The 144,179-nt window shown below is 40.0% G+C and overlaps 6 protein-coding genes across 12 annotated transcripts in view; 2 read left to right on the top strand and 4 right to left on the bottom strand.

Annotated features, from left to right (window-relative positions):
* The window catches only part of LOC136292403 (carbohydrate sulfotransferase 9-like), an 11,870-nt gene extending 6,780 nt beyond the window's left edge, over positions 1-5,090 (bottom strand). The window contains exons 1-2 of one of the 2 annotated variants that reach the window (XM_066188074.1): positions 4,953-5,090; positions 96-194 (exon numbers count right to left, since the gene is read on the bottom strand). The gene's annotated coding sequence lies outside the window, so the exon portion shown is untranslated. The remainder of the gene's footprint in view (positions 1-95; positions 195-4,952) is intronic. The other variant, XM_066188073.1, reaches the window with a different exon arrangement.
* Positions 5,091-41,510: 36,420 nt separating this feature from the next.
* Positions 41,511-70,922, bottom strand: RTF1 (RTF1 homolog, Paf1/RNA polymerase II complex component). Its single transcript, XM_066188072.1, has 18 exons — positions 70,741-70,922; positions 68,071-68,181; positions 59,585-59,732; positions 57,884-58,088; positions 55,707-55,821; positions 54,006-54,117; positions 53,031-53,166; positions 52,250-52,427; positions 51,273-51,355; positions 50,850-50,937; positions 50,658-50,765; positions 50,007-50,084; positions 48,624-48,745; positions 48,169-48,226; positions 47,526-47,603; positions 46,341-46,436; positions 45,950-46,061; positions 41,511-44,296 (listed from the first exon to the last, which is right to left on the bottom strand). The coding sequence occupies exons 1-18, from the start codon at positions 70,816-70,818 to the stop codon at positions 44,190-44,192; spliced, it is 2,013 nt and encodes a 670-aa protein (XP_066044169.1). The 5' UTR covers positions 70,819-70,922; the 3' UTR covers positions 41,511-44,189.
* Positions 70,923-70,970: 48 nt separating this feature from the next.
* NDUFAF1 (NADH:ubiquinone oxidoreductase complex assembly factor 1) lies at positions 70,971-77,384 on the top strand. The gene is made up of 5 exons (XM_066188071.1): positions 70,971-71,165; positions 72,356-72,974; positions 74,801-74,986; positions 76,149-76,223; positions 76,947-77,384. Exons 2-5 carry the CDS (start codon positions 72,471-72,473, stop codon positions 77,085-77,087), a joined length of 906 nt encoding a protein of 301 aa, XP_066044168.1. The 5' UTR covers positions 70,971-71,165; positions 72,356-72,470; the 3' UTR covers positions 77,088-77,384.
* Positions 77,385-78,273: 889 nt separating this feature from the next.
* NUSAP1 (nucleolar and spindle associated protein 1) lies at positions 78,274-91,194 on the bottom strand. 4 transcript variants are annotated; one of them, XM_066188066.1, is made up of 12 exons: positions 90,970-91,194; positions 89,720-89,785; positions 88,450-88,638; positions 87,252-87,426; positions 85,543-85,629; positions 84,789-84,889; positions 83,994-84,053; positions 83,613-83,800; positions 81,449-81,621; positions 80,349-80,459; positions 79,696-79,807; positions 78,326-79,228 (listed from the first exon to the last, which is right to left on the bottom strand). In XM_066188066.1, the coding sequence occupies exons 1-12, from the start codon at positions 91,153-91,155 to the stop codon at positions 79,141-79,143; spliced, it is 1,536 nt and encodes a 511-aa protein (XP_066044163.1). In that variant the 5' UTR covers positions 91,156-91,194; the 3' UTR covers positions 78,326-79,140. The 4 variants fall into 4 exon arrangements, with proteins under 4 accessions (XP_066044165.1, XP_066044163.1, XP_066044166.1 ...); XM_066188069.1 differs by having other exon boundaries at positions 90,965-91,192; XM_066188070.1 differs by lacking the exon at positions 90,970-91,194 and adding an exon at positions 90,446-90,491.
* A 201-nt stretch (positions 91,195-91,395) lies between these two features.
* Positions 91,396-98,636, top strand: OIP5 (Opa interacting protein 5). The gene is made up of 6 exons (XM_066188062.1): positions 91,396-91,729; positions 91,867-91,933; positions 92,903-93,025; positions 93,545-93,626; positions 94,935-95,008; positions 98,601-98,636. Exons 1-6 carry the CDS (start codon positions 91,396-91,398, stop codon positions 98,629-98,631), a joined length of 711 nt encoding a protein of 236 aa, XP_066044159.1. The 3' UTR covers positions 98,632-98,636.
* On the bottom strand, positions 97,462-134,717 carry CHP1 (calcineurin like EF-hand protein 1). Of its 3 annotated transcripts, none has more exons than XM_066188064.1 (11): positions 134,466-134,717; positions 128,343-128,415; positions 121,230-121,310; positions 119,831-119,958; positions 118,877-118,938; positions 117,814-117,936; positions 112,723-116,503; positions 107,956-107,991; positions 107,170-107,398; positions 106,927-107,092; positions 97,462-106,360 (listed from the first exon to the last, which is right to left on the bottom strand). In XM_066188064.1, exons 1-7 carry the CDS (start codon positions 134,530-134,532, stop codon positions 116,450-116,452), a joined length of 588 nt encoding a protein of 195 aa, XP_066044161.1. In that variant the 5' UTR covers positions 134,533-134,717; the 3' UTR covers positions 97,462-106,360; positions 106,927-107,092; positions 107,170-107,398; positions 107,956-107,991; positions 112,723-116,449. The 3 variants fall into 3 exon arrangements, with proteins under 3 accessions (XP_066044161.1, XP_066044160.1, XP_066044162.1); XM_066188063.1 differs by having other exon boundaries at positions 106,927-107,057; XM_066188065.1 differs by lacking the exon at positions 106,927-107,092.
* Between the last annotated feature and the right edge of the window lie 9,462 nt (positions 134,718-144,179).

Below are 144,179 nucleotides of genomic sequence, written 5' to 3'. Positions count from 1 at the left end.
ATCTTTCTGGACTCCTTGGAAAACTTTACACAGGAGAGTGGTATTAAGAGTTAACACTACCCTCAACAAATGAGGTCAACACGACACAAAGCTACCTTAAGGTGAAGTCCAAAGCCTTCTTTGGAAAATGTTTTCAGACGTGAGACCCCAGTACAGAATTCTGTGTAATGCAAAGTTTCCAGTGATGAAATCACCTAATGAAGAGGAGGAAAGAAAATTCTGAGAGCCATTTTGTCAATGAGGGACAAGTCACCTGGAAATTAAAAAGGAGGGAAAAAAATCCAAAATGAAAATCATCTTTGTCAGTAGGTGTCAGTGTCAGTAAATCAGATGAATTTTTCCTTATATTTATTATGGCTTTTCCAAGTACGTGTAATTGTTTTGCTATTTAAGATGTTATGAGTTAATACTTCTCTTTGCATTTTCCCTTATCCTACCTTGAATTAAGTGTGATTTTAGGTAACTACAAGGCATTCCTCAGTAAAGGAGTGGTGAATCTATTAACACCACAGGTCCATACTAGACTATTTCTGCTGTAACTAAAGGGCAGCACTATGGGCTCTCCCAGGTAAGATAGAAAGACAGTATCCTAAGACTCATGAAAAGAAAAAGCAAAAACCTCTTCTACTGAAAAGTAACAAAACAGGAAAAAGGGAGACAGGGATCTAAATGTCTCTGGATCTCACATATTCACAGAAAGAAGATCCTAAAAATTAAATATAAGGCATTAATCTGCTTTGTTCTTGTCGTATATAGTAGGGGGTGGGGGGGTAGAAGAAGGTGGACTTTTAAATTTTTTTAAAAATTTTAATGAAGCATAAAATCTTCCAGATAACAGCCTTACACTGCACAGTTGTTTTTTCCTTGCTCTTCAGATCACATCATTATAAATCAACTATACATAGCTATGGCTTGATATTTTCAATTTCTGCATGTCTTACTGTATTCTGCAGGTTAAGTGAGAAATCATTTTATGACTTTTATGGTCAATACAAAAGAGTAAACCAGGCAGCAAGAATTATCCTCATAGACTACTTTCTTGCAGGAGTCTTTCAGAAGGATTGCTATCAAGTGATGAGATTTTTTGAGGCCTGTCAGTTAATTAGTGTTTAACATCTTCAGTGTGTGTCCAGCTGATTTGATGTCTTTCTAGTTTCTTAGCCAAAACATGTCAAGTTCTTTATAGAGTTCTAAATCCGCAACATCAACACTATTGCCTTAATCAACAAAAGCTTAGCAAAAATAATTAGTCAGTCTGGTGACATCTGTTTCCTATAACATAATCCAAAGTTTCTCTATGGGAACAACCAGAACAATTATCCAAGGCAAGAGTGGTAGCAAATAGGGAATAGATTATTGGAGAAAGCAATGCGAATCATCTCATGCAAATCATCTCATTTTGCATGCAAAATGGCAAAAAGGCCTGAAGCCCTCATAAAATTAAAAATATTTACTGAATTCAAGCCTTCTTTGCACTGCTGATAATTCTACCATGGTCCTCTACTATTCCGTTTTAAAGATTCTTTTCTTCCTGATAAACACACTGAAAGTTACAAAAACAAGAATATTTTATCATGTTGTTATTATCTTTGTTGTTAAGTTCGCTGACCATAAAATGTTCTTCTCATCCTTCTATTTACTTCAAGAAATTTCTGACATTTGTCTGCTTTTAACCTGCATGGTAGGCAGGACAATTTGATCCAGAACAGCTCTCTATCTCTGTATTGTACTTTTTCAGGGGTGTCACAAAATTGTCATACGTTGGACTTATTGGATTTTTTTTCTGTAAAATTGCATTTTTTTGGTTCATTTGTCCCATGCTTGCTTTACATTTTGTGATACTAGACCTTCTGCAATCTTCCCTTATGTCTGATAGCCGTCTGGACTTTAACTGAGCACGTGTAGCTACACCACAACCACTCACACTTATCCAACCACCAGCTTTGGGTTCATAATGAGTTCCTTTCCCCTGACCAAAACAAGGTCTGATAGAAAATCTTTGGCACTCTTTCAATTAGGAAATATTCAGTCAAAGATGTTTTAATGAGAGTCGCATGAGTACATGACCTAACACATCACACTCAGACTGAAGATCTTCCTCCTGCCATGCAGATTTATTTCTAGAACAGGCACCAAAGGAATAGGTTGCATTGCTTTGCGCAGGTATCACTTGTACACTGTTCTGTCCTTGAACTGCTGAAACAATGATTCATAATATAGTATTCCCTAATCCTTCTCCTGGAAGTATTGAACCATTGCAATTAAATTTTTTTTCAGAATTTAAAGAAATAAAACAAACAAACAAACAAATACTTAAAAATATTTTTGTATTTTCATAAACAATAAGAAGTACTACAGCTGGAAATATTGAATAATGTTAAGTCTTTTTGTGTGGCACCTATTACCCAAGTACAGAAACACATGTACACACACGTGTGTACATATATATACACGCACTTGAATAGTTCCAAAACACATTAATATCAGTTACACTGGCATATTATTTGCACCAAGTAAACTAAGCAGCTGATAATGATTTGAAGTCTTCTGATAATAAACTTACAAAGGTGTGTCTCAAGCTAGTTTTTCACAGACAGACCTTGGCCAGAGCTGAGCATGTGGGGTGATCCTCTGCACCCACTTGATAAGTGGAACTTTCCGGACTAAAAGAATGAAATTACAACAATACTTATTTGTGTTCCTGATACATTTGAAGCCAGAAGTAAAAGAAAGTATCAGTATGGCTTCAGTGGAAGGTAGGGAAAAATCTCTGAAAACAGATAACATTCTCAGTTGCTGAACCTCATTCTGTACTTAAGCCCTGTTAATCCCTTCAAAAAGACACCTGAAAATACATACATACTGAAATGTGCATGGGCACATAGAAGGTGAGGGGGGGATGATGGATAAAAAGACCCCAAGAACAGCCTGGACAGGAAAACCAAGCTCTGGATGCAGTTCTGCATGTGCTGTTCTATCAGAGCGAATTGCAAGAGCAAGACCCTTGTTCGACCAAATCTGCAGCACCCCTGCTTCTGTACAGTTTGTGATGGATGAACAGGAGGAAGAAAGACCCCAGAAAGTGGAGCCTTAGCAGCCAGGCTGGCCTGTCCATAATGTGGAAAATCAGTAATGGGTTAGGAAACGCACACAAGCTACAGATAGCCAAGGGCTAGAAAAAGTGTCTGATCTGGGTCATTTTGCCAACAAGAGAGAGCATTTGACATCATCTCATTTGCAGCAAGGGTTGAGTGGAGTTAGGTGGGAATGGGTAGAAGCTCAGTGGGGAGACAACATACAGGCTAGGCTGGGAGCTCCTGAGGAAAAGGCTGACAAGGGTGTCCTACAGAACAACACACTTCACAGCACAGAGGTGGGTGTGAAGCAACAATTTCCATTGCAGGCACAACCTAAAACTCTTGTTCTGTCATCACTTCAGCCCTCCATTACTGCATCAGACTTTTTTTCTGGTCTCAGCAACTGTAGTGATACCTTCCTTGCTGCCATCATTAATCTGCTTATTATTCTCATTGCACCACTTCTTATGCCTGCCTTTTAGCTTTTCCTTCTCTACTTAATTCCATGTCATCTCCTTGTCTTACCTTCCAAAGTTTTTCATTATCTATCATTTCTCATGCAGTATTAAAAGCTCAGCTTTACTTTCTGATCCATCAAACCCTGTTACCACCAGCCCTTGATAACAAACAAACAGCTCCTGCTTTCTCCTCTCCTGGCCCTGCTTTTGTATGAAGTTTATGCAGCACCTACAGAGCCATTACATTTTTCATCTAAAATCTCTCCTAAAAGTCTTCCCTTTCAGGGATGCCAACACTGTTATGATGCCAGTGTGCTGAAACTGTTACCAACCAGTCCACAAAAGAGCAAGTAAAAGGAAGAGCCAATTTGGGGATGAAAAGGACCAAAAGTGAAAAGAAAAACAAAAAAAAGAGTACATGGGGAAAGGCAGCAGTGAGTCTGACAGAAAAGCTCCCAGAGAGAGGCAGGAAGCAGGAACCCAAGGAAAAGTGGCAGAGTTGAGGGTCAAGGAAATAGAAAGGTTCTGTAGCTTGCTCTAAAAATGTTATAGAAAAGGGAGGTTGAGAACTGGTCTGAAGAAGACACAAAGTATAATTCAGTGAAGATGAAAAAGAATAAATTCAAAGAAATTAGTATAGAAAGCAGTACACTAATTACCTAATAAACTACCACAGGCATTTAAAAAGGAATGAGACTGCAGTCACTCTTGCACTGGAACCCAGCCCATACTATGTGATCAAACGTGTATCTCTTTTCCTTCCTGGAACTGCAGCCAGAAAGGCCACAGACTTTTGATTTTCTACGAAGAGATAGGTTCAGTGAGGAGACCCAGCTCGTGGGTAGGCCCAGCTTGGCAGGAACCTGGGAAGCTGGAGACCAGTTCTGCTGCAGCATCACTGGGGCAGGGACTGGTGGCCTCAGGAGGATGGCATGGGGTCCTGGGCTGTGGGCAGTGGAGGGCAGCCCCAGGGGACTGGGCAGTGCCGTGTTACTGCTTTTGGTGCCTGACATCTGGTAATGGGATGTGGGGCCTTTTTATCTAAACATTTAGTTCAAAATTCTGTGCACTTGTCAATTGCCATTTAAATCACTGTAAAACCAATCACAGGAGAACTAACTTCACCACATTCCTTTAGGGAATCCAGATAAGACTAAAAACTTGGAAAGAAGGAAAAAGAAGAAAAAAGGAAGTACAGAAGAAAAGTTTAGAACAATGCATCCTGGCCAGAGTGGCAATGAATGATCTCCTACCACACTTGTTTAATAGGAGATGGGTCTCACAAAATCTATTTGCTTTGTCATGTGTATAACTAACTCTCTGCCTTTACAAATGTCTTACTGTCCCCTCCCATGTTTCTCTTCTCAGTTAATGTCAGTAATAGCAAATGTTTTCCTTACCATTCAGGTCTACCCACCTTGTCTCAGACCTAGATCCTCTTTGTCCTCTCCTGCTTTTCAACTCCCTGTACAAGCTTGGTTCATTTATTCCTGCCATTGCACACCAAACAGCACAGTCAAAACTGTTTGCAAAAGTCTTGGTTATTTAGCATACCACCCTCAGGCAAACTCCTGTTTGCTGTTTACTTTGTTATACCCTTGTGTCCCCACCCCTAGTACCCCTTTACCATAATTGATGACATCTGTGACCTCTCTTTCCCTCTTTACACTCCAGTGAATACAAAGCGTTTATGCTTAAATGGTTTTCCTTTTCGCTCCTATCTCCTCCAGCTTCTCCTGTCATTCTAGTTTAGATTTTGAACCTTATTTTCAGGATCCAAAACTAATTTTGTCTGAAATCATACCTCTACTCTCATCCCCCCCAACTCTTTTTTTTTATACTCCTTCAAAGACTCCTTTACAGAAATCACGTACAAGTCCTAACACCAGTGATTTGGTGTCTGCTCTTTTACAGAAATAACCTTTCCCTGAAATCCTGAAATATCCTGACACTTACTGACAAACGGTGTGTATACCTTTTTCTGTCTTCCTACATGAATCTAAGCCTATTCTTTCTTTCTTTCTTTCCCTTCTGCTCTCTCTGTGTTGCAGGGCAAGCTGTTCAGCAGAAATGTTATGTTTAAAGTCTGTTTCTATGAAACATGTTTTTATAGCATACTATGACACATGCAGTATCAAAAATCAAGAAGTTTGAAGACAGTAGGATTAAACTGATAAGTTAAATCACAGAGAGCATAAAATGAAGTGTCTGCTGGCTTTTGGCAGAACAGCCTTGAAATGAAAGTCTTGACATTTCAGAGCATTTGACGTTACAGTACATTCTAAGTTCAAAATAGTGTTGTGGATTCAGTTGCAGATACAAATGCTTGGAAAATCTGCAAATCTGATTTCCAGAGTCTGCTCAAGTATTCAGAAAATGGAGAATGGACAGTCAATGAGTCTTGAAAAGGTGGGTGCCCCACACCACATGGGATTATCATAGCAGACAAAGAACAGGAACTCTCCTAAAAACACTTGCCTGGTTCACTGCACACCTTCCTTCATCTGCCATAGATAGTGGGGATCCTACTGGACAGCCCTTGAGTGTCTCAAGAATCTATTCATCCTGTGAACCCAACATGTCAAGCTGTGTGGAGTACCTTGTTTCTTTAAAAACCAGGTGTTGAAAAGCTACAGGAAAATGTATTCATGAAGTATCAACAATATGCATAAAAATCATTGTCAGTGGTGAATCAGCTCCCTTGACCCATCTTATGATACTCACTCTAATGGAATAACCAATAGTGGCAGCAGATTGCTACCTTCTGAACAAACCCAGCATGAACAGTGACAAGCCCCAAACTCATCAGTCTTACCTGCTGGCAGCAACAAAACAGTAAGACTTGGCCATGTGGGATGCCATTCCTGGCACTGAAGAAAAATGGTCCATAGTACAGCTTGTCCCTGCTTCCCCTGCTCCCACCATTAGCATGGCCTGCCCTGAGTCGTCCTTCCTCTCCTGATAACCCCACCTCTTTGCACTCCACTGTCCAGCAGCACTCCAACACTCCTGCTCAACACATATTTGCATGGGCACCAGAGCTTTTCCCTTAGCCCCCATCCCAGGTGTGACCCTATCTTTCCCAGTCCCTGCTTCTACTCCTCAGGCAAAACTTTAACCCAATCCCCAGCAAATTCTCACCTCCAAAAGCCTTCCTCATATCGTTCCCAGGCAGCTTGCCCAGCAAATCCTGTTTTCCAGCTTCCCAAACACCCATCAGATTTCACCCTGATTCTGCTGTTCAGCCTTCCTCATGCACAAGCCAGCTCTGTGCTGGCTCCCCCTGCCAGACTCCTCCCTTTGTCTCCTCAGGCATCCTCAGAGCCCCCTTCCAACAACCACACTTCCAAGCCCAGCTCATCAGAACTGTCTCTCCTTCTACTTCCAAGATTCCCACACAGCGCCACTGCTTCTCACTCTCTGTTCTGTTCTCAGCTAGTTCCAGGCTCTACATTTCAGCTTCTACAGTTATTTTAGTTACTCCCAAACTAAACTGACACATTTTCCTTTTCTTTCCCTCCCACATCAATTTTCACACTAGTCATCAAGGCACATTTTCCTGCTGATTTTGTCCCTTGAATTTATTTTGCCAGCAATCCCCAACAATTTCTCCCTAGAAATCTTGCTCATGCTTGCCTTGTTCTTTAAAATGGATGGTTTACTCTCCTGTGAAGAAGAGGTTCCACTGAGAATGTAAAAGAGGAATCTCTTAACCTCATTTTTCAAATGCTTTTTCTCAAAATCTGCCATGAACTTATTAGGGGAAAGGTTGCTGGAATCATTTAAGAGAAGAAAAAAGAGCACAGATTCCCTGTATAAAAATCAATAAACTATTTTTGCTTAAAGGGTTTATAAAAATATCCTGAGGCAGATATCTAGCCTGAGAAACTTTTGCTGAATTGCTTGAAATTTGACAAAATCCTATGTAGATGAAAACTGTACTGAAATTAGAAGAGTTGAGATGCATACCACCCTTAATAAAGTCAGAAAGTGAATGAAAGCCATTGACATTTCATTTCAGGCACCAGAATCCCTGTAACATCAACTTCTTAACTGAGGAAAGCCATAGCAGTGAATAATAGGCTGCCAAAAAATCCTCTGTAGATTCATTTCATCACAGTGTGATTTCAAAAGCTAAACAATGTCTCAGTTTATGCCTTAAAATATTTGATGTCAATTTCTAAATATATAAACAAATAAAAACCCCAACCAACTCTGAAAAAAAATCTCTCTTTGCAGAGATTTGCCTACACTTACAGAATCATGGTGATATGAAAAGCCACTAACAATCCAATTTTACTCACCAATCAGACAGCTACAGTGGAGATTTCCCAAGCCTCTGAGTGATGCTAAACAAATAGCAAAGATTCAAAGAAAGATCAGTCCAGAAAGACATGTCAGTTTGATTTTATGCCTAGAGATGGAAAGGAATTAGGGGGAAGATTTTTTGTTCTCCTTACCTGATCTTTAAGGCAGGGCAAAGTGCTTCTGTATCCACACAGATGCTTTCATAGGAGAGCATTTGAAACACTCTGTATACCTAGTATTTGTGTCTGTTTTGATTAAATGCCCAGCTAAAAGTTGCCAGTGTTTTCCTGAGAAGGTTTAGGTGAGCATCTCCAGTTGCACATTGCAAAGCAGTGTGCTGCGTCTGTCTCTAGGTATAAGGAGCAGCATTTAACCACTCCCCACGCAGGGTCTACAGCAGCTGTCAGAGCCTGCCAAGTGCTCCAAGAGCAGCCTGCCAAGAGGCTGCCTGCTAAGCAACCAAGAAAGGGGATGGTCGGGAATATGAGGGCAGAGGTAACTTGGTTGAGAGTAATTATGTTGTGATAATATGCATTATTTTTAGATGGACTACACGAGGCAAAGTCAATTCAAACCAAATGAACTCCATACAAGACAACTCCAATAAACTCTGGGAACTGGAAGGTAAGTTCTCACGGGAAACATGGCGAAATCAGAAGGAATTCAGTAGAGTTGGCAGTTCCTTAAAGAAATTATGTTTAGGGTACAAACACAAACAATCCTACACAGTAGGAGGATAGGAAGTATAGTCAGAGATCAGCTTGGCTAAGCAGCACAGTCCTCAGTGACCTGAAACACAAGAAGGAAAAGTACAGAAAGTGGAATCCAGGTCAAACTCCTACAGACAAGCATAAAAGAACAGTACTAGATGCTGAAACAAAGTTGTAAGGGATAAAGCACAAATTTAACTGCAAAAAGCAATAGATATTAAGAGATCGCAAGAAACAAATCTGGAAGGGAAAAAAACCCTAGTGATAGTTCACTTGCAGAAGGCTGATGTGCATTTTCCATTATTCTTCATGAAAGAGAGAACTGTAATTACATGATTAATAACTAAACTCAGTAAGAAAGAATCTATGTAACATATGAAAAGAACAGGACCAAAAATAATTTGAATACACTGAAGTTCACATTATCCTCAAGTATACCACTACAGCATGCCTCTAGGAGAGCTCTCTAGTTGTTGTCAATGCACTAGGTGTCCCTGGACTGATATAGGAACCTACACTCCTGCACCGATACAGATGGCTCCTTCATAGGCTGCTAAAGAGGTGAAATGAGTGCTCTACATACCGGCACCTGAGCATGAGGAAGTGCCTGTTAAGATACGTTGGCAACGGAGAGAAGCAAGGTCAGATCTGTTAGCTTTGTCTGAAAACTCTCAGAAGTTGTGTGAGAAATGTGTAAAGTGGTGAACATAATGCTTATCTTTATAAAGTCAAGAAATGAAGAAGAGATCAATTCTGGAAAAATCCTAGAAAAAATGAAAATATAGATTATTCATAAAAGGCTGGAGATAGCTGAGCTACATTGCTTTGTATTTTTTGGCATGTTGGCTATTAATTTCTGTAACATGGCAAGAAGTCTTACAAATAGAGAAGCAGTATGTCACATAATATGTTTTAATTTTAGTAATGTTATTGACATTATAGCATTGACTTACAACATTTTCAAAAGTATATAAAAGTGAAACTATTTCTAGAAGAGTGAAAAACTACCTGGGTGTAGGGAACAAGGAAAACAAACCAAGCAAAAAAACCCAACACATAAACCACAGACTAAGATTAGTTTTTAATCATTCACTATCAAACTCAAAAAACATAATCAGTAAGATTCTGGGCCGAGTAACGGTTCAGGTCATTAATGATTTGGATAAAGCAACAATCCTTCCACCTCATAGATAACAATAAGCCCATGTGAAGAGTAAACCCATTGCATGATACATTAAAATCAGAATGCTTTTGACAAATAAGATAAATTATCTGTAGGAGAAAACACGTTGCAATGCACTTGTGTTTACAAGTGTCAGGTCCTAAGGGGAAATAATAGTTCATAAAATGTGGCAGCCGTTCTGCCAAAAAAGGAATAAGAAGGGTACCAGTCTGTCACAAGTTACTCACAAATAAGTAGCATTTCATCATATCGAGAATGCAAAGTGCATATTAGGAGGAGAAACTGTTTGATTGTATACTTGGTTGGTACATTAAGGAATACCTCCTATTATATTTCTGTCTAACACAGCAACCGGTAGCACTGTGTCCCTGTCCAAGCAAAACTGTTCCAAGAGAAGGCAGACCAACTGGAAAGAGTCCAGAGAAAACCAGAGAAAATGGTCAGCTGTCTTGGGAAAAAAATAAAAGCCACAAGAAAGATAGATTGAAACAATTTGGGTTACTCAGTTTAAAGAACACAAGGACAACTAAACACATAAAAACTACTATCTACTAAGTTACCTCTAGCGAGGTAAGGAGGGAATATATTTTTTTTTATCTGTAGTGGATAAAGTGATGGGTTCAAACTATGACACTGAAGGTTATGCTAAATATTAAGAAAATCTTATTAACAATAAAGAAAATTAGATCCTTTTTCATTTCTGAGGTACTGTTGATTCCCTTTTGGAGCTTCAGAATGCACAAGATGAAGTCTTGAGGTCTTTTCCAGTCTGCTTTTCTTTAAGTCTGTAGTTCATTCTGTTGTATAATTTAGATGCCCCATCTTACCTCTCTACAAAAACCACATTTATCAAAGTTTTCATGCTAAATTATAAAAACCCAGACTGATTTCAGATAACTAATCTGGATTTCAGATAACTAATTCAGCCTTGGAAAAGCAGTTCTGCATGAAGCCTTGCAATGAAACTGTCTGGAAAGACCATCCCTTATTAAATTATTGAGTCTTCACTGCCTTTTCTTCCCCCTCAGATCCTACTTCAGCCTGAATATAGTAGTACAAATAAAACATGGCTTTTAATGACCCTTTAAATAGTTATTTAGGAAACGGGATGTGGTATCGTGTTGTGTAACCACAGTACGGGCTGTACAAATGTGGCTTCCCAGTCCTATGCTGTGAGCCAGGGCTCCCTCACCATGGGAGGGCAGAATGAGGAATGTCTACAGGAGTGAGGAGGGAAGATGGCAGAAGCCCTTTGTACAGACACAATTCAGTAGCACTTTCAGAGCTATCTCATGCCTTGTCCACCCAGGCATAACTAAATGTATAAAGCATGTCTCTGTTAGACATTTACATACTTACTCAGAAAATCTGCCAATACTGTTGACTAGAATGTCTAACTCGTGAAGCACTCCTAGCATATGTGAAGCCCAAAGGGGAGAAAACTCACAAGGTGATCCTTAATTTCAGTTTTCTTTGCTTCAAATTTAGAACTACTTGTATCTTTCAAAAGGTCAAAATTTAAAAGAAGATTTAAGTAGAGTGTGAAATAGAAGAAATAGAAGAAGCTATTAATTAATTTGTATTGTCAGTTGGCAACCCCCATGCAAATGCTACAAGAGCTGAAAAAAAAAGCAATTTACTGCTTCCAAAATAATGTAGCAGAACTCGTCCTAGAAGTAAAAGTGCTCAGAAGTTTGGGGTTTTTATTGTGGAAAGATTTCCCAAGCAGCTTCAGGTTTTGGCATGTAAGAATCCAAAAGGAAAGAGTATTCTAGAAGTAATCTCAAAAATAAAATGACAGTAAAAGAAACTCATGAGCAGTTTTGTATTTTCTGCAGGTTTTCATTAATAAGAGTCTTTGCACTAGTAAAAAATAGGTTCATACATCACACGGATAGATTTAAAAAAATCTGAAATTTGAAAGGGTGAAAAATCTCTTGCATTGAGAGGCTTTTCTAGGGTTTTGAGGCCCAGAGTTTTAGATATCAATGAAGAAACCAAAGAAGTTAAATAAGATTGTGCTTCAATCAAAGCAGGAAGAACAAAAATACAGAAAATGTAGAATGTAATAACCCATGAAGTTCAAATCAATCTACAAACAATATCAACATTTTTTCTTTAAACTACTACTTCAAATCTATTATCTAAAAAACGTTTAGCTTTTTATGTGATTTGTGTATCTCCTTTACATGGATAGTTATACATAATATTTCCTGGATAACAGGAATTAGTCCTGGATATCTGGCTTTAATTCTCTGCTCTTTTTTTCCCCCCTGAAATTTAAGGCAACGTAACAAAAAACTAACAAACCACATGGAAGTGTTAACTGCAAAATTATTTCTGTATCTGTATCTGTGAAGAGGGCAGTTGAAAAGCCAATTGCCTTTGACATCACTAAATCTAAAATCAGAACTCATTATCTTTAAAAACACAAACAGAAAACACAAAAGTTTTAATTTACTAACAAAACACCTAGAAGATTAAAAAAAAAAAAAAAAAAGAATCCTCCTACTCTTCTAAAAGGAATAGATAAAAAGAATAATTACCTCTACAACATTTTCTGTCTCTGGAGCTTCCTGCTGGATACAGCTTTGTGCAACTCTGGCTGAGTTTACTGGTTCTGATTACTTAATGCCTTGGCTCAGATAAAAAGGAGGTGTATCCTTGAATACTGTATATACAGCACGGCACATTGTGGTCTTTCTTCAGCAAGCAAGTTTGAATTTTTTCTTAGCAATATTTGACTTCTGAAAAAAAGAGAAGAAAATATTTAGGCTGAGTGACCTTTACCTTTATTTTTAAAACTTGATTTTTAACAATTTCCTCCATCCATGTCCTGTCCCTGTACTATGCAACCTTTTAATTTCTACTGCAAAAAATGTCTGACTCAAAGCTCACAGAAGTCTGTCTGAGACATTTCAGTCACTGATGTCAAACACATTGATTTCCACCTATTCTGGAGTGGTATGCAATCATTTCACTTCTAGCCTGTCTGGGTTCTAAGAGCTGTTTGGTGACCTAAGGATGGACAAAAGTACATATGTGAAGTATTCAAAGAGATGAAAGTGTATGCATTGGATTCACCTTGAGAGTGACATTAATAGAAGGATTGAAAAAGATAGAAAAAGGAATTAAACACTTGAATAGAATGCACTTGGAAATCTTTTTAAAATATCTATCCTTAACTCTCTCATAGCTTACTAATGATACTATGAAATATCCCTTGTCAAGGGGATGCCTGGAGCTGCAGCCATCCAAAGGGACTTGACAGACTTGAAAAGTGGGGTTGTGAGTATGTAATGGAGTTTACAAGGCCAAATTCAAGGTCCTGCTCCTGGCTTGGGGTGATGCCAACTACAAAGACAGGCTGGACATGGAATGATTGAGAACAGCTGTGAGGAGGACTTGGGGGTGTTGGTGGATGAGAAGCTGGGCATGAGCTAGCAATGTGTGTTTGCAGCCCAGAAAGCCAATTGTATCCTGGGCTGCATCAAAAGCAGCGCAGCCAGAGGGGCAAGGGAGGGGATTCTGCCCTTCTGCTCTGCTCTGGTGAGAACCCCACCTGCAGTGCTGCATTCAGTGCTGGAGACCCCAACACAGAAAGGACATGAACCTATTGGACAGAGTCCAGAGGAGGGCCACAAAGATGACCAGAGGGCATCTCTCCTGTGAAGACAGGTTGAGAAGGTTGGCATTATTCAGTGTGGAGAAGTCTCCAGAGAGACTCAATTGCAGCCTTCCAGTACCTAAAGGGGGCTTATGAGAAAGATGAGGACAAACTTTTCAATAGGGCTTGTAGTGATAGGACAAGGGGCAAGGTCTTTTAACTGAAAGAAGGTATATTTAGACTAGATATAAGAAAGGTGTTTTTATTATGACAGTGGTGAGACACTGGAAGAGGATGCCCAGAAAAGCTGTGGATGCCCCGTCCCTGGATGTGTTCAAGACCAAGCTGGATGAGGCTCTGAGAAAGCTGATCTAGTGGAAGGTGTCCCTGCCCATAGCAGGGTGGTTGGAACTAGATGACCTTTAAGGTCCCTTCCAACCCAAACCATTCTATGATTCTATGAAAACAGTTGTTCAACTCTAACAAATACGTAAATAGAAGATGGGCCTATCCTATGCATTACAAGCTGTGTATAGTGACTGCCCTTTTGTCATGAGCAGGAAGCAGATATGAAGAGGTAAGCTGGACTTTGAGCCCAATTTATTACCTACTGAAAAACTAACATCAACCTGAGCCCATAAAATTTTTAAGTCTAATTTGAGTCACAGTAGTGCCTTGTAGTTCTGCATCCGCAGCTTTGCCTGGGATTGTCTTTTAGTTCATTTCACACTCTCATTTGTACCTCAAAAGTGAGACTCTGCAGTCTGCTATAGAGTTAGGTGTTTTGGAAGAAGAAAATCAGACCACATCGCTAGACCACAGTTACTGTCTAAAGACATATACCACACATATATGTCACATTATATATAAACATATATCACTAGTACTCACCTATCCAAAGAGAAGAGCAACACTCTAACCAAGTCCACAGCATGAGTCTGATTTCTTCAATTCCTGTAAAGCCTAAAAGTGGTATGGTTGCGATCAAAAAATGCAAAAGTGAAAGTGACTTTCTTGATAAATTTGCCGATTTTGTGTTTTCTGCAGGTACAACACTATGTTACCTACTGTACATTCAATCACAATAAGATTATAAAGTGTAATAATTTGCAGATAATCTTTGTATTGTACCCTAAGGAAGAAAATCACTTCATCAAATAAAATCACAAGTGCATCAGTTACACATTATCTGTAGAAATTAAACTACCAACAAAAGCAATTGTGACAGAAGTATGATATACAGACAATAATTTTCAGTTATAACTCTTTTTAGGAGTGTAATACCTAGAGAAGAATAAGAATATAATTTTCTTGTTTGTTTGTTTAACAGAAACACAATCCCAAGCCAGGAGGCCTTAATTACAAAGGAGTACTGCTGATAGAACAAACTAACCTTGATGGAGTGTGCTCATTATTGGGGAGCAGAAGCTTTCAATGTTTCAGCAAGACCGACTTTGGTATTAGAGAAATAAGGGGGAGGTTCTTACTCTCATATTTTTATTAAAAGAATGGGGCAGCACGGTTGTGGTACAGGAAAGGAATAAGAAGATCATGTTGTAGATGCGAGGGAAATAAGCAAATGCTGATATTTTTACAGAACAACATGGTGCAAACTGAAGAGAATCTTTCTATCTCAGTCTTTTAAAAAAACTCTCTGGTGGAGCTTTTTTAAAATTTACTTCTGTTTGTACCTGTGACGGGAAAAGAAGGTACAGCAAAGGGAAACAGTGCCTATGTTTTCAATTGTGTTGCCTTATATTACAATGTCCCACAGCTTCTGCAAAGCCAGGAAATCCAATTTGTCAGTTGTCACCCAATACAGATGTAGTATGATGAAGATCAGTGCGCCAAACAATATTTGTACCCTCCTGGTTCACATCACAGATTTATGAGAGCTTCTAAGCAGAATTACTGAAAACTTTGGTTTGGGGAAAATATTCCTAGATCAAATGGGGCAAGAGACTCTGGTTTTCTAGGCTAGTCTCTTGCAGAATTCATGTCTGATTAAGTTACCACTTGAAACTAGATACATATGTTTGGGCTACAACACACTTCTCCAAAACACACCCAAGCCTCATTAACATGTTTTTAATGATAAGGAATCCATCCTCTGTTCTTTTATCTTAATTCACCATCACTTGAGTTTTCCTAATAAAAAATGTCATCTTTTGCCCAGCTTGTATTTGTGAAAACTCGGTCACCAGCCCCGGAATCTTGCTAAACATCTCTCCAGCCAGACTGAACCAACTTCTGCCATCAAGTTTTGCTCTGCAAAGTAGAACACAGACAGGAATAAAAGAAGACCAAGAACAGCTGATGACTTTGAAATGTACTCTACATGAACACATTTCAGTTACTTTGGTTATTCTTATGACCCTCCCCAATTTTCAATATCATCCATAAGGTACAAACAGAAGTACTGGAGCTGGTGCCAGGAAATAGTATATATCAGTATCAAAGGGAAAAGTTTCAGTTTCATTGAGTATTCGAAATGCAGTATTTTCCCCAATTATAACACACCGGAGCCTAGAGAGCTGGATTCATGTTCTCTTGTCATATGATGGCTTGTAGCAGACATTAGTCATTACACTCTTTTATCCTTTATCTTTGAAAACAGTGACCTGCAATACAGTACACTTGATCTTGCTTTGAAAATATCAAATAAACTTAGTTTTAATTGCAAAAAAGTAACAAATGAAAATCAAACATTTTCAATCTGAACAACAAAATTTGGGAAAGATTATAAGAAAGAAACTCTTAAAATGCTAAGAAGTTGTAAAAGTGTAAAGTAGGAGTAGCTGTATATCCTTTACCTCCATAGGTGGATAAACATTAACATACTTACATGCTTGTTCAGAAACATAATAATATCAGTTACATGCAAACCACTGTATTATTTGTCCCAAGTAAACTGATGAAAATGGGTGATACATATTTAAATCTCCTGGAGATAAATTTCTAAGTGCAGGTGTGTCTCAAACAAACATATGGTGGGGGAAAATCTTGGTCACAGTCAAACAGGGTGATCTTCAGCACTTGATCTAAGGATAAGATTTTCTATGTAAAAATAAAATTACAATAATACCCATATATGTTACTGATATGTTTGAGTGTCGAGGCAAATAGTTGAAGTGACGCGGTTTCCTAATAAAAGACCAGCAAGACCTCTGGAAGCAGATAGCAGGGTTAGCGATTGGGCTGCATTCTCTGCATAAGCTCTCTTAATCATTGGATGGTTGATATGCCAGCTGCCTTTTCCACAATTCAAAAGTATTTAAATTTGATTATTTAAATAACCAATTCAAAATAAGGTTTGTTCTCATTATTTTATGATCAAACTCCTTCAAAAGTCTTGAAAAGAACCCGAACCAACCAAAGTAGCCAAACACACACACGCACACACACACACATATTCACACACACACGACCCCAAAACAAAACTGTTGATGCTGTGATCTGAATTTGGAAGAGAAATATATTCTCTCCTGATGGGAGAAAGGAAGGAAAGCAACATACAATTGCTACACATAAAAAAAAGCAATATTCAATAAGGAACATAAAATGAAAGGAGAATATGCATAGAAACCTCCATGGTTCCTCCCTCAGCTAATATGGCTCAGAAAAATAAAACTCATAATTAGACTGTTGCCCTTCACACACCAGTTATTCACAGTGCTCTTCTCAGACTTTAATAACTGCAGTCTTACCTTGCTGTAATCACTATATTCAGAAGTCTGACATTACATCCACTGTCTACATCTCTTTTCAGTCCTTCATTTCAATCACACCACACATCAATTGCTTTTCTGTCTTCTGAAGACCCTATATGTCTTTGCTGTGTTCATCAGAAGTGCTGTGTCAGCTGTAAGATTTCCAAACTGGTACTGTATTATTGGTTCTTCTGGACATGAAGAAAATTAAATCAATTGCACTCCTCTCAACTAGATAATTTCTTTTATCAAAGGTATCAGATCAGTACAACACAATCTACCTTTGGAAAAATTTATGTTCCATTTTATTTTCCTGCTTTAATTGCTTCCTTCCTTTAAAATTTTGAAGAAAAAATGTAAAAGCTGAAGTTGTTAGGCTTAAAGAAGAAAAGACTGATATGAAACATAACACTTTCATGAGGAGAAAGAGAGGATTTTTTGCAGTTCTCAGCCCCAGCCTGTGCAGCCACAGTACAGCAGCCACAGAGCTGCCACTGGAGCACCATCATTACCTTTTCTCACACAGAAGATTTGTTCTGCCCTGGTAACCTAAAACAGGGACCAGAATTCTGTTCTGTTGTGGAAAGTCTATGCACACACCCACACACATGCTGGGGTTGCTGCCTTTTCGTGCTTGACGTGTGGTGAGTACCACACAATAAGCACATCAGACAGACAAGAATAATGACTTTCTTCCTTGATGGAAACGACTGCTACAAGAGCGCTTCCAAAAGCCCAAAGCATACACATTAGGGTCCCAGAAGAAGAAAGGTTTCATGTTTCCCGGCTTTATGAGCATTTCTCAGTCAAGTCAGGGTCATGATTTTGTCAAAGATCACCTGTTTGCATGCTAAGATGATTATCCTGTCACATAGCTCTACAGATCTGGATGTACCTACAGGTGTGTGTTATGCAACACTTGAAGAAAATGCATTTGCCAACTAGGCAGAAAAATTGGGATGTGCAGGTTATAAATGCCAAGGAAAAAAAAAAGGACAGATATTCTGTAATTGCCTTCAGACTCCACAGAAGGCTCAAGTCTAAGCCCATTGAAGTGAGGTCATATGATACGGTTTTCTTGCTCTAAGAGATCAGATCACTCTGAAATTTTCTAGCCACCAGAGCAAAGAGACAGTTGTAGAAAGGTATGGATGCAGTTCAATTCTTAAAATTCAATCATCTGTGACTCAGCTGGAATAATTAAAATAGTGCTGGCACCAGTCAGTATAATAATTCTAGAAAGCTTCTGACAATGCTCCTCTAGCTGTAACAGGAGTGTACTAATCAAGAATGGGGCTCTCAGAAGTTATCTTTTGTTCCTTCATTTTACTTATTGAGTACTGATATAGTGTAGATGAGCAGTCTTTGGATCCTAGCCTTTAGATCAGAATTCTTTATCTACCCACAAACTGGTTCATTCTTTTAAAAACTAGTCTCCTCATTGCCTCAACTCCATCCACATTTTTTCCCCTAAACAGAGACCAAAGTTTCCTGATAGTCTGTATGCTTTATTTGGAATATCACATTGTGTGCTCAAATGCTGCTATTGTGCTGATAGATAATAAGTCAAAGACTACTTAATTAAAAAAATGTCAGAAAGGTCCTCTGAAAGTCACCTGGTCCAACCCCCCATTCAAAGTGGGACAATCACCAGTACCAAACCACATCACTCACAGACTTGTCAAGACTTGAAAAACTGAAGCATAAGGAGGTAGAAGGTCCGGTAGGAGGGTACTATTACAGCTTGCACAGTGTCAGTGTTCATTCACAGGGAATGTTTCACTGAGATGTAGCAAAGGTAAGGAGACAAAAACCTTTGGACACTGTTCTGAACACACACATTTCTATGCTCTAGTCCTTTTAATACAACATAAGGGTGTTTCAAGACAGCTAAGGCAAATAATCTCTTTGTTTATCTTTTGCAATACAGAATGAATGACAGTTTCCATTACCTGTATGTTTACGATTGCTTTGACAAAATTCCAGAGCAACGTGGATCATTTAACACAAATCTGACATGAACAACAAGGTGTATTAAGTTAAGCAACACTAAAAAATAGCTGTCTTTTGTTCTGTTCCACAATAAAGTTTTCACTCAAACAATTGCTCCAAATTAAGAGCTAAGGCCTCCTGAAGAGCCACAGCTGATGTTTCCCTGCTAGAAGTGTTAGCTGTGAAAATAGGATAGTAGGGTTGCAAGTGAAATCAAAGATATGACTGTCACCTAAAATGTCTGGAAACTGCTATCAGGACATTTTCCCTGGCACTCAGAATAAGTTGTCCCACTGAGAAGGGATCAGTGCATACTCACTAAATTCAGGCAAGTTCAGGAAGGAATTGTGCCTAATGAATCATAAAATAGTTTGGGTTGGAAGGTATTTTTAAAAGTCATCAGGTCCAGCCATCACGCCATGAACAAGAACAGACTAGTCAGATAGAATCTGATCAAATGAAGTCTTTCTGATAACCCTAATACACAAGGAAAGTAGTGCACCCATACCATCTCTGATAACAGTTGTGTAGGCCCTGGCTCCTGACCACCTACACCCGTCCCCATATGAGGGGACAGGTTTTTTTCTAGAAACACCTCCTCAGAAGGTCCCTGCAATCTTCTTAGCATCAGCATGGTCGTTATGTCTATTTCAGAGGCAGGAGAGTATCTGCATATCTGACTCTCCTGGGATCCTTTTCATAACCCTTGCTGTACAGCTGAGAACAAACTGATGGGTTAAACAAAATTGTATTTACATTGTGCAATGCCAGCACTTAGAGCCAGCTATGCTGACTGGCTTTCATAGAGTGTGTTTTGATTTCTTTCTTCTGCTTTGTAGTAAATTTACCACCAGCTGTCTCATGGTATCTCAGTAAAATTGCATACAATATAGCCATTGTGCGACCTATTCTCAGGTTCCACTATACATTTACATATTTTTTACATTTACTCAGATTTTCGATAAATTGGAAAGAAATTTGGATGAAGTTATTTGTCTTAACTACATCCTGCCAAAATTGATACAATTTTATAATGTTAAGCAGTGCTTAAACAGCACTGAAAATGTACATTTTCTGAGGAGAAATGGAAGGGCTCTGGGAAGGCCAATCTTAAGGAAAATGCATATTTTGGACTATCATCTCAAAACTGCCCTAGAAGCCAGAATATTTTAGGGAGAAGGGACTGCAAGAATCCCTTCAAAGAACTGCAGAGAATGCTTCCTCTTCCTACGAGCAAAAGTTTCACAAAAGTAGTATTTTTTCTCTGCCACACAAAAGACCCCAGCCTTTGCAGAAGACTGGAAAAGGTGTGCAAGCACTGTGTAGTCTAATACATAAGCAACAGGTAACTGGGAAAGAAGAAAATTTTTTTTATGGTTTTGTTTAAAGGTTATCTTCCAACAGCAATAATTGAGTATCTCATAATAAAACAGAATGCCTGGGCTTTTGCCCACAACTTGCAAGAAAGCATTAGAGAGACTTGTCTTCAAGAACTGCTGGTTCTTTCTTCCTGTATCCTTTTTTCGCTTACATTTTTGTAAAAGTTACTGTAAAGGAAAATCAGGCTATATATTGCTGATTTTAGTCCCTGCCCTCTCTTTAAGATTACCTGTTTAAAAAAAGTTTCCAACCAGAAAAAAAAATAAAGAAAGTCTGATTAAGATTTCAGACTTTCTTTGCAGGGATTTGGCTGAATATTGATTTGGGAAGGCAGATGAAAAATACAGAAACAATGAGAGGAGAAACTGCACTGAACATAGGCCCTTCACACTCCAGGGAAAATCCTAAAGTAGTAAAACACTGTAAGTGCCTACTGAAAAAAAGTGGTATTGGCTGTGGAAAGTTACCTGAGAGTCTTCCTGTACTCAGGAATGCAAGTTCTGGCTTCACTCACAGAATTAGGCAATCTTCATATCTAGATTTTCTGTCAGTTTTCCTTCCTCCTACATGACTCTTAACTCTGGTATCTGCCTGTAGATAAAAAGTGAGAATTTCAGGCATCTTGCTCTTCTGAATGTGATACATGTTCAGAAACTGCAGGTTTTTGGTTTTTCTTGGTCTAGCTATTCAATATTAAGTGTCATAAAAAAACCAGATACATATTTTAAAAAGGTTTTGTTCTGTAAATAAAATATTTGAACTGGTGGACAAAGATGGGTAAGAACTGACTAATGGATGGTGACTATTGTGTGTTTTTCTGATCATGCAGAGCTCAGCACTGTTTTTTCAGGAGAGTGAACCAGAAAAGCAGGTGTTACACTCCAAATGGGCCTTTGTTTTGCTGATCAATATTATCAGACAGTCATTTCACCATGGTTTTCTAGAAATAATCTGAGTTGGATCTTCTGGTATAAGACTGGCAAATGATTGAGATTTTTTTTGCAGACACTAAAGTGTTAGATTTAAAGTTTCCCTGATTAAGCTAGGAGATATTGGCTACTTCTTGAGGAAGGAAACAAGAAATTTCTTGTTAACAGAAGGAATAGAAGAATGTCAGGAAAAGTAATCTGTCTGTAGTGTCTTGGAAACCACCAGTAACCCATCAGTTAAAAAAAGAAGTAGGAAAACAAAAATCTACATCTTTAAAATACAGTATATGTACTAATTTTACCAGTCAAGGCTTTTTACCTAGGTTGGGCCAAAAGAGAGCTAGGGGAAGGGAGGGAGGAAAGACACACCCACACTACCAGCATAGGCTTGAGCTCTCCTCTGCACTGGTGCATCCTCACCTGCAGTCCTGTGTGCAGCTTTGGGTGCCACAATGTAAGAAAGACATTAAACTATTAGAGTGTCCAAAGGAGGGCCATGAGGATGATGAAGAGCGTTGGGGGGAAGCCATATGAGGAGTGGCTGAGGTCACTGGGTCTGTTCAGCCTGGAGAAGTCTGAGGGGAGACTTCATTGCAGTCTGCAACTTTCCTGTGAGAGGAAGAGGAGGAGCAGACATTGATCTCTTTTCTGTGATGACCAGTGACAGATCAAGGGAATTCCAAGGGAATGGCAAGAAGTTGTGTCAGGAAGTTTAAACCGGATATTAGGAAAAGGTTTTTCACCCAGAGGGTGGTTGGGCACTGGAACAGGATCCCCAGGGAAGTGGTCACAGACCAGCCTGACAGAGTTTAAGAGTATTGTTTGGACAATACACTTGAGCATATTGGTGTGACTCTTGGGGATGACCCTGTTCAGGGCCAGGAGTTGGACTCAGTGATCCTTGTGGGTCCCTTCCAACTTAGAATATTCTGTGATTCTGTGATTTTACCTTCCACAGGCCGAACTGAGAGCATGAGGGAGCTGGGGGGGTTCAAGTGCCACAAAACACAACCACAAGCAAAGGTGTGACCTGGCTGGCATAGAAACAGAGTCACATTAAATGCACTACTCACCTGCTGCATGCTGGTCACAGCCCATCTTTGCACTAGTGACTAGAGACTAAAGCCACAAGCCTTCCTCTGGGCAGCATTTATGGAATAAAGACTGAGTGCATGGAGAAGCTCATGCATCCAAGATGGAGAGCAGGATGACAGCTGTTGCTGCAGGGCTCGGCCCAAGGGGATCCCCAGGGTGGCAGAGCCTGTCCTGCCGATAGAGACAACAGCTGGGTTTGACTGACAAGACCAGGCTCATGGTCCTGGGCCAGGGCTAGCCAAAAAGTCAACCCCAGGCCTGGGCTCAGTTCTGTCATAGCCACGGGGATGGGCTACGCCAGGACATTGGCCCAAACACAGGTGGAGGCCCAGAGCCGAGGTGTTCTGTTCACAGGCAGGGCTGAGCTGGAGGCCAGCACCCGCCAGGGCAGGCAGAGGCTGAGGGCCCTGGGCTGGGCTTCCAGCCAGCCCCTGGCCTGTGGCTGTGGGGAAGCTCTGGCTGAGGCAGCTCCGGGTCTGGTGGTACCCCCAGGGCTGGCACTGCTGGTCTGGGGGGCCCTAAAGGTCGCACTGGTGCTTACAGCCAGCTGTGGGCCTGGACCCCCCAACAGCCGAACAAAATACTTGTGCTAAGGTTCTTCTATTTATGCTTTTTGTGCTCCTACTTTTATTTTTTTTTGCAATCCTTTTTTTTTTTTTTCACTATTTTCATTTGTTTGCTGCACTTTGTGAAAAACACTTTTTAGTAGATTTCCTTAAACTCACTCCTTTGAGCTGATTGGTCATCACAAGGATTTTGTTCACCTGTGGGAGCCACAGCTTCCCTAAATCTACGGCTGAAAAGAATCTTTGGGCTATTCTCACCTATTCTCACTAGGTCCCCACACCTTCCTTGGAAACGAACCACTCGTTCCCTCGAAGCCCTGGTGAACACCAGCTCCCTGGGGCTGCAGCAGTCTCCACAACGCACTCCATGTCAGTTCCCCTTGTCCTTGCAGCCATGATTGCATGGATGAGGCTCACAGGGCTTTGGTTTCCCATGGAATGCCCATGAGTCCTTGTTCTCTTGTGTGCCTGTAGTTAATCATTTTTGAAAAGCAGCCTCCCCACAAAATTTCATATCTGCTGTTGGAGCTTTAATCTCATTTGCTGGAAAAAGTAAGATAATTAGTGAATGGAAATAATCAAAGTGCTGTGCCATAACTGCATATTTATCTTACATTCAGCTTCTAAGAGACCCTCAGCCCTCTGAAATGTTCAGTTTGCAATTCAAGTTAAAAATATTTATTTTTTGTTCCTCATCTTGTTTGCTCAGTGCCTCACTCCCACTATTCTGCTGAAAAATGGGCGAGTGTGAGTAGCTAAGCCAGAAATAACACATGCACCAAGCTGCTACAATTAATCCACCAATTAGACTAATATAATCCAATTTAAAACTCCAGTTTTCCTGATTTATTTTCTGTATAAAAGACTTTTTAATCTATCACACCAAAACAGCTCTGAATCAAAAACTTTTAAGAAGGGTATATTTTCAACAGAGTTAAAAGACTACAGGGGGTAAACAAGGAGCTTAGGACAGAATGAAGAATTTATAGAAATACGGTACATATAGCACTTCCACACATCAGCAGCTGACCTGGGTTTATAATGCCACTTTCAGAAAGGAACAATTATCTTTACAACCTTCTATTCCATTAAAAAAAAAAAAAGATTACACAAGGCATTTTCAAATGTCATTTCATGATTTCCAAAACAGCCCCTAGCATTTTCTCTCTATAGTGACTGGCTCACTCCTGTTCCTCAAAGATGTCAGATTTTAACAGCCTGTTCTGTATTTTAACTTTAAAAATCCTACTCCTCTTTTTCCCACCTTCCCCTTTTTATGCAATAATTCAAATGTTCACTATTGCTTTTATATACCTAATATTGTTCAATAATAATTTTGCACTTACCTGATGAAAATTTAGAAAGGCCTTTAGTCTTTCTGACTTGTTTACCATTGTCTTAATGTACTTTTTTTTCTAGAACATTTTCAGTTTTATTTTTTGCTTGTATGAGTAACAGATCACAATATTCACATTTTGTATATTGCCAGGAAGTTCAGTTCCCAAATTTTCATTGAAAACTACCTGATTTGAAATATTTTTAGCTATGCCAATTAAGAGTTTGGACTTAACTCTCTAGTTTTAAAATGTCTGTACTCTTTCTTTCATGGGAGTATTGGATTGTGGATACTCTACATTCAATAGAAAATGGATACAGTTTCATCCTTTTGCAAAACACTTGAACTTAGAGTAATGACATTGGGCGCTATTTATAAGCAATTATCACATTTAGCATAGCATCACATACATATCAGATATTACTTACAGCTTTTTAAAAAATTACATTAGTTTCTGCAGTTATCTTTGCCAACTTTTCTTGGGTATTTCTGTTTTATTTTCACATTTCCCAATCTTTGATATATTTCTAAATCTACATTCCTTTGAGGCTAACAGTATACAAATTTACCCACTTTTTGGTTGCATTATTCCCCAGAGCTATATCTAAGCAAACTTTTACACCCTCATTTTCCATAATTATTACAGAACTAAGCAATTTGATAGACATTTCTTTGCTGTTCTGTTTATCAAATTCCTCTCTACATTTTTGCTGGAGCACTAAAGAAATACTTGTAGGTGTGTTGTAGGTTTTTGGCAGTACAGCTACATCTTGTATGATAGCAATTTCCTTCTCACACGTTTTAAAACATTTCTACATTGATCATCCTGTCTGTGAATATATGTCTACCCGATGTACACATCCTCCTAAAAAGCCCTGGAACATTAGCAAGCACAGAATAAATATTTTCTTTCCTGAAACAATTGCAAGCTATTTATTTCCAAGATTTTATCTTTAAATTATTACACCTAAATTATTTATGCCTGGGAAATTATTTCTGTGCAATATGTTCTGAGTCATGTTTAACAAGAATACAGTTTTCTCATTCTTTTCTTAATGTACATTAATACTTCTTTGCCTGATAAATATGTATTAAGATTTCAGCCTATAAGTAAATGTTCCAGTCTCTTGACATAGCTCTTCCTTTAATGTTCTCAAAATAATTATTTTGTGTTGCACAAAATCTATTTATTAAGTTTCCTGGTAACCATTTTCAGTCCTTGTGTTTGGGCTTTGTGAAATAGTTTTGGTTATGACAGTTGTACTGTCACTTTAGAAATGCTGGGAGACACTTCAGCCTCTGTTGCTTCCTTGTGCAGTCCTGTGTGCTGCTCCCTGTCAGTGTGTGCTGACTGCCTTTTGCAGACTCCTGGCATTTTAAACCTTCATACTTTTATGCTTGTTTGCACTGTTGTTGCTATTTCAGGTGTTTATTTAATATCCTCCAGAATAGAAGACTTTTTGCCTTCCAACACTTGGAGCCTTATTGGTTTTATTCTTCATCCTGGTGCATTTGATTGTTGTTTACTAAGTATAAATTGGGCAATTCTAACTATATTTTCCTCAGTTGTGGATATTGACATCTTGATGCAAGATGGCCTTAGACCAGATAGCCTCTCCCCAACATATTTTTACTCATTTTTATAGTAAGGACTTCATTTATTTCTTTCTGGAAATCCTGTGTTCTTTGGTACCCAAATGACTTTCCTTAACTTACCTTCTATTTTTGACAGATATCCAGCCTCCGAATAAGCAACCTTTTTTAACAGCTGCTTTAATTCCCCCTTCCTCATGGTGCTCAGGGTTAAATATGACCTGTGCACCTCCAATTTGCCTGCCATACTTCTGCAGCGTTTCAGGCACCCAAACCAGGGGTTTGGTTTCCTCATCTCACATACACAATCTCTTATGCAGTTTCTTGAGACAATTTTCCTACCCTGCTCCTGCATAACTCCCTGAGTTTGGCTGTTAGTGAAGATGACGTTCCTGGTTCCAAGGAGCACTCTTTCACAGTAGCTAGAATGAAGTCAGTTGGCGACTTAGAACCCAGAGGAGACCTTAATAAAACACCATCAGCTTCCCCAGCTGGGCACTCCTGTGTCTCTGTGCCTCTTTTCCCAAGGTTTCCTCTTGGCAGGGCAGGCAGGAGGGCCTGGCAGCCGTGCAATGGTGGCAGGGCAATGAAGTAACTGTGTGAGCACAGTGTGTGCTCCCTGAATAGACAAAGCACTTTTCTCTGCAGGGTTGCAAGATGAGCACTGTTCACAAGCATCGTGTTTGTCCAGAGTGAACAAATGCTAAGGAATTGCAGACTAAAACATTAACAAATCAGGTTGTCGTAGCATTATAATATTGAGATTTCAGCTTCTTTTTGAGTGAAATTTTAATCTTTCCTGTAGTATAGTTTTCCTTCATTCTGCACCAAATGCACTGGTTTAATTCAATTATCATGAGCCTGGACAATTGACTTTTTTTAATCCAAAAGGGTAGGTTTCTGTGGAGGGCAGTCATAGTTTTCTTAATTCCTCAGTTTTCTGTGAAAGTCATGTTCTCTGTGTCAGGACTATTCAGTCCTAACACTAATGCACTTAATGTCTTCATTTAGGCCATGAAGTAAAGCTGAGAGCATGTTCAGGCTTGGAGAGAGAGAGGGAAAGATATGATGAAACAGCGATTGTGGTATACCCATTGTTTGATCACTTGAGAACTGTATGACCTTTGAGCTTATGGAGAAATGTGAATAAACACGTGAACATAGTGAGCCATTTCTCTTCTCTGAAAGCTTATTGTATGTTCAGGTTTTTGGAAGAGACTTTTATAACATTTGTTTTTGTCAAAGATAAAAAACAATTCCTCCTAGCTACCTTTACTCAGCTCCAGTGCACACATTGTGAAGTTTTTTTCTGTAGAACATGAAAAGAAACAGCAGTCCCAGTGAGCATAAATATTTGAGGACAGATTAGAATTTTCTGTCCCTATCATACATTCTTAAAATAAGTCTGAGTTGGTTTTGTTCATGTTTTTCCAGGAGGCACAAGCAATTCTGTAGAACTAATCTAGATGGAACAGAAAGTTATGTGCTTTATGATGGAGAAAGAAGAGAGCTATCAGCAGTCCTGTGAGGACATGACAGACACCATTACAAGCAAAGGACCCTGGACAATGTGTATAAAGAGGAACACAAAATCAGCAAAATAAGGTTAAGCAAGGTCACCTTATTTGCTTACAAGCAATTGCATGGAAGCAAGGAGTGCCTACAGGGCACCATGATAGGAAAACCCAGCAAGACACCAGTGTGCCCCTCAGGAGTGCCTGCACACATAACCTTGGGAATAACCATGAGGAGCTAGAGATTTGCCTGCCATCACAGGCCGTGATCTTTTTGGGATCATAGAGACATAGTGGAATGGTTGTCATGGCTGGAGTGCTCCAACAGAGGGGTGCAAGCTCCTAGGAAGGACAGGCTTAGAAGACAAGGAGAAGGAGTTGCCCTTACTGACAGAATATCTTGTACGCATGGAGCTGTGCCTGGGGATGGATGATGAGCCAACTGAGAGCCTAGGATGTACTCCGTAGTCCTGGGTAGGGAATCAGGAAAAAAGCATCATCCAATGTTTTACTAAGCACTGGAAGAGGTTGTCAAAGAGACATTGTAGAATCTCCATATGAAAAAATAACATATTAAAAAGCCACCTGAACGTGGTCTTGGGCAACAAGTGACATCGCTCAAGCATGGGGATAGAACATTTCTTCTAGCCTCAACCATTCTATGATTTTGTGAGCACACAAAGACTGAAGACAAGTGTCGTCTGGCTAACCCAAAAGGAGTCTTGGCTTTGGCTTAATAAAACAGTCAAAAATAGGTAAATTACAAATTCTGTCGGTTTAAGTCCTTTCCAACTACCACTCTATGAAGTCTGGAGATACAATTGGCAATGAACTCACTCTTCATTACAGGAGCAATCTCTGAGCTCTAATCATAACAACTTCATGATGACTTAACTCTTTTATAACGAAAAATAGCACCTGGAGTTTGAATGGACAGCACTGTCTTCCAAGGCCACAGAATGCAACAGGACAATGGACAATGTCTTCTGCCCACACAAAGATGCCTATTCAGGGTGCTGGAAGCGGGCACAAACACCAAAGAAACAATGTTTTGAGACAGAAATTTTCATTCAAGTCCTATGATTAATGCAAAGAAGTACTGGAATGAATAGTTTCAGTAGAGCAAACAACTCATACATTGGAGTCACATAAAATACATCCACACAAGATATTTTCTTTGTTGAGTCAAGTGATGAATACCTCAGTAAAAATTCTTAAGTGTTGAACAGTGTAAAGGGATCAAGTCATTGTGCCCTTTCTGTGATACTGATCTGACACTTTTTACAAGAGCTCCTCTGTGGGTTTGGTGGTACTGGTAAAATGTTAGCAACACTGGAAATATTTGTTTGCTTCAAACTGGATTGTCACTAGCAGACAAGAGATCAGTATCTTTGAAATTGACCTGTGTGTTCATTACCTATTGGAGTGGTATTTAAAAAACGAAGTCATGTGTTTTACACTATCAGTTCTTCATTATAAGATCTAGAGATTATACTTTCTTGTATTCTCTTTAAAAGCATCTTGAGATTTGGGGGGGAAAAAAGAACATTTTAACCAGTTCATCTCTGTACTTATTTACTCCTAAGAGGAAAAGAGAATGTGTACTGCATATAGTTTTGAAGTGGAAAAATGTGTGATAGGGGAGAGGACATGATTATTTAAAAGCTATCTGAGAACTTAAAAAAAGGAAAATATTTATCCCATTTCTCATCAAAAAACTAAGTTTTCAAATATCCTTACAAAAATCTCCAGTTTGAAGAAAGGAAGGAGGACATATGTGAAATATTACTATCTTCATGGTAGATTAGAAAATAAATATTCTGAAAACCAGTGTATGGATAGAAATTTTTCATCTGGAACACTTAAGTAGCATTAAGATTTATAGTTTAGTTTCCTTTTCAAACACATTAAAAAAATAGTAAAACTAAAAAATAGCACTAGTGAATATTTGGGGAGGCCAGTCCTGTTTAATATCTTTATCAATGACCTGAATGAAGGGATCATGTGCCTTCTCAGTCACTTTGCAGGCAGTACCAAGTTGTGTGGGAATGTTGATCTTCTGGAGGGTAGGAAGGTTCTGCAGAGGGATCTGGACAGGCTGGATCACGGGCCAAGGCCAATTGTATGAGGTTCAACAAGGGGAAGTGCCAGGTCCTGGATTTGAATCACAACCGCAGGCAGCACTACAGGCTGGGGGAGGAGTGGCTGTAAAGCTGCCCAGCAGAAAAGGACCTGGGGGTGCTGGCTGACAGCAGCTGAACAGAATCCAGTGTGTGTCCAGGTGGCCAAGAAGGCCAATGGCATCCTGGCCTGTATCAGCAATAGTGTAGCCGGCAGGACCAGGACAGTGATTGTCTCCTTGTACTTGGCACTGGTGAGGCCACACCACGAGTGCTCTATCCAGTTTTGGGCTCCTCACTACAAACAGGACGTTGCGGTGTGGGAGTGTGTCCAGAGAAGGGGAACAGAGCTGGGGAAAGGTCTAGAGAGTGGGTCCTATGAGGAGTGGCTGAGGAAGCTGGGTGTGTTTACCTTAGAGTAAAGGAGGATCAGGAGTGACCTTACCACTCTCTACAACTCCCTGAAAGGAGGTAAAAGTGATAGAAGAGTGGAAATGACCTCAGCTTGTGCCAAGGGAGATCAGACTAGCAGCAGAAGTTTCTTCACTGAAAGGGTGGTCAGCATTGGAACAGCATACCTAGCGAAGTGGTGAAATCACCATCCCTGGAAGGATTCAAAAAACATGTGGATATGGCATTTAGGGACATGGTTTAGTGGTGAACACGTCAGTGCTGGGTTAAGAGTTGGACTCTGTCTTAGACGTCTTTTCCAAACTAAGTGATTGTGATTTTCTTATCTTGCTGCATTTGCATAGAACTTAGCTGCTGTAAGTTGTCAGTCATGGGTAACAGTAATTCCATATTGTCTCCTTTGAGACCCCTTAAACTCCATGTGGCTAAGGCCTGTTTGGCATCTTGTCCCAAGGCCCTCTAATGTTGTAGTGAATGTTACGGTGATCACAGAAGGGAAACACGAGCTTCTAGCAAACAGTCAAACTCTTGAGATGGCAAAACTGCTTCCTTTCAGCTTTCAGCCCTTTACATATAGTTGTGATGGTGGCTCCATAGGTTCTAAAGGAACAGAAAATATTGATAAGTTTGAAAAAAATTCTTTTCTGCTTTACTCACCATGGTTTGTCACAGAGGATTAAATTTTTTGCTTTCCCTCCCATATCTGCTCCTTAAAACATGTCTGCGCTTTATTCGCCCTCTATTATCTTCTCTTCTGCATTTGAGCAATGTTCACCTAGCAAATTCACAAAATTCACCTAGAAAAATCTCTTTCTCTGACTTTACCTTAAAACAGAAAACTAAAGCAAAGGAAAGGAAAGCTGCACCAGGTATTAACAAACAGAAGTGGCAGTTCAGCAGCAGTGCTTTGCCAACTGGCAGGATGAAAAACCAAATGGCAGTGAGTCTGTAGCCTGGCCGCAGCCTGGAACATGATTTCCCTTTTAACCGCCTGCTGGAAAATTCTGTTAGTGACTTGCAGCCCAAAATAAGACTGCAGGAGCTGGTGCTGCACTGGCAGCTTACCACTAAATGTGAGCTTAAAAACACAATGTCGAAGAAAAAAAAAAAAAAAACAACAAAAAAAAAGCCTCTGCTTCTCTCTCCTGCTGGATGGGCATGGTGCGCTGCCCAGTGAAGAACAGGCTGAGCCTGACAGGCTGAGAAGAGAACACAAAAGGAAGGTAGTTTGGCTGGAGGTGGCAGGTTGGGGGAACTGGGGCTCTGTAGAGGAAACAGAAGGATGAATTGATACCCTTGAGAGTATTTATATAAAGTGCCTCAAAGCTGGAGAGGCAGTATGGCAAGGAAGCATGGAGGAACTTGTCTGAAAGATATTTAAGTCAGCCATAGAGATCAGAGACAGGAGTCAGTGCCTTATTAACAACTAAAGAGAATTAGCAGGGTGGGGATAAATAGCAGAGTGCCTTAAAAATGAAGGCATATAGCCAATGTCTGACATAATTAGAAAAGTATATCCCACAAATGGGATATAAAGAGAAAGAGAGAGTGGATTATATATTGCCAGCCAAAGAAGACCTTAGGACAAGTCCCAAGCAGAGTGATCTCATCATCAAATTAAGAAAGATGGCATGTCATGTGGACATGTGACAGACACTATAGCAATTTCTCCCAGTCTTTTCTCAGGGCAGCACAGTACAGACAGCTGAATCCTCACAGCAGAGGAGATTGTGAACACATGTACCTGCCAGAGGAATGGTGCTTGTTGCCCCACACCAGCAAAACTCCTGTATTGGTTTTGCTTACAACTCAGCAAGGAGCACATGCTAGCAAGCCAGCCAGCTAAAAAGCATGATGGTTGGGCAGGAATTCTGCTCCTAACACTGCTCATGTTGCAGTTTGTTGTCTTGATCCAAATAAAAAGCAGAGACTTTGAAAAATGTCACTGACACCTGCACATCACAACACTGTTTCCTCCAGTATCACACTTTCTTTTAGCTCCTCTTCACCTATTCATTGCTTGAAATAAGAAAAAACCAAGATCTTTAGCAACAAGGCAGCTACTTCTAAAGTCTACAATCACACCCATAGTAGGCAACTCCTCTGCAAATTTTTGGATCTATCAAAGACCATCATAGTTTCTCCCTGATCCTGGTTCCTCCTCCAGAGATCTCTTTAGTGAATCTCAGAGACTCCTCTCCATGTTTCTTAGCTTCTGTTGGCTGTAAAAAATGTCATGTTTTCTGCCACTTAAGTCTTCTCTTGCTTCCAAGAGAGATTGTGAACAAACAGAAAGAGGCTAGGTCTGCTGATGGTTACCGAGCAAGTGTAGGAGTTTTGAAACCACCTCTGGCTCAGGATATCCCTGAACTGTGGATGTTAAGCAGTTCTCAAAGAACAGTTTCTTTGTGGCCTATTTCTTATGTTCATGTCCTAATCATCCCACACTGGCTGTTGTCTGAGACAGGATAATGGCTCAAAGGTATATTTGATCAGACTCAGCCTGGCAGCTCTGATGGAAGACCTTCCCGGCCTAGAAGAGGAATGCTGCTTCTCCCTCTAAAGAAGCAATGCAGTACTCCCTGGCAAAACTTCTGACAGTCTAACTGCCTTCTTATGGGACCTTCCCCACCCAGCAGATCTTCATTTTCTCCACTGGACAGGTTTGTAGTACTTATAAGACTGTCCTGTTGCGAGCCTGTCAGAAAACCTACTATTTCTCCCTCACCACACAATTTCATTGTGAAACTTTCAATCCTCTGACAGAAAAGAGAGAAATCAAATCTTCTACAGCCCGGTCAGATAAGTTAGAAAGTAAAGCTTATTATAGTTGTACATCTGTCCCATGCAGGATGTCTTTACTTTTTCAGAGAGATCCTGTCAAGGGATGGTCAAGTGCAGGGCCAGGAGTCAGACTCAATGATTCTCTTAGGTCCCTTCCAACTCAGTGTATTCTGTGATTCTGTTTCTGCTGTTTTAAATGAAACCCAAATCAATTTCAAGACCACAAAGAGACTAGCAAAGATTCTGCAAAACCCTTGTCTCTCCAGCCTAATTGCCAGCTACTGGAGTGTTTGTTTAATTCTTGGAACCTGAATGCAGTGTTCACAGCTGATGCAAATTAGCTCTGTAGCCTCATGGTCTGCTATTGTCTGGAACAAGAAATTTCACCTTAAGTATCCTATCATGACAAGTAAGTGCTCCTTCTCTTTTTTTTTAATAATGCAAGTACCACTTTTTGTTGCATTTTCTCTTTAGCTTTGTTCATGTCTGAAGATAAAGTCTGGGATAACTGAGACTAAAAAGAGCATGTAAACATTTTGACAGGCGTAAGCTGGAGCACCATCTCATCCTGTTCTGCCAAGTGAGCCACTAGGTCCTTCCACAACCAGGCAAGAAAACCAAACAATTTTATTCACATCCAAAGACTGCAGTCTTAATCCTCCCACACCAAGAGAAACCCCTCAGGGTTTCACCTATTGCTATGCTTGTTCAATAGTAAAGCTAAAAAAGCACCTAGAATTATAACAATAGCCTGGCTCCTGACCCATTAAAAGGCAATTGGTCAAATATTATCACTTGCAAAAAGTATAATTTCTGAATGTGTTTGCCCAAGTGGATAGTTACCATAGCTCCCTGCTATGGCTGAATGGTGCTTTGCCTCCCTGAACTTGACAAATCAGTTCTTTTTAATACTGAATGACTTTCTACAATACTGTGTTGGTTTTTCCATATGTTGATTAATTTTCAGTCTCAGTAATAAGTTAAGGATAGAAGTGTGCATAAATATGCATATTGTTTTATAAAGAAATCAAAGGCAATAGTAAACTACAAACACGTTTTTTCCAGAACCTAATCAGGTACAGCTGTGTTATTACAAGCTTCTGGCAAAAAGCCAGCACAGGCATTTGGAGAAGGGTGCTTAAGAGATGCTGGTGAACTGTGGCAGTTGTTCAGCATGCTCAGGGGCAACCTTACCTTCCTGCTCCCATGAGCTCAGGGGACTGGAAAGACAAGCCAAGAGACCACAAAAGGAGCCAGGCCCTGCTTCAAAAGCACAGTTTTCAGGTATGAACGGGCCAGCGTTTGAGGCACTGCCTTTCATTCTCTTTGCTTCCCAGGCACTGCAGCTCCAGCATCACATCTTTGGTGTTTGAGAAAGGCCATGCTGAGAGACCAAGAGTAAGAAATACTTTCATGCAGCCTGGACCACTCGCCTTGTGACAGCCCACTCTGCCAGCCCCTCCTCTCAAGGTTGGGGTTCAGACCACATGTGGTGTTTTTTTGTCAAACTCCCACTTCAGTTCAGCCCTACTTTAACATCTCAAAAACATCTGTTGTTCTGCTGTGCCCATCTGCTTCCATCCCCAAGAAGCAAGGCCAAAAATACCCAGGAACTTTGAAGAACAGTGTTAGCTGAGATATACTTATGTTAAGACAGCCCAGCAAATGGGTTATCCTAAAAAGTTATAGGAATGAATGCAACTTAGTTTCTGCCTCCAAGGGTAAGTTAGCATTATTATTCCCTTTGAAAAGGAACTGCAGCAAATGGATCTAATATACCATATAAATACACAAGGTGTGATAAAATGAAGAATTTATTCAAGGTGAAAGTTCATGAGCAGGAACAGAGAAAAACAGAGGGGCAACAATCCCTCAGAATTTAAATGCTTTCTAATTTTAGAAGTAATAACTAATGGTTATTACTATTAACCAGGCATCAACAAACTTGTCATGAGCGATGAGTCACTTTATGGTAGATTACAGTGGATCTCTTTATGCATCACTTTTTGAAGAGAGCAGGACCTGAGGAACTACCCAGGCTGTCTCTGCCCAGAAGTCAAAACTTTAGGGTGTGGGTGTCCACAATGAGCTCTGCCTTCACTTTTAGTAAATAGCACAAAAGAGTTACCACAGGAAGAGTCCTGCCCTGTCACTTTGCAATTCGGGTCACCCGTGAGTGAAAATATTCCTCATGAGGACTCTTATCCAGTTCCCACTGCCTCCCACAGAGCCTTCCCTTTCATTGTAATAGTGGCTAAATAGACCATAATATACTATTTGAGATTGTATGTCTTCCAGCTTCTGGGCATTCAACCCAAAAGTGTTTCAAGATACAATTTATAAACATATTTTCCCCCCTCTGTACTCTGCCTCTAGAAGAGCACTAGCTGCGGTGAACAGATTGTGCTAGCTGAAACTGGCAACACAGTGACAGGAAACCCAAGAGCACACTGTAATATTAATGCTCTAAAATTATAAATTCTTCCTTGTTAAGGAGTAAAGGGATGTTAGCCTAAAGAGAAGGTTTTTGTTAAAGATCATATACCCCATGGTGTTACAATAGTTCATTCCCACTCCAGACTTTGGTTGCTAAGCTAAATTGCAGAACTCTTCATAGCAAATCCTTTACCAGCACTAGACCTAGAAGAGGATTTTACAAAATGCTAAAATGGTACTCAGCTTATATTTCACCTCAAGTTTGGCCATCACACTTTGCTATCTTCAACTTTCTATCTTCGATCATTTGAGAAAATATTTCTATTGCGGAAGTTTGCAACGGAAATAAAAATCAAATATCAACAATTAACTAACCCTGATTCAAAATTGCAAGTAATTGCTTTGTGTTTGAAATTCATCTAGTCTTTCTCAGATGAAGACAACATTTATTCAAATGTTTAAGTTTACTTCAATAGTGTAAAACTAGTTTGCCTCCATAGGTCCATTATAATATTGCCAGGGAGAAAGCTTTATTACAGGAAAAATAGCTACTCTCAGTTTTTGACAATTGGAAAGTCTTCAAGAGCAAAGAAAGAACAAAGGGCAAAATGAAACAGAAGTTTGGTTTTTTTCCTTTTAACTATACACACTGTATATGATCTGCTTTTTCTAGTCACAGATCAGGGTTTTTTCCCCCAATCAAGGAAGACTACATTAAACTGACTGTTGAGCATGTGCTTGTGCTAACTGCAGCCAGAAAAAACATTGCATCAGTGCCATTCTTGGGAGAAGCTGTAATTTGTCATAGTAACCTTCTAAAGCACATGTGGGATGTGAGCAACAGTTTTGCCCTGATTGCTGTACGTTAATCAGTACAAACAATCATTTGGGCAGTAATGGCTTCGCTAGAACTGCCCTATCTGAAAACAGCCACACAACAGCTGCCAAGCCACCCGTGTTCAAATGGCTTCCACACATCAGCTTGAACTCCTCCGCTACCACTTCCAGCAAACAGCCTAAAAACTGATTGCCACATGGCTGCTTTCAGGAGCTAAGCTTTTACACAGCAATTTCATTTTGAAAAATAATGGAAGCAAGTTACCTGTTGGCAGATAGACCACCAGGAAGAATTATAAAGGGATGAAGTAGACACCACTTACACTGTTGCACTCAAGGCAAATATTCTTGCGTGCTGGACAATTGCACGTTTGTCTGTAGCCTTGAAGGAGAGCCAACAAATTATTCAGGAAGTCTTTCAAAAAAGATCAAAGTCCAAATCATCTCGAGTCTCAGATAAAAATTTATCTGTTTGATTTAGGGGCACATTTTACAGCTGTTGAAATATCTCCCTCCTTGCCCTAGAGTGAAGGTATTTTGAATTTCTTTCCTGAAGTAGCCACAGTGAAACAAGGCATCATGATCTTGTTTAAGCCTTTTACAAAGGCAGATCACTCCCAGCCTCTAATGTTCTACTCTCTTGCCCCTTCCTTCAACCCTCTGAATCACAAATTCAATCTCCCCAAAGACTTGATGTCTTCTGGTCATCATCCATACATACTCATGCCAGAAAATAACCTGTATTCTTTGCTTCCCTTCCAATGCTCACTTAGCATTAAGCTGTATTTATGAATCTTGTCTAACATGGTTTTTAACAAGTTCACAAAGTTGCTCATCTGCAGTGTAATTTATTAGCCTATCCACCCTTGTATTTTCTGCAGAACAAGCTGACAGAGGTTTAATAAAAAAAAACCTGCCTCAGGAAGACTGAGGAAATATAAAGTTTTTACTTGAAGGTTAATGTGAGACTTAGGACGTGAACCTAGGACTTCCAGCAAGTTATTTCACCAATGGATTTCTTCCCTTTCTCTTTTTTTTGTGATCATGGGTTTCTAATTTCTCCTATATAGTACTCTCTAATTTCTCCAGAATAGTACTCAAAAAACATAGCTCTCATATTGCAAAATATACATTTACTAAAACCAAACAAACTTCTGCAGAATCCACAATAATTTAGGCACACTCAATTAGGTCAGGGATGTTGCTTGCAAGCATTTGTATGAGTAACCACTAATTACCCAACTGACCAATTTTGAAACTTTAATGTTTCTTAAAAATAATTTTAGAAAATTACTTCCTGCATGATAATTTTTTGTAACATGGGTGAAAACAATGTGTTTCACTCAAACCTGGTGACACCATTTGGCAGAAGGCTAGCCATCAGAAAGCAACATGTCTTTCAGTTTGCACAGTATTCCTCCTCATGAACCAGAGGTTCCTAGTGTTTTCAGGCTATGACCACTCTTTTGCCACCCTCCTTATGGCTCAGTGCTTCTTTTGTTGCCAGGGGATTACAAATGTGTTGAAAGACAGAAGCTCAAAATGGCATCTAAAGCATTTTAGTGGAGCAGAGTCTGCAGCTAGCTTTCAGGAATTAGACATCAGTTGTTGTCACAATCAAACACACAAAGAAATTAAATAAAATCAAATCTTTTTCTAAAGCTTGATATGAAGAAAAGAAAAAAATTCCACAAAGAACACCCCTCCGTAACTATCTCTCTCAATACACTCGCTTGCTTCATACTGCTTATGGCTATTGAGTCTTTTAAAGTATCCAGCTCATGCTTTGACACTTGAGTGCCAGTGTTTTGTAAGAAAACAATCCTTTTCATTTCAAATAATTACTCTCATGTTCCAGTACTGAAGACAGAGTGCAAAGTTAATGACACAGAGTAAATTCTACCCAAAATATGTCCTACGCAACTTAATCACACTCAGGGAAATTATTTGCTCTACAGAAAATACTCTTAACAATCCACAGACTACTGGAAGGCAGCATGCAGGATTTAGGAAGACAGTTGCTAAATTCCAGGATTTTCCCATAGAGAGAGTTGCTGCCCACACCAGCAGTGGGCTGCAGTAACAGCAGTGCGCTTCACATTTTGCATTCAAGTAAAAGACAAAACTTAAGAAACTTATATGCACAGTATATATAGAGAAGCCAGACCTCCTATGAGTTTTCTTAAAGCATATTCATCATGGAACAGACAAGCTACAGCAAAGCAAAACCAGCCTTCACTTAGAATTTACTGTAAATAGAGTCATAGTATAATTTAGATTCAAAGGGACCTCAGGAGGTCCCAAAGATTAGCCACCTACATCCAGCAGGATCAGATCCAAGGCCACATTGCTCTAACTTTATCCAGTTGAAAACCTTCAAAGATAAGCTCTTTGGGCAGCCTGTTCACTGTCCTCATACAGGGGTTCTACCACCTTTAAGCAAAACCTCCAGTTTCAAAAGACACCATTATCTCTAACCCTCTCAGGACCCACAACCATAAAAAGCAGACCACTTTCCTGACAACCTCTCCACATTCAATGGAAGGCTGCTATTAGCTCCCACTGAAGTTGCATCTTCTGTTACACTGAAAATCTTGTTTATGGACAAAGAGGAAGCATAACATATATACAAGTAAAGCTAAGAATTTATTGTCAGCATATGGTAATCTTAGTCTATTAGTCTAGATGTGATTACTATAGGAAAAGAATAATACATTTCTCCGTTTCTCTCCTTTTTAGGGGTTATTTTCACCCTTCCACTATTACTCTGCATCTCAAAATCAACATCTCCAGACTGCTGGAAAGGATAACTTGAAGCTATCAGCATCTGAAGTACTTTGTTGGAAGGAATATGCTGCTGCTCTCTTCTTCTTCCCTCTAGGATCTACTTAGGGCTCTTTTAATGCTTGCTGACATGCTTTACAATCTTTATTTTTCCTTATTGGCCTTCAGATCCAAATATACGATATATGAGCCCTTCACATATGTTAGATGTGATTTCTTTGCTCTGTTACTTCCTAAAGACAATTTTGCCAGTTCTTGTTCGGCCCTAAACAACCAAACCAAGCCAAACAAAAAACCCACCAACCAATCACAAAAACAGAAAAACCTGCCAAAAAACAAACCACACAAAAAAACCCCCCACAGCCCAAACAAAGAACCGCCCTCCCCCCCCCACCCCCCCCGCATTTGACTGCTGCTGAGTAACCACTCACCAATACAAGACTATGGGGTTTCCAGTTCCATCATTAATCTGCACTCATCTATTCTACGTTCTTTGTTTCCAATTCTAAAGGCCTGCTATCATATAACATGCCTGCGTTTCTCTCCACATCATTATTTTGGTCATAAATATCTCATAGCACATAAAACACCTGCTTAATACTCCTACATACATAGAACTATGGTTGCGCCACCTAAAGGTAAACAGAAGTAAAAGAAATTAATCACAGACACCTGGCCAGTTATAGAAATTGTCATAGCAAAGCTGAGTAAAACAAAGATTCAGGCAGGCCAAAGAAAGTCCAGAAGGGGAAGTATGATATTCCTCCTCATTCCCAAGGCCTTGCAAACTCAGTACTAAGCTTATGGCCTGTTACTAACAACCATAATAGACTATTACATTGCTCATCATGACCTTCTCGGAAGAAGCTGAACAAGCCCTAATCCATGACCATCTTGGTGGCCCTTTCACTAAATTTGTTTCAGGTGGCTGAAGTCTTCCTTCAGCTAAGGAACCCAAAAATTAGACACAGTCTACATGCAGTCTAATACAAAATACCAGATACATCATCCCAAGTACTATCAATACTCACCCTGCCTTCTGTTACTGATAGGTAATTGCAATATATTAGCTATTTCTGAGAAGTTCCTACTTTAATTTACCTTCTTTAACTGCTCATACTCTTAGCTGGATACTAAATCTTCAAAGTAAAAAAGAATAAACAAACAAATAAATAAACAAAAACAGTCAAGTCTCCAAAGGCTGGAGTTATATGGGTAACACCAACCTGTTCTGGCCTGACACAGTTGGGCCACACGAGCCTTTAACAACTCAATAGATGTCAAGGCGTAAAGAACCCCAAAGGAGTAATGAATGGCTGGCTTTCCAAAGAGCTTTAAGATATTACCACTACAACACTCCATGTTTATTAGCCCCACAGTCCAACTAACCAAGCAGAAACCTAAGTTGGTGGTTGGGTTTTGTTTGTTTGGGTTTTTTTACCCAGATAATTCCACACACAATAGACAAGAAATTGCTCATTTGAGATTCCTTCAGCTATTGAGTGTGAGAGGTGATCCAAAATCCAAAGCAATTAACGATGGTCGTAAGGTAAAACCACTGAGTTCCAAATTTTTTTAAAAAAATCACCTATTTATTTGGCTACTTAAGCATCTCCCTCTAAAAGACTAAGGTACTGCACTGAAAGCAAGACTGCATACGTATCAGTAGCTTAAGTATCTAATTTACAACTCACAAGTACAGCAAAGGAACCCTTTGCGAAGCAAATCTCAGTTACAGCTCTTGACTCAAACTTCCAGGCTAAGTCTTCCAGCCTGCTCAGTGGTTAATCTCTAGGGACAATTTTGACAGCCCTAGAAAGAACCCTATAGGCGTCCACAACCAGGGAGCCTCAGAAAGGACATGTGTGTTGGAAAATCCTGCACTGCTCATCCTAAGCCACCATGTCTGTGAGACAAATTCTGGGCACTGCATTATTCTGCACGTCAAAAAGGGGATGGGAAGGAGGCAGTACTCGCAGGGAAGACAGACAAAACTGGAGAAAGTGTGAAAATACTTATAAAATCATATGTTAATTCAGGTCAGAAGGGAGCTCAGGGTGATCACCAATCCATGTTCCTTCTCAAAGCTGGGTAAACTACAAGACTGGATCATGTTACTCGTGCCTTAATCTAGCATTCTCTTGTAAACCTCCTAAATAGACAGAAAACTCTCTCAGGCAACCTATTGCACTGTTTAACTGTCCTAAGAGTAATTTTTTTTTTTTAATATTACATCTTGGCAGAACTCACCCTGTTTCAAATTAAGCCTGTTGTGTCTCATCCTCACACTGAGTACCCCTGAGAAGTCTTGCTTCACCTTACTCAGTAGCTTCAAGTGCAGCTATATACTCTAGCATTTTTGATTAGAAAAGTAGTCTGGATTTCTACAGGACAAGCAAAGTCTGTGTTTTAAGTGAGGTGCAGCAGAGGTGCAAGTGAACTGACCTTCCAAAAGGCTCCATTTCAGTCTAGTGATAAGGACCAACTCCAGATGTTAGAGAGTGATCCAGGAGTCAACAGCTGCTCTTGCAAAGAAAGAGGGCTTACTTTTTATTATTTCACAATATTAGTATTAAATATAATAGTCCAGACTGATAAATGAAGTGTCAGTTTCTGAAAAAACCAAAATCCAGACAGGAAAACCCTTTAGCACCTCAGATCAAGGGATAAACAATCAACCTTATTAAACCAACAAACCAAGTTTATTTATATAAGTCTGTACAATTGTGATGAACTATGCTAGGACACCAATGAAACAAAGTAAACAAATCTCTCCCTCTCTAACAAGTGGGAGGTGTAATCACTCACCTTTACATGCACTTAAAGGAAAAAAGATTACAGCTTTCATACAATTACGTAACTATTCAAGAGTACTTTCTTCATGTATTATTCTCAATATAAGAGGTTTGCATAATTTACTGACGGTTGCCTTCTCTAAAAACAGTATTTTAGCAAAACCCAGAGACTTTGAGAGGGTAAGTGGCAGGTTCGTAATTGCAGATAACTAGGACATAGTCCATCATTCAGATTGGCATCATAAACTCACTCCACCTCCTGTGTTTCGGTTTTCTCTACTCAAAGTTACCTGCAACACTGTATGGGTCTCATCCACATTTTGGTTGGATTACAGATAGTCTCATGTTATCAAATCTAGAAGTTAAATAAACCTAATACATCAAGGCCAAGCATATTTAAAATACTGTATTTGAGTTAAGTTTACCTTTAGAGACCCACTTGTCACTGCATCTCAGAGTTCTGAGGAATTTCTGTGGAAAAAATCAGTTCCTGAACTGTTAGATTTGGCAATTTTTTCTGCAAACCATTACAGAGTGATTATTTTTAAAACTGTCTATTGCAAAGTAAGTTTAAGGTTTTTTATCACAAATCACTTTAGCTGTTGAAAAAACCAAATCATATCAAATGCATATCTACACAGTGAATCACAATGTTTCCTATGAAGTTACGATGGTAGATCCCAAAAATCCAATCTTAAAAAGTTAAAAGTATGTATATGTGACAGCCTACTGTAACTCCAGAGAAGTTGCTAAAATAGGCCATCAAATAAAGTAGTCTATGATTACATACTTACAGAATAATCCACGTGTCCTAGAACTATGGACTATTCAGTAAATAAGTATTGAAATACTTCTATTTATTTGTTTACATGGTAGGCCTCATATGTTGATTTTCTTTTTATACACAGTTTGTAGAATCAATCTGCACACAATTACATGATATTTCTTTAAAGCTACTGTTAAAAAAAGGAAGAGAAAGTTAAATAAGAACTAGATTAAAGTTTCATTAAGAATCCAACAAGGAAATATCAAACACAGGTTAAAAGATAACCAGTGTATGATTTCAGAAAAACAGTAATGCTCTGACACAAGAAGAGCATTGCATTTTCCCTCTTTAGAGTCCCTCAGAAACATTCCTAACCAATTCAGTGCTTAAGTTGTTATATTTGTACTGGCCTGAGTAGGAACACACACGTGCTTGCACGCTTACCTGAACGAGGGCTTCTAACCTTTTAGACTTCTAATTCTTTTAATTTAGTTCTTAGTTTCATATATTCAGTTGCATCATGTTTGGAAAAGTTCTTTGTTAAATGTCACTTATATTTACATTTGATTTTTTTTTTCTCTTTTTTACACCTGAGTGATAATTTAGCTGTCAATTTGTGTCCAGTCAAATATTCCATAAAGCCATACAATTCTTGTGCTCATGTTGCACTCCACTTGTACCAGTTTATATATGAAAAATGTCCATCACCTACCTCTCATTTTTTTATTGTTACCCTCTGACCTTTCTATTATGTCCTTCCCCTTCCACAGAATGGGATTTTTTTAAAAAAAAATTGTTTAGTGATAGAAGCCTCATTTAAATAGTTCAGAAAGCAAGAAACAAAGTGAGCTGGAGCCCAGGGAAGACATGATAACTTAACGAATATGTAATATTGAAAGCTTGGAGAAGAAATTAAAGCCCAACCAAATGAGCTCCCCAGGGTCACCCCATAAAAAGCCACTTCACCCAGTTACAGCTGTAGAGTCTGGATGTGCTATAGATGACAAGTCCCACATTAAGAGCTGTGTACCTTTCTCATCAGTTAAGTGTAATTAAAAAAGGGAACATGAAGTTAAATAGCTATATCAGCCAAGCCATTTTAGTAAGAAGAATCACATTTAATGAGTTTCTTTCTTGCAATTTCAGATGCTCAAGTACAGCTGGTAGAAATTCAAAACAGCCGTAAAGAACTGTGACAGACGGATACAAATAGTACTGCAGCTTAAAAATGATAAAAAACACCTGAAAAAAAGTCACACAACCCTCCCAAAAAAATTTACACTTTGAACCTAGGCCAGTTTTTGAAGATTCCCTTCTCCAAAGCTAGGATGAAGGAGGAAGAAGAGGGAGAAAGTGCAGATGACCTTCCAGCCACAAAGGTCTTGCGCCAATGTTTATTCACTGTGCCTGTGGTGGTATGTAAGGGGAGATCACCAAGTGCTGATTCTGCGACTGCCAAGAGATTCCTATGGAAATCCAGACCTCAGGCTAATACTGAACACAGAGTGGACCAATGAGCTGCATCAACAAAATAAAAACAAAACTCAAACTAAAAGAAATGGGAAAACCCCAAATAGCACAGATCCACATTTGTGAGGGGAGCAGAGGAAAGGGCAAGAAGGGAGGTCTATACAGTAAATAGTTGAACGGTTTATGTTACAGATGACTGGCAGTTTTAAAGAGTCTCTTCCCAGCTCCATTGCTGCTCCAACCCAGAAGGGAGAACTGAAAAGGGAGGAAGAAAAAGTAGGACATCATCATGGAGCATGCAGGATCAGAAGCAGCAGAGTGGGCATGCTCAAATAAGCCCCCGTCTCTTTTTGTAGTCCTCCAAGTTCAATGATCGCCGAGGGGCACCATCTTTTGCTGGAGGAGCCTTGGAGGTGATGGCCAGTGCCTTAGATTCTGTTGGGGACAAGAAAAGAGTAAGGACCAAACTACAGGCAAACTATAAATTTTTACTTGTTGCTTTTGCTGACAACTTCACCACAAAATCACGTTTGGCTTCTCTAGTATACATCAGCTTAGAACTTCAGTTAATAATAGACAGTATCAGGGAGCTTATCTTCATAGATGCAGCTCACACAATTTGGAGTATGTGTGTTTATCCAGCTGTTAATCCAGAGACAGATAGTAAGCAGAAAAAGTCAAACGTTCTATCTATGCCTACCACACACACTTTTATCACTCTCCAGATTCTTCTGTTAAGCAAGGAGACTGCACTAAGTAAGATGCCAAAATGGTGTTCTGTCTAAGGAAAACTGTGTTTCCCATCCTTCTCTCTACAGTGCCCTTCAGTGCCTAACCCTCAGCTGCTTGCGAACTCTCAAGGTCATAACTCTCACTAGCTGTTTCAGGAAGTCTCTTGTTCTTGAACTCCTGCCTCATTCTGTAGTCTTACATCCAGAGTTTCCATCTTGATCTAGTTTGGAAAAACAACTTCTCCTGCTCTTGCTTCTTGACAAGGTTTGTCTTTGTGCATTCTTACAGTACTTCCTAAATTACTGTCTTCCAAGAAACTGTAGATCTAATCCTTCAAGTAATGTAAGAAATATTAAACCTTAAGTGTCAAATGGTACTGGTATACTCCTTCGATGCTTTCTTCCCACTGGAAAACAACTTTTTAGGACACAAGAAAATAGCCTCAAGTTGCACTAGGGACGTTTAGACTGGATATTAGGAGAAATTTCTTCACCAAGAGGGTTGTCAAGCATTGGAACAGGCTGCTCAGGGAAGCGGTTGTGTCACCATCCTTGGAGGTATTTAAAAGATGTGTAGCTGTGGCACATGGTGACACGGTTTAGTGGTGGACTTGTGAATGTCAAGTTAATGGTTGGACTCGATAATCTTAAGGGTCTTTTTTCGATCAAAATGATCCTATGATACTCAACTGTTCTTGTCATACATCTCCTGCTGTCAAAGTCAAGATAACAAAGAGGAAGAGCCAGCAAGTTTGAGTCTATTATCTTCACTCACTGGTCAGTGTTTTCATTCCTCTATAATTTAGCTTCAATACCATCTGCAATGCCTAAGTTAGGGAACAGCAACTTGGTAAAGCAGCAGGTTCAAAATCAAGTAAAAATACCTTATCACCACAGTATGTGCACAGAGGACAGAACAGCATAGACACATATCTTACCTGTTGTCAAAATTATTAGAAAAATTAACGAAGCAAGTATCAAGGTAGCTGCCAAAACTTATTAAATACAACACCCATTTTTTCCCCAAAGATTATGCAAATCATAGATAATATAGACTGGAAGTGAGTATCAAAAATCACTCATCATTCCCTTCTCTCCCTAGGCTTCAAATTAGGGATATGGGGATATACAGGCTTTTAGTCTAACACAGTACAGTTGTTCTTCTTTCCTCAATGGATGTCACTACCACACATCCTCTCCTCCTCAGTTCAAGATACTTTCCAAGATGGTAAACAGAGTCCTTACTCCCATTTTCAAAAGCCCACCAATAACTTTGAAAAAATTATTCTGGAAGAAGTAAGATCTACCAAAATGGCCTGGACAATCACATCCCCAAAAACTCAGATGGAACACCTACCTGAACTGGGAACCTGAAGATCAATCTTTACATCAAAGTCATGTACTTTGAAAAGATCTTCTGAGAGGTCACTAGCTGATTTAGAGTTCACATCTTTATCTTTTCCTTGACCCTGAAATGAAAACTACAGGTAAGTCTCCAAATCTTATCTGGCCATACAAAAATATTTTTTCCACTCTTCTGTCATAAACATACTTAATGTAGCTTTCATATTGCTAGAGCAACTTAAATTTCCTTTCCCAAGAACCAAGAAGCTATTTTTTTTAATGATAAAGCTGTACAGAATACCTTTTTCTAGAACTGAAGCCTGCACACCTGCTTACTCACAAGTTTCACAGAGTAAAAGGGTGACAGCATGAGGAACATAACAGAGACCAAAATGCAAACTTACCTTACTCATGTCCTTTGGAGCATCTGGTAACACACCAGATCCATATTTTGCATTTAGCTGGGCAAGGATGGCAGCTTGGACAGCAGGATCTCTGGACTGCAAAGGTGCAATATTAGGGAAGAATAAAAATAAAAAATTACTGCATTTAAATTTGCAAAATCTAGAACTACATTTTGTTCAAACAGTGTTCATATCCATGAACCTAAAACCATAAGATACTATATATCAGTGTACCCAACTTTCAGAATCTCAAAGGGCTACTGAAATCGCCCTGATATTATCTGACAGTAACAAATTAAAAATCATCTTCAGAAAGCTTTTATTTGAAAAAAATCAGAAACACATTTTCTGATTATATAGTTTGTTTCTGTGACTACTCTTAATGCTACTGTAATATGTATTTGCTTTCAGCTTACTGTTCTGGCTGAAGCACTCTACTAGAGAGAAGAAATCTTTAGAAGACTATTTTCTTTACCTAATAGTTCTCTAGCACAATAAAGGTACTCAGTTACGATTCTTTTCTAATAAATAAGTATTTCAGAAATACTTCATTCAAGCCCTGCAATAGATTTTTTTTATTTCCTTGCTGGTTTGTGGAGACTGATGAGAGCAAACCTGAGCAGTTGTTTTTTTAGGTACCTACCCCAGAACCACATACTATGCCAGAACAAACCTCAACAAGGCCAGATTACTTAGAAGGAAGAGGTGATCATCTTGTTATGCATCAGTAATACATGGAGGGACTGCAGTAGAAGGTTTTGCCACAGTACCACATGGGAAGTTTGTGTTGAATTACTTTATCCATCACAGGCCCAAAATGTTTGTTCTCCTCTCACCTTCACCTAATCTTCCAGGAAACTTTCAGCTAATTAAAAGTGAAACTCACACCTAAAGCAAACTGTCTTCCCAGAGCTAACTAAATCTGAATAATGCGACATAGATGAACTCATGAAAGAAGTCTCCATCATGGTTGCTTTTGCAGTACATACCCACATCACTTATGTCCTTCACACTTTGCATTAAAAAAGAAGAGGGATCTGGATCTCACTCAGCTGTATCTCACACTGGCATTCAGGGTGTTAATAGCATATGGCACAGTTGGGAATTTTTGTTCCTACACTCTGCATTACATTGGTTTCTGTTTATCAGCAAATTGCCTCAACTGAACTTAAGTATTACACTCACATTAGACACTATTGTGGGCTTGCACTGCCGCCTAGTAAAGGGGTCCATTTGTTGGTTTTTCATGCTGTGACTTTCAGCCTGGAGAAGAAATAGCACACGGTTTTGCAGAGTCTGCTACTTGCACTCTTTTAAATCCTCCCACAGCCCCCCATCCATGCAATTACTTATCTGCGATACACAACACCGAGATCAGAGAAAAAAGCAGCAACAACATTACAGACTAGAAAGTTTTTAATGCACCCATCATCCTGCGCTTCACAGGACAAAACTGTCCTTATTGCATACAACAGAAAACAGGTACACAACTCCCAGGATAGGTAATGTTTAAGCATTTGTTAACAAGCTAAACTCTTCCTTAATAAAAATGTAACTACAGAGAACCAAATATCTCCTACACTGTTTTATTATCTGAAGTCTCCTTTATGAGGAGACTTATTTTTTCTTTCCCATATAAAATGCATTGAGTCATTCTTACAGTGACTAATCTGCTGATAACTGAATTAAACAAAAGGATAAAGCAATGTGCTTTAAAATCATGTCATTTGCCTATATGAAAGATTTTACAGATAATTTAAAAAACTAGTAACTTTGCCATGCAACTTCATCTCTATTAGTAGAAAAGTATTAATTCAGCACTATTTACCACAAGCGCCTTCTCAGACTCAACGATATTCCACTCTCTATTTCTCTGGTTGATGTAACTGCAAAATGGAAAAAAAGGAGGGTGGGGAAAGAAAAAGAAAGTGACTGTCATTTATCAGTCCCTACACAACAAAACACCTGAATGCATTCTTGCAGCTTCATCCTGACCACAAATTAGTCTTATTGCAATGCAACTGCCCCCTGGGGTATATAGAAGGGAGTTTACATTTTTGAGAGTTTTAACTGTGTGACAAATACAAGAAAGTGAAGACAGACAAGCACTGACAGAGCAATTACAATACACATTAACACACTGTACAGGAAAAAAGAAACAAAATCCTGCAGTTAATTTGTTAATGCATTAGTTTCTCTTTTAAAAATATTGATACTATTTAGCTATAAGATTAAAAATTTGATACTATTTAAGAAAGAAAATTACCAATATCCACGTCTTACCTGATTGCAGAAATATTTTTTGTTCGTTGACGATCCAGGGCCTCTGCTCTCTCTTCAAGTTCATTAAGCTGATCTTGAATCTGCTTGGCCTTATCTTGGTCCCCCAAGTCCTCAGCCATAGCCTTCAACCAAACGGCAACCCATTAGGCACTACTCTAACTACCCAGAGTTACTCAGAGAGACAACAGATATATCTGTGAATCAGTCAGCTAAACCTACTCCAGGTAGGGAATGTTCTTCCCTGCATGGTAAGAGTATAACGAAGAGCTACTTGCCTTACAGCTCAAGGCAAAACTGGATTTCTTATTCTGAAGAGCTCTGAAAACTCCTACACTAAGGAGGATGTAAGAACATCAGTCCCAGCATGAAGAGGACAGGTCAGTTAGATGGCTTAAGTTACAAGTTTTGTCAAAATTTAACATTCCTTTTTAGTACATGAGGAAAAATATTATTTCTGCAACTGCCAGTTGACATTTCCTTCAGGGAGCGGAGAGGCCCCCAAGGCACGCCAACAGCTTATTCTGCCACCTGGTGACAACAAAAAGCAACTGCACTCCGTGTTACAGGAACCTAATAATTTACATGGTCGTGTACAGTAAAATAATGACCACAAAAATTCAGTTAAACCAAGGAATGTATATTAATGCAAACTCTGGGGGTTTACTGCATATGAAGCCTTAATGTCTCGAGAAAGACATACAACTTTTGGTTCTATTAATGCAGTACTATCTTCAGAGATACTTAAGACTGCTTGTTTTCTTCACTTCTGGGCTTTGGCTTCAATGCACTGTTAGGTCTACTTGACCCAGGAAGACTACAGCTAAAAACAGTTCATGGCAAGTAAATCTTCTGGCCACTTCTTTTTTGCAATATAAATTACCAGCCATAAAGTGACAATTCAGTTACCCCTGAGTAAAAAATAATGTAACACAACTTCTGTTTTTCCTATCTTAAAATAAAAGGAAATCAACTTTCAAACATTACTATGAGGCACTGTAGTGGTTGGTATTCTAAAAACAAAACAAAACCAAACAAAAACAAAACAAAAAAAAACAACACCGACCCCCCCCCCCCAAAAAAAAAAAAAATAAAAAGAAAAAAACTAAGAAAAAAGGAAAAGTTTCTGAGGCAGACCAGTTTAAGACCTTGTTTAACAGACACAAAAAGAGACAGCTTAAATTGTTGGCAATTGCCCCTAAAAAAAGAGTGCAATAGATGACTGGGTTCTGAGTATTCTGACCCCAGCAATGAGCCTTGAGAACCATCTTCCAGCTGCACAGTTGAAGTCTAGCTTACTGCTGACTACTACCAAAATCCAGATGAGCTCCAGTTCTTCAAAATCAAAGACTGCATTAAGGCTGCAGGCATCATCTCATCTCTCACCTTCTCCTTTAATAGCTGAGTTTTCTTCATGGCATAATTTGGAGGTGCTTTTCTGAACCTTTCCTTCTCTTTCACAATCTGTAAGATGCAGAGGAAACTACATGAATATGCAAATATGAAATCTTTATTTCAATACTTGGACATTAGAAGCAACAGATGAGCATCACTTAAGAAATTTATTTATTGCCACTGAATTTGACATATGCTCTGATGATTCTGGTTTTTAGTTTGTGCCTTTGGTAATGAGTTACAGGTTCATTCTCCTAACTACCTACAGAAACATGATGCTAATCACCTTCGGTCAGTATCAAGCAAGTACAAAACTGCAAAAGCTGTGAAAAATGCAACTACCATGATGCTGTCAGTTTTTCAGAACTCGAGAACTAAGTTGCCATACTCAGGAGTTCAGAGCTATGCGACACAAGTTCAAGAGGAGATAACAGGGCACAAACGATAAAGAAAAGCAGGAGTGAACACTGAACAGCAGGATCACCAAGCTACTCTACCCAGTTATGAAACTTTTGAGCCTTTTATTTTCTTCTTAGAAAGCAAATATCATGATCATTTTGCTTTGTAACAGCTACTGCTCTACTGCCTGAGTTCCTGCTACTTTCAAGCACTGACACAGCTTCCCTACAATGCACCATTTACCTCTTCAATGTCCTGATCATTAAACTTGTAGTTGAGGGCTTCTTTGATAGACACTTCCTTCTTGTTTATCTCATCTAGTGTGGGTAGCTGCATCCCAGCAGAGAACATCTAAACACAAGACAGAGTTACTTTCCATTTAAAATATGCTTGGCAGAAGGCTGCTAAGAAGAAAGTAAAGTCTGGCAAACTTACTGCTTCCTTCCACTTCATAAATTCACTTTCAGTAAATTCCTGATTTGATACAAACTCCAAGCGAAACACACGTGAATCACTGCCATGCCTGCAACAATAAAATGTAAAACATCCCCTTGTGATGGTGTAAAGGGGTAACCTTGGACCTGTATGTGTAAACTGATTAACGAAGCCCAAAACCAGACAACCACATATCAACACAATCATAACTCCCTGCATGAAATTTCTGGGGTATTTTATAATTTCCATTATGCACAAGGAGTAAAAAAAAAAAAAAAACCCAACCCAAACATTCTAGCATGAAGTAGCATGACAAGGCTCAGTCTGCTTCTCAGTTCTCACTGCCAAACCCCACACAGAACATCATTTGCTATGAAAAAGACACTGATTTACGAACTAAAGAGGATTCCTTTAGTATCTTACCGCAACTGTAATCCTTTGTTTGTCCGTGTCCCACCAAGCTGGTAAACCTTTGCAGTCTCTACCACACCAGTTATTTCAGCAACCTGTATCACAGAGTAAAATATTTGAGAAAAAGGATACAAGGGAGGGGTTTTTTTCATGTTCCTGGAATGTATCTGGCATACTCAAGCCTTTTCACCGAAGATAAAAAACCTTTATCTAGCTGACAATTCTAACCAGGTCAAGGAAAGAAAGACTCTTCAGTATACATTATCAGGTACTGAATGAGTTGCTTCACACATAATTTTTCAGTTAATAAATTATACCATCTAAATGCTTGATGCAGTTTTTTGTATCTTTTCAGCTCTACCTTCTTGACCAAATAGTGTACACTCCCCTACCTCTCCTATTTCCTTCTCAAATAATGTTGGTTTGGGTTAACGTACGTTCCAAATGCAATACACCATTACTGCTCCCATACTAAACACAGCCCATCTGGGGGCCTTTTTAATGTAATTTTAGACACTGTTACCGTATCCTATGATTACAGCGATGAAACAGAAAAACAAAACTGTGTTCTCAATCACAGTTTCTTCTGAAGGCACAATGGTGTACTAGAAACTTTGCAAAAAAAGAGTCAAGACCCCACAATAACATGGGAACAGTCCTAGAAATTAGGAGTGAATCTTACTTATCCTTACTTGGTCTGAGCAAAGTCTGGAACTCTAGATTGCAATACAAATGATAAAACAAGATGAACCAAAGCTGGGAGATCAGGCTCTGTTAGTGCTTCCTCTCTCTCACTAAATAGATCACATAAATCACATAGATTTATCTACTTAAACCAGTCTCTGCCACCTCTTTGGCAGTAATGACATTTTCTGGTTATAAGCAATCTTTTTGTATCAATCAGCCACTGGTACCTGAGAACTGATAAGCTGCAAATATTTTATTACAGCACAAGAAAAAAGAACCAGATCCCTCAAAGCTGAACTCACCCGATAAACAGGTTTACTGTTGTGATTGCCGATGCCAATACGGACAAAGCAGCCAGTGACTGTCTTGGCAAAGAAGGGCATGTGACACCAGCGCTCCAGCTTGTGCCGTGACAACCGAACTCGGTTCAGCTCTTCAGGCAAGGACACTGGCTGGGACTTGGGAGGAATTTCCTCTTTCCTGATTTGGGAAAGGTGGGAGGGAATAAGAAAAAGGTAGAGACATAATCAAAACCCAAGAAGGGGGTCCTGAGTAAGGTGCAGCGTGACCACTATTTAAATTACCAGTAAAAGAAAGGATTCATCATGCACTAGTTGACTGTAGATGTGTGAATTTATCTCTCATAAGAAAGGTTTAACGTGAAGTCCTAGGCTTATTAAACACTGCCCCTGGTAGCAGAAAGCAGGAAGACATACACCAAGGCAGTTTACAGACTAACGCTTTAAGATCAGCCAGCACATGTATCTGCCCAGATATGTGCCAGAGCTCTGCAGCTGCTGAACTGCAGGACTAAACAAATCAGTAAACAATGGTGTAATTTGGGCCAAACCTGACAGTAGAGAACTGAAGTTGCAAACCCACCCAAGGTAAACGAGTCACATGAACCACGATATAGTGCCAAAGACTCAAATCTGAGGAAGGCAATTGTGCCCAGAGGCAAAACCACTTTAGAGACACTACATGGCCCCAAACAATCCTCTGAAACAGCATGTGTCTACCTAAAGTGCATCTCTATTTTTGAACATACTTACAAGTAATCATAACCCTGTGTTTACTACTTACTCTTCCTCTTCATCAGAGGATGATGACCTGGATGAGCGATCACTTTTCTCACTAGACTTATCATCCTCCTCCTCCTCTTCATCATCAGAGTATACTTCACTAGTTTTTAATGGCTGCTTTTTTGCAAGCAATTCAGCTGGGTGGAAGGACAGAAAACAAGGAAAAGCGAGCTATAAATATTTTATAAACATTTCCCTACAAGAGCTGAACTTTAATTGCTTTTAAAAAAGTCCAAGAGGCAGACAGGTATTAATTTTACACTAGATACAGGTAGCACATATTCAAATCCACTAGTAAACTGTGCATTTCATTGACTTCTCTCTTTGCATATACCTTAAGTATTTAAATTCATCCTAAACTTCAGTTGCACTTATTTTCAGTCTCCCAGCTTGAGAGACATAGTAATTGCACATAGTAATTCAAGATGGGTGTAACAACTGGATATACAAGAATAAAACTATTATGATCAGAAAACTCATTGTTATTTTACAAGGAAAAAGAAAAAAAATCACCCTCATGTTTGGAAAGGATCACAATAAAATCCAGTAGAGTAAAAAAATGGTTGTGTGGCAAGATGGACAAGATGATGTGCCAGTGAAGAAACAAGTAAATGTAGATAGGTTATCACAATTACAGTAGGTAGGAGTTTGAATGATTCAGAGATTAAAAACCTGAATCTAAGTGACCAATTCAAACACATTAACTAAACCTTACTAAGAGCCATTGAGTGGACTGTGATGAAAGTTCTGTTTTTAGACGACTTCAGGGAAGGGTAGGGTTTAGGAATACTGCATCAGCGGTTGCCAAATATCACCCTAGGTGGTCATGCTGGGCAAAGTCCAAGGAAAAAACAGACTTGGAATTCATTCACTCCAAGGAGGAGGAATGTTGCACTAATTTGAAACGGGAAGTATCACTTTCAGAGAGTTGCAATAATGCCTCAAAAACTGTAGCAATATCAACATGTTTTCATACCTGTTCTGTTCTTCCTTTTCTCTCTTTCTGCTTTTAGCTCCTCCATTGCCTGAGATTTCTTGTCTAGCTTTTCATCCCGCTTTGATCTCCGCTCTTTGTTATGTGACATGACCTAAAAACGTACAGAAAATCCCTCAACACCATAAATCCGTAAGTTGAAAAGCATGAAAACAAAGATTATTTGCATACCTTGAAAAGTCTTCAAATAGAAATTACTAACATACTCCTTTTTGAAATCAGTTTTTTTTCAGTTCATTTTTTACGGAGGCTAGAGAGGGAAATCACTCTAGAGCATACTTCTTTATTCTGCTTCATACCAAAAATAATGAACATTTATTGTTCAACATTTCTGCCACCAAGTCTTAGTCTTAAAATTCCTCCTTAAAGTTAAAAAAGGACTAGAGAAATAAAACAGAAGTAATTCAGCAAATAACATGTAATGAGGAAAAACTGGATGAATATTCTTCTCATTTGCTGTTTCTGCAAGGCCAAATCAAAGCACTAGTTTTCATTTGGTACCAAAAAAAAAAAAAAAAGTTATGCTAAAAAATACTTAAAGCAGAAATAAAGTTGCTTGTAAAATCTGCAAGATGGATCCAAATCTTAAATGTTTTAAGTCTTCTTGTGTTTTCCATTTCTAACAGGTCTGTCTCTATAGAGAAAGCAGCCTCTATAATAAGCATAAAAGACAGTCATTTGAGCTAAGTTGAAGTAATTTCTGCAAGGCACTGTAAAAGAACTCTAAATAAGATCATTTCACACATGCATATTTGTATGTGTAAAATGCAAGTACACATTGTGCATTATAAATGGACTATTAAAGTGTACACACACATACATATATGGAGTTGAGGGAGTAGGGAAATGAGGTTCATTCCACTCAACATGTGCCTAAGGGAAAACTCATCTCACTTAATTTGATTTTATGTGTTAAACATCTGTTTCACTAGGAAATAACATGGAATGAATTGTCAGCTGAAGATGCCCTCTTCCATTGCACAAAACAATAGGCAACAAAAAGTGTAAACAATCAACTGGTTCTTAGATGGCTGAAGTTAGACAAGATGAATCCCATCCCACTCTGGGAGCCTACCTGCCCTGACTCTATATAAATGGCAGGATGTTCACTATTTGAACCACAGTTCAGTTACAGAGGCTTGGCCTCAAAAACTGGTGTTGTCCTCTTTTTACTGGAAGTGGAAAAACTATAGAACTACTGCTCCTCCTGGCATTCAAGCTTTTCCTTGACATCCCTGCCAGAGGAAACGAAGCATTTTTTCCACTGTATGTATGTGCATCCAAAATAATTAATAACAGTTGAGCAGCTTTTGGTCTGCTTTCTCAAACTTTTCAAGACGATCATGTATGGAACGTTTCAGACTGAATGACAGAAGTTTGGCTAAAGGAACCGTAAAAGGTTGCTTTCCTTTTCTTATGTGGGAGGGCTATCACAGCAACTCTAGACATAGCTGCAACTTCGTGTTTTTCATTAAACTGCACCCTTCAATTGGCCAAAGATGTTAACTTCCTTAAATGCACTGGAAAAACTGAAGACAGCTTGAGCATATAAATTAACTAAATTCTGATCTGCTTACTACACTGTTTGACATCAAGGAAAAACGTTTGGGGTAGAGAGGCCATATCCTATCTCCTTTCGCCAAGGGAAAAGGGTTTATCACCAAGTACAGTTTCATCTCCTACCTGGGATTCCTGGATCTGTGTGAGTTTTTTCTTCTCCTGCTCTTCCTCTTGCTTTTTCTTTTTCTCTTTCTTTTCTTTCTTTTTTGCTGTTTTTAGTTTTTTCTTGATTTCAAATCTAGTAGCAGTTATTGGAACAAAAAGGATGTATTAAAGAATGCTCTTCCTCAGAGAGCAAGGGATTGCTCAGATGCTATCACAATTGCTATTAGGCTGCAAGGAACACTTCAACTGCTTGTCCCTTTTACGTTATCCCGTCTCCTATTCCCATCCCCTCCCTTCCCCAAGAAAATAAAGTGAAGAAAAGCTGAGTACACCAAATGCAGTCCTACAGAGAGCTAACCTAAAGTGTTGATGAGACCATGTAGAAATTACTATTCCACAGAAATATGCCCTTACTCCATCTTCCTCTTTGCCAGTGCAGCGATGATTGCATGCTGCCTCCAATGCTAAAATCATATGGCTATTTCACATCATTTGAACCTAAAGATTTTTTTCTTTAAAACCACTATCATGCTAACTTTTTCATGCCTAAATTTCACCTTTCTACTGGCCCAAGTCTGTTTAAGAATGACTGCAATGTCTCCGGGAGTGCTCCTTCAGCAGGTAAATTCCCATCAGATTCAGTTTCTGCAGAAGAATTTATGCACTTCCATGTCTACCTTCATGAAATATATGACCCTGATGTCTTATTTTCAGCCACTGTATTCAGAACAGTAGTAATTTCAACAGAACAGTCCCATGATTGAGATTCCACTGCACCATGGACTGGTCATTGCTTTAGTGAAGTGTGCACATGGACACACACAAGGGAAAAAAAAGAAAACTTCCAGTAAATGAGTTCAAAATGTGTTATCCTCATGAACATTACACAGTGCATTCTCCTTCAGACCTTTACACCTGGATTTTGTAGACAACAAACTGAAGTGTCAGATGAGCTCATTGCCCTTTATGCCTTTAACATGAAGCATAACACACTATATCAGAAGCAGTGTCTGCTGCAATCCCAATGAGCTCACAGCATAATGTGCATACAAAGAGCTTTTGAAAGATTCAGCTTCTCACAAAGTTAAATGACTACCCCACCACCCCTTAGTTCTACCTGCCAAGACTTTACATGGAACAGCACAAATTCATTTAAGATTAAATCAGTGACTCAAGCTTTGATTTTTTAGCTTGTTAGTACCAAGTATTCTCCAGCATCCATTCTAAACCAGAGACACTCAGTTATCATGGAACAGAGAGTAAAATTTGAAAGATATGATGTCCTTCTATGTGATCCAAACTTACAATCATTCTGATCCCCTTGAGGAGAGCAGCAGAACACATAAGATTCTGAATGCAGTGTTAAAATCAAGGCAGGCAGACAGTGCTCTAGCTATGGCTTGGACAAACACAGTTTAGCAGACACTTGTATTGACATGATTCACTCAACAGGTATCAGTCCTCTAGGGAAATTTCTCAGCAAGTGAGAAAAGAGAAGGCATTAAAGAAGAAAGAAACTCGAGAAACCTTGCCCCACACATGCCAAATCCTTTCTATTAAGACATGTGAGAAGTAAAATACCTTTACTACAAAGAAGCTGCCCGACTGGACAGTGTAACAGCTACAGACAAACAACAAAACCACAGTACATAAGGTAGAAATCCACAAAAGATTCCATGAAAATGACATATCCAACACCACTCCTCATTACTTCAGTATCTACTATAAGGCCCAAGCCAGTTTCACACCCTTAGACAGGCAAGCCTCACACTGATCTGTGCTTCACCATTGTTTTCTGAAAAATGCAGAAATCCATGTACACCTTATGCTTTGTTTGGCTTTTTCCAAAGCATAAGCACATGACAGTCAATACAAAAAAGATGAAGAGAAAGAAGGCCTTCTCACTGTCTAGCATCTAACCTATGGAGCAGTAACATAACTACAAGGGTAACTGACGGAACCGTGCATATTCAACAGCTGAGAAACTTTTAGATACTGTCTTCTACAAGAATATGCAAACTCCTGCTTGTGTGCTTCTTAACTACAGGGACAGTTTACATACAAAAAATATGCAATCAAGCTTAATTCACTTAGCAGTGCTGAATGCTTGGACCTAAACAAGAGAGCACAGTCAGCATACTCTCCATGCAGCCTTTAAGAATTTGCTACCAAATATCAACAAATATAAAATTCACCTTCTCTTCAGCACTTCTCTCTTCTCTATCCGGTTAAACAGTTCCTGCTCTCTCTCCTTTTCCGTCATTTGTTCCAGTCGAGCTCGGTCTTCTTCATCTCCCATCAGGTCTTCTCCATAGCCATCATGGAATTCCTCATCTTCAGATGAAGAATCTGAATCTGAGCTAGATGAGGAGCTGTTGCTTTCTGAGTCAGAGACTTCTCCTAAATCAAAAATATAAGGTAGTGAGACTCAGCTGCGGCAAAGACCAAGCACTTCATAATACCATTTTAGCAAGGGATAGCACTAATTAATTTTACACTCATCTTCCACTATACTAAAAACATACATATAATGAAAATTAGGGCCAGGTTGAAATTACCATAATATGTATGCTAAAAAAATTATAAAATGAGCGGTACTACATCTGAACACGAATTGAGTAATAGGTAAATATTCTTAGTAGAGCAAACAAATTTAAAAGGCCTTTTAGTAATGTGTTACCGTCCTAAAGTTAGACTTCTACGCCTATATGCTTATGTCCCTGACAAGTTGCTTATACAGCCATGAATGTGTGTGCACACACCTCAAACACCATGATCAACCACCACAGAACTGCACATTAACCACCTCATTATAGCAACCTGAAAGGCCAAAATTCCTCATGTGAAGACCGCAACACTATGAATTGCTACGCCAGGAAATAAAGTTGAAACCAATACCCTCAGGGCTGGCAAGGCCCTGACTCTAGTCCCATTACTGTAACAAGCCCTCCCAGCTACACGGGGGTTTAGGGAACAGCTGACTCCCCAATATTGGGTAACACCACCTTTAAACTTGATCCAAGTCCAAGCACTTTGATTATCTCACCTAATTGACTAAATTACATTGAATTACAAAAGAAGGCCATTAGGATTCCTTCCTTCACTTCCCTCCTGGTATTAGTATATCTGGAAACTTCCAGCTTTGCAAGTTCACACTGTGAAAACCCTTGATTTGTAAGCACTGATGTATACAGGCACAGTGACTCCATGCCTTTGCCTGTATCTGCTGTGCTTGATGTACTTAAAACTGTAAGCTCTTTCATATACTTCCTTAACTTCCTTTTTTAGTATCAGTGGAAATCACAAGTAAGCACCTGCAAACCTTTATGGGCATGATGAAAACAGAAGACAGGAAGTTTGCCCAGCATTGAAATGTATTAAATATTCATGTAAAAAATTCTGATAAAGTTATAGAAATATTTTTCTTCTTCTGTATCAGTATAAATGTGCAAGAATTCCAATTCAAAGCAAAGGCATGCAAGATAAGCTTCTATTTGCATCACAAACACTATACACCTTTCCCTTTGTTATCACAAGAAGTTTGGGATGGGAAAATACATCAAAGGGAGTAAAAAACGCTACCCACATGGGTAGACAGGACATGCTAGAAGCAAGCAAGGAATTTTCCAGGAAAAAGTCAAGCAATGAAACGTCATCCATTCTTCAGCTGAAATAGCATTTAGTTTGCAGTTGTAATGGAGTGCTCACAGCAATGCTACACTGAATTACATGCACTTCAAGCCACAGTAAATTTAAAAAGTTACCCTGACTGTAAGTTACACAATGAAAAGTCTGAAAATGGTCTTCAACATCACCATGCAACACTACTCTTCAGGCTGCACAACAGGTAAGTTCACTTGGAATCACACTAAATAAATGCACGTGCGTTATCTTACCCTCTTCAGGTGCCGAGCTCTCAGCCGAGCTGTCCTTATCTGAGCTGCCCGAAGAGGCAGCTTTGTTCATCTGTTTCTTCATGGCTCCTTTCTTCTCTGCCTTACCTGCTTTTCCCTTCTTCTTGTTTTTCGAACCTCCAACAGTCCACTGCAAGGAAAGAACCAAGAAAGGGGTTGTGAGACACAAACATCACTCTCTTCTCCCTTCTCCGGAACACTGGAGTAACAAGAGCTGAAAAAGAGCCCAATACCTGACAGGAAAAAGATCATACAAGTGTAAAGAAGAGGGGGGAAAAAAAAAGAAGCCAATAGGAAACTTATCAGATAAATAAGAGTCTTTTCCAAGGTTTTTGGGAATAGAGTGTTGTGTGGTTGATTTAAGTTTTTTCTTTGAAAAAGAAAGAAACCAGTTGTAACAGTTGGTAGGTCATTCCTTTTAAAAGATAATGAAGACTTCAAAGTTGGCAATATCCGCCAAGGGAGAAGGTACTGAAAATATTTTCCTAAGAAAATAATTTCAAACAATGTGTTCAATGCATTTGTAAAGATTAGCTTCAGTTTATTATTAAACAGAAGCAACTGATGTTTTACCAGATCTAGTTTACTCAGGAGCAGATTTTACATTTCATGAAGGACACCAATTATATATACAACAGCCTTTTCAAAATCTTGGTTTTACCAAAAGTACACAGTGTCTGTACTTCTAAGGCAACAGTGCACTCATAGATGCAGTTGGTGGCACTAGCCTCTATGTATATGAGGAATCAAATCAGAATCACAGAAGTCAGGAAAAAAAAAAAAAGAGAAAAATACAGTATCAAGTCTTAATTTTCAGTTAATGTCACATTTTCAGTTAACTTAGACCACAGTTTCCAAGTACAGGATTTACACCACCAGACATACACAGATAGCCATTTTAAATTGCAAAGCCCCAGAAGAATGGGAATAGTATTTACCTTACAGTGTGAATTCTTAATACAATTTTAACATTGTTCCAACTACCTGGGTAAAGCCAGAAGGAATAGAAGCAATAAGGATTGTCCATATATTACTTAGAAGCTTCACAATAGTTTGCACTTCACTGCCTCTCCCAGAAGTTCTCCAGGCATGAGACCCTCAGGAATATAACAGGCTTTATGTAGATATAGATACAAATCCCCTAAATGCCTGTATATTATTCTCATCTTTCATGGACATCACCATCTGGTTGAGCATGCAGTCTAAAAAACCAGTCATAATGCAAGTGAGCAAATGCAGTTGTGCATAACTGAGATCTTGCACTCAAAACTACCCTAAGTGGAAAAAAACCCCACTTTAAATTTTACTTCAAATGCACACAAACTTCAGGCTTCTTACCTGATTACCCTATCTTGGGGGATGAATCAAGTCTGTCTCTGCAGGCAGTAGTCATTCCATCAAATCTGATAAATTGTTCTGTCTGATAAGACACCATCCTCAGAGAACCCTGGGGTTCAACTACTCTAGATGAAACTCAAGCAAGTAGTTATCAGCTTCTACCTAATCTAACAACACCTGAACTAATACCTTTGGAATTTCCCAGGTTTTGATTGCTCTCACACCCAACCTTGTACTTTCCATATTACCAAATGCTTCATCATGTTCTTTAGGCACCATCAGAGTATTCAAAAGTCTCTGTCAAAGCACAGGTTGGTTTTGGTTTTTTTCCTGAGGTAAAAGTACGGTGGTGAGCCTTGCAATTCATACCCTATGCAGGTAGTCCGGAGTCTGTCATGGTCCGTAGGACAAGTGAGAAACTGCACAGAAAGCTTCTGCCTTTATACCAGCCTGAGCTTGTACTGAAGGTTTTACCAGCCTCAGCAGTAAAGAGTTACTTGTTCAGTGATACAATATTGCTGTCTAATATTATTTCTGGTTACTATGCTCATATAAATCAGTTAAGAACAAGCTTGCACTCTGTCTAAATCTACTCAAATCTCAGCGGTAAGGAATCATCTCCCAGGTGAACAGAAAAGTGCATTTTTGCTATTTGCTCAAATGCTCACCTACTGCCAGCATGCCAAAGAAGACACAACAGCAAGAAAAGTGAAACTCAGCATTTAGCAGTGATGAAGAGGTGCCTCCCTCTCAGAGCTCTGTCACTTATTTTCAGTGTTCTAATGCTGAATTATACCTCATGTCAGCATTCTGCACAGCAAGGAAGCAACACAGAAAGCCACAGTACACTGCACACTTATATCAAGACTTTGAGAGGTCATGCTGAGATGAAAGAAGCTAAGATCAGATAAAAAACAGCAGGACTTCAGTGAATCAAATGTGTAATAGCTACACATACATGTGTTACGTATCACTGTTTTCAGCTTTTAACTCACTAGTAGAATTGTGGAGAAAACCTGTGACCAGGAAGATAGGACTGCAAAGAAACCTATGTGACAAACACTTGGAACAACAAAATAGAACAAAAAAACCCAAAAAAACCAACCAAACAAACAAAAAAAACCAACCAACCAACCAAACAAACAAAAAAACCCCAAAAAACTCCCACCAAACAAAAAACCCCACCCAAACAATAAAAAACCCAAACCCACACAAACAAACAACAACATAAAAGACCAAAAAACCCCAAATCAAAACAAAAAAAACCAAACCCACAAACAAAAAAACACAACCAAAAACACAAACCACCTAAACAAACCAACACAGGACAAGGTAATTAAAAAATCTGCTCTCTAATCTAGGAAAGTGTGCTTTAGTTTGTATTTCGCCCTGGAGATAACACTTCATCTCACTTTTGTTTATGCAAGCGACCTCTATGTCCATCTCCCAATTTCAGTGCTGTCACAAAGCCAAATTCTTACCCAACTCAGGTGCTTCTGGGCTTATTCAGTTACCACAATCTCTCAAGAATGCCTGGTCATTCCCAGAACAACTGCAGGACAAGACAAAAGTCAGGGCAAATCTTGGACCACTAATTCATCAAAACCAGGACAAAGTGCGAGACTCTTAGGCTCATAACTTGCTCTGTATTTGGACACTGTTGCAGTTGTCTTTTGGACACTCAATGACCTATTTGCACTGCTCAGAGAGAGTCGCCAGCATGAATTTCTTGTTATGATAGAGGAAGACACAACAGATTAGCTGGTCTAGGAGGGAGAGGGATGGCAATCCTGGAAAGCCAGACTTGAGCCCCTTCCTCATGCTCCAGCACACCAGCAGAAATCAAGAATGCAACATGTTTACATGCAGCATCAAGTAAAGATGCACACAGTTGTACTAAGAAACATTTATTTGCTCCGTTTCCCTTAACTTCAAACAACAATCACTTTCCAAAATCGAACCTCTACTGCAGTCTCTCCAGGTCCCTTCTCCCAGGCTGCAGTCAGGCAACACCAGTCAATGCTTCTCACACGCTCCCTGGGACTGTAACGCCTGCTCGGAACAGCCCATCCATTCACCGCTGCCTCCTCGGCCACCAGCTGGAACCCTCTGTGGTTCCAGACACAGCCAGTTAATAAACCCAGGCAGAAGTGTACTGCAGCATGGCTTTCTGCTTATTGTTCAGTGCTACCAAACAACAGAGCTTTATGGCTCTCTCACAAGAAGAGCAAGAAGAGCCTTTTGAATTTTCCTCTTGCTGCCAAGGTTCACGGTGCTAATAGCTTGTGTATTTCCTCCAAGAAACAGTTGGACATGATGATCCTAAAGGTCCTTGTCAACCTAAATGATTCTTTGATTCTAAGAAATCCAAATTAAGCCACAGTAATCAGAATGGACTTCGGAGAAAAAAAAAAAGCCATCTCACCACATCAGAAATTACCTAGTCAGCTTCTAAGAAAGCAACTACAGAAAGTGATTTTAAAAATATTTTATAGCTCAGCAAACCTGGAATATATTTCCACTAGGGAGATGAAATGAGTACATGGAGGAAAAAAAAAAGAGAAAAAGAGAAAAAAAAAAAACCCCAAACAAACCCATTTCTGAAGTGAGCTCAGAGTGAAGAATTGTTTTACTGCTCAGGCAGTTGCTGTTTCCTTCTATTCACACAGTAACTCAATGCATTACACACTGAGATTTTAATTTGCAAATAGGTGTTCACCCAGCTTTTTTTTAACCCCCTATCAAGCCAGAGATGCACAAGTAAGGTTGCCAGCCTGTCCTTGCCATATCCAACAGCTTTATAAGCCAAATGCAAACAACAAGCCACAACATCAAAGCAAAATAGGTCTCTTACCAATGTGCTCCTTTACAAGGCCAGATAAACTTTAGCTGTCCTTTTGTCATTGCATTTAAGTGCACCAAGGGAGGTAACATCAGCTCAGCTTACAAATGTTCATGCATTCATACAGGAAAAAAATAAGGCAGTCCACCAGACTAGTCATGAAACAGTTTCAGCCTGTCTGAACTCAAGAGCAGGAAGCACAGATATGAAAATAAGGTAATATTTACCGTCTTCTGGCTTTCACAAAGCTTGGAAAACTCTACAGACAGCACTCCAAGAGCTGCAAGGAGGAAAATGCTCTCTACCACTACTTTCACGACTAAATAGTAAAAAAAAAGCCCCTGTTATTTATCCTGCCCTTCAGGATCTGCACCTGTCATTTGAACACTTCACACACCTTCATGATGACAACAGCCCAGCAATCAGAAAACTTAAAGAACTATTTTAGACACAGAGAGGAAACTCTAGGTGTCAACACCAAAATGGAAAGGAAATAAGCAAATAAAGAAAACACCTTTGGAAGCCACAGAAGAGGCTTTGCAGGGAACTGGCTGAGAGAAGGCTTCATGGGCCAGAATACCACCAGACACCTGATCTGCCCTCTTCATTCAAGTACTGCTCAAAGAAGCTCACAGAAATCAAATCCCAAGAAGTTAATCCCATGCTAGTTTGCAATTTAAAGAAGTTACTTACAGATTAAATTTTATACCAATTTTGTCCACAGCTTATTCATATTACTCCTTTGGACATGCTAGCCTTCATACAATTAGCTTGTGCTATTCAGATCTGCACTTGCACTTTATTTGGAACAGAGGAAGTAACACCACCTCTCTTCCTTGAGAAAAGCTTTGCTATTGCACCCATTAATAGCTGAAGAAATCTGTCTCCAGGAAAAGTCAGAGTTACAAAGAACACAGTCTATAAGCTGTGTATAAGAAGATTAAAGCATGGCCTGTTTCACATTTCCTGAACTTGAAAAAAAATGTATGGCAAAGGCCTCACAGGACTGAGAACTCACTCAGTCTTGAAGGTTTAATTAAGCAGTATTATAAAATAAAAGCACACAGGAAAAGACAACATTCAGTACTGTAATTTCTACAAACCCACAAAAGGACACCCCCAAACCAGAAAGAACACATGCAGTATTCTGCTCATCTGTGCTGTGCTGGAGTGCTCTAACTTGAAGCGCAGTAAGGAGATACAAAGAGGCATAAAACCCTCTAGGCTGTTACTTGAAACCAATCTCCTCACTAGCTGCACAACTACTGCTCACCTCCTCCTCTGTCCCATAGCACTTGACAAGATCTTCAGCTAAACAGTTCCCTAACAAATCAGCACACTTGTGAAAAAAGGTACAAAGAGATAATCCTCACTAAACTCCAGAATAATACTAAGCATTCACTGTCTAAGTTTTCTAGTGCCGGAGGGATATTCTGTCTTTACCCAGTAGATGTTAAAAGGCAGAACTGAACCCTTCCTGACATTAGTATGAGTGTACTTTTCAGGAGAAACAAACAGGAGCTCCTGTAGCATTGTGGCTTTCTGTCTAATGAACACTAATGTCAGTGAAGTTGTTGCAGAAGCCAGCCACTCTTCCCACACAACAGAATGAATTATTGTACTGTAAGCAAAGAAGCCAGAATAAAAGGAAAAGCAAGAGCCCAGAATTAACCTACTGCAACTGAGGAACATCATCCACCTAATGCCCTCAATCAGTAACAAGAATACCTTGTGGACACACAAACCTCTAGCATGGTAGCCCCAGCAGTAACCTGGCTTGCACCAAACTGGTTCCATGCAGAAAGCTACCAGTTTGACATGGTGAGCTCTTGAGCAGACACGGTCACACACTAGATAAAGGAGCCATCGGAGTCCAGATTAGTACATCTCTTTGCAAAGGTAGCCCTTCTTATTGCAAAGCCCTGCAGTCATTGCTATTTATCAGCTCTCTGAACCAAAGTCTAGTAATTCAGTCAAGAATGTTCCACAGCCCCAGCAGAAGACAGTCCAGAGCATCCCTCCTATTTCATTGCCTGCAACTCACTTTTAGTCTGGTGGCTAGGAAATTTGATTCAGACTACAGGGGTCCTCTAAGTGTTGCAGAACTCAGCATCTGGATGAGAAGTGCATTCTCACTGATATGCATAAATATGACATTAAAAACGTAGTGACATCTCTTGGGCACTACTGTATAGATGCAGCATGATTTGTACCCACTGTTATTCAGTAATTCCAAAATGTTTTTCTCTTCCCTATGCCCCACAAACTTTCCTCCCTCTAAAAGAAAGCGGCACACTGCATTATGCTGTGAAACTGAGATTTAGGCTTCTTTCCTGTACATGCAATACAGTGCCAATCTTGGAACATTTAGTGCTTTCCAGGAATCACAAAGGACACACACCGAAAAACCTCTGTGGAAACACATGGGTATGATTAGGCACATTTGCCCAGGGCAAGAATTTCCATGCTTTTGCCTCAAGGTCTTCACCTTGCAGGAAGTCCAATAATACGATTTCAACTTTAGACCTCCCCTATCCCAACCCCCAAAGTTGAACAAACTTCAAACCAGCCACAAGAATACTTATTAAAACCTGAGTTATTCAGCAGGACTAGTTTAGTGAAGCCCAGGAACGCACAGAACGGAATGACTGGCAGAAGCAGAACTGTTATAAGCCAGCCACTTATCCTGCTGTGACAAGCAGCAGTTCAGAATGCATATTTCAGGCACAGGAATAGAAGCAAGTGTCCTAATTACCTCTTCTCTAAATCTTTTTCCTCTTGCTGCATGGAGGTCAGAAAGAACATAGTATCAATTTGAAATGATACACAGATTAAAAAGAGCATCAAACCCACAGGGTGCAACAGTAGCACTACTGATCCACAAGGTCTGAGCGAATTTGTGAAGAGGTATTGTCACATTCTACATATAATGGAAAGTAGACCTTACTTATTACATATGTTAAAATTATGACAGCTTTCAGAGATAAACACAGAATGCAAGGCTTTATCATCCACATGCTCTCCACACCCAAGTCTACTTTTTCCAGACAAGCTGGTCTCCACATAACTTAGAATAAATTGTGAGCCAGTAGATCTGAAGACACACGGCGACAGACTGAGTAGTGACCCAATAAGGAACCTAATATATCTAGCCTGTTCAAAATTTTGTCTGTGTCTATGCCTTAAATGTTTATTAGAGGTACAAGAAGCACTTTCTTAAAAAAGAAAATGATTGATTCAGAACAGAGTTCCAAGCATATTTATTTCAAAAACGCCTCAGAGAAAATTAAACTGCACATTCTTCACACTTAATGGAACAACTCTGCTCCACTAACAAATGCTTTATAGTTTATCACTGGCCTGCCCTGTTAGTCTGCAAGTTGCAACACTGGATAATCCTTCCTGTTATTTGAGAAGAAAAAAAATACAAAACCCCACACCAAACATCTCCCTGTCAAATTTTTAAGAATAGGCAGAATAAATGACCTCAATATAATTTGCAGAAAGCTTGCAAAAGACATTTTTAAGCTTTCAAGAAATTGTTTTTCTTCAAATACCTGTCTAACATTTGTCAGTGCCTGCTTTAATAAGTCTTTTTGAATTTCCTTTTCCAGATGCACAGACTTTTAACCATCTCTGGAACATAGTACCAAGAACAAACACTAAAAACAGAACCAGCAGATAAGCATTGCTATACAAGAAATTGACAAACATTAGAACAAAGTAATGCTAAACTCTTTCTTGCCTCTTTTTTTCAAAAATATCAATCAAAAGACATTCTGCCGCACGTCCAAATGGCCACACAACTAATTCACAGCACAGTTCTAGGAGAATCAAAGTAGCTAAATAAACCAGTTTTACTATCTGTAAAGTAATACCACCTGCCTTGACCCTTTTCTTAGGAAAGAAGCTCCACTCCAAGGCTGAAAACCTTAGTCCCTGAATTCAGATTCCACCTTTGGCAGCTTCACAGATACCTCAACTGCAAGTACAACACAGGAAGAACACTAGTTTTAAGCAGGCAGCTCACCAGACCATATGAACATGGGATTAAGTTCATCTTTTCTATAGTCAGACTATTTTGTATAGAATTAGAATTCAAAACATATTAATTTGAAAAAATACATTCTCTGTCCCTAAGGGGTCTCCATCAGTCTCCATCACTGACCGACAGTCCTACTTTATGAAGTCAGCAGGCTAAACACACTGTGTGATAAATACACTGTCACTGCTGAGGTAAAATCAGACAAATAACCCACAGCGATCTCACCGATAACCATCAACTCACCTCATCATCACTGTCTGATGTCTCAGAGTCTGAAGATGCTGTAGGTTTGCTCACAGGTGGTTCCTTTTCTTCAGAGTCACTGCGTTTCCGTTTGGCCAATGACAGGAGCTCCTGGTGTAAAAACACACACATTTATTTCAAAGCGTCGTAATTAGTTTTAACAATCCAGGTCAGTGCACATCCAGGCTCTCTGCAAAATCTGAGCACATCTCAGTAGCATGATTATTGCCACCTACTAAGGAATAAGTCCGCTTATGTTTCATAAATATACATTTGCACAAACAATTTTAATATTGGATGCTACAAAAGAATTTTAAAGATAACAGGCTATAAAAAGTAACTACTAGTATCCTTACTTTCTTGGTCTAAGACAAAATACAAAAGACAACATTAAGACAAATTACTTTCAGAATCACTTCTAGATTTGTCTTATTTGGATTGGGTAATAATTCAAAACCACCCTAACTATACCATGAAGCAAAAGTCAAATACCAGTAGATAGCAGCTTCTCCTAAATGACAGAGATGCTTGCAATTATACACTTTAAAGCAGAAATGCTTTAGGCATCACCTTTACATCAAAGTTGTAATATTTAGTCAGCCTGTTCAATTCCTTTTCGCTGTTGGTACACACCCTAGAATACACTTCAAGCTTTGGACAGACACAGAGCTCAAAGTCTTTGAAACTTGGTAGAGCTGTTCTGCTCAAAAGGAAGCACTTTCACAGGCAACAGCATCCACACAAAGAACTACATGGCTCCCAAATACTCCCATCACCTGCTGTTCATCACTTGTTAGGTGACACAAGCAGTAGAACAAAACAAACGTTTTTGAAGCTGTGTTACTGTCTTTGCAGTCAGGGACATAGAATCTATTCCCAGGAACCTTGCCCTGGGGCTGACCAATCTTAGCTGTGTGTAGAAATACAGCCACACCAACTTCTGCAGTCTTGGAAAGTTGATGCTGGATTGGTTTCCATTAGTTTCACAACTGGAAGATTATCTCAACAAATTGATTACAATTTAGTACCTCAAATGAGAACATAAACACTGCAGAAACTTTCATTAGTAATGGCATTTTACCAACTGTTCTCTAGAGAAGCCCTGCAACATCAGCATAGCACATTTGTACACTGAACAGATCTCCTCTGGAAGCTCCTGAAGAAGCTTCAGTAGTGCTTCTCTTTGGGAAACTTCTGAAGAGAAGCACCACTTTTAAGCCAAGAAATATTCCTTTTTTCTTTCTTTCTACACTTATTCTCTGTTTTCCAAGATACCATATTTTAAAGGATGCTAGCCCTTTGATTCAACAAGCCTAGATTGCCACGGGAAGCTGACAAACATTTAATCTACAGGGGTGAACTCGGTATTTAACATTTAAGTCAGTATTCTCTCATCTCAGAAACACTGCTGCCCTGCTACCCGGTCTTCATCTTTGTACATATATCTCCCTGCTGTTACAGTTGCTACAAACAGCTCAGGGGAGGGGGAAGCACCTACTACTCAGGTGCAGCTGCAGATGCCTGCTGCCAGTGAGGGAAGGAACAGATGCAGAACCACGTGGTTGTTCCTACCACCATCACTCCGATTTTCTGTCTAATGCTAGAGCTAGTCCAACTCCTGTTTTAAAACTATCAGGCTGATACACTAGCAGGGAGATGTTGGCAGCCCTAAGGACTCTGGAGGTATGCAAGATCTAGCACATCAGCTCCAGTGTATTTGTTTTAACATAATATCTGATCTGATTTTTCTGAAACCCCAATCTGCAAAAGTACTTCAGAGTGTTTGGGAAGGCTTTTTATTGCAGCATAGCAAGAGCTTCTATATTAAAAATTCTGAAGGTCCAACACATAAATTACATCGAAAACACATATTCAATCCGTCAAACTTCTTCCCGGAGCAAGCACTGCCAATACAAGATGTAGCACACTTCACCTATAACGTCTTTATTTACCATTGGAATCACACCATCAATACCTGCTACACCAAAAGGTAACTGTGGAAGGGCAGCCCGCTCCAAAGAGGGAGACACCCCCTTTGCAACCCTGACACGGCTGAACTCACACCAGACATCGCACTTAAAACCCCGGGACATGCTCTGTTGACAAATAAACAAATACTACCCTTCTTCCATCTACAGGCTGGTTTCCCACCAACAGAGCTCCCCCAGCGCAGTCACCGAGATTGAGGGGGTCGCATCAAACACGCATTAACACTCCGGGAGCCCGCCTGCCCCGACGGGAGGCAAGGACCTGACACGCTGCTCTCCCGGCGTGCCAAAGTAGCATGGAAAAGTTGCCCAGCCCTTTGGGCCTCTTTGCCCGCTACTCGAGGGGAGAAGACCGCTGGCAGCCGGGCCTCGCTAACCCCTCCTCAGGGCCAGACCGCCCCGGAGCATCGCCCCGGAGCATCCACCGCCCCTCGGTCCCGCCGGCGCCGAGCACCGGGCCGCTGCAAAGAGCCCCCGCCGACGCGGGCCTCCAGCCAGGGGCGGGCGGGACCCGCCGGAGGGGCGCGGGCTCTCCCCACGGCGGCCGCGGGGCCCCATCGGGCTGCGGAGGGCGAGAGCGGCGCGGGACCACCGGGCGGGAGCGAGGGAGGGATGGCGGCGCCGAGCCTCGCGCGGGCCGGCGATCCCAGGCCCCGCGTTCGGGCCGGGCCTGCCCGCGCACCTGGTCCAGGTTCTCCTCGCTGCCGCTGTCCTCGGTGTCGGAGTCGATAAGGACACGGCCTTTCCGCTTCTTCACCATGGCGGAGGCGGCGGTGCCCCCTCCCCGCCCCGGCGGCGGCGGCGGCGGCGCTCGCACGGCCCGGCCCGGCCTGACCCGCGCCGCCCGCCCGCCCGCCCGACACAAAGGGCACCGCGCATGCGCGGCGCGCGGGGCGGGGCGAGGGCGGGGCCGCCGCTGTCCCCTGGCGGAGCCGCGCGTTGGCCCCGCGGGCGCTTCCGCGGCGCCCGGGGACCCGCGCAGGTCGTGGGCCGCGCCAAGGCCGCGGCCGGGACATCGCTGGCCGCCGTCGCTGGCGGCGGAACCGGAGCGACGCGGTGCTCGTTCCTTGGCCGGCCGGGCGCGGCGGACCCGGCGGCGGCGGGAAGGTGAGGCGGTGTGGGCGCCGGGGTCTGTCGGTCACGGAGCGGGAGCAGCGAGGCGGCCGCTCTGCGGGGACGGGGTTCGGCCGCCTCGCGTCCCGGCCTCGCCTCTGCCCGCCGGGCTCAGCGGTGCGGGCGGGACCCGGGCCCGGTGCCCAGGCCGCGGGGCGGAAGCCCAGGCGCCGCAGCTGCCGGGCCGCGCATCGGGCCGGCGCTGCACCGGCGGGCTGCTAGAGCCTTGCCCAGGGACAAAGACCGGGCTGAAGTAGAATGTATTCAAATTCTCCGTTCTCTTGTTGTACTCGGGTGAAGTAATGAGGAGACATCAAGAAATCAATGGGTTTCTTGATGCCGACCTTGCTTCCAATCTTGTGAAATGCACGATAGAGCAAAATGTGAATTTCTTCAGTGTAGTTTTAGACCTAACTTAATTAGAGTGTGAGAATAACAGTAGTAAATTTTACAGTGAGTAAAGGAAGGTGAGTGACATATAGCAGATATGAGTGGGGTGCCTGGCTCCACTCTTAAAACTCAGAGAAGTTGGATGCATGCGACATCATTTTTGGATTTCTTCTGTGGCATGAAAAAACAACCCCCCCAAAAACCCTGTCTAATTTTACAAGTAAGATAAAATAGCCTCTGTACGGAGCATTGAGCAAGGTTTTCCAGAAGCCTAATTTTAAAAATACCCTGTTGGCTTGCAGTCTTTCATGTTAAACTTTTTGGTCTTTGCAAATGTCTCTGTTATCCTAAAACATGCATATTGAGGATGACTTGGAAGAAGAATGTGGTATGGCTGCTGCAGGACTTCATATTTGAAAAGTCTTGTCAGTCTGTGTCAGATGAGATTGACATTTTTGTCCATGTGGCAGCAGCATCTACCTGTTGTGAATTTGTGATTTTCATGCAGGGAATAAAACTTTTTAGTTGTATAGGTGTCATCTTTTAGAAACCTGCACGGCTTGTTTTTGTTGGTGTCATTCATAACACCTAAATTTATTTACAGTGGAAGGGAAGAAGAGAAATTGAATGGAAGTCAGTAAGTAAATTCAGACTTGGAGGAAGTGTCATTCCTGATGGGTTTTTTCATTTTGTTTTCCAGTGACTTGGATTTCTAGCTAATACCTGTTATAAAAGTTAGTTTCACAAGCATCTCATATGTAATTTTTTGTAACCTTTTCTCTTTTTCATTAAAGGTGAAGATCAACTACAGTAACTACAGTAAGATAGCTCTGCATACTAGTTTTGTTGTTAAATTAACTTTCAATCCATTAATTGCCTTACTGGACGTGAATTCTTCAAGTTACCAGTATGGCTCTAGCTGTGCTGCTGCTGGATGGTGCTTCCTTCCACGGTGGATGCTGCAGGCACAAAGTTTTGCTCTCCTTACTCGGGCCTCTCCTCAGCAATTCAAAATTGTACAGCAGCTACAGGAGGCCAGGGGCAGAGCCTAAGAAAAAACTGTCTTGGCAGAATGCTGATTTCAGCTTTAAGAAGGGCATTGATCACCTAAAGACTCAGCTAAGCTTGCTGAAGACGGAAACCAAAGATTACTTAAAAGGACCTGGGGGTCATCAATTAAGTCAGCACGTGTTGGAACAAACAAGGGTGTTGTGGCAGTTTAGGAGCCAAGAAGATTTAAATAAATGGGTTATTTCCTCTGATGTGGAGATTGGAGGGAAAAGTAAAGCTTACATCAAATTGGGTAGGAATAACCAGGCTGCTCTGCTCTATGGAACCCTCAATACAGAAGTACCTCGTGATGGGGAGACAAAATACAGTGGATATTGCAGTATGAGATCCAAACCAGCAGTGGTAAGTACAGCTCTGTGTTTGCATAGCTTCTGCTACTGAATCTTTTTGTGGAATTCCAGTGACAGCAAGTGGCCTGCTCTTCACTGCTGATCACTTCCAGGAGTGCTACGTTTTCTCTGAGATGTAGTTGCTGCTGTGCCTGCTTTGATCTGGAAGGAACTTAATTTTTTCTTGGATTTTCATTTCCTTTCTTAGAAAAGAAATAATACATATTTGATCATTTACTTATGTACAACAGACAGACCTGTTTGCAGCATCCTTAAAAATGATCTGGAATGAATTTTTATATCCAAAATTGATATGATTAAAATAGACATCTTTCTAAATTTGAAGTTAATTGGATGTATCATAAGTAAGATTCTCTGGGCTTTAACTTGGTCTGTTCATCAGAACATTTCGTTTTCTCATGGGAACAGAAAACAATGCTTTGAAGTGTACATTTTAAAGGTCTGCCTTCTACTATACATCAGAAAAAGCACGACACGAATCTTTGATAGCTCAGAATTGTGCAAAATAGAACCAGAAATGGGTGTGCTTATTATGGATACTGCTTGTTTCACCCCTTATTTCTAAGCACCTTTAAAAGCAAAGGAACATTTTCACATACTGGATAAAATCCTTGAATATTTAATGTGTTTTGTTGTTTGTGTCTTGGCACAAGTACTCAGGTTAAATCATTTCTGGGCCAGAATCTTGGGGAGCAGCGAATATGAGTAAGCAACATCAATGGGTAAATGAGAGACAAATGAACACTGATTAAAATGGTGACATTGGATCAGATGAGTGGAACAACAAGTGGAGTCTTGTCTGAGCTAAATTCTCAGGACTGCTACTGACTTGTGCAAACATGACTCAAACTTTCACTTCCTAATTCTGAAGTAGTGGAGTGTATCAGTCCATCTTTATTTAAGTAGAAAGGCTCAAAACTGTTAAAACCATAAAATCAAGAAGCTGCAGGCCTTATTTATATATTCGTAATCTATTAATATCATTTTCATCAATGTATTAATAATGTATGTATTCATAATCTACTTTTTCTGTGAGCTAGTAGAATGATGGCTGATAGGTAACCATAGTAGTGCTGTAAAATAAAGGGCAAACATCTGAATTTTTGGTGCTAATTTTGACTTCTTGGCAATTCTGGCCAAGAATAACCCTGCCCCCTGCCCCTCATTGCTCCAAGTGACCTCAGTATGGCGCTCTGAAGACTCGTGGATATGCCATTATGCAAATGATAACATCAGGATTTTTCAGATCTTTGGAAAAAAAATGTAATAAGGAATTAGACATGCTTGCAATCTTATTATGTTACACAGTTAATGAAAAAAAAAAAAAGTTGGAAAACGTTAAATGCTCCCAGTGTTCATTAGTCTTCAGTCAGGAAGTTATCAAAGGGGATAAATTATTTCCCTGCTTCAGTTTCCTGTCATCACTTCTGAATTATCTAGAACTGACCACAGAATATTAAACTTAGTGAACTACATGAGTACTGGTCTATCACTGTAGCATTTGTGTACTTGCCTGGTAAGGAATTCAGTCCTAGGAAGGAGGTCTGATTTCTGATGGTTACAAAATTGTGGCTTATAATGGAAGTGTGAGTCCTCAGAGTGGCAATATTGCAATTTGTGGTTTTCAATACAGTGCTGAAGGAAATTCAGTGAGCTCAGCAGCCAGGGTGATGACAGAGTAGCTGAGTTCACTGTGTTACAGTAAATACTATCTGACATAATAACAAGGGCAGTAATCAAAGCAACAATGTTCTGTTTCTCATAATGAAAGTGTCCCTCTATTAAGGAGGAATAATTCTATTTATCAATAATTTGTAGGGATCTTTTAACAGGAAGAAGTATTATGACTGGTCAAACTTCAACACTCTGTATTTACGTGTCCGTGGTGATGGCAGACCTTGGATGGTGAACATTTATACAGACCCTTACTTCTCTCATCAAAAGGATGACCTCTACAGCTACTTCATGTTCACCCGAGGAGGCCCCTACTGGGAGGAAATAAAGGTGAGATAACGAATCTTTCACACTAATGAGACTGTCTTGAGGTCCTGCCCAAAACATGGCAAGGGGAATTCTTCCAACATTGTTTGTTTCTGTTGCTGTCCTCTCCACGTTTTCATTATACCATAGACATGTGCCTTTGGCTTGGGAGTTCCCAAAACTGAATTGGGGGAGGGCACACTGTGTCAATGGTGTTAAAGAATTGGTCCACCAAATGTTCCTCTGAATGCCTACTGTTGGCTCTTACTGGAGTAATAGCACAGATACAGCAATTGAAACTTAGCAGGTGTTGCCTGGAATATTCTCTGTGGTAAATATTTTATCTGTAATACAAATGGGTGTAGGCTGATGTAGGATTTGTTCCATGCAACAGGATTTGCTTAACTCACAGCCTCTCTGGAGTCAGTCACACTCAAGAGTTGGGGGTTTGTCTTGACTCTGACACAGAATAAAATTTTTAAGACGTGTGAGTTGCAGCTCTTTTCTGGTGCAACTTTGTGATCTTTTGTAATTGTTTGATGACAGCGATAGGGAGGTTTGCACATCCTTATGCATTAGTGCTGAGTGCTCCGTGATAACATTGTCCAGTCATGTGGGAACTGCCTGCTGTTTCGCAGATGAGGAGCCAGGAGGATGGAAGTTGGAGTGTCACTGCTGGCTTGGATGTTTTCCTCTCGCCAGCCCCCAGCCAGCCCTGCTTTCTTGCTCTTACTTCTTTCAAAGAAATTTTTACATTATCCTGAAGTGCTTTGCTAGAGGTACTGATGTCTTGAGTACGAAGTTTGCACTGTGAAATCCAGAGCCTGGGTACAGACAAACTGTCAGTATTTACCCCCCCCCATGCTAGACTTTGCAGTAATTTCTGCTTTATGTTTGCATGTTACTGGAAGGAGATAATCCTGATGTCAACAGCCACCTTCTGTGCTGTAGCCTTCCATTGTGTCCTGACAGGGTAATTAATGCTCCTGTGTGATGGGATAGGGTGGGCCTGCAGGTGGCTATGAGGGTTAATGTGGCCCATTTCTTTGTGCTAGTTTTATGTACCCAGCTAATGCTAGTACCAGATATAGCAGTGTTCCTTTACTAACGTGTTATTTTCTTTTCCCTCAGTTTCTATTTTATATACTGGTGACACTAAAGTCTGATTTTGTTTTGTTTATGTCAGATTCCATTCTCCAAATTCTTTTTCTCCAGTCGGGGAAGAGTCCAGGATAACCAGCATCCTGTCTGGTTAGACAAGGCAAGTTTTCTGTAGGCTTTGTTTGCAATTTCATTTGAAAAGGCAGTATAAGAAACACAGAATTGCTCTGTAAGAAATTCAGAATTTCCTTTAAGATTATATTGGCCTGATATAGATAACTTTCAAATTCTCTAATGTTTGTGAATTTGAAATGGAAGGGCCTCTTCATGTTATAAGGTACTTATTCTCATGTGTGGTAAATGAAAACATAGAATTGTATTTGGGGTGTTTAAAAATATTTACTAGGAGTTAAAGGGAAGAATCAATACTTGATCTAAGCATCTTCCACTGAAGTTTTGTTGATGGCTATTGTATGTGTAGCATTTGATAGTAAAAATTTTGCATTTGCAGTGTAATTTAACAAACTTTTTGAAAAGAAACCCAAATATCAGGGAAGCAGTGTGAAGGTAGTTTAAGAAATCTTAATAAAATGTCTTGGTCAGACACAGAATACTTGGAGTTAGAAGGGACACACATGGTCATTTTAAATCAAGGGTTTATTAACACAGTGGTAGAAAGGCAAATGTGGAGTCATTTCCACTGGGGTCAGTATTGAAAATGGGGTAGTGAAGAGTTAAAGCCTTAAAAAATGCTGCTGCACTTTGAACAAATACCAGTTTAAAAAAGATGGCTGAATGGTGTGTAAAAAAAGCAGCAGGAGATACAACTGAGTTTGATTGCAGTGTTATAAATACTGTTCTATCCTCTGTGTCTTTTAATTAGGTTAGAACCCTTGGATTCACCATTGGAGATAAAGTAGATGGTCCATTCCAGCTGGAGATTGATTTTATTGGTCTGCTAAATGACAGAGCTCATAGAGAAGAGTTTGCCTATGAAACATATGACAAGAATACTCCATTCTAAGCTGGGCTAGTGTCCTTTGGAAAATTCCTCATATTTGGTTTATTTTTATAAAATACTTCTTAACATGTGGTTTTTAACAACTTGAAGAGCCTATATAAACACAAGAGAGATAAGTGCATTAAGCGAGACACCACAGGCACATTTGAACTTCCAAATACAGAATCCTGGAGAGACTGTACATAGATGGACTGCAGTGTAGCCTGAGAGCAGTTGTGGTGTTCTTACAAAGTAGTAACTCTTCCCTGGATAAGTTTTGGCTTCCATCCTGACCTTTACTGAAATAAAAGTATTTAATGAGTTTGTTGTTCTTTTTTTGTCCAACAGTTTCATTTTCTACATTTTGTAGTTTGTTGACAGTTGTAAAAGACTTGGATCTGCTAGTTTTAAACTGAAAAAGGTATGAGGAGTAATACTCTGAGGACTGGTGCTTAAGTGTGATTCATCTACTGAAATGTACAAAGAGCAGCACCAGAAGTGGAAAAGGCAGAAGTATTTCAACCTTTAGCTTTGGCTCCTCTAGATAGCTAAAAAAAGAAAGAGCTGCCACTGCCAAAATGGAAACAGGAGCTATGCAGCAGGCTTGACTTTTCCTTTAGAGCTGTTGAGGATAATCCTACAATGTTACAGAGCCAAGGGTGTCAGAAAGAAGTAATGCTCCAAAGGCGGGGTGGGAGGAAAGCCCCAGCTCTGTGCTCTGTCTGCTCCCCGAGGAGGCACAGCTTGGCTTACTTAGCACCTTTACAGGGCAGAGCAGATCCCACTTTTGCTGTGTGCAGTCAGCCTATCTCAGTTGTGTTGTAAGAATTCACAGCCTCAACTGGTGGCACAGAACCTTAACACCCTCCCTTTTTCAGAGAAATCCAGTTTAATAAATTTAAGTAATCAAAGCACCGAGCTCCTCCACAGTGACCTTGTTTAAGGATACTTTAGAAATATTAAATGTACCTGTATTTTATATGGAAGAGACCACAATGAAGCAAGCTGAAACAGGATCTTGTGCTATCATTTTCCTTTTGCACAGAATTCAACAGCTTAATTGTAGAAGAAGGATGAGGGTTATTGTTTCTAAAGATACCAGAGCAAACATCCTATGTGGAGTGGGAGGCAGGTGAGTTGGTGAGGAAAACTTTGTACAGGAAAACACAGCAGTAAATACAAGTGTGAACAAAAAAAGTGCTACAGTGAGGAAGCGGTTACATGTAGTGTATTAAATGATAAGGCCAGTGATAAACAGGACATATACAAAATATTTCCCCCATTAAATTTATTTTTAAAAAATGCTTTTACAGATGAGATTACAACTGCTAAATTACTTTTCTAGTTCTATCCCTAACAAATCCAGACAACTTTTCTATGTATTTTTTTAATGTCAAAATAACAACGGCTTTTAAAACCAAGCTATTGCATGTGCCTCAACACTATTATAACCTCTTCTAAGCATCTTAGAGATGAAAAGCGAGAGTTTTTTTAGAAGGTTAGGTTTACAATTATGGCCTGCATTAGTTTTCCAGAGAGTTTGCATATTTTTTCTTCTCTTTGAAATACTACTTCATAAGGATGCAATTAGAAATGCTGAATAATTGCTGTAACTTAGAGAATTTAAGGATTGATCTGGAGAACAGGGCAAGCAGGTACTTCCAGCTCTGGTCATTTTGAACACTGCAACATTTTGAAGCTTGCTATCCAAAGTCTGCATTCTAGCACGCAACAAGTGTGTCCTGATGCACAAGTCTACCCTAAGTTGCAAGGAGGCTTCTTGAGCATCTTTCTTCCACTTATATTTTCTTCTTTAACATCTTTTAGTCAAGTAAGTTAGTTAAATGAAAATACTATGAAGCAACAAGAGAGTTCTAAGCCCCTGAAAGTTTAGAAGTCTCATCTCAGTGGAGAAATTGATCACAGAAACATTATGCTCAAGGCACATTACAAGGTCTCATTAATTGCTTTGTGGATTCCACTAGCTAATAGCAACCTGAACCATACACAGACAGCACAAGCCTTTACATGAGAGGAACAATATTTACAGTGATGTCTTGGATCCTTCTTATTTGCCCTAACATGCAGGTAGGCCTCTACGTTTTCCAAGAGTGTGAGCCTTTTTCTTTTTTCTGTCTTGCTCAAGTGTCTCACGCCTTTCTTCCCTGGAGGGGAACAAAAGAGACCATGTCACGTTTTATTAGAGGTAGAGACACAAGCAGCCAAAGGAATCTGAAGCTGACCACAGCTTAACACAGGTTTAATCAGTGTGCTGCCTTTGCCATAGGTAGAGATAACAGTACCATTATGGACTGAACCCAAACATTCAGGCAAATACTTCTCTCAGACATACAGGTCTAACACTCAAGAGGTAACAGCTTGTCAATATTGACAGCTTCCAAGACGAAGGTAAATCTCCAGACTCTGGAACTGTTACCTTTCATAGAAAAAAAAGTAACAAATTCAGAAGAGCCTTTTTTGTTGGCCTTCCTGAAACTGAACAGTCATTGGAAGGAAAAATGGCTTTAATACAAAAGTATTCTTTCCCAACTACATTTAAATCCTAATCAGAAGAAATGAATCATATTATTTTAAGTAACACTATGCATAAAAAGACAAGTGGTGTACTAACCTTGTCTGGAGATGTGGCTGTTTGTAATCTTTCTTATGTGAACAAATACTGCTACCACCAGACTTACTGAGAACAGCATTTTCTTTAAATTCTCCCCATGGTTTTAGTCGTCCTACAAATTAGGGGAGAAAAAGAGAGACTAGATTAATAGTTAGGTAATTGTGTGCTTAACTTCTTATCATGAATTTATCCTAGCTAGTCTGTTTCTTGCTGGTTGTCTTGAAGATGAAATGCCTCTTTAGGCTGTACTATCAGTTTCACCAGCCCATTCCCTACAAGTAGTTCTTCTGTAAGCAGTAACAGGTGACTGTATTTAGAAGTGACACTCACCATGTAAAGTTCAGCTTCTCAAGAGAGATTAAAAAAACCCATTCTGTAAGGAATATTTCATATTTCTTGTACATACATCTATTCAGTGGAATACAAGTATATTTATTCTTGTACTTATGTATTTTTGGTCATAAAATCTTAATCTTCAGTAGGGAGGCTCTTAAAGCCTATATTATGAAGAAATTTAACATCAGACTATGTAGGAAATGAGAGAGAAAGGAAAAGGGACAGGAAAAGAGACTTTGCCCTTGCTGTTTGGTATCAAAGCACCCCTGTAGGAGCAGCGGGGTGTGACCAACACAGAGTGCACAGGGTCACAGTACCTTTGTGTGGCTGATACCGAAGTGGCCGAGAGAGACTTGCTTTGAGATCAAATGTCTTCTTTCCACTTGTGGGTTCTGCAGGTTGAGCTCCAAACTTGAAGGGGGTAAGAACTACAAAAGGCATCAAGATATCATAATTAGTGTTGCAAGAGCATCAATGTACACAGAAAGTTGGAAAGTGCCTGTGAAGACCACACTACAGTTACCAAGAGCAAAGAGCCATTAAATGCCCCTGCTACTACCTCTAAAGATAGAATTGCACAAACACAGCTCACTTGAAATAGGGAGGGCAAGAGCTGTAGAGTACTTGGCCCTTTAGCTATGATTATACTATGGAAGAGCACATAGAATTCCATGTTTTTCTCTAGTTCTTCAGGGCAAATTGTGTTTCTTCTATGCCTATTTGGAACCAAGTGGTTTTTCACATTAAACAAAGAAGCATTCTTTGGGAACAGGCCAGCTTCAGATCAACTTTGCTTGCCCCTTAAAAACATCAGTATTACTATGCAGCAAACCAGGAAGCTCTGGGTTCTTGACCTGTGCAAACATCCCTGTGATACTAAGGGTGTCAATGGCTGGATAGCACAGCTGTGCTGCTGCAGAGATTGTTAGTAATTAGAAGACTTCTGATTTTTCTTAATTTTACTTCTTGAGTTGTGAGGGTGCTGAGGCTGATAACAGGCTGTCCTAAAGCACAGCTAGAATTCTGATGCATGCTAAGCCCACAAGGAGAATGAGACCTCTGAGAAGGTGTCAGGAATTCCTCTCTGTGCAGACAGGGTGTCCCTGTATCTGCTACATGAATCTTTTGCTGTGTAGTCCCTAAAAGTCTGTAAGATTTTCTATCCTCTTTTCTGTAAGTAGCTGGGTACTATATGTTTAAGTCATGGCACCTAAACATTTTAGTCAAACCACTGGAAAACAGTGGAAAAAAAATGAAATAAAGAAACTACTGCAGGTTCTGAAGAGCCAGTCATAAATTAGAGAATGAAATTTAAACCTGGGTCTACATGACATTTGATTGTTAAAAACTTGTATTGTAATTCAGTAAGATAAAAGTCTTTATCTGAAAGAGCCAAATAATACACCATCCACTTTACCTTTTGATGCAGACAGTTCAGTATTTCTTGCATTTCCCTTACTGTTCTTCTGACTTATTGGTTTGCAGCTCTTTTGAGTGTCAGGTGTGCAGATCTCCATGTATGGAGACATTCTAGATGGAGTCTTGGTAAGAGAGCGTTTGTGCTCATTATCTTTTGTGGCTTCTGAGAACCTGAAAGGTTTTAGAAATATGAAGACAAATTTAGTCACCTACAAGGAATGTAAGCAACATGCCAGAATTTAGGAGGTTCTGCATTCTACTTTTAATACAGGTAGAAAGATTTATTGTGTGAAAGATGTTCACAACACATGAAAATTGTACTAAAATACCTTGCTGGTATAATGCTTCAAGTTTCAAGCCACTGTCAATAGCAGAAAGTAATATTAGAAACTACAAGGAACTGACTTTCTTGTTATTTTGAAAAGCAAATATATTTGCATGCATTAAGCTAGAGATTTATTCACCAACACCAATGATTTACTTTAGATCTGGATTCTGTAGTAAAGCATTGCATATTTCGTTAGTTTTAAAATTCAAATTAGGAAAAACTGAAAGACAACTAAGAGAATGCTAGACCTCAAAGACCTACAAGAGGAAGAAGCTGAGAGTTTTGAAACACATAAGTTACCTGCATACCAAGACACACACATTCCTTATGTATATGTGTATATACACATTTTTAATAAATACCTATGATTATTTATATACGTGTACATGCATAAAATTCAAGATCTTGCAAAAAGGTACAAGCATGCAAGATTTAGAAAGGGAGTAAATGTTAAAGAAAGCTGGTTTTGTGGGCAAGCAAGTTTATGATGAAGTACAGCTTGCAAGGTCCACCACAGTGCAACTTTGGATGAATGGAATTTCAGAAGCAAATTCTGAAAGTAATGTTTTGGTTGATGTATTGCTAGGAATCAGGGCTGCAGTGAAGAGATCCAAGCTCATCCAAGAGGACACTAGAGGCAGTGGTTTTTTACATTTTTTACCTATTGAAATCAAAAACGAGGACATTTAAAGTATAAACAAAGCCACTAAGTTTGTAAACTTGATTTTGACCTTTGAACAGCAGAAGACCTGCATTCCGAAGTCATATAATTATATATAATCAGACACCAATATGAGAAGCTGCATTATCTGACTTAAAAACAGCAATCCCACACGCACTTTAGGTCAGGGACAAAAAAAAAGCCCCAGCAGCCATGATCTTGGCATGCAAAAGTTGAAAAGTGAAGGTCATCAGAGAAAGTAACACAACCAAGGCCTGTGAACAACAGTGTATTGTTAGCAAAGGGAGAATGTCTAATCAGAACTTCAGTCACCGTGGGAAGTTGAGGAAACTGATTAAAGTCAACATTAGTATAATAATTAGAAATCAACAAAGAAATAGTAGAAATAAAGGACATTTACCAATAGGATACCGTAAGGGCTGTCCTTTCAATTCCTTCTTTTAAAGTGTTTCTTGATCAAGACTTTAGGAAAATTATTAGGAAGCGAATAAAACATACTGATAACAGAAGTTCATGAAGTATTAACACTAATAGAGAATTAGATTACCGTGGTGTTCTAAAAGGAAATGAGATGAGGTATAATAGCACTGAGTACTAGTTCATTCATTTAGCAATTCCTCATCACTTCTGGTGTCAGCTTAGTTTCCCATCTGCTAGAAAGGGTCTGCGTATAGTAGTCAATCACAAGAGGGCCCCTGCTGTGACACTGAAGGGGAGGGGAAGTAGAGGACAAAAGGAAGAAAGTACCTAAAAACCATTGCAAGACTCACCAGGAATACTGAAGAGAGTTCTGATTAAAAAAAATTACATATAAATTAATTCAGATAAACAGAAACTATTAGGTTGCCTGGCAAAATAGAAAATGTTACAGAAGAAAGATAATTAGCTTGATTTTGCGTCATTTTGCTTTACCAAAATGAAAGCCAGGATTTGAGATTCTTCTAACAGAGGTTAAAATGAAGAATGAAGACAGTAATATTACAGTGAGGCTTAAGCCACCCACAAAGCCAGGCTGAAAGTTAATAATCAGAATTAGTTTTGCATTGTACATGTTTGGAAGAGAAATAATGTAGTAAAATCTCAGTAAACATTGATTATTTCACGTGTATCTTATCAAATGGCTTGCTGGTAGCTTTGGTTTGTTCTTTTTACCTGACATTCATTTTGGATGTTGAAAGCACAGAAGGATGAAATGAAGATTTCTGGGATAAAATACTCCGACTAGCAGCATTCAGAGAATTGCGTGGTGAGCGCCGGACGTTACTGGGAGTGCAGGTGTTGGAGAATCTGCCTCTTTCTGGGTTTGGGCTGAATAAAAATCGTTTGCCACTGGCTTGTTTCTAGGGAAAACCAAATTCTGAGTTACCAGACTGCTGAAAATCTGTCTATAAAACAGCCAAGAGGAAGGGAAAACACACAGTGAATCAGAAGCATGTGGCCTCTTCAGTTTTCTCCCTTTTTTTCCCCCTCTTCAAAAGCATATTTTAAATGTAAGTATTTTTATTATTATTAAATTGACCTGACAACACATACCTTAGAATATGGAGTGTCTTTATCTGATGCTCTTAAGGAATTTGATTTTCTGGTCAGCACCTGCCAATAGTAATTTGTCTGAAGTATACATTGATACAATATATGTCATTTAAAAAAATCTACGTAACGTTAAGGAGTTTCATTCATTGCTACTGTTTGATATGGACCTGCCAGTGCTAGAGTAACTGACCTGAATGATTCTATGGCCATTGACATATTCATTTATACATTCTTTGATACATTACTGTCCCTTTTTTAGGCTCTACTGCACTTTGTGAGAGATCTGTTAGCAGCTTTCACCCATGTGAGGGTGAAATACAAGAACTGAGAACAACACATATTGCATGTATTTTTAAGGAGAACCATATACAGCCATGGGATGATAATTCAGGCACAAAAGAGAAACTTAATATTAAAATCCTGCTCTTTGAAAAATAATCTAACCCCTTGGTTAAACTTTGCAGCAATTCAAGCAGTTGTGAAAAAAGTTCCAGATCTTTCACAAAAGTAATTGTGACAATTATTTTTACTCAAAAACGACGTTAGTTGTTGATTTCTACAGCTATACACTGTTAACATGCAAAAACTTGTTTAGTTCTATAAGTTATACACAAATAGCTGCATATAACTAATTATGTAGGACTACAGTTAAATTTCATCGGTTATAACATTCCACTGCATGTTCACATGACCAGCTACTTACTGATCTAAAGAGACCTGGTAAGACTTTTACAGAAAGGCCCTGGAAATAAATGAATATGCCAACAATGGGTATCTTCCTGTGTTCTTTCTTACCTTGACTGCACTGCAATTTTCATTCAGTTTTTTTTTCCTCTCAATGTAGTCAGCAATAGATTCCATTTTCTTGAATTGAGCCTCGTGCAACTTTTTAAAGTCTAAAAAATTCCAAATATAAGAAGATTCACAGATCAGATATGGTTCCAAGGAAGTTTAGTACTTAACAGGAGGATTTTGTGACACCTAAAGGCTGTAGACACAGTTGACCATACAGGACCAAAATAATCTATTTCACCAGCTACAGAGCCTGTTATCTCATAATCTGGAGGATCATAGAGGCATGGTTTGGGTTGGAAGGGGCCTTTAAAGATCATCTAACCCAACCCCCAAATTCTGCAGTGAAAGAAAACAATAAATGCCTCTACATTTGAGATGATTTAACACATTTTAAGAAGTGATGAGCATGATGCTAATGTATCATAGTACAGCACAACCATAGTATTTATAAAGTGAAAACTAAACAAGCAGGAGTAATAGCATATATGGGTTCCTGTTCTTTGAAAATCATTAATGCAAGCACTGTACTGAAAAATCACCAAAATGTTCAATAAACCAGTTTTTTAACATACATGCCAGTCACTTACTACTGCGAATTTACAAGCTGGACTATATACCTTGAAATGTAACATTTGGGAAATTTTTTTGTTTGCTTGCTTTTTAAAGAGGATATTCTTTTACTTGAGCAGGGGAAAAACTAAGTCAAGTCTCCCTTCATAACACATTTCTTTCTAAAGATGGTAGGTTATCTTACTTGGTGTGGTAGCTGTTCCTGTTCTTGCAGACCTAGATGCACGGCCCTCACGTAAAGGGATCTTCCCTCCTGCAGGATGAGCATTACCTGGTACAATAAGATTAGACAAAATCATTACAACTCCTGGAAGGTGATTTAAAGTAATCACAGTGGTTTTGAATATTGTTCCAATGTTTGTTTCAAAACACGCTTTGTCATCTCAGAGTGGGTTTAGGTTTCGAGAAATAAAACCAGCTGGAATAGGTATGTTCTAAGTCTCTCAAAAGTTTTAATTGTTTTGTCAGTAATAATATATCTTGACAAACCACAAGCCCAGCATGAATCCTAAACTCCTATTAGGTTAGTATCTTATGATAGTAAAATATTTTTCAGGGAAAGTTTACAAGAACTGTGTTTGTGGTAAACAAAAACTTTAAATTCACAGGCCTTGATCTATGTTTTTTTAATGTTGATACTAAAGAAGAAATACCTTTTGAGCAACCTTTTTGTCACTGCCTTATTAACATACAGAATCCAAGTTATTTTTGTCATCTCTGCTCTCAGGTATAGTAATAAGCTCATGTTCACATTTTAACAATAAATTTTCTTAAGGAAAAAAATCAGGTAAAGACTTTATGTAAAGTTCAGGATTTGCATATTAACAGGAAACATTTGCATTTCTGATCATTCCCATCCCCTCAAAAGTAAACTTAGATGACCTCAATATATTGAAAAAATCCTTATTGGAAACACATACTGGCATGCAGTTGCCAAAAATAATTGTTGAAAAATCAATTTGTCAATATTAAATGTAGACACTTGTGACTGAAGCTATAGGAAGAGATGAGCACTGTATGGTCAGGATGAATGCTGCCTCAACCCAAGCACCCCCCACATACCCTATTGCTTTTGTTTTTAAAGCCAACCTTCGTAGAAAAACCCACATTTCTGAGTTAGTTCAAAAATATTGGTGGTCTCCCATAATATTGTCCTTGTAAATTCTATGGAACAACAAGAATATCCATAATAAACTTACAGACTACATACACTGAGCCTAACAGAGCAAATGCAGGTGTGTATCTTACTTGACAGACCCCCAATATCAAGAAATTATCAGATTGGGTGGACAAACCCATTTCTTCTTGTCAGCTGAATACACAAAGCAGCGGGGGATAAATTAATTCATATTTTCAGTGGCATCATGTTTGAAAGACTAAAAACGCCACCAGATGAAAAAGTGATCCAGTGGAATACATTCAGATACTCTTGGATAGTTCAAACAAATGATAAAGGATTCTGAGCTCTTTTCTGCTAATTTTACTCCTGGAAAGGAAAAGATAAAGCTGTTCACCAGAAAAAGATAAATGAAGCATAAGGAAACAAGTCCTCCCTTTCTTGCCACCTCTTAGAAGCCAAATAACACCTCAAGGGTCTCCAAAAGACACTGAACCTTTTGGAAATGGGAAACTCAAATACATTCAGGTATCTGAGAACTCCTTCACTTAAAAAAGAGAGAGAGAGAGAGTTCTGAAGTCAAAACCAGCAAAATTCCTACAAAGAATTTGTGTTACAATACAGTAAACAAGTAACAAAAACTCAAACCAGACAAATATTCTTCGGGTACTGATCAACAGACATGTCACAAAAATCTTTGGAGACACAATAAAATTATCTTTTGGTTATTCCAAGTAGCACAAATTAAAGTTACTTTTATTCAATTTTCTACTTACATTGTTCTCCCCTGCCTTTAGTAGAAGTCTTCCCTGTTTGTTTCTTCTGTCCAGTACCCATCCCTGGATTCTCAATAGCTCTCTCTTCAGTTATTTGGTTTTTGTTTTGTAATGTCTTCTGTTCCTTTTTGTGCTCACCCTGAGGCACTTCATTTTCTTTCATTTCAGAATGCACCTGCAATTTCAACATACTTTGTTTAACCAGTTTGTTCCAACAGGACATAAAGAAAGGCTGCTGTTCTGAGAACAGTGAGTCAGTGGAACAGATTGCCCAGAGAGGTGCACAGCCGTCATCCTGAAGGGTTTTCAGTATCAGATTGGATGAAGCCTAAAGAACTGTGCTCTAACCTCACAGCTGAGTCTGCCTTGATTGGGAGACTGAACAAGAGATTTTTCTGAAGTCCAAAGTGAATTAACCTGTGAAATCTTACCCTGTCACTTCACAAACTTAGATATACCATAAAGCTTTGACCGGCATAGCTCTCACATTTTAGTATAAAATTGTCTTTATTGATAAAAGTTAATTATTTGCAAGTAAAAATAAATTCACTGGGGATGTTACTTTGCACTGTTGTATTTTGTTTACTGTACAATTCTCTAACATTAAAAAACTAACACTTCCTCATTTTCTCATTTCCTTCTTCTACCTCAGTAAAAGTCTTTCAGACAGTTCTTAGTTTACCTATTCCTTGTAACTCAAGAAAAAAAAATCTACCTCCATCTCACCTTGAAACTTTCTTTCCCTCAGTCACACAACTATCACAATAAAAAAAATTATGAGGTCTAGGCAATTGTGCAATTTCTGATGTTTTTTCTGCATCAAAAAAGCAAGAACAGCCTTATTTTAGATAAATTCTGAAACTAGCCTTAGATTCAGAATACTACAATGAATTAGTGAAAACAGTCCTACATTCAGATAAAGTGTTTGGAATTGTATATTGCCATTGCTTCAAGAAAACAAATTCTTCTAACTAGCAACGTCTGTTTATTATGGCACAGTGCATAGGTAGACAAACCTCAGTGCTACAAAAGACCAGAATACTTGCATATGAATTTTTATACGTCTATACACACACAAACACACATATATAAACATATACCATCTATAGATGGTGGTTGAAAAGAAATCAAGTGTGCTTAAATTATGCTCAGAGGAAGGGAGGACAATCAGCACACAAAAGCATGCAATACAAATCACCTGATTCTCATCAGAAAGCACTGGGTTTTCTTCACCAGTGTTAGTTTCCTCATGGGAGCTCCTCTTTTTTCTGGTTTTCTTATCTTTACCACGTCTTTTTGTAATGAAACACACTGAATCAGACATAATTTCCTCCTGATTGATCAGTTCATCTGATTTAATGGAAGCAGATGCACTCTTTACAGGACCCTGTAGCAGAAAAATACTATAATTGGAAGATACCTGACACAAATATAAATTAAATACTCCAGAGAGAGATATTCAATTTTATTATTGAAAAAAGTATTATACACAGAGGATAAACAGTAGTATGTCATGTAGCAGCATAGTAATCAAGAAACTGGCACTATCTAGCACTATCCCCTAAGCATCAAAGCTTATTGTTTGGAGACTTTAAATGCAATTCCTATGATTGGTTTCTCATATTTCATTTCAATAATATTATAAAAGCCTAATATTTTATATTTGAAACCTAACTTGCATGATGCCATGACCCTCCCACATTTGTACACCTATGGAATACTCTTCACCAGTAAAAACAGGGCTCCATTCCTGCTCGTGAAAATTTTAAAAAAGCTGACAAGGTTTACACCAGTTCTTCAAACCTTTAAAGAAGATTTTTAAGGTACGCACTTAAAGGGAGATTTACTTTAAAAAAAGCAGAGAACAAAATACTTCAATCAAAAACTTCAAAAACATTGCCCCATTCACTTCAATCAAAATTTCAAAAATATTTTGAATTTTCAAAAATTCAAAAGAAGCTAAGAAAACAATACATTAAGAGGCAAATAAAGGAAGTAGCACAACTGTATTACTTTCGTTATGGTGGAAATAAATTGTAGTAGATGCAAAACACTTTCCAATTAGTATCTAGTCCCCTTCATTTAGGTATGCAACATAAAATATTTTTATACTTGGTACAGAATAGTATCTGGAGCCAAACAAGCAGGAATTAAGATTTTTTCAATGGAAATTAAATGTTATTGTTCACAGAGAATAGTTTTGTACTGATGCTGAAAAAGACATTGTTCATTTCAGCAGCTGAAAGGAAATCAGCTTTCAGTCGTAGAGGCTACTTCAAAACTAACATCAGCATATCTATTTCTGTCAGTACATAAGTACTTTAAGCTAAGGGCAGTAAGAAGAAAAAGGTATTTCTATTACAGTTCCCATTGTTGTCAAAAACACGCTTCAGCACATGCCCCACTCTATGGGTTACAAATTAAGGTTTACATTTCTTAAAAGTAACAGCTGATTTATTATCTCTTACCATATTTTCACTTTCTTCTTTTGTCCCTTCAAAGTGATGCTTCAATGATTCCAACAATTTGTCTGCCTGAAGAGAAATCAAAACAACACATGAACCAAACAGTCCATTAAGTCTCCATTGAGAACTGCATGAGCCCAACCCACATCCTATAAACTGATCCAACACACAAGCAGAGCATTTCCTCAATCCAACAAAACAAGGCCTAGGATGTTATTCAAGTCAGTAAATTAGAGAAAGTGCCTAGGGCCGCAGACAAATATGCAGCATATTCTCCACAGAGGCACAAAGGCAAATTTTACTAACTAGGTTTCTCCTGCTCTGTCTGTTTTCCAGGAGGTTCATTTTTCGAGGAATGAAACAAACCGTTTTAGGCCCCACAGTGCAGCTGGACTTGAATTAAAACTACATCAAATTTCTGCAAATACATCTGTCTTGTCCATGCTACATGCATCCCTCGCATACATTCAGCAGGAATAGCAATACAATAACAATGAAAACACGCCATTGATAATTAAGGTTATGAAAGACTCTTAAACACCTAAGTGGAAAGGTCAACATATAAACAACCAAAATACCCCAAAACTAACATTCCCAGAACAACCCTTAGTCCTGCGAGATCAGGGAGCTGCCTTGTCCACCCAAGCCGTGGATTTCTTTTAAGGCTTTATGACTTCTGCCGTTGCTGGCAGCGCCTGCCAGGAGGGCCAGGCCGCGTGTCTCACGCACCTGCAGCTCCAGGGGCGTCCTTAAACCTCTCGCCCCTTACCCGACACCGCCAAACGCGCCCGCTCCTCCCTTAAGCTACTGTGTTGTCACTGCTCCTCCCACTCCGAGTCGTAAAAAAAAAAAAAAAAAAAAAAAAACAAAAAAAAAACCCAAGCTAAACAAACAACGACGACTACCCCCACTAGCGGCAAACAGCGCGGGGACACCGGCGTGGGGGAACAGCCGAGCCATCAGCAGGGGAGAGGAGGGGCAGCCCCCTCTTCTCAATGCCCGGAGGACACCGGAGCCCCGCTCTCCCCCTCCCGGAGTGACTGCCCACATCCCGGAGGGCAGCAGAGCCCGCGGGGCGCCCCAGCGCGGAGCCACAGCCGCACCGCGCGGGCGGTGCCGCTGCCAGCGCCGCTTCAGGAGAGGGTAGCCCCGGGAGGCTGGGGACGCCTTCCCTCGGCTCACGGCCGGGTACGGGGCCCCCCAGAACCCGGAGCTTCGTGGGCAACGCTCCCTCGCAGCCGCCCCCACCTCACCCGAAGGTTGGCCCTCAGCCCGGCGGACTTAGCGATGCGTTGGAGCTCGGCGTATTTCAGCGCCTCCAGGTCCTGCAGTGAAACGAGCGCCATGACAGCGGCTCTGACCGACCGATCGACGGACCGACCAACCGACACCGCTCGCGCCGCCCCAGCCGTTCGAATTGGCCCGCCGCGCCAGCCCATTGGCTGGGCCAGAGAAGGGGGCGTACCCCAAAGGGGTCGGGCGCGAGAACCGCCAATGGCGGCGCCGTCCCCCGCGCGTGCTTATTTTCAAGAGCGATGAGGCGGTCCCGGCACAGAAAAGCGCGCGCTGTGACGAGGATTGACGGGCCCACTGACCAATGCCAGCGTAGATCTGCGAACAGCTCTCCAATCGCGAGGTTCAGAGGGCGGGCCCCGCGCTCGAGCGCTCGGCGGGAGGATATGGCGGTACGGCAGCAGCTTCGACAGCTGCTCCAGGACCCGCAGCCCACGGGGACCATCGTGGTGGAGCGGGCGCCCGCCCCCGCCGCTACTGCCTGGGTATCGCCGCCGCCACCGCCGCCACCGCCGTCTCCGCCGCCGTCTCCGCCGCCGTCGTCGTGTTCCATGCCGCCAGCCGCGGTGCCGGCGGTGCCGGCGTCGCCGCCGCGGCGGCAGGGTCCGCTGCCGACGGAGTGCGCCGTGTTCCACTGCCGCGGCTGCTGGACGGTGCTGGGGGAATCGCTGCAGCTGTGCGGGCAGGAGCCGCCGGAGCTCAGCGTCCTCATCTGCTTCAGTCAGTGCCTCGTCGGGCCGGCGGGTGCTGAGGATGCGCCGCTGCCCCGTGCGGGCCTCGGAGCGGGCGGCGGCGGCTGGGCAGGGGTTGCTCTGGGGGCTCTCGGCTGCAGCGCGTCTCTCTCTCTTTCTCCTTAGAAGTCAGCAGCGATGTGACCTGGGAGGACTCGCTGTTGATCGGCCTCGAGGGAGCCCTCCTGGGATGGTGCGTAGCTCCCGCAGTTCCTGGCATCGGGCGGTAACTCGTTCGGGCAAAGCCGAGCTCCGGCAAGTTCCTCTGGCTTGTGCGCCGGAGGTTCTGAGGGGCTTGGCAAACTCCCGAGCGACTTCTGTACCTGTTTCACACTTCGGATGGAGAAAACTTTTGCAGGGATGTAGTTTTCACTTGAAATCAAAAGTTTTGCTGCTCTAACGTAGGTGGAGAGAAACATTCGTGCAATGCAGTAGAAGACAGCTTAACTTGTAGATCCCTTTCCTCCCTCACTTAAAAGGTCTCTTACCTAAAACATCTCTGAGTTTTGTTTGGTTTGGTGGGTTTTCGGCTGGTTTGGTTTCGTTTTCTGGGGACGAGTGGCTTTTGTTTGGTTGATTTTTCTTAATACTGAAAATAAAAAACTTGTGCTGCCCTATCCATGAACTTAGAGTTTGCAGGGTTTGGTAACTCAGTCTAATGGGAAGAATGTAAAAATGTCATCTAGGGGCTTACAGAACCAGTAGCTTGTTTAAATGATGTTTAAAGGCTGTTTTACAAACTGTCAGAACTGGGAACTTTTTCAATATAAGACTTGCTCTTTTTTTACTTTTTTCCTTGCCCCTCTCTCTGCACGGGGCAATAATCTGTTTTATTAGAAAGAATTTTCACCTGGCACATGCATTGTTGTATCATTTAAATCATGTTTAAGTAGAATAGTCTAAACCACCCTGTGATAATAAGATGTGCATTTTCTTCCTTAATAGCAACTTCACTTATTATAGAGATTACTTCTCTCACAACATACCAAATTTTTTATGGTCATGTTATTTTTGTACATATTGGGTTTTTTTGAGGGGGAGGCATTATTATGCCTTGGATTTTGCCCCAAGAGAACTGAAGGCTTGATATCCTCTGACAAAATACAGCATCTGTGGTTTCAAAAGCTTCTGTTTAAGAACACTTTTCCCTTTCTCCTTTTAGTGCTTATTATTTATTATCATGTCGGTCATGTGGCTTGGCTGTGGGCTTCATTCTTAATTCTTCTGGCAGTGACCTGGCATATCTCCGAGGCTTGTTCTGTCTCTTCAAGGACAGCATCATCTGGTACGTACACTATATTCTTATGGTCAGTGACTTCACAGGCAGTGGTAAGTTACTGTACAAGCAGCCTATGCTAACAAAAGTGGTTTGACTTTTGTCTGAGCACACTGGTGTCGGATTTTAATATCATTGATGTCTAAATTGTGTTGCTGTGAATCCCTTTGATTTGCCTTGCACCTCCTGAGTGTCCTTGTGTAATGTAAGACTTCAGATTTAGTTGTGTGCAATACTGAAATCTCTTCAGTTCCAGATTCATTTAGCTAACGTAAGATATCAAAGTGATTCTATGATAGGTGGAGGACTTGACTATAGAAGCTGTAAATTACTTATTGCTGGTGATGAGGGGATCATCATTCCAAAGTACAACCATTGTTATGTTTTGAATACTTTCATAATTATTACTTTTGGCAACTACCTTGTATCTGCTTTAAAATCATCTTAAATCACCTGTCTAAATAATACAACTATAGGTTTTTTAACCGTTTTTCTTGTGTTTTTTCCCTTTCCCCTTTTGTTTTCCAGTTACCTCTTAAAAAACCAAAAGATTATAGAAGCTTCTAAGGTGCATTTTCCAGCTGTGACCTTAAAGGAACACATGCATAAAGTAAGACTTCCACAATAATAGAAAATACTTTTAAAATGCTGATAATTTTGGACATTAATTCAAAAACACTGATACAATTGTGGTGTTTTTAAGTGCCTAAGATTGAGAAAATGCTGCCTTATATAACAATAACTGTCTCAATGCATGAGACGTGGGACATTCTCTAAGATCCCTAAACTGCAGAACATATCCAGTTCTAGATAAATCAATAAAAAGTTTATTACCCTTTTTTCTCTATACCTTGCAAAGAAAAAAAACCCCAAAAATAATTTACACAGACTTGACCTAAGTATTAGGACTTGTGTTGTCATTGTTGAAGAATTTAAAAAGAGAATTTTTTGATTTGAAAGGGATTTTTAAAGACTTATATTTTTATGTTTGTGTAAGCTCAAAACAGCATGGCAGTATTTGTACTTTCAGAGACAACTCTAGGATCTCCCTCCTGTGTTTTGGTCTTCAAATTGGACATTCTTATCTGTAACCTGACTAGTTATGTTAATTGCCTGTGCCTTAGCTCAAATAAAGTTACTGTCTGTAGGAGACAGCCAGTATATCCAGTATTTATGTGATTATTTGTTCCTTACTTTTTTTTTTGGAGTTGAGTTTAGACTTTAGTTTCTCTTGTAATGGGCCTTTGACAGTTCTTAAGTTTTGTCATCTTCCAGTTGCTGTTAAGATCAGAGTGTTTTTACAGGTCATGTGAAGCAAAGATGCAAAAATCTTATCCAGGTAAAACTTCTGAAGTCAAGACATGATTTAGTAAAAATACATGACTGAAGTAAAATACGATAGCACTTCATTGCAAACATAAATTATGTGACTGGAGAATTTTTGCTTGTTGACTAGAAGAAGCTCAAGCATCTGGCCTTTGCTTTTTGATACATAATGTCCACATGTACTCCTAAGCTGGTGATGAAACAGTTTGTCCACATACTGTCAAAGAAGGTCTCTGGATGTGTGAAAATTTGAGTTAAGTAGGAAAGATCAGATTAATCATAGTAAAACTGCAGCAACTCCATCTCACTTAAGTAGTTATTTCCATTACGTCCCTGGAAGGGGTGATACTGGCACACATTCATCCATCTCCAGTTTGCAGTGCAGCCCTCTGATCTGGGTGCTGCTTTTGTCAGTACTAAATATGCAGTGTAGAGATCAAGCCCTCTGTATTTTCACAGAATCATTTCTCCTTTCCCATCTTGAAAGTGAGCTGCCCTTTAGCCACTTAAAGTGGGGCACAGGTCATTCAAAGATCAAGTGTTAGGACTTTTTTTGCTAATTTTGACACTCTTAATTTCTCTTTTTTTCTAGGTGAAAGAAAAGCTTGTGGACTTCAATGGTCGCATAGAATTAGTGATGAGGAAGCTGGAGAAACTGGAAAAAAAAATAATTATGTAACAGAATGGCAAAAGTCTTCAACAGATCTAGGTGACGTACTATGAGGAAATGCAAGAGTTAATGCCAACTGATACCCATTTTCACGAAATGCTGGAGTTGTTTCTGCATCTCTGCTGAGTTTGGTCATTATGAAGAAATAATGCACCAGACCAGGTTTGAGTGTTGATCTGTCACTTCATCTGTGTGTGGAAAGAAGTGATGATGAAGTGCATCTCTTCAGGGGAACACCTGAAAATCTGACATACTGAAGTTATGCTTGGAAGACTGAATAGCTCACCCATGCAGTATGTCACTCCCTGAGGCTGTATAACTGTGCCTTTGTTTTTTCCAATAACTTCAGGGAGAAAACCAGCCTTTGAAGTACTGAAGTCAGGTTTCCGGAGCTATGCAAAACATACTTAACAAGATGATGATATTCAAGAGTCATCATTACAAACTGAACATTCTTAGAGACCTAAAGCTCATGTCCTACCTTTTAATACAGACAGTGTTAATGGCAGCCTTGGTTTTAATGGCAGCTAGTTTTTGGTCAAGTGGCTCATTAGCCGCATCTGATATGTGAGCCACTGCTAAATGGACTCTTGAATAGTTTTGAAATTTGCTAGTGTGTGTTGCTGCAAAAGCAGCAGATGAGCACATCACAGATGCTGCAATGTTCTCAGTGCATGAGTCTGGATGGCACCATGGAGACAGAACAAACAGAAGGTTTTGGATATCAGGTAAAGGACGTGTGCCCACATGCCTGCCAAGTCTGCTGAAGTGCAACCCCAGAAACAGGACTGAGTCAAATTCTGCCAGCTCAGGCTGTGAGCAACTGCCTTGAACAGATCTGAGCATTTCTTCCTGGAACATAAACTATGAAGCCAAGGAACAGTCTTCTGCACAATCGTGGAAGCACTGCTTTCCTGAAGTTATGATTTGCCTCTTGCCTTCAATTGGCCAGTTGTTTCATAAAAAGCACCTACTCATGCTTCATTGGCATTTCTCTTTGCTGAAAATTGGTTCTGCTTGTTTCCAAACATTTAGAAAATAATTGTACAGAAAAGAAAGCACTACTTACCCTTTGTTACTGGGACAGAATACCCCTAAGTCTTTGTTGGAAGATTTAGGGCCCTTTTCCTCTCCCTTTTGCTGCAGACAGGGCTAATCTGTAGTAGTCTGGAGAGGATTCTGTTTACTTTATCAGCTTAATTCCAGTGATGCAAATTGCCTTCTCCTTCTGTATATATGACCAGCAGGTTGCAGACCTCATTGCTGCTGCTGCCAGTTCTGTATTTTGTCTTATATGTAAAATAACTTGTAATGGGCTTGGAGCAGAGGGGATAAAACTCACTGTAGCACACCTCAGAACTTTTAGGTGGGCAGCTGGTACTTGGGCTACTACTAATGCTCACTATGCTGCTTTCTGGTTGGGAGTTCTGTGTGGTCTCAGTTCATTTTCATTGTGGTAAGCAATGTATCAACAGTCATTCTGCAAGGAGAGGAGGGATTCTCATGAATTCTAATACCACCTTTGTAGTACTTCCTTAGTGCTTCTATTACTGAGTGAGTCTAAGAAATGTAATTGATAATGGGACTGTTTGCTTTTGTCCTTTCATTCCAGTTTCTGCATTATGACTGTTTCTTGCTACAGAAGACTGTTGCTATTTTAGATCTATACTATGAATAATGCTAAATTGTTTTGCTTCATTAGTGTTGATCCCTAAAGAAAAAGAAAGCCATCAGTAACATTTTTGTATTATATTTAAAATTCTGAAGAAGTGACTTCTTAAAAAAAAAGCTGAAATTCAGAAATTCATATTGTGCAAATCATTGCCAATATTGTGTGAGTCCTAGGCCTGCTTCTTTTCCTTTGATTAATTCTGTAGAAAGAAAAACATTATCTTGCTTGGGTCCTCATTTGTTATGAAGCATTAAAGTAATGGTTCCTCAAATCACATTACTTAGCATGAATTTAAATAAATAATGAGTATGTGGTGAAGTAGCTGATAAATTTTTAAATTGCATTTATGTAATCTTTGAAACTGGGAGGACTTCTGCCAACCACAGAAATTTTTCAGGAGTGCAGCACCAAAATAATAAACAATACATACATAAAACCATTTTCTGAGGGGCCTTGTTACTTTTAGACAATCAATACAAGAAACAAAGGGGTATTGCTACCCTCTAAAATAACCCTTGAAGCTCTTAACTGATAATTATGCATCTTACAATGAGTGGAATAGTAATTTTTGTTTAGCTGCTGTCTTAAGCAGAAGCTCTTGTGCCTGAGGTCTGCTGGGACAGCTGGCCCCAAAGCAGATATTCAGCATATGTGAATTCAGCTTGAGTTGTTAAGTTTTGACAAAGCTACAGCAAGTATACCTCAGAAGTGGAGTGGAATGTACAGTAATTTGATTCATTTGCCTTCTGAACAGATGACACATCCAGTTTTAGTGCATTCTCAGCCTGTGCTGCTTTATTGCTAAAAAAATTTGTATACAGGTGCAGAGTTTCCAGGTTCATTTTTAAACAGTTCTTCTTTACAGTGTCAAAAGAATAAAATCTTATCTTGAAATCCTCAAAGATGCATAGATATAAAAGCAAGCTGCCTTTTGGAAAAAATCAGAATTTGCAGGGAGACATTCTTTCACTGTTACCATGTAAAACATGTGCAATGGGAGTACATAGTTCAGAGTCACACCAATAATTTCCTCCACTAATCCATGCAAGAATGCTATCAGAAGTTCAGTATAAGTATTCTTTAGCCTATTAAGTATTAAGGTAGTTTTAAGGAATTTATACCTAATACTTCTCCTTTGCTGTTATATTTTTCAAAAGGAAAATAACTTCACTGACATCCTCAAGTATCTTATTCCCTCGGTTATACTGAAGGGAAATACAAAGGATACAATGGCTTACTCATTACAAAAAAAAAAAAAAAATTAACAGAATTTAAAACCATGCATAGTGTTTTAAAGAATTAAAAGCGACCATGGTTAATCACTGGGCTAAATTTGTCTTGGAAATGTTCTTGTTTCTTGAAGAAGTTGGCTCAAAGACTTTCACTCAGTCTAACGTGATACCATGGAATAGTTATCTTCTAATATCCCTATCTTTATTTGGCAATCCTTACATACCTAAAAAGAGCATTCATGGGTAAAACCACAATTCCCATTCTAAACCCAAAACACAGTGCTTTATGAACGGTTGGCTATGAAATACGAACAAGAGTTAACTTGACACACCTTCCTCCAAGACACTTCTTTCTACTAAACAGAGAGGACTGGGCCTCTGGACATGGAGAAGTGTTCTGCACAAGTTAAGCCCACTTAAAAAATTAAGCTAAGCTACAAGTATGGAATTCTGCAGTAACAAGCCAGTATTCAACATGTTTAATTACAAGTTTAAACTTGGAAAAGTATTAATGATGTAGGCTATGCCATACATTCTCTTATTTTCAAACTGCCAGCAGAAATTGACTGCATTATCCATTAAGAAATTTGAATTACAGAGAACACACTAAAGAGTTTACAGAAAGATGGCACCCAAATTCCCTTTTATTTAATACGTGAAATAAAGAAAAAAGACAATTGCAACCTCTGTTGCAGAAGATAAAGACCTTCAGTGATCAAATCTCATTTTCTGTTTTTTAAAAATCTCTTTTAAAGAACTTAAAAAATATACAAGATTATCAGTATTTTCAGGTTCATTCCTGCGTATGCCATTATTGCTGGCTGGTACCAGTATGCGTCAGTACAGCTGCCTATGTGGCTAGTTACCTGAAAATACTGTCTATTAAAAAGCTATTCAACACCTGAAAAATATGCACTGTGCTTATTAATTTCAGTCTTCTCCAAATAATTTCTCTCACATTCAACCTTATTACCTTCTGTCTGGCAAATACTACACTCAGTTTGAGTCTGTGGTTTCCATTACTTGTTTGTTGATTTGGGTTTTGGGCTGATTTTTTTGTGTGGGTTTGGTTTTTTTCTTTCCCACCAGTCGCTCCCCCTGCACCATGTAAGAAACTCTGCACCCTTTTCCTTGCTACAGCTGCAGCAGGTGAGAAACCTCGTCTCGCCTCTAAACATGCTTAGTTCATGCCCTGCTTTTTACATGCTCAGGACAGTGATATGAACCAGACAAGAGGTTATAAAGGCGAGTTCTGCTGATCCTGGTTCCTGATTTACAGTTTTGGTGCCATGCTTCTGTCCCTATCTATACATTCTGCCCCCTTCTCTACAGAGGCAGCACATTCTCTAAAAAAAAAAAAACCCGAAATTTGAGAATCAAAGCAGGAAGTTCAAGCTATTGGTATATCAATTCCTATTGCTTCATTATGTATAAATGCATATCTCAATTTACTGGTAATAACTACATTACACTAGACATTTTGAATCATGCATAATTAGAATACTAGCTCTAAGATTTGGTTTGTGGGCCTGTGCCGCTTTCCTTCAGTTTCTCCATGCAGTTCTTCGTGCCTAAGGCATTACAAACTACCTGCCTTTTATGTGACCTGCAAACATACTCATTTGGAGGGGAAGTGGAGAGAAGCAGACAGGATTTACAGAGGACACACTGAACAGAAAGTTACCTTCTCTCTAACTTTAGATGGGGTAAAGTCTTGGAAATCTGTCTGTATTACAACCTGGTACAAAGGCTCAGAGACAGAAACACGCTCTGCTGACACCACGAACACTGACACTTTCTCTAAAATGCAGGAGGAAGTGTAGAGACTGAAAGGGAACAGACATCACAATCCATGGTTAGTGTTCTGCACTGTTGAACAAGACATCCTGGTTCAACTGTTGGCTTTTGTGTGCCAGTCAAAGTGCTACAGGGGCAAAATGCTGGGTTGTTCCATGAAAGAAATCCAGTGGAATCTAACTTGAACTGTCACTCTGCGGCTCTGTACCTGACCAGCGAGCAGGATTATTAGTTTTGGAGGAAGACCAGCCAGTTTCCTAAGGATGCAAGAAGCGGTCATTTCTAAGATTTGTTATACATCAAAAATTACTTTATCTTCAATATTGTTTTCCTTTTCTGCCCCAAAAAGCCAGACTTCCAGCTCTTGACAGTGTAATCCTTGTGTAAAGTGTCAGTATCCTCAAGCCCAGTACAATTTCTTCTCACTTACTATCAAGAAGTCCTTTTTTCTCCTTAACTTGACAATTACCCTCAGTTTCAGAAGGTACAATTCCCAACACAAGGGAAATGCTGGCCAGACTTTCTGCAGCAGCACTACTGGATATACAAACAATGTATTTGTATCATCTGGTTTTAGTACTGCTAAAGGAGGCATGTCCATACTGCTCATTATACTTTTGATATACCACACCCAAGTATGGTAGCACCTAACACTTCCACTTAGGTTTAGAAGCTGTTAAATCAAGGAGGTTGAAGCAAAAGTCATGCCATAGTACAAGAGCTGAAAGGGAAAGGGATTCCTTTTGTTGCTGTGAATTCCTAGTCTAGCAGCCCACAGAATTGAGATCATTATTAAAAGCCTGAACTGGGAAGTATATGCAGATACCTTGCCTGGCTACATGAGTCTTTATTTCCTGCCCCCTTTCCTGAGTGGATATATCCTTGAAGAATTCTGTTCAGCCACAAAGTTCATACTTCTGAAGCATGAACATGACTTTGTTTTCATTATAATTTCATTATTATGTAAATGCTGACCACAGACCACGGTAAATTCGTAATTTCTCTAATATAATCAGAAAGCAATCAAATGAACGTCCTCTATGGCCAACTTCCAATTTTATCAAAAATTCAATAGCTGGAATTTAAGCTGATTACAATCTTTCAGATCAATTAGCTTTTCATAAGCATATTACGTATTAGCCAACACTTAATTTACACATTCTCATGCTTATCCTATTACTTTATACTGTAAAAATGCTCACAGCCCTCACAGTTCCATGATCAATTTATGAAGAGCCAAAGTGCTTCACCCCCATGCTTTAAAAAGACAAGAAGCTTCCATTAAGCTGGAAGTCACAGTCTAAATACTTCAGCTTTCCAGACAAATGCAGCCATATTGATCTAAACCTCTGATCAAGTAATTCTGTTCAGAATACATTACTTATCCTTTGGGCCATACTGTGTCTATAGACAAGGTATCTACACTGAAAAGTGTCAACTAGGAACAGTTTAGAACTCCTGTGGCTCTTTTATGCAACCCTTTGATAGCAAATAATCTGTTGGATGCAGATCTACAGGTGTAGATCAATAACCCTTTGTGTTACCAGAGGCTTCAGAGTACTTTCCTCTGCAAAACTTCAGGCATCAACTGAAATCAATTATGGTCTGAAACAGTATTTAGCAAAGCTGAAATTATTTTCTGCTATAACATCTTCAGAATTTTACAGTTGTGCTTGGCATGTACAAATGTTTTGAGTGTCAAGTGCTTTCTAATGTTTAATTTTTTTTTTTTTTTAAATTTAAAGACGATCTCAGATTGGTCTTTATAAACAAAGAAAACAGAAAGTACTTCCCACCACAAAGCTTCTAACTTTAGAATCAGGTTCTCTTCACAGTACAGTATTTGGAAAAGTTTAGTTTGTCAGAGAAATAGAGCAAGTGCTAGGCTACAAAAGAAGAAAAGAATTACAGGGAAACTTCAGCTATCCTTTCAAAGAGAACTGTCTGCCCTTCCCCCAGCACTCACTGACAGTGCTTCAGACATGTGGCAAAGCTAATTTTTCTTTTTTTTTATATATATATATATATCAAGTTCATTAACTTAGTATTCAAGTGCCAAATTCCCTCCAGTGAGAGGAACATAAGAAGAATTCACCCTTCTTCTCAGGAAGACTCTTCACACAACTCCCTGCAGCACAGAGCGCCACAAACTTATTTGGTTATTACCCACTTACTCTACTGTACAGTCTTGCTAATGCAAGTTATTTACTATCACATGCAAAACAGTTATTGCTACTAAAGTTCTATTTTGTTATTAAATCATCTTATGGCTTTGTTTGCATCAGGGATTCTTCCCCCTACATACTGTGCTATTTTGCATTCCAGTTTCAGAGGTATTTTTCAATTGATTCTCCCAAGCACTAAACTACTTTATTCAATGGTACAGTTACGTCCATTCAGAATTGAACCTGACTCTTAGCACAGGTCCCCCAGAGCTCTGCTGTAAATGGCCCACCTGTCCAATTTTCTCAGAAATTTATTAGATGCAGAGGGTTGTTTGGTTGGTTTTGTTGGGGTTTTTTTCCCTGTTACATACATTAACTCTGCCTGGATTACTGTCATTGCACGGAAGCACATGCTTCTTGATTAATTACTTTAAAGATATATTGTACCAAAATTACAAAACCAAGCTACCCATTCCCCCCCTCCCCCTAAAGGCCATTTACAGGCAGGTCTCAGGAAAAAAAGATGCAGTATCCTCTCTAAGCTGAAAGAGAGAAATGCATGAAGAGCAGCACTGGCATCAAATAAAAGAATAATTCCTAGGAAACCAGAGGATGCCATCCACAGAGCAATGCACATCTCAAGAATCATACCAGTCTCCTATTTGACCAGTCCAAGCTGCCCATTGAGTGCTAAATCAATTTCACTTCCCCTGTCTGAACTTTATTTCTGAAAAAAGCAGAGGGAGAGACAGAAATCATTAAAATTGAGCTTAGAGCTGGAAAGCAAAACTGGAAGTTACCTAAAATACAAGATATTGAATTCTCAATAATACAGGGGTGGGGAATCTCTGATCCATTGGCTAGAGACAGCCTGCTGCACAGAGACAGCCTGCAACATCATTTTCCAACAGCCTTTGACCTTATTGTATTCTCTCTTAATAAGATGTATGTAAATGCAGGATCCACCAAAGTTAAGATTCAATAGGACTTCAGCCAAAAAAAGGTTCCCCATTCCTGCAATAATGGATAAAAGTCTTCTACGCATAATTAGCACATCACATTTTGCAACTATTAACTTATCACACAATGAGGATAATGTTTTGCTAGCTATAATAATCATATAGTCAGATCTGAAAAAAAGAAAAGATTACTTAACAGACTTTGTAAATGATCTGAAGGTAAGAGATGTGTACAGAATGCACACAAACTCCTTAGCATATTCATACTCTTCTGAGTATATCACAGGATGGGTAATAAATGGTTCAATAAAATTGAAAATGGAAGAAAACACCAAAAAAGATTAAAAAGAAAAGAATCGTACTGATAGAGATGAGAATTATGGATGCTTGCATACTCTAGCTTACTACTGCAGTTGGACAGACAGACAAATATCAAAAAGTCAACTATGATCCTATGAAGCCCATTAAGTGAACGAGTTCCATTTCTAAGGATAGCATTGCCATTGTCAAAGGGAGGATACTGCATGTTTAGACCATGTTTGTGACATTTCTATTGTATCCTTTCTAGTGTTAATTACATTATCATCACTGTTTACTAATAAATTTGTCACTCGGAAATTGTAAAAATACTACTAGGCTCATGCACTGATCCTAACATGGCACTACAGTTTGCTACAAAGCACTAATGCTTATGGAACTATACACATCTCAAAATGGAAGACATTGGTGATTTTGTTGTTTTCAAACAACTTGTAACATCATTTTGTCCACAAGTATTAAAATATATATATGTATATATATATATGAGCTATTGCACATGCCCCTTGTTTTTGTAATCTTTCACATGGGAAGATTTCCAACCAACATAAAGAAAAAACAGAGCAAGAAAAAGTGAGTCAGATGAAGCAGCATTTCCAAACACAGCAAATCTTTAAAGGTGCTGGCCAGGAAGGTACAACAATGGGAGTCTTCTGGGTATGCGCTATTTGGAGGATTATTTCTGTGAAAGCCACAGATCCTTACCCTAATAAAATCCTGATGTTCTAAAATTAAACTGGAAAACTAATGCTGCTACACTGTCATGAATAGGAGTCAAGAAAAAAATCAGTAATTTTACTTTTTTTTTTTTATAATGCCAGGTTACAAAATATTGAGGTTAAGGAGCTTAGATTATCAGCTCTCTAGTCAGACAAATTGGCAATTTTTGTACACATCCACAGAAAATAAAAATACCTTCCTGTCCTCCACGTACTTTGTCATCAAGCTATGCAAGAAACAACTGCTATCTCTAACATCAGAGGGGTAAGTATGGGCAGAAGGAAGAAAAGAAAATTCCCAGATCTAAAATCAGACATTTCTTATACCGAAAACTTCCCAACCACTGTAATCCTATGTTACTGACAGTATTTTCCGTCACTTAGAGATGGATCCTGCTTCTACAGACATCTCTACTAAATCCTATTGACTTCAATGTAAGGAGGCCCTAAAAGAAGCGTGCTTTTCTAGTTGCCTCCAATGCCAGAAAGTTCAGACCATATTCAGCAAAGAAATTCTAAGTCAGGCCAAGCTGGCGGTTGCCTCATCAAGCTCAATGTTCACTCTTATCACACAGCTCACCACAATGTTACACACAATTTTAGAGCACCTCTCTGCTCATTAAAGTTGGTGTTACTTTGATATGCGGTGTCCTGCCCACCACTCTGCAGCTTATGTGTCTGCTCTTGGCTTCATGGAAACAAAAAATGGGTAAAGCTGTCGTTGAATCCTATTGTTACAAAACAAGTTTAAACACAGACATTATTTGGAGGATTAGGATCAACATCAATGCTTGTCCTAACCCTGCTATGGAACTTGGTCCCATAAAATGCAACCACATTTTTGACACTAGAATGCTGCCCTGGCAATCTATCACAAAGATATAAGAAGGATTTCAACTGTTTGCTTTTTCAGCCATTTTCAGGCTGTCAGGCTCTCTCCAGCAGTTTTCTAAAAGGAAAACAGAAAAAAACCAAGAAATCTAGACCACCTCCCCAACCATTTTAGTATCTCCCATATTTTAAGCTAGCAAGTCACATTTTCTAAATCACAAGCTTGGAATAAGGTGCACTAAGAAGTTTCAGATTTGAGGTGGAATATAATACATATCCCAGTTCTGGTAGTTTTTTGCCAAAAATCTTACTTGTAATAGATAATCCCATAGCAGGGAGCACGTAAACAATATATGCTCCCATCTCAGAATGACAGAAAACATCCTACATAATCATGAATTATGTAGACAAAGAATCTTGTGTAAACATAAGAACAACCACATTGTGCCTTAGTTTGGGAAGGAATAAGAAGAGCCAGAAAAAAGACTGTACTAAGTATTTCTGCTCTCAACTCACCCCTCTTACTTGGCTAACATTCCATTCTCTCGGGCCTATTTCTACCTAGATGATGGAAACATACAGGTCCTCTCAGTTCTCAGTCATGAAAGAATCAAAAAGCAAGATTCCATCAGCAGTAGCAAAAGCTGAAATTGTGTTGAGGAAGCCAGGTGAATAAACTGCAACTTTACAGCTCTGGTCTCTTCCATCCCATCAGAAGTTAATTTCTATAATAAAGAAAGATGTTCCGCCCATCTCTTTTACTGTAGAATGGTCTTGTTCCTTTTGATGCTACGGATTCATAAAAAGCCTGAGGAAGGGAATGATTTAATGCAAACCTAGTCATTATCCTGTTACCCCAGTGGCCTTCAAAGCTTCCTTTTTCTTTGCTAAAAATGAAATTATGCAGATGTAATATGTAATTCCTTCTTCAGGTGAAAGCTCTTCATATCCTGCACTTACAGAGGTTCACACATGCAAATACACATTTTGATCACAGACTGGGATACACAGTATAGACAAGGTGATTCTGAATTTGTTCTTGCACATTAGCTGCTTTATGTGAGTTGACACCTATCTACAAAGTCAAGCCTGGGACCTGGACTAGAAAATACCTGTATGAGAGCCCTAGTTGTTTGGTAAGTTTCTTTCTCATGTCAGAGCAGAAAATGTTTTGGTTTTCCTGCTGCAAGTTTTCATATATATCAGGTCAGTCTGACACAGCAATGCATGCAGACACTTGATCTGCTAGGAATTCCAATTTGACAAAGTACTTAACCTTCCTAAAATTAATAAGGAAATATCAGTGAAAAACACCAGCTTCCACTTGCATCTGATTACAAAGTATTTTTCATTTTAAAACAGAATGCAGAAAGCTGAATGAAGAGCTGGCACAGAAGACATTTTTTCAGGAAAACAAATGCTGATTTCTGTTACTCTGCTTTTGAGTTTTGATAAAACAGTGGGCTACTTCCGTGGGAGAAGTCATCTGGTGAATCAAATGTTTGGTGAGATGAGTCAAACAGAAGTGGACAGATCTTTGTTCATTCGGCTCCATGGAAATGAAGGACAGGTTTTGCTTGCTAGAAGAGAAATATCCACGTTTTTTAGCCTTTAAGCAAGTAAGAAAACCACCTTCTTAAATGCCAGGAGAGGATCTGGAATTCCAAATTAAAAAAAACAAAGAAGGTAGTTTAGGAATCAGAATAAAATACATTCAACATTAAAATGCCCACCAGTTCACTACTTCAAAAGCTTGACTCTAACGGATAAAATTACCTGGTTTCACAAACTGTAATAATCCCTTGGTGTGTAAGATTTTGTATCTAACTTTAGATGTCCATAAGCTGGCTAAGGAAACACTTGAGAAATGCTGAACTATACAGTCACTCAGAGGCGATGCAGCTAAAAATACCCGGCTGTTAATGAGCTGTGGGGCTTCAGCCGTGCCTGCAGCACAGAGCACGATGGCGAGGAGCCGGCACAGAGCGCACGGCAGTGTCTGTGCTCTGCTCCAGCAGGGCACAGCTCACACAGACACCATCACCCACCACCCAACTCATTAGCAAACTCTCACCGCTGGAGAGGAAAACAGCACTTAGCACAGTTTTAAGATCACATACATTAGGTTTTACTTTTACTCATTTCTCCCCACTCATCCACAGCACAGGCAAATTTCAGTAACTCATCTTTTCACTCCTGGCCTTCCATCAGTGATTCTCACCTGGCATTACCTCGTCACAGCAGCTGCTAAGACATGATATTTCTGCATTAAGTTGGAAGCTAACATGGGTGCACTCCTGCATAGCTATTGTCAGAAATGTTTATTACCGTTCTCTTGTGCTAAAATCAGAGCTGCAAAATAGAGAAAAAAAAAAGGAAAAAAAAAACTTTCTCATATATAAGAACATGAGTATAATTAACCTCTTCCTCTGTTTTCCCTGTCTATATTTCTTATTTTAATTACCTTAACCATTCTGTTGATCAAGTCCAGAAACAGTCTTCCAGTTACAATTTCCAGCTCCTATGTTAGAAGCAGTGAGTAGACCATGAAAATGGAAATATAGTACATGTCACTATCGATATCTCTCTTGAGTCACTCAAATATTTCAGCTGATCATTGGGCTGACCATCAACACTCAGACTGTTGGGGAAGTCTTATTCTTATGAAGATGTGGAAAAACAGACCTGGAGAGCTGCAATAAAACATGCCAAAGGTTTGTGACAGAGCTGAGAACAGAATATAGCCCCTTGTTGCACACCTTAACTACCAGAATATCTTTATTTCATTCACTGAGAAAAAATAAATCAAAACTACAGAAGTTCACTGTAATCTTAGAAATTTTGAATGTACCTTTTTTTTCTATTTGATAATTTCCATTTGGTTATTTTATCATTCTTCCAATCCTATAATTTAACAAGTAACACTTTTAAGACAACTATTGCAAGTTAATACAATGACACAATTTGTCTTAACAGAGCAAATGACACCATAGGATGGGGATTTTATAACTTTCAAAGCATTTATTCTTGTTAGAATATATAACAGTCAAATCAATGTTCCTTTAAGGTGAAGCCCAAGCCAAAAGCTGGCACTGGGGCAACCTTCCAGTTCTCTGAAAGCACACTACAAAAAATGAAAATCTCAATGATAGATTTCTTTGGTCAGGGAGAAGGGAACTAAATCAGCTGACAAACTTGACAAATTTAGTACCTTATATTTAGTACTAAATAACCTTACAATTGTACTCACCGTTGTTTTTGATCATTACACATCCTCTTCAGTGAGCTTAGAAAGAAAGAGATGACAAAACAAAATTAAATTTCCATCTAGGAAGCAACTCAGATCATACATGATTACCAGAGAACACACAAGATTAGCTGTACCTTCCATGAACCAGGTAACATTTTTAGACTTCCAACATAAAGCATGCTGATTTATTTTCCAAATTATCAGATATAGCCCCTCCTTTAGTTTAAATCAAGAGAACTGGACCCAAGTGTGGAAGAACCAGGATACACCAACTTTAAATAAGAGCAGGCACACCTTTCAGTTTCACGGGAACTGAGATGGACACATACTCAGTCTCCAGTAAGGCACAAAACTCTATCATGTTAATAACAAACTACTGTAGTGAGGATGCTGAGCTGACAACTTAACTGGAAGAATAATGGATTGCTATAAGCAGAACCATCTCATCACACAGAAATTGTTCAAAATTCCTCAGCAAAGTACTATTAGCCTCCACACTCCCGCACAACACAGCACCTCTACGAGCACCAGGCACCTGGACCTTCAGAAAATCCCCAGACAATCCCTATTTCAGGATAGTTACTCTGTTCCCATGTGGTCAGTTCTGACCCTTTCTACACAAATTCTCCCCCAAGAACCAGCCAAGCACTATGTGAGTTTCAGACACTGAGGAACCAACAGCAAATGCTTCACAAAAGAGTTAACTTGAAAAGGAACAGTTACCAGAATTGGTAATAATTGGTAATAATCCCAAATTGCCTTGTCATAATAGAAACCAGATAATAGAAACCAATCCAATCTTTGAAAAGCTGGGTCTTCTTCCACTAAGACTATGAATCAACTAAACTAAAGTAAGTCTTATTAAAAAAGAAAGCAGCTGGTGACATTTAAAGCAACTCAAGCAAAGGAATAGTTCATCCAACACTGAAATTCAGTTAGCTTTAACCTACTTCTTCTAATTTTAACAAGTTCACTGACTTTGAATGCCCTAGTTTTTAACTACTCTGCCTGATACACTCTCCAGCTGACTTTCATCAATTATGTGAGCACAGGGTTTACAGTAGTCCAACAGAACTTGCAAATGCAACTGGATATACATCAAGGTTATTGAAAATGAGCAGGCACTGAGACTGATGGTGACACTATCAACACTTCAGATAAAACCCAGGGGACATTACAAAGAAAAAAAATGCTACTGTTCTTGTTTCATACCTTACTGAACATATAATCAACTGATGTGGAGCAAGAACTAACTGTGAAAGCTCAACAGTGCCTACATGACTCCTTCTTCATTAAAAATTCAGAAAGTATTATTTTCTTTAAGTCTTGACCTATTGCTCATTCTATTTTTTTTTGTCTACCATTACTAAATATTAGTTTCCATGAACTTTCAATCTCACATTCAGATAGGTGCCTGTATACAAGAAGTTCACTAACTTCAGGAATTCCAAAGCCAATAAGAGATGAAGAGATATCTCACAAATAAATTCACCAGCAAAACTGCAGTATTTGTTTTCTCATATGTATTAACATACTCTATTACCAATCCATCAGGGAAAAAAAATACCACGAAGTTGGTGTTCTGACAATATCAGCACACTGGAATTGGAGACTGCACTGATATAATAGTAAACAGCTATACAACCAACTTTCACTCCACCCCCCTGCTCTGTTTTAAGGTACCATTCAAAAACTGAGATCCATCACATCAGGTTTTCCAAAATACTATCCTTGCCTCTTACACAGACACAAATGCTCCAGGAAATGAGCAGAACTAGAACCCAGAAGGATTCAGACTCAGAAGATAATATTCTTCTTCTGTTGCCTAGAGCCTGAGAAGTATGAGGAAGTGAAGAAGGAAAGATCTAGAAACAGCTTTATATAAAAAGACCAAACCACAAAAAATTGGAAGTTAAGTATAGCGGAGACCTATGGAGATACGGAAAGCAAAATTCCTACACATCACAAGTCCACTAAGGTTTTTCCTCCAGCTTAAATACTGCCAAATTTAACCTGGAAAGTGGACAATGACAAATGCTTTAATTATAAACACAAATACAATGGAAAGCCGCTTACAGTCCTACAAAACAATTAGCTGCCTTCATGCTCTTTTCGCCTTCTAGGCAACTTTGAAACTGCATCTAAATCCAAGCTACAAGGCAAAGGTGAGAACCTGTGTGACTTGGGAAAGAACAGGAGTGCCTGAGTGTGGAGGCACCAAATATAGCACTGAGCAGGAACTGGGCTCTAAGGGGCTTCTGTTAGCAGCACCCAGGTGAGCAGGTCACATCCCCTGCCACTTCAGGAGACACCCAGATCTGGAGACAACACTGATAGCCACAGAGTCAGCACAATGTAGAGACACAATGTCCCCTCCAAAAGAGTACACAAAGGCACATCTGAAGCCTAGAATGGTTGCCAGCCTAGGAAGAGGCCAGGAGACACCAAGGACCTGTCAGCTCAGGTCCCCTGTCAACACAGAATGCCTGACTGTTGGATCCCTAGCATGCTGCTTGGCTGCTGCAGACACATCTCAGGCACCACACACACTCCACCCTAATTTTTTGTTTCACTCCTATATTTTTAAATAAAACCCCTTTCCTCTTTTACCAGGTTTCCAATGCATATCTACTTCATTGTTGGTACAATATTGCAACAGTACTTCCTACCACAGCAGAGAAAACAGGGAAAACTGCTTAAGATGAGCTTTCAATTCTATGATACACACTCTGTAGGAATGTCCTCTAAGAATACTGTTCAGGCAAAGACACAACGCTTCTTCCACATTTTAGTTTGGAAAAATCCTCTTCCTTCTTTTAACCCTCTGAAGGCTCTGCAGGTTTTGCATCTTGCACTCACATAGCCTCTGGCAAGTCAGGACTCATTTCAAACACTGCTCCTTTTTCGTTTTTAAGAAGGAATGTCGGAGGTGTTCAAGTGATACTCCAGACTCTTCACAAACTTGGTAGGGGCTTCTTAGCCCCTGACTTTTGACACCCCTGAATAAGAGGTGACTACCATGAGATGCACAGCTGCACAGCTTGCTCACGCAGATTTTCACACTGCAGAGTCACAGCACTGTGGGCAAGATTGTAAAGCAATGCATATTGATTTGATATATACCAAAGCAACAGGAAATTCTGATATTATTTTTAAGATACTACTTCTCACAGCTCCTGTGCATTGAAAACAATTAAGAAAAAATATTAATCCATATGAATTTCTGACTGCTAAAATCGTGTACAACTTCACACAAAAGCAAGCTGATTGCTTGTTATTCTTCTCATGATAATATAAAACAGAATTATCTATATACACAGTATGCCAAAGACAAATCCCCTAGAATATTTTAAAAGTTCATACACAGAGACAAATAAGTAGGAATATTCATCAGTAGCAGCATACTGTATCTTAATGTTATGTGGCTCCTAAGCTTCTGCTATCGTTCCTACATGCATAATACTGCACACGAAAATCAGTAAAATGCTCCTTAGGAAATTTTTCTCCTAAGTAGCTACTGCTTTCAGAACTAACTATAACAGACATGCTTATATTTCTTTTGAGTTATTTCACTGGTTAAAAACAGCTACTTCATTATTAGGTCATGGGTGCTAACACACCATGTCTCCACAAAATCTAAAGCTGTGCTTCTCATTTAATCACTTCAACATTTTTCTTTTACCTGACATACAGATTGAAAATGCAGTCACAATTCTATGACGAACTCGAGATTTTAAGAACTGCTATCAACTATAGAACACAAGGAATCTCATGCTAGTAACACTAATTCTTTTGCTTTCACTAAGAAGTGTTTACTTCCCCCCCCTTTTGTTGGTTTTTTGCGTTTGTTTTTTGTTTTTTTGCTTCTTCAAATTTAATCTAAGTACCAGTCTCAAGCACAAAATACCACGGACAATTTTAAAGCATTCAGGGCACACCTGGGCCTGCATGGTACTAACTGAGAAAGAAGAGATAGTGGATTTAGCAATAGCTTCACGTGTTACACGGCGTGTGAAATTCTTTTTACCTTACTATCAACGATCTCATGAATTTATAACGCTAAACCAAATTCCATTATAATTACCCCACTTTCCATAGAACTTGTTTTGCAACGTAGATTTTTGTACCTTCTGGTTCTGTCAAACAACCAGGAAGCCATCCCCTTTGCGCATTCCTGTGTCAGCTGTACAGACATCGTAAAAGGATATAACCATTCAGATTAGCAGAATTCATCCAGCCCACAGATGGCATGAATAAGAACGGTAACAGCAGCGTAGCTGTATTCAGCGCTATGCCCGTAGCCAGATACACGAAGCCTCATTTCAGATGATACGTTTTGGTTTCCCCTCCCCAGGTCGCTGCCAGCCGCAGCAGTGCCCCGCCGGCTGCAGGGTCTGGCTGTGCAGGGAAAACAGGCTCTCCCGCTCGGCCATCTGCTGCAGCCCGGCGCCGGAGCCGCAGGACGCCCTCGTCCCCGGCGCCGAAGTTGCTCGGACTTTTCAGGGCGGCGGGCGGGTCGGACCGGCCCGGCTCCTGTCCGTCCCCACACGGGCACCGGCGCGCTCCCCGCTCGGGGCCGGCGCTGCAAGGGCAGCCAGCCGCTGCCACTGCTCCGGCCCGGCGCCGCGGGAACCAGCCCGAGCCCGGGCCCAGCCCCATCACGGGGCGGGACGGGGAAGCGGGTGCGCAGGCGCTCGCTCCCAGCCCAGTCAGGGATCCGGCACCAGGCTCCGGGCTAGACGCGGCCGCCGCTCCCGCCGCACTCACCTGAGCGCGGCCGAGGCCGCGGGGCCGCGGCCGGCCCGGCCCCTCCGCCTCCTCCTCCCCTCACTCCGCCATCTTCCCCTCCTTCCCCCGGCCTCCCGGCGGGGGCTCTCTGCGCCCGGACCCGCCCACTCGGCCGCGAGCCTATTGGGTACCGTGCCTGCGCATCAGCCCTCCGGTTTTGGCGATGATTGGCCAGCAGCGCCGTCCATCGCAGGGCTGGAGTCCCGCCCCCAAGGCGGCCCTCTCTGATTGGCCCCAGGGAGGGCACAGGGAAGGGATTGGCTCGGGCGGCGAGAGCGGGACTGGCCCGGGGCGAGTCCTCCGGTGACCTCCACGGCGATTTAAAGGCGCCGCTCCGCAAGGGCGGCCGGGCTGCAGCGCCCGCCCCGCACTACCTGCTCGGGGAGGGAAGGGGTGCGGGGACGTACGGTCGCGGGCCGGCGGCCCTACAGCACCTGCTGAGCTCACCGCGCACTGTAATTGCCACGAAAGGTGGCCTTCAGTCGTTCTGCCTTCAGTCATTCCGCTGGGTTTGTGTCATCCGCAAATTTTTTTTTTTTTTTTTAGCAGCGGTAATTTTGCGCTTCAAGCTGACGGGTGGATGCATTGAAAAGTGTGAAGAGGAGTACGTCCCCATTCAGAAAACTGTTGAGAAACACCCCCGTCTCACCGTGATTCATCCCAGATTACTACAAGATTTCGCTCGAAATCTTAACACGTGTGTTAAAGCATTTAATACAACGCCTTTCTGCCCCGCCACGTTTTAGAGCAGACTGAAATGAAACACTTTTGCGAAGTTCGGTATTATACCCACATTCTATTTACAACAAAAGCTGCGGTTTCAAAGAACCAAAAGCAGGTTTTTATGTTGCATTGTAAAGTTACAAAAACTAACATAATTTTTACTCCTGCTCTTCATGAGTCAAATCCTGTATTTGGATTCTCTCCCCAGAGTTGTTGCCCAACTAAGGGGCCTACAGGTTTCAGTACTGATTAGGTATCAAACTGCTTTCTACAGTCTTGACAATTCTCTAGTGACCGGTTGCAACCACATATTTCTGCAGTCAAGCCTCCAGCCAGTCTCCACATAAACTCATGGCTGCCGATTGGAAAATAGACTATCCCTAAGTACACTGGAGAATGGTTCACCAGCAGTTAATATCCTATCCTTTATACAAAGATGAAATAATAAGTAGCTCTGCCTCTGAGCTCGCAACACTTTCACCTCCAAGATGACCTGTTCTGAAGACAAAATACTTCCCCCCCCAAGCAACCACCTATGCTAATAATACTTTTGTGGAAATCCGTTTGTATCTGTACAGCTTAGTCTTGAATAATTTTAAATTCAACAAATTTAAGATCTCAGCTCTCTAATACTCCTCTTACCGTCTACCACCTTTTAAACTAGATGTTATATATAAAGTTTTCAGAATATTGAGTAAGACAGTTATTTACATGTGATTTATTGCCATTATACTAATGGCAAAGATTCTGATAGTTGATCTTTTTTTTTTTTTATTGGAGGAAGGTTGGTTGTTCTTTGATTGATTGTGTTTTGGGGTTTTGTTTGTGCAGTACAGTTAGACCATTTGCGTTCACCTTCAAGCACATTCGCAAAACTATCTGATATCTGAGGTGGAAGCGTGTAGGAACAAATGTCACTAACGAGCCCTGTGTGTCCTCTTCTGGAGCTCATGTTTTGCCCTGGTTTTTGCCAGCAAAAGAAAGGATTATCAATACTCTGAAAACAAGCGCAGTTATAAGAAACCGATCTGTAAGGCCTGCTAGCACCATTCCTACTGGTATTTAGCTTTTCCAGTAATTAAAGGATAGTTGGTTGCCATACAGGAAGAGCTAGGGGATGGTTTAGTTTTGGTTTTTGTTTGTACAGTGGAAGGTTTATTTATTTATGGATTGATAAATACAATAAGGCACAACTGCAGGTTACAACTGTAGTGTCAGAAGACAGCAACACCTACTTCTAAGCAAATTACAAAGCCTACAAGCACTTTTTACTTTTCATTAGCACTGTTACATTCCTATTTTATATGAGGCAGTTATAAAAGTGTAGTATTTCTTTCTCAGAGTAGAGGTTTAATTTACATTTCTTTCTGGAACTGTGCTGCACTCTGCAAAACTATAAAGTGCAACATTTTACTTTTGAATTCCTTTATTTAAAACAAATCAAAAATCCTTCAGAGACCTGCATGTTATTCTTCAATGAAAGTGATGATTAAAGGAACTGAGAAAAAAGGAAATGCACATTTGACAGTAGTTTTGAGACTGGTAAGTATTTATAGAAACGTTAACACATGACAGAGAAGCAGTTATAACACCAATTCCTCAATAAAGAAGCTCTCAAGGTTTTTTGGTTTTATTAGAAGGATCTCCCAGATTCTGGAATGCTCCAGCTGAACTACACGAGATCATTTGTCAATCTAGCCACAGAAATATTTTACTATTGAACCTTCAAGAATCCTGATCTCTTGAATTTATCAGCATCACATTAATAGTATTAATCATCTCACACCTGCAAAGAGATTTGTATAGAAATACATTCTGAAATATCTGGGATAATATGATCTTTCCCAACTTGTATTCTTATGCCAGAGCTTTCTTAAATACAGCTACCACCCTCAACACAAATATAACAGACCAGGACTTTCATACTGGAAATATAAATTACTCATTATGCAGGCCACTGTAATTGGGAAAAAAACCCTATGAAATCAGTTTCATGATTTCATGTTTCATGACACTATGACCAGGCGGCAGTTACAGAACTACAAAACCAGATTTTGGCATGACTGGTTTTCTACACTGGCAAACAAATTTACACTTTCAGAAGTAAAACCACCCTGGATGAGGTGGTTTTAGATGATCCTAGACGAAAACAATCTGGAGAGGACACTTCATGGTCCACTGGCTGTCAAGCCTGCAAGCTATGCAAAGGAAAGAAACAAGTTTCTGCCTCTGCTACTAGAACAGTTCAAGTGACATAGTGCAGATTTCCTATTCCTTTTGAGAACACCACAGGCTGTCCCCACCATAGATTCTACTATTGTCCCTGTGAATTCATTCCACAAAGAACAAAATCTACCCACAGTACTTTAAGAAGTACTCTTAGCTATCATCATGCATTTGTTCTAGTTGTACAATGAAGCCATTGAAATTGAGAAGTTCTCAAATAAAAGGTAGATTTAGAAGCACTGCAGAAACAAATCTGCATGTAAAGAGCCAAACAGGAAAAGGGGCAAAAGTGTTTTTAAAAAAAAGGCAGCTGTATTGTGGCAAAAGTGAGTATTATGAATGCACCTAGTATTTGAATAGATGCCTGTCTCCAAAATGTTTCAGAGGGCACTTCTGTGGCACGTACCCGTTTTTCCATTCTCAGATTCAGAGCTCAGAAGAATCAGTTTGTAGATTAAACAGTAGTGTATAAGGAGAGACATTTTTACTGAAACTGTAGTGCAGAAGGAGACAAAAGAAAGGGCAAAAAACCCAGGATGGACAACGTTAAAAAAAGCTCCTTTTCCAAGTTGCATGGCAGCCATTTCCCTTTGTTCCAGTTGCACAGGGAATGTTCACATTGGCAGAACAAATCAGGGAGGGGTTGGAGATGTACTGTATATGCACCAGTAGCAATGCTCTGGGGTATGGTGCTAAGGAGAAAATGAAGTTCTATTCATTACATAGTTGGAGTAGAAAGGAATAGGCTCTCCATCCATCAGTGAAGGAATCGAATGCTCATTTTCTGCTCTACATCCACCTTCTCCAAAACCTGCAATAAAATTGAGAAACAGCTACTTAAGTTACTGTACATCCCTCCTAGAGGGTTTCTTACTCTAGTACTGAGGAAATGGGCAGGAACACGGGATGTCTTCAATTCAGCATGCTAGTCCATCCAGACAGAGACTGCTATTTCTCATTGTGGGATAAGGTCTGTCCAAGAGAAGGAACTTTAGTCATCAAAGCCACAAGAAGGCTGTCAATCAAAAAGTAACTAATGTGGTTTCAGTCTGCCAACTGCACAGAAAAGCCTGGAATTCCAAAACTAGATTGTGTGGTAATGCCCAGCCAGGAAACACAAGGGAGAATGGAGTAGAAAAAGGGACACGAGCAATCACTGAAGAGCAAAAATCCAGACCAGAGCACCACTAATGTAGATCTTTGTAAAACTGGGGTGGCGTATTCATTCACTAAATTGGTATTAACACTGAGGCATGAAGACATTACTCTGCTCCAGGCTGTTTCAGGCAGTAGACTTCAGTGCTTCAAAATGAGAGTAATTTATGTTTGAAGAGACCTCTCAAAGTCTTTTAGTCCAATCCCTCAAATCCTACTTAAAGCAGGACCTGCTAAATCAGGTTGCTCAGGGCCTTGTCCTGGTTAAGTTTTAAATATCTCCAAGGAAGGAATTTCTACATCTTTCAGAAGCTATGACCATCCTCTTAGTAAAAAGTTTTCCTTAAACCAAACCACAAGTTTTGGTTGCAACTTCTTTCTGCCACCTTTTTGTCATCTCCAAGGTAAGTTTAGTCAATAGCATCTTGTCAATAGCATGCCATTAGGCAGCTGAAATTGTCCTGCTACAGGACAACCTTCCCCCTGACTATCTAATGCCTCCCTACTATTACCTGTTTTGGACTATCAAAACACATAATTCAAAGTACCAGAGCTGGGAACTTGAATACTAGTATTAGTTGTGTCACTAACAGAATAAATGTACAAGTGAAAGCTGATCAGTGCTTTTACAGCAGAACAATTCATCTGTTCTAACTGTGCCAGTCAGGCTACTTGTGTAGAAAGAAGCAGTTGCAAAATAGAAAGTGAAAATTCTTCAGTATATTCAGGACTGTAGCTTTATGTAAAAATATAAAAAAATATGTGGGGTAATTATTAGCACCCTGACAGTATTAAAAATAACCCCAAAACATGACTAATAAACAGATGAAAAAGCTAGCAGAAGTCTTTGCCCAAATGCAGGCACAACTACTTCAATAACTTCCTCTCTGTTGCCATTTGCATTTGTCTGAATGACTTGCTCATTACTGAGCAGTTTCATTTAGTCATTAAAAAGAGTTTACAAACCTTTACAAATTCTGCAAAGGAGATGGCACTATCTCCATCTTGATCAGCTTCCTGGATTGTCCTGTCAGCAATGCTGCCCAGCTGTTCATCAGAAATATTTACACCAACCATCATCCGTAATACCTGTAGCATACAAAATAACCATCACTGACATAGAAACACAAGCATCCTTAGTGCTTTTTGTGTGTACTGCCAAAATAACACCACACAAGATTTTCATTGAGTTAATTTCTAGCCAGAGTTCTGTTGTCCTTTGTACATTAAGTCTTACAGGAAAGACAGGTATCTTTTGCAGCCACCATTGACAAAGAATCCTGCTTTTTCATTAGGCAGCAGGAAGAGGCAGAAGCAAGAGAAAACTTTTGGAGCTAGGAATGAGTAATTCTGTCCAACGCTTCTACTTTTTCCCCCAGAAAACACACCAGCATTTGATTGAATATCTGCTGTTTGAGATGTTTGCCTACAGAAATCTTGAAAGTACATGGTCAAGTGACAACTGCTGTTACCCTCCACATTCAGTAAAGCATTTTCTGAGCAGACAGAAGAGGGCAGTTCCAGTGAAAAGCAAACCTTTTTTTCTTACATCAGGAACCACAAATTGCCATGTGTACTTCCCAGGATTAGCAGCATGTAATTACTCCTAGCACAAGCCTAGTTTCATACATATGCAACACTGATGAACTTTGATTACCTTTGCAGCAATTTCAAGAAGTTCTATTCTATAGAGGGGATGCACAGCGGATCAGACAAACAACCTAATCCACTTCAGTACTGTCCTTTTGAAATCCTTTTAGAAGCACCTTTGAAAGTTGTAGAAGGTCTTAAGGGGATTAGTGTATTTGTTGAATATTTAGGTGTCACTTCCAACAGGATCTGCCTAGCCCACCAAATAAGAATAAAGTCCCATACCATATAAAGCTTTAAGAAAGAGGTAATCAGAGACACCACATTACTCCAGCAGTTCTGAGAAAACTGTTGCAACTCTCCTCTTCTAAGTGAGTATAAAGTCACAGAGAACATCATGATTGAGTCATTCAAAGCAGCCCTGTACTATTTTATTTACCTGGAGAAGCTCATCCCTGGAAATCTTGTCATCTTTATCTAGATCATATAATCGAAAAGCAACTACAGGGAATAAAGAAAGAAAGAAAGTTGAATTCAAGTGCCATTATCTTTTTTGATAACAATAGATTTATCTAAAAGAAAAACAACGAAACTAAGTACTTGTAAGTTATTCTAAGAGAATTAGCTTAGAATGTTAATTCACCATAAAACTCATGCTCAGTTCCATAAAGTGTTATTACCACACACAGGAACAGCATTATTGCCAATAGTGGAAACATTTTATGTTCACAAGCACTTTGCTTGCAGGATACTTCCTCAAAACTCCAAGTCGTGGAAGAATAATTATCACTAAGATACATACAATCCTTTAATTTCAGAGCACACCATTTTTACATTACCATTGATTCTCTTTGACTATAATTCTGGATGAGATATGACAGAAATTTTAAGTACTCTGGAGACTGTTGCCAACTTTGACTAGCAAGAAAGAGCATTCTGCTCATATACTGTAGGCAGACATCCAAATACTTAAGAAAGTACTCAGCTGAAGGTGGGGAAAAATACTATATTATATGGAAAAACTAGAGAAATAAGCAGAAAAGCTCATTCATGTATAGGATGTGGCTTCTAAATCTGAAATAATTTTGCATACAAACCATTTTGAAACACGTCTGTTATGAGACATTTTGCAAAGTATATGTATTACTCAGGAGCCAACCAACTCCACCAAATTCTAATATATAATGGCTCAACTGTTGACATTCTGAACAGGTAAGCTTCCAAGTGAATGAAAAAAAAAAATCAGGCATTAAAAGAGATCATTCCGCAGGAAATAACTGTGCAGAAGGTCCCAAGCCCCTTTCCTTCATTCCTATGGAGGAAAAAAATCCCAACCCAACCACAAAGAAGACAGAAAAATAATTGATTCTATAGGAAGGTTCACATTTCTTACAGTGGAGCTTGTTACTTCTGCTGTTCAGTGGTTCTGGTCCATTCTGGTCTTTGCTCTTTTCATTATCTTCTATGGGTCGGAAGTGGGCTAGTGTCCTCATGAATCCACGGAAATTCACCTGGTCCTCTCTGCATGAGCATTTCAGCAGGTCAGTTTTTAGCATACCTTATACAGGCTCTTCATTTCAGTAAGGAAGACTATTATTAACTGAGGCATCAAGACCATGTGAACTCTTCCATTCCCACCTCCCCAGGGTTTGGCTGCCTATGCTGTTGCAAGCTGGGATCGTGCTGTTATGAAGCACGATGTGTAAAAAAAAAGAAGCTATGAGAAGTCTTACTGAGGGCTCCCCTTTCCTTACCTGCAAAGTCTGCTTAAGCTGAAGCCCTCACCCTCAACCTACGCCTGAGCTACGCTGCTGCTATGCCCGAATGTAGCAATGTATCTTGCTGATCTGGACCCTGATTCCCGGCATTGACTTGATACTAGTTTCAGCACTGTCAAGCCCTAGACTACTGTTGGTCGACCTCACAACAGTCACTGGACACACTTTTTTTGTGTTCAGGTGCATATCCTTCTGCAGCAAATACATCACCCCTTCCAGCTTTGCTGTCACCCTTGGCTCCTGCCTGTGGGGCTGTTATTGCTCACTGCTCTCTGACAGAGTTCTCTTCTCTAGTTTCTGTGGGAACCAGCCATGTAAATACTTCCCAGGATGCCTGCTTTCTATTCAGTAAGCCCTGCCTGGTTTTAGCTGATATTATGACTTGATTAGACAATTCAATCTCCATCAATCAGCAATGACAACTGCAAGAGCAGAAGCAGATTCCATAGAACAATCCAGAGAGGTATAATGAAGAGAGACAATACTGAAAATTTGATTATCTCTTTGGATTTGTGTTAGAAGTGTCATAATCTATGTCTTAAATGTAATAAAAACCTAAAATCAACCAACCAAAAAAGCCAATCTAAATCAAATAATAGTGGTACACTTACTATATCAGATAGACTGAGACCAAATTAGTTAATTGTAATGCTCCTTTACACAGAATAGTGTTGATACAAGTTTGCTTTAAGAAACAACGTCCATACAGGGCCTGTAATTTCTTCAGAAGTGTTCAGTAGTTTAGGAAGAAGAGTGGAAAACTGTGACAGAAGCCTGAGTTTGTCAATAAATAAAGCACTAAAAAACCTTGTAAAGTCATGAAGTATTTCTCATTAGAGAATTAAAATATGCTGAGGAAACTATGTACCCACACAGTGCAGGACAAGTTTGAAGTGGTCAGTTATTAGTAAATTCAAATTCTGTGCTTTAATTATCAGCATTTCACTCCCATAAAAACTTCTGACAAACAACAAATTTTGTGCCTGCTCACAAATACAGTTTGTTGAAACTCACCCTTCTGGAAAAAAGGCGTTGATGATTCTGTCTCCAAGTGGATTGATGGCAAGTTCTGGAATCCGCTGGAAGTCTTCACGGCTAAGTAAAGCAAGAACATAACAAGTCAACATAAAGTTGAAGTCAGAGAAGAAGCTGCTTAAATAGAGTTCACAGTAAAACATCCATGGAATTCTATTTCTGCAGCAAGACACTTGGTGATTTTGAAAATGCAACTTTTTAAATCATGTTTTCTTTATGACTAATGGCACAAAATAAAGCAAAAGACAATGCCAAACTTATACTGCATTACAAACTAGCAGTGCTCATTTATCATGTTAACAACACTTCTCAGACACTAACATCATTTGTGCTAGAAACCTTACTGTAATGATGCCAACTAGTTTGCAATGTAAGAAAAGGAGAGCTTCTGAAGTTGCTTTGAAAGAAATTATGGCTCCAAGATGAAAATATTGATTGAGGATTTTTAATATTTATTTTGGTACTTAATCATATGAATTGTCATGACTTTTCCAGACTGCCTCATTTCAGATTCTGGAAGAATACCATACTTCTCCATGCATACTATAAGTCATTAGCATGTTCTAATAGATGATTTTATTGTTGTTTTTTAATGCAACAAATCCGTATCTTATAATAAATGCCAAATTTCAGATTATTTTAGCTTCAACCTAGCAGTATTCCTATTTTAAACTGGCAAATTTTCACTTTTACAGGCACCTGTACACCAGACATAATTTCACCAGTACAGGCAAATACTCACTGCTCTTGCCAGCCATTCTCTTTTCTGGTCATGATTATATGTACACAGCACAATATAAACACAGCTATGCTTACACTGTTATTCTTCTGATCTGAAAGACATCATGAGTTGTACTGCATACACATTTTAGAACAGTATGACACGAACACAGGCTTCATTTTCCTATTAGAATTGCACTAGTATTTTCTCTTTTCTTTCAACCTAACAGACTGCCAGTGTCAGGGAAGTGGGTAATCTTGGTGTGACCAAGGCAGACACATCAGATGTCTCTTAGTGAGCAAGTTTGGTTGGTTTGTTTTTCTTTACAACAGAACACAGCAACTTATCAGTTAGTACAAGATGTACTTCATAATCATCTAAACTTTAAATTGCAAACAGCAAGGGGGTTAAGCTGTAAAAATGCCCACCCTATTCTGTCTGGATGCATAGCTGGACATTTCCTGTCCAATATGCAGAAATACTGGCAGTTCCCTTTGAGTAAAATGCAGTCCTGCTGGTTTTAAAGTTGGGGTCAAAGTCTCAAACTTGGTTACTGAATGTTTGCTACTTTCCAAAACTATGCTCACTAACTAAACTGGCAACAAAGTCTGACTCGTGACATCATTAAACCAAAAAACTGGCTTACGAAAGTAAACACAAAAAGGTTTTAAGATTTTTTATATATAAAAGCCTTTTATAATGCTGTGATATTAAAGACAGGGTAGAAAAGAAATTGGCTGACTTTATCACCAGTCTAGCTTGGGAAAGGCAGAGAAGCAAGATGTTCTAGTTTTAAACATATTCTAAAGCACTTTTTGCACCCAGTCATCACCACGGCACTGTTAAGACTCCTAATTACAGTGCATCTGTAACAACATGGTTAAGCTGTGTGACCTTCTGACAGAGTGACCTGAACATATTTTTAAGTTATCCCAGCAAACTTCTGCTCTGACCAGGTCTCTGTTATTTTAATAGGCAAAGTTAACATCTGTTTAGCATGATCAACTTGTTACCAGACCCTTCAGGACTGCTGCACTTTAAGCTATTGCTGAAGGGCAAAGTATGCATTAGTGATTTAAGCAGGAGATGCAGTGATGTGGAAAGCCTATGTCCTAATAAAAATATTTTAACAGCAGAACTTCAGTGTCAATGCTAACTTTATAACCTAAAAGCAGAAGCTGCCCCCTCTTCCATGTAGAGCAAAATCCTAATGCTTCAGAATTTTTTACTTGCATATCACAACTTTTTAGTATTCAGCCTCAGTAGACACTTGGCATTTCAGCCTTCAGTGGTTCTGTTTTCTAACAGGAGATTAAAAATTAACCACAAATAACTCCCTGGTTTCAAATCTATTTGTCCCGTCATTATCAGAATTGCAGCAGAGCACTTCTGCTTATTAAGAGCACATTATTAAGTGAGCGTTATAACTGAAACAGCTGCAACAGCCATAAAAGCAAATAAATGTGAGGTAAGTTATTCTCTATTTTATAAAGCTAACCTTTCCTGCAGTCATTACAGACCAACTTCACCTGGCTGAAGCTGGTGCTTACAGGAAATTTAATACCCTCTTACTTCTTCTGTGTTCGTAGGCAACAATACTCTTCTAAGGCATCTTTCAATGAACCTGGCTCTCATGAAATCTTTGCTTAAATGCAACAGGCAAAGCAACCTTTAACTGCACATGAACATTATGCAGGCCAAGCATTTAATACATGTGTCAGTGTATTCACAATTAGATGTAATTTGCAGTGAAGAATTTCTAAGTTCTAAGCAAGACAAGTATTCCTAAGCATGAGTATTCCCTCCAAGGTACAGAACAGATACCTACTGTAAAGGTGGTGTTCTGCCTTATCCCAAAGGCTGCAAGAAGCCTACAAGACCCCTTTTTTCCTTCCATTTCTGGTTGTTCATTCTTCTGTTACTTCTAGATGGTAGCAAAACACTGTTCCCTCACCAGGGATGAGGAAGGGTATCTAGAGCTGAGGGAAAGTAAAATAACCCCACATATACGTGCATCAGAAGTGGTAGAGGAAAGGAAAGATGTCCAGAGGATACAGGTAACAAGAAATTACTTGAAGAAGGGAAATAATTAAAAGCAGTAAGGCATACCATGCAAGTTGGTCAAAAAGATTTAAGAGGTTACTACTGAAGAGGTTCCATTGCTCCCTTCCCTTGCTAACATCAGCTTTGTCATTCATCTAGTCTTTTGGTGGTCTAATGTATCCCCCATAAAAAATCCCCCACCTTCCTTCTCTCTAATTAGCTTTCGAAGTTGAAATCACAACTTGAGGCAGTTCAAAAACATAAAAAAAAAAATCTAAAAGCACCACAGCTGACAATGAGGTGCTGGAAGCTTGGAGAAGTCATGGGGAAAGAGTACCAATACTTCCCCCCCCACCCCATCCTTCAGGATTGTGTCATCCATCTCATCTAACTCTATCCTTACATATGCTCTACATAAATGTTAAAAGTTGCTTAACTATCACAGCCCTAACTGGTTCATAAACATAAGGCCAAGAAGTACACAAAAAGGTGATAATTAGATGAGCAATAAGGAAGGAAAGAAAAAAGGCAGCATGCATAAAGTGTGGTTGAAGATGCAAGTATAGACTATTCCTGTACCCTGTCTTTTCCAATCCAAACCCATATCCTTCCTGTCTTTTCTATTTTAGATAAAGCTAAAAATGCTTTGCATTTTCTTGAGAAAAAGTAAAGAATTCCACATTCATAGAGATAGCTTTTACATTTTCCAATACTGCAGTATCCATTTGAACTAATAAGAACAAGCCTGACATATTTCCAGACCCAGATGGTTCAGTCAGCTGACAAAGACTGACAGACGGCCTGGCTCGCTCATGTTACCCTTCTCTCAGGATCAGAGGCTTTCTGAAGTTCTCCCGCAGACACGTGTGAACAGCTTTATAAACATGACACCTGCATGTACAGCTCAGTGTGTCCATTCTCTGTAGCTAGCAGTTTTCAGAACATTTTCCCTTCCTTCCTTCCTTCCTCCCTCCCTCCCGGCTTACCAGGCTATACCAATTACTGTACAGTAAAAACTACTTCAAGCATTTAACTTGTCTTTTCAAGAAACTACTTTTAAGTGGGAGGTTCCATACAAAATTTACATGCAAAGACAGCAGTTTAGATAAGCACCTCCTTTTATAGCTCTGTACATGTCTGTCTGCAACAACTTACTAGCAGATAAACTTTGGAACAAAGACATTCTTGTGTGGTGTACACTGCAGTACCAGCCCAACAGGGAGACTCACTAGGCAATCACATACTTATCCTGTTCAGGCTATACTATTTCCTCATACTGGAAATCAGCAAGTAAGGAAACATGCACACTGTTTTCCTCCTGAGCTATAGTTAGGATGTAGACAGAACAAGTATGTTCCAGATTTCACAATTTAGATGTAGCTATGGAGAACCAAATCTTTTGCTTTGGCAACTGAGCATGTCACAGTATTGAAATCAAAGGTGACAAAAGAATTTTCAAGAACAGTTTTGTCCTGTCTTTTCCAACATGGTTTTGTTCAGATGGTGGAAGTCGGAGGGAACTTACTCCTTTTGTTTAGAAGAAGTGAAGCTAAGGAAAAATATAAAATTTTTCTACACTTTTAAAGAAAGGTGAAGGTAAACCTGACATTTTTACCTTTACAGGTAAAAATGGCTGTAGTCACTTAGAGAATAAATATGTGAGAGGGAAAAAAAGGAAGCAAAAACCAAAAACTTTTTGAAGACCAAGCTTTGTCTTTATCAATAACCACCTCTAATATTTCATTTATGTAACTCTTTAAAAACAAAGTGCCTTGAAACTGCACATAGGTACACTGGATAGAAACATCTGGCTATGAAAGATCTCTGCTTTTGATTATAGTTATAGAACTACCAGGATTGATCATCATCTACCAGACCTTCTGTACAAAGTGCTCTTTACTTTGCCCTTCTTCAGAAGGGTGGTACACATTTAAAGATTTATTTCATGCCATAAAGAACTGCTTAACATCTCTTTTCCTAATCATGGTCACATGAGTGATTTTGTCATGTTTGATTTGTAAGTCAAAGGTGCAAGTCATCCTTACGGAAACAATAAATCTTGCTCACAGGAAACAAACAGAATACATACCCTCTAAACTGTTTGGTGGCAATAAGGAAGTGATAACTTCTTACTTGTCTTAAAGCAGCAAGTGCTCTTTCATTTGTATCTCAGAAACCAACATCTATGACCTTCCAAGCTGGAGTTCTTGCTCTCTCCTCAATCTTTATTTTTCAGGAAGTAGTTTTCCATTACTTAAAATTAATACTGTCTGCATTTTGTGGGTACCAGAACATGTTTTAAAAATTGGATGCCACTGTTAAGTCAGACATGTTTGAGAGTGGGCTGTGCTTAGGGGCCAAGACTGCAAGCTAAGGGATCATAATACGCACAGTTGCTGGGATTTTCCAAACAACCTCTACTTCCTTTCCTAAGTACCGCATGATTATCAACAATGGAAGTCTACCTCCTCCTGATGCATAATACTATGAAACTGAGCATTGTGCAACAGACATTCATAGCATATTTAATCAATTACTCCTCTTACATAAACCGATTACAATCACTTTGACATTTATACAAAGCTTATGGATTTAGTAAGTGAATTTAGTGTTGGAGGAGAATGCAGAAGAGTTGAGAAAGAACATGTCCTGAGTTCAAATTGTGCTAGACTAATCCAGTAGCCACCATCTTCATTCATCAATGAATATTAAACTCACATATAAAGTTTGTGGATAAGGTAATGTTTAAAATTATTTTGAAAAGAACATTAACAGCCTTTTCAATCTCATCAGTTGATCTCTACATCAGAACTGCCAATGCCACAATTTATATAATGCATTGGTTTTAGTGTCAGAGTGGGCTTTTGGAAGTTCCTGCATATCCCATCCCAAGCCAGTTTTTCACATGCACAATCCATTTAGTCATCCCTTCAGCTATGCAAGTCTAGAAATTTACAGTACAGCCACAGTCCAAATCACTGGAGTCAATCAGCTTCAAAACCTACACAAGGCAAAAGGGGAGGGAGAGTATTTTTAACTCAAAACAATCACTCTGTAGTCCTGTTTACCATACAATTCCACATCCAATAACTTAAATGCTGCAAAGTCAGCAATTTGTGGCATCAGAAGGAACTGCGCATTTCCTTCAGGAAAGGAAATTGCAGTAATCCCAAAGCACTGCCAAAGACCATGTATCTTACAACTTGCCACTCTACTCTTTCAAGAGGTGACTCCAGCATTACAGTTAGGTTGGTTTATAGGTAGGCCTATAGCTTTTCTGGGTTTATAGTGCATCCTACAATCATATTTTACAAGATTACATACAAAACCTCAGGTGATGCCTAAATCGCTGAATTTGACCGGGATAGAGCTGCTATGAAAGAAATTAACTCTGTGAGAGCCCAATCTCATGTTATGCTACAACAATGCCCCTTTCCCCTTCCTACTCTCTCTTGCATTCTTCTCCAGCTTTCCTTTCAGCATTCACCCCATATGGTGAATGGGAAACAAAATCCATGAGAGTAGGGAAGGCTACAGAATGACAGCAGGCAGAGATATATTTTAACAGGCCATCATCTCACTAGAGTTTACCTTTTGGTTGAGAACATTCTTTGCAGCTGACTTGGTCCATCAAAATGAAAAACATTTTGAAGATAAAGTGAAAGACTCATCTTTATTTAATTGTCTACACTGTAAGAAACCAGTTTACTTCTGTAGGTTTTGAATTGTAGATAGGAAACAAACACTAAAGATCTTAGAATGTCCTGCACTACCAGGTTAAAGAATAGAATGTTTGTTTAGTCACAGTGACTTGGTTCCAGCTCTTTTTTTATTTTTGAGCATACTAATAGACATGGGTGTTCAACAAGAGGTGCAAAGTTAAGTAAATGGAGTGCAGATCCAAGTAGTGTTTAAAGACACAGAATATCAGAAACAAGTTAAGTATAGAACTTTATTCTTATGGAAGCCAGGATAAAGATGACACAGCAGAACCATTCTCATAATAAATAGTAGAAGCAACTTAGGTAGAAATAACAATGTAAAAGTGTTCTTTCACAATTCAGAACATTTTTATAAGACTCTGAATACCAAATCTGAACTTTCTCCTATTAACTACTACAAACCTTCAAACTACTACACTACAGCAAAGACAGTTAGTTACTTAGAGCACCTCAGTTCAACAATTAAACCTTCCATGGAGACAGTAGGTATGAAAGAACTTCTTATAATGGCCTCAGTGATTTACCAATGAGAAAAACACGCTGATATCCAGCAGCAGCAAGCCAGCAATACAGATGTGCCAGAGCAGGTACAGCTGAGTTACCCACCTAAGAGTGCCATTTTCTCCTTTGTCCAGGCTGGTGAAGCGACTGTACAGGCGGGTGATTTGACTGTGGGAGACTGAAGAGAAAAGAAGATGACAGATTAGCATGTCAATGATTCCTCATAGGAGCAGACCTCATTACACTGAACCGGGCTGTTGCCAGAAGCTGTGTTCAAGAAAGAGTTCACACAGAACCCGTTACATTGAAAGCACATGACAAGGAGCATTTAGGGACTTTGTGAGCTATAAATCACAGCTTAATATTCAGGAATCTACAGATTAGCTCATTCTTCAAAAATCTGTCTGTCTTCTACCCATTTCTACTTTTGATCTTTAACAACTTTTGGTTATCTGAGTCAGTAAATGTCAATTAAAAGGAAGAATATTTGATTCACAGTTCCACTTTATTTCCTTTAATACCTTTATGACTATAAATAATCTGGACACAGCTTACACTGATGACCTCTATATACTCGTGACACTAAAGACCCCTGCTATAGTATCTTTCCTTCTCTTTTGCTTACCTCTACTCCCATTGTCTTTTTTCCAGCTAAAGCTGGAAACTGAACTCAGTTTCTCTGCATCTGGAAAGTGGTCAGAGGGGCCTTAATTTTTATTTTACTTTTCTTCCTTTACAGGACTGCTGAAATCTGAACATTCACAGAATAAGAAAATAACCTGACTTGGAAGGGACCCAGAAGAATCATTTGAGTCCAGCTCCTGGTCCTGCACAGCACCATCCCCAAGAATCCCACCATGTGCCTGAGAGCATTGTCCAAACATTGCAGGAACTGTGTCAGGCTGGTGCTGTGACCACTTCCCTGGGGAGCCTGTTCCAGCACCCATTCACTCTCTGGGTGAAGAACCTTGTCCCAATACCCAACCTAAACCTCCCCTGCCACAGCTTCATGCTTTTCCCTCAGGTCCTATCACTGGTCACCAGAAAGCAGAAGTGAGGAAGGCTTTGTTCCAGAACTTGGAGCCAAAGATAGATATATTATTCAATTTAATAATATTTTTTAGATCCTGCATTAAACCAGCAATACTTTGGTGCCCAGCCCTCTGTTAAGATCTCTCTGCCTTCGAGGGAGTCAACAGCTCCTCCCAATTTAGTGCCACTGGCAAACTTACTTAGTATGCCTTGGAGTCCTGCTTCCAAGTTGTTTACAAAGATGTTAACAAGAACCAGCCCTGAAAAGGGAGCCCCGAAGAACTCTATTAGTGACTGGTCACCAGCTCGATGTTACCCCGTTCACTGTAACCCTTTGCAACCAACCCAGAGCCAATTGCTCACAAAATTCATTTCCAGGCTTCTAGGATGTGGAATTAAAAATTTAAAAGCCTATTTCTAAAGAAATTTGAGAAGGAATTGGGATACAAAGCAAGCAGAAAGTTATTGCAGACTTTAAGTCTGCAGTTTGAAACACCAATTACAAAGGCAATATTAAGTTCAGCACAACTGTGTCAACATTACCAAACAACCCAAGATATTAGACAACGAGATCTTTAGTCTGTGATGTGAGTGGGATAGAATAGCAATTCCTTTAACACTGAAGGAACACTTGTCCTGGTTTCAGCTGGGACAGAGTTCATTTTCTTCTTAGTAACTGGTACAGTGATGTGGTTTTGCGATTTCATAGAATAACGATGACAACAAACTGTTGTTTTGGTTGTTGCTAAGCAGTGCTTACCCTAAGCCAAGGGCTTCTCAGCTTCCCAGGCTCTGCCAGTGAGAAGGTGCACAAAAACCTGAGGGGGAACATAGCCAGAACAGCTGATCCAAACTGGCCAAAGGGATCTTCTGTACCACAGAACATCATGTCTGGTGTATACTGAGGGAATTGGCCAGGAGGGGCCCATTGCTGTTTGGGGACAAGCTGGGCATGTCAACAGGGGGTGAGCAGTTGTACTGTGCTTCACTTGTCTTTCTTGAGTTTTATTTCTCTGTCTATCCCCTTTCCATTACAATTAGTATTATCATTGTTATCAATAACTTTTCAAATTGTTATTATATTTTACTTTATTTCAATTATTAAACTGTCCTTATCTCAACCCACGGGTTTCACCTGCACTCTTCCTCAGCCTCTCCCCACACCGCTACAGGGAGTAAACCAGCGTCTGTGTGGTACTTAGTTGTTAGCTGAGGTTAAAGCACAACAAGGCCCCAGAGGAGATCTTGGCTTTTCAGTCTCTTCTGATGAAGTTAATAAATACATGAAGTAAGACTGAATTGAATGTTAATGTTTACTTAGTAAAGGTGTGATTGTCTACAACCTTAAACTAGGTCTTAATGTAATTTTCAGGTTTAGTAGTTTAAAAAGCCGTCACCAGGACATGCGCAATGCTGCTCTTACTTGCTCAAACTTCTTTGGGAAGAGGTTGCACAGTAGTTGGTTGATCTGTGACAAATGAGACGAATTTCTTTTTCCAGGTTATTCTTTATTTCTCAAGGCTATTTGTTTAGGTTCAACAGTTTCCTCTTTTAGCATGACCTGCCGGCAACTGGATTTTCACACACACACATCCCCCAGCCTCCTTGTCTCCTCCGCAACTTTCATTTTTGCACAGGATTGGGCAATTTGCTCGATTTCACCTAAGGCAACTTCTCTCCAAAAAGACTGGGCAGCTGGCTCACTTTCAAGTTAAGCAACACACACAGACAAAACAAGCACCAGTACTCTAAAAACTTCAAACTTCTGCATTTCTGATATAGTGTTTTAGATAACGTAACAACTGATGGTGGAAAAAAAGAAGGCTGGAGTTCGATCTCCCATTAGAAGCCCCATAATTCCACTCCTCCCTGTAAACAAAGAAGGTGATGAGAATTCTACTCAGCCACCATTTTCAAACTGATGTCAGCATCTCCATTTTTGGAACCTCGCTGTGACAGCTAGTATGTGAGAACTAGTACGTAGCTGTTGTCAGGAGAAGTGATATTTTCATTAACGTCATACTAGACAAAAAGCACATCATAGCTCTGTGAAAAAGGAGGATGATTCAGGTTTACCACTGTGTTCTGCTGTAATTTCCTTTTGGCTCTCATCCCTCACAAAAGCTGTGTCACTGGACATTTTTCAGTGCATTTGCAAGCAAACAAAGATTCTCCTGAATACCCTAGGAGAATTATGATCTACAATTTATAACTGTTCCATAAAAATCCAAGGTTAAGGCTTAAAACTAGCTGAAACACCATTTTATCTCTACTGCTACCCCACTAAGATTCTTCTAAAAATTTAGGGTCAAGACCTCTAAATTAGGAGTTGCTCCCTCTATTTTACTTATGTTATATCATTGTAAAGTTTTTAGCAATTAGACATTCTTGTCTACAACAGTAGCATTAACTCATTTAAATATATTTCTATACTTAGAAAAATATATAAATATCTATCAGGAAAATCTATTATTATCTGCTACCATGCAAATATTTTTTTCTCCTAAATTTAGGTATGAGCATTAGTTTATTATTAATCCTGAGGCAGAGTGCTCCAAAGCATGGAAACAAAGGGTGTGAACCAAATAGTTTGAATACTATTACATTCCAAGGGCTTTCCAAAAGCTTCCAACAGAATGCAGACAAGCAGCACCTTGTGCCTCTCATCTTTTTTTTATAGTTGCTACTGAAATATCAAAGCAATTAAGATGACTTCAAGGTGTTTTCATGCTCAAGTTTCAAAACGTTTCTATGCAAAGCAAACAATTTCCAGACCACAACATATAAGTTTTAGGGCTGTCAACTTCAGGCTTCACACCTGCTGCTGAGAACCTGATGTGTTACCTTTGCAGATGTCTTTGAACTTATGCTATAAAGTGCTTTTCACTACCACAAAACAAAACAAACAAACAAAAGAATTTTAATCCAAGCAAATTTCATTCAAGAGACTGCGTTATTGCATGGCTTTTGAAAGACTATGATTCAAGTGCCCTAAAAGACACGTTCCTCATCTGTGCTGCTGAAGAATATTACCAGAGTTTCTCACTCGTGTCAGTTTCATTAGCTATTCAGCTCTGTGCTACATGCAACTGAGCAGAAGTTATATAATTCCACAACTGAACCCAATCAAATTGTTTAAGTATTCTACTCTGTGCTTCATACCTACCCCAAATGAACTGTAGAAAACACATTTCACAGCAAAGAGGCCAAAAAAGAATCCTTGGGAGCACTTATCAGACCACCAGTTCAAGATAGACTTGTAATGCTGCCAGATTTTTTCATGTCTACGAAGCCCCCTTCTCAAACTCTCCAGTAGCTAAAGTACCATCAGCATCCAGTCTCCAACAGCCCACAGCAGCCTAGTCAGTAACACTACCTTAGCATTCTGCCTGTGAACTTTCATCCAGATAACCAGTGTTTGGCTTTTTTTCCCCACCTTGTATAAATATTTTCACCTATATGAAGTGTACAGCAGTACTAACAGCTTGGTGGAATTTTCCATCTACACGGAGAAGCATAAAAACCAGAGAAAAATCACATTCCTAAACTGCAGGTACAGACTGGGGAGAAGAAGAAAATGATTGATAAAGCCAATGAAAGACACTGTGATGACTTACAAGCAAGCATGAGTCAGAGATTAGCAATGGTTGATTAACAAAGTGGTATTACTTATAAAATTGACTAGATAAAACGGGAAAATGAACAGACCCCAGGACACAAAGCTGAAAGCCACCAGTCATAACTTTGATCACCCTCTGATGATACAAGAAAAACATTTAGAGGCTAACTAGAGTCAAGTGGATTTATTGCTTAGGATGCCTACATAGCCATCTTACTAATATTTAACTGTCATGTAAGTAAACTTTTAGGAATAAAACACCACAGAGAATCGTTCAAGTAGCAGCATGAGGAAAAATGTAAAACCTTCTGGAAAAATATTCCAGATTTGGTGTTTGGTTTTTGAAGCATCTTTATAAATGAGAGGAGGCTACATTTACTCCATGATCTTTGTGATTAAAAAGAAAAAAGCCACAGAAAGTTGCTGCTGGATAAGCAGACTTTGACATTCCTACTTGTTTATCACAGCCTTCCTGTAGAAGGTTTTCATGACAAATGGAAAAAGGATCATGGAAACTATGTTAACTCACTCAGCCAGCCACTATATTAGCACCAGTGCCATCTCAATCTTCTTCCATTCCTTTTCTGTAGCCACTCATTTTCTTGACACAAATAAACCATCACTTAAGAAGAATATACGATACGATTTATATTGGAAAGAAAACTGAAGAAAGCATTTTCAAGTAGCAAGAACAGATGAGAAAGCATATTTAGAAGAAAAACTGTCGGCTGGGCACAGCATGTTGACCTGAGAAGTTTCCTGGGGAAACAAACAGCAAAGTGATACCTATGACGTTATGACCTCTGCTCCCAGCTAATCAAGCGGGCATCCTCCATTTATTATCATTTAGTATTTGCTAGAACTCTCAGACAACCATTCTATCAGGCAAATTAGCAACACTGGAGTTTCACCTCCTCTAAGGTATTTTATGTTTATGGAGAACAACTCGATCAAATACTGTAGGATAAAGTCTCTAAATATTAGAGTCCAGCTTAAATAATGCTCTCCCAGTTGCTGACTAGTACAGGACTTTTCACTTCTTTTTAGTTAGTAACACTTACCTCTCACAAGTTACCTTACTTCCCTTATGGTTTAAATGCCACTCAGCACACATTCTAAATACCCTTATGGCAACTTTAGCACTATCCCCTGAAGCAAACCACACTTGGGGAAAAAATTACTATCCAACACAATTTCTTTGGATTAAAAACTGAGAGAAACTCCAGCACCAGACATCGACAGACAACTCTCCAAACCCCAAGGAGTTACCTCTGACCGAATACGATACTGCACAAACCAAGAGCACCGCTTCCCCTCTATTCCGCTGGGATCTCGCTGCTGCTACCGGCAGCGGTGGGGGGGAACCGAGAGGCGCTTCCCAGGTTTCCGCGGGCCTGCCGGACACGTCCGGCCGCGGGGGCCGCGGGCGGCTGGGACCGGGCACTGCCCCGACGCCAACGCCGCGGCCGCGCCGGGCAGGGCCCCCCGGCCCCAGGGACTGCCAGCGGCCCCGCTCCGGCCGCCGATCCCGCCGCGCTTCCCGCCCCGCCCCGCCGCGCTCAGGCCCCTGCACTCACAGCCCGTCTCCTTCTTGATCTCTTCGATCTCCTCGTCCCGCAGCAGAGTGGACGCCCGGGAACCCATGGCCGCCGCCGGGCCCGAGGGGAAGGGAAGGGAGGGGCCGGGGGAAGAGTTACGCAGCCGAACAGCAGCGACGGCGGTGCCACAGCCGCCCCCGGCACAGGCCCGACCGCGGCCGCGCCGCTGCTCTGAGGCGGAAGGCGAGAGCGCTCCAACTGCCGCCGCCCCGGCCGCCGCCTCCGCCCGGCCCGGCTCGGCCCCGCCCGCCCCTTCCCGCCCCCTCCCGCCCCCCACACGCCCCGCGGCCGCCCACGGGCCCCGCGCACGCGTGTGGAAAGCGCCTGTGCCCAGCGGCAGAGAGGCCTGCTGAAGGAGCGGCTTGCTGAAGGAGCTGCCTTGTTGTTTGTTTCCCAAGTTCGTAGCGGCGCCCGGTCCTACGGTCTTGCTTTGTTTTGCAAATCGCAGAATCACGGAACGGGTGAAGTTTGAAGGGACCGCAGTGGGTCAACTGGTCCAACTTCCCTGCTCAAGCAGGGTCATCATACAGCACCATGGTACAGGATCCCACCCAGATGATCCTTGAATATCTCCAGTGAGGGAGACTCCACAATCTCTCTTTGCAACGTATTCCAGTGCATGGTCACTCACACAATAAAAGTTTTTGCTCGTGTTCAGTTGGAACTTCCTGTGCATTCATTTCTGTCCATTGCTTCTTGTCCTATTGCTCAGCATCACTGAGGAGAGCCTGGCTCCATCCTCTGACATCTACCCTTCAGACACTGATAGACATTGAAGAGGTCCACACACAATCATCTCTGTCAAAGCTGAAGAGGCCCAGCTCCCTCAGCCTTTCCTCATAAGAGAGATGCTCCAGTTGACCATTCATCCTCGTTGCACTCCACTGGTTGCTCCAGGAGCTCCGCATCTCTCTTGTGCTGAGGAACCAAGAACTGAGCACACCACTTCTGATGCAGTCTCACCAGGGCTGAGTAGAGGAGCAGAACCAACCCCCTTGATCTGCTGGCAATGCTCTTCCTAGTGCACCCCAGGACACCACTGGCCTTCTTGGCCATGAGGGTACTGCTGGCTCATGGACAGTTTGTTGTCCACTGGAACCCTCAGGTCTGTCTCTGCAAAGCTGCTCTCCAGCAGGTCTGTGGTAATGATCAGCTTTTACCCCAAAGAGTGGAACCTGATATATGTCTGGTTTTTTTCCCCCTCCTTCATGTGAGTGAAGAACTTGGAAACTGGCAGAAGCACTCCAGGATTAAGGATAATTTTTGGTCATGGAATAGTTCAGTGGAGAGGCTTTGCTTACTGCATTTTGGAGCAGGGGGGTCATGCCCACCTCTAGTTCACCATTTTAAGTGCTTTTTTGGGTCATGTCTGAATTATTCAGTTTCATTTTTTTCTCCTAAAATCAGCAGGAATTAGAATGGTGTATAAATTGCACAGCTTTTGTTCCTCAATTATCTATAAGTGAAATAATAGTAATAATGATAACAACAACAACAACAACTCACTTTAGGACTGCATTGCATTAAAGCTTACTGGTTAAATAACAGTGGTTAATGTCCAATGAGAGAGACAGCTAATGAAAGTAACTACTCCAAAGGTAATCAGCTGAGATAAGAGTGCTCCCTGTTTACATCCTGAAGGCAAGTTCATTGTATTTGTTGTTGTACATGTGCAAAACTTTCCTTTATGGACTGTGCTGGGAGGTTAAAATGCTTAAAGTTCATGCTAACTTGGTCTTACTTTTATTGACACAGGCAAAAGCATCTCTATTAAATGATCTGTTTATCTGAGTCTCCTTCTCTAATAGCATAAAAATGGGATTATTGAAGAAAAACATCTCTAATGTGTGACAGTTCTGTGAATTTCTATTGGCATCTGCTTTGCTTTGGGGATGGGAGCAAAATGCTGAGGGGCAACTAGCTAGAAGTTACTCACCAAGTGGACTCACCAAGTGATTAACTTACTCCATTCTGCCTTTTTTATGTACTTGCTTTATTCTATATACAATAGTCTGTAAATTAATTAGTTGTAGTTCAATACTGACTTTGTTTCTGATGGGATACTTAAGTCATTACACTTAACTAGTCTTTAGCAAGTGTCCAAACATTGCTTTTCAGCACTAGAATATAAATTGTTTCTGTCATTGAATTAACCAGATTCAGGGAAGGGAACAGCAATGCTTTTTGAGTGTATTGAAATGCTTCCTTTCTTTCACAGAAGAAGAAGGGATGGGATATACTTGCTGAGGGAACCACAACTTATATTGAGTATAATTCTGATTTTCAAACTCAGCTGTGCCAAGTTTGTTTTCCTCAGCTCTGAAGAGATGAACAAGGTGGTGGGTATAAGTCTTCTTCCAAGGTAAAAAGTTCCTCCAAGGCATTGTTTACAATTCTTCTCTCACACATTTTTCTCCTTTGTTTGTTTGTTTGGTGGGTTGGTTAGTTTTTGCCTGGTTGGTTGGGTTTGGTTTTGTTTCTCGTTTCCCAGTAGTGTTCCTAGGTAGAATTTCCTTGGTTTGTTTCCTTGTCAGCTTGTGGTTTCAGGGAGAATTTCCTATGAGCATTTCACCTGTGGTGGAACTGTTCCAGAACAATTGCACAGAGAAGTTAGAGTTATATAGATGCTCTCAAAACATTTATAAATGTGCCTTTGGAAAGCCAGTAAAAATATATTTCAAACTGCTGCAGACCCATGCTCCTAGATGGCTTTGCTTTGCATCTTCTCACAAGACCACATTTGAATAGTTTATTCTTCCTTGTGGTCCTGTGATACCATTTTTTGTGATTTTAATAAATTCTATTTGACAACAGTAAAGTTTCAGTGATGCAACTGGTTTTTTCCTATTAGTGAGCTTGTATAATTGCCTTCCAATTACAGTACCTAACTAATGGATCAAATATTACTGATTCAGGGTAAAGACTTACAAATATTTAATTTGAGTGGTTCTTGGGCTCCAGTCAGGTATTTCATTCTTTGTACCTTGAACTCCAGTTTACCTTAAGACTGTTGCTGATATTTGCAGTGAATATCTGTTCAGGTTCTCCTTTCACTTTATATTTTCAGAATAAATGTGAAATTTTATCTGAGATAAGGACTTTCTTGTGTAAAATAAGCTTATTGTTGGGTAGTTTCAGGATCTTCTGTAAGAACCATGCCTGCTGAATTAAGGAGTTGCTTCATATGCAGCAGTTCATTTTCTGAACAAAGGCGGAGGGTATGGCATGAAATACTTCTCTTTCACATTTAACCAGTGTGAACATTTTAGTAATGTTTTGACTTCTGTGTTAGGTTTGGTTGTTTAGCTTGCTCAGGTGCACTTTATGCTGTTGAAGTGAACAAACAAGCAGACAGAACCAAGCAGATTGTGGCCCATGGAGTTCTCCCTGTGTTTCCTTAGAGAGCCATCTCAGGGCCTCAGATAGCTCAAAATATTCCCTCTGAGGTAATGTGAATATTAGCCAAGCAATGTACTTAGTCTTTGTCAGACATTTTTCCCAGAGATTACTATCTCTTGGTTTGTCTGTATCAGAACAGGATGTATTCTGAGAGAACAATGGTAACAGAAAGGCAGGTACGGAGCTTGTTATCTGCAGACATCGGAAGGAAACAGGCCTGCTTTCCAAAATGTTTGTCCTGTAGCTCTTACCAACTGTTAAAGTGGCTAAGCAGCACAGCTGATCTTTTGGAGAAATCAAAGTGCTTCAGTCAGTGAGCATTCCTCTTGGTGACTGTTTTACTCTTATACTTGTTCCTGAAATATACGTCGTATGATAGGTAACTCAAAGCTCAGTAAGAATTTTGCCCTTTGGATTTGTGCTGGCTGTCAGGCACTGATCTGGTTTTGTGGTTCCTGCTCTGACACATATACAGGTGCATATCCACACAGGCCCAGATCCAAAATCAGCTTGTTCTGTTCACCAGAGAATGATGAGAAGAGTGCAGGCCTATACAGGCTAAAGAAGTTAGTTGCATTTACCTGGGTAGTGGGACAGAAAATAGAATCACAGAATGGTTTGCATTGGAAGGGACCTTAAATATCATCTAGTTCTAGAGACACCTTGCATTAGACCAGGTTGCTCAGAGCCCCACCCAGCCTGGCTTTGAACAATTCCAGTGATAGGACATCCACATCTCCTTTTATAGAAGATATATACTTTGGTCATTTTACAATAGTCGGCTGTTTGTATATTCTCCACAGCTGAGATGCTAAGTGTCTAAGCTACTTCACTGTCCATTCACTTTTATATTTAACAATTCAAATACCAAAGTATGGGATAAAAAAAAAAAAAAAAAAAAAAAAAAAAAAAGAGCAAGGGGTTGATGTGATCTGTCTGTTAGTTTTGTCTTTGCAACAATCTTTTCTCCCCCCTAGCCAAGCCTGGAAATTAGGGTGCCCTCTGTTTTTAGTGCATGTAATATTTTAAGCTGAAAACTTTTTGTTTCATTGTGCATCATAATGACAAAAAGTAGTGCTGCAGTTCTCTTTTAAACAGCCAGGTTTCTTGTCAAAAAACAGAGTCGGGGTCATGATCCAGACTGTAGGCATTTAAATTAGACAGTTCATGCTTCAAGTCATGCATGGCTGGTGCTGTGTCTCAGACTGTCTCTTTACCAGTACAGTGTCCTTCAGTGTCTTGGATACACAGGTAACCTTCAAAAGTATTCTGGCTGGGAACAAAAATTTACCAAGAGAAACTTCACGGTGTTCTCTCAGAAAAGGTCAATGTTACTAGAATGTGACAATTGTTGAACCGTGTAAATGTTGTGGCTTTGTTCTAGCTAGAAAGAAACTGCAGGCAAGGCTGATAGAATCTTGTGTGGACCCATCTTAAAAGGTAGTTACTACCCAATAATAGCAGCAAGTTAAATGTGCTTTTTTAAAAAAGATGTATTGGCTGTTCTTGATCAAACTTGGAACAACCTGAGGCTACTGTGACTTAAGGAGGAGTCAGGTCAGCTTGTGCATTATGTTCTTTGTTCTTTCTGTCCCTTGCACAAGTGTAGAAACACTTTCAAATATAGGCATCCAGCGCTGGGAAGCACCCACTGGTAAAAGCAGAGGTGAAAATGAGGGAACAGGCCAAGTTATCACAAAAATCTGATTTTGTTAGTGCTAGCCATGGTGGTGTGGTGGTTAATATGTGACTAACAGGAGAATTAAGAGCCTTTTAAAGAGAAGAAAATAACACAATGGCTCTGATCCTGCATAATGGGCATGGATATATTATACGTAGTTATGTATGACTTGTGCTTGCCTATATAGTAACTTTTCATGTCATAGATATAACTGCCTGTAGTAACTCCTCAAAGCCCTAACCTGGACTATGTAGTACACTTTTTTATGGCACAGGTCTCTCTCAGTTACTTTTTAATTTTAGTTTGGTCTTTTGCCCTTAAAAATTATGTTATTTCATTACAGATCAAATATCAGTCAGTGTTAAGTCTTGACTGTATGAAAAAGGTAGAGCTGAAAATTCCCACCAGCACTCCCAAAGGTAGTGGCTAGAACATGTAAGAGAAACAGTGGAAATAATTAACCAGAACTACCCACACTAGGATCCAAGGTACACAGAATTGCACTCATTGTTCTGTTGTCTTGGTATGAGCTGCCGTGCCTGCTTTCCTCGCACCAATAGTTTTCTAGGCTTGGAGATTCAATTACTCTGATTCCTTGGCCTGAATCCTACTTCTAATGGATGTAAGTGACTGGCATAGTCTGATTTCAGGTACCCTGTAGTGTACCTGATATTGTGGAATTAAGCTGTCTTGTCTTCTGCTCTGTACTGCTGGAAAAATAACTGGGAGGTACTTCTGAGCAAATTCTCACAGATGCTTTTTATGAAGCACTTCCTGGAGACAGCTTCTCAGTGTTGTTAAAATAGGAACAGACTGGGTGCAAAAGTGAGACTCTGCACTAAAAAAATAAAACATGCAGCAATGGAATTAAGAACTCTATGGAATACTGCCTGCATAATTTGAAAAATATTATCCCTGGTTTTGGCCAGTGGCTGCAACAGTTTATTCCTTACAATAAGTAAACTAATATAATTAACACACCATTTAGAGTGTAGCAGTGTTCTGATGTTCACTGTCTTCCCCAGCAATGTTCTTATAATACTTAAAAAATCACCTGTTGAAGTAACTTTTAATAAAGTTTGTGGAAGTTTGATACTGCCATTTTACATTTGACTTCCTTGGTAGCAGGGGTTCTGTACCTGTTGGGCTCTAGCAGCCTAAAGAGCTGCATAGTGACCAGGCAACTGGCTGTTGTTAGTGCTTACATCCCTAACCTTGCTTTCTGAGCATCCTCACACTCTGAAACTCCTGCCTATTATATAATGTCGGTTGCATATCTGTGTCCTACCAAAATAAATACTGAAATTCTTCCTAAAGGTGTGTGCTGAAAAAAATACAGAAAATTTGACAGCTTGAGAGAGACTTTCCATAAGACAGAAGTCCATGAGTCTATGAATTAAGGTTTAACCATAAAATGTACAAGTGAAGAACTCACTGCTGCTGATTCCACAGATCAATGCAAACAGGTAAAAAGGATGAAACCAGGAATAGAAACAAGCAAATACCATGTCATGCAGTTGGCTGCTGGAGGCTGTTTCCTGCCTTCCTTCTGGCTCTATGTGTTGTCAAAGATGAGTCATACTGGCAAAATCGGTTTATAGGCAAAAGGTTTATGACGACTTACCTATTCTTTCATCATGTTTTCCTTATCTTAGATCATTATTTTAGGTTTTGGATAAAAGGTAAAACTGTAAGTATCCTGGGAGAGTATCACTGGATCTTTACTCTCTTCAGATACTAAGAGTACTGGGCTAGAAGGAGCCATAGACAAATAGAACATAGAACTTATATAAGTAATTCTTAAAACCTAATCTACCCTTTTACATAATAGCTTTAAGGAGTCAGATTGCTAGCTCTGTAACTGCATGCAGTCAGAATGGTGATTAATTTGCTTGTAGCATACTTTACTTCTAATATGCAACCTCACTGTCAAACCTCCACGTTGTTTGCCTTGGATTAATGGACATTGGTCAGTATTGGTACATACTGATCCCTTCTATCACAGGTTGCTGATGCTCTGCAACTGTTCTGCAGTTTTCAGTGACAACTCATGGCTTCCTTCTGCGCCATGTCTGCACATTACAGTGAAGATACCTTCCAGTGGGATGCCATCATGAAGTGCAGACAGCAGGTGACTTCAGTGAGTGATTGGATGAGGCACCTTCTGGAGACTCAGTTGTGAGCTGTCCTTTGCCCATCTTGAGATGTTTCTGGGAGGTTCTTTTTTAAGAAGAGGCAAGTAAGGCAAGGCATTAAGCAGTGATTAAATTGATGTACTTAAGGACATTTTGTAACACTGCCTTGAGAGACAGGTGCAAGCATTAGTTTGCAACAGTGCTTGTGCTGGTATTTCCTAATAGCTCGTTTGAAATACAGGTTTTGAAGAACCACAAAGATTGTACAATACAGGCTATATATAACTTGGGTGGGAAAATGTTCTGGATATCTTAATATTTTTGACTAATTCTGAAACCTAGTTTCAACAGAGCAAATTGCTTAAAATGAATCCTGAGTCATACGGGGAAAAGGGGAACTTTCATTGACAGTGCTATTAGCATGAAATGCGTAGTTCAGTAGCCAAATTATCATTCTCTATTTTCCTTGGTTTTGTTAATCTTTCAGATGGGAACAAGCACGGGAAAACTTGATGGGTTAAGAACTTCTAAGATCTGGGGAGCATAAGCTTGATAAAATAGACTATGGAAGGGACCTTCAACAAGCATGTAATCAACTGCTTGACCAGATCATGGCCAGCCAAGTTAAAGCCTTGTATTAAGGACATTGTCCAAATGCCTCTTAAATACTGTCAGGCTTGAGGCATCGACCACCTCTCTAGGAAGTTCATTCCAATGTTTGATCACCCTCTCAGCCAAGAAATGCTTCTTAAAATCCAAACTAAACTTTCCCTGGTGCAGCTTTGAACCATTCCCACATGTCCTGTCATCACTGGATACCAGGGAGAAGAGCTCAGCACCTTCTCCACTGACCAGCTGGTGATGCTGTGTTTGATGGATCCCAAGATGCCAGGCCACACTGCTGACTCCCATTGAACCTGCTGGCAATCAGATTCCTGTCTGCAGGGCTGCTTTCCAGCAACTCTCCCAATATATACTTGTGTCCAATGTTATTCCATCCTCGATGCAGAATCTAGCATTTCAACTTGGAAAATTTCATCCCATTAGTTGTAGCCCAATGCTCCAATCTATATAGATCCCTCTCCAAGGCCTCTTGTCCCTGAAGAGTCAGCAACACCTCCCAGTTTGGTACCATGAGCAAACTTCCTAATAGTGCATTCAACTTCTGCATTCATGTTATTGATAAATATACTGAACAGAACAGGCTCTGGAATTGAACCACAAGGAATACCAATGGTATCCCTCAACTGGTGCCAGTTGCCAGCTAGGTAGATGTAACTCCATTCACTAGAACCCTTTGAGCTCTGTCCTTCAGCCAGTTTTTCACCCAGAACACCATGAACCTGCTTATCCCACAGATGGGCAACTCTTCCAGAAGGATGCTCTGAGGGACAGTATCAAAAACTTTACTAAAATCCAGAAAGAATGTGACCAGCAGGACCAGGGCATTGATTGCCCCCCTGTACTCAGGACTGTTGATGTAATGCCTCAAACCCTGCATTCAGTTTTGGGCCTGTCACTACAAGAACATTGAGATGCTGCAGCATGTCCAGAGAAAGGCAACAAAGCTGGTGAAGGGTCTGGAGCAGAAGTCCTATGAGGAGCGGCTGAGGGAGCTGGGGTTGTTTAGTGTGAAGAAAAGGAAGCTCACAGGGGACTTGGTTGCTTTCTACAAATACCTGAAAAGAGGTTGTAGTGAGGTGGGGATTGGTTTCTTTCCTCTGATAATAAGCAACAGGACAAGAGGAACTGGCCTGTGGTTGTGCCAGAGGAGGGTTAGATTGGATGAGGAAAAGCTGCTTCACTGAAAGGGTGGTCAGGCATTGGAACAAGCTGTCTGGGAAAGTGGGATAGTCTCCAGCCCTAAAGGTAAAGACATGTGGATGTGGCACTTAGGGACGTGGTTTAGTGGTGGACTTGGCAGTGATGGCTTAACAGTTGGACTTGATTATCTTTGAGGTTTTTTCCAAGCTAAATGATTCTATGATTCTATCCTTTTGCTGGGATTTTTAATCACATTACCTTGCTTGCTTTTTATTTTTTTTTATTTTTTTTTTTTTAATTTTTTTTTTCTGGGGATGGGTTGAGGTGGGCTGAGACAACTTCCAAAGAAGGTATTAAGTAAGGATATTAAATACCTAATGAGACCTCACTATAGGAACAATCTCTTTCTTAGTTGAGCATTTTTTTTCCCTTCATTCTAGTCTTTTAACTTCCTCAGTAAATACAAATGGGTTTGTGCTGCCTGTTCATAGACTTAAAATCTTTTTCCAAAGCCTGGATTAAATATTATTTAATATTGCTATAAAAGCTACTAAGTGAAACCTCTAATTTGAACACAGCTTTATTTTTATGTAAGTTTTAGGATTCCATTAGTGTCTCTCGCAATTTCTGTTTTGAGAATTCAGTACAGCAAACCTAAACCAAATGACAACATGCCTTCCTTAGTACCAGACCAAATCCTCCTATTGCCCTGAA

The sequence above is a fragment of the Chamaea fasciata genome, unplaced genomic scaffold (genome assembly GCF_029207755.1).
Source record: "Chamaea fasciata isolate MVZ Bird 193981 ecotype frontalis unplaced genomic scaffold, bChaFas1.0.hap1 SCAF_7, whole genome shotgun sequence".
In the NCBI taxonomy this organism is placed as follows: domain Eukaryota; kingdom Metazoa; phylum Chordata; class Aves; order Passeriformes; family Sylviidae; genus Chamaea; species Chamaea fasciata.
Note: the sequence above shows the minus strand (reverse complement) of the source record. Positions and strands in the feature narration are given on the sequence as shown.

Excerpts from the sequence above, each read along its gene's own strand:
- RTF1 (XM_066188072.1), bottom strand. The coding sequence starts at position 70,818 with ATGGTGAAGAAGCGGAAAGGCCGTGTCCTTATCGACTCCGACACCGAG. Across the intron at positions 50,085-50,657 it reads ATGATCAGGACATTGAAGAG|ATTGTGAAAGAGAAGGAAAG; the intron begins GTAAATGGTGCA and ends TGCATCTTACAG. Across the intron at positions 46,062-46,340 it reads CTCCAAAGGACATGAGTAAG|GGTCAAGGAAAAGATAAAGA; the intron begins GTAAGTTTGCAT and ends TTTTCATTTCAG.
- NDUFAF1 (XM_066188071.1), top strand. The coding sequence starts at position 72,471 with ATGGCTCTAGCTGTGCTGCTGCTGGATGGTGCTTCCTTCCACGGTGGA. Across the intron at positions 72,975-74,800 it reads TGAGATCCAAACCAGCAGTG|GGATCTTTTAACAGGAAGAA; the intron begins GTAAGTACAGCT and ends AATAATTTGTAG. Across the intron at positions 76,224-76,946 it reads ATCCTGTCTGGTTAGACAAG|GTTAGAACCCTTGGATTCAC; the intron begins GCAAGTTTTCTG and ends TCTTTTAATTAG.
- NUSAP1 (XM_066188066.1), bottom strand. The coding sequence starts at position 91,155 with ATGGGCTGGCGCGGCGGGCCAATTCGAACGGCTGGGGCGGCGCGAGCG. Across the intron at positions 84,890-85,542 it reads AGGAACAGCTACCACACCAA|ACTTTAAAAAGTTGCACGAG; the intron begins GTAAGATAACCT and ends GGAATTTTTTAG. Across the intron at positions 80,460-81,448 it reads TGAACTGTCTGCATCAAAAG|TTCTTACCCCCTTCAAGTTT; the intron begins GTAAAGTGGATG and ends TGCCTTTTGTAG.
- OIP5 (XM_066188062.1), top strand. The coding sequence starts at position 91,396 with ATGGCGGTACGGCAGCAGCTTCGACAGCTGCTCCAGGACCCGCAGCCC. Across the intron at positions 91,934-92,902 it reads GAGGGAGCCCTCCTGGGATG|TGCTTATTATTTATTATCAT; the intron begins GTGCGTAGCTCC and ends TTCTCCTTTTAG. Across the intron at positions 93,026-93,544 it reads TTCAAGGACAGCATCATCTG|TTACCTCTTAAAAAACCAAA; the intron begins GTACGTACACTA and ends TTTGTTTTCCAG.
- CHP1 (XM_066188064.1), bottom strand. The coding sequence starts at position 134,532 with ATGGGTTCCCGGGCGTCCACTCTGCTGCGGGACGAGGAGATCGAAGAG. Across the intron at positions 121,311-128,342 it reads GGAGAAAATGGCACTCTTAG|CCGTGAAGACTTCCAGCGGA; the intron begins GTGGGTAACTCA and ends TGCTTTACTTAG. Across the intron at positions 119,959-121,229 it reads AACGCCTTTTTTCCAGAAGG|AGAGGACCAGGTGAATTTCC; the intron begins GTGAGTTTCAAC and ends ATGCTCATGCAG.